The 144,179-nt window shown below is 45.9% G+C and overlaps 1 protein-coding gene across 1 annotated transcript; it reads right to left on the reverse strand.

Annotated features, from left to right (window-relative positions):
• Nucleotides 1-8,794: 8,794 nt before the first annotated feature.
• On the reverse strand, nucleotides 8,795-81,012 carry Fndc1 (fibronectin type III domain containing 1). The gene is made up of 23 exons (XM_090337886.1): nucleotides 80,840-81,012; nucleotides 63,421-63,615; nucleotides 59,821-59,907; nucleotides 59,308-59,376; nucleotides 50,912-51,118; nucleotides 48,567-48,665; nucleotides 47,304-47,421; nucleotides 45,193-45,380; nucleotides 43,723-43,830; nucleotides 40,124-40,312; nucleotides 36,493-38,367; nucleotides 35,707-35,807; nucleotides 32,750-32,861; nucleotides 31,346-31,822; nucleotides 25,531-25,596; nucleotides 23,679-23,819; nucleotides 21,529-21,759; nucleotides 19,866-19,974; nucleotides 15,549-15,628; nucleotides 13,280-13,309; nucleotides 12,488-12,649; nucleotides 10,457-10,579; nucleotides 8,795-9,561 (listed from the first exon to the last, which is right to left on the reverse strand). Exons 1-23 carry the CDS (start codon nucleotides 80,940-80,942, stop codon nucleotides 9,446-9,448), a joined length of 4,986 nt encoding a protein of 1,661 aa, XP_090194012.1. The 5' UTR covers nucleotides 80,943-81,012; the 3' UTR covers nucleotides 8,795-9,445.
• Nucleotides 81,013-144,179: the final 63,167 nt, after the last annotated feature.

Genomic DNA, 144,179 nt, shown 5'->3' on the forward strand with positions numbered 1-144,179 from the left:
CACCACGGTGTCCGTATGAAGATGGTCATGTCTACTCCAGGGAAGAGCTCTGAACACTTTGAACCTGCCTGAAAAGGCTCACATGAACCACCCACATTCTATGAATAGATACAGGTAGACTTCTACAGCTGTAGGCTCAATTCAGAGACCCAAAGGCCGTTTGTTCTCTCCTTTTTCTACTTGAAATTTTTCATCTCTCTAAGATTCTCAGTCCCATCAAACTGTATAGTCTCCTCAGTCTTGAAGAGTAAAAGAGCCTGGAGGAGATGAAGCGTAAGCCTTGCTTGCAATACCTCAACTTGGCAGGCCCCAGGGGCTGCTTTGAGCTACAACTGGTGGGGCCTGGCAGCTGATCGACAGAGCAGATGTCAGTCAGCGGTTCAAGGACATCTGGTAGCATGGTATATTGGTCAAACATATTTGTGTCTTCTGGTAATTATGAAAATGAGCAGTTTCATTTTATTTCAGAATCAGTAACAGGTTTTGATTATTTCAAATGAGGAAAATTAATAGAAAACAGAAAGAAAGTCCTTAAAAATTCCTTTTTATAGAAGTCAACATCCTTGCTTACTGTGCAGTCTATACAGTGAGTGCTTCATGCAAAATCGTAACAGCTCAACTCACATGCTCTTCAGTGTTTACAAATACACTTTAGCCAGTGTTATTAAATCTAAGTGCCTAAAAAGTTGCCTCAGTCCTTAGACCTCACTGTATGCCATGTTCACTGTGCCAAAGAAGTTGAGAGAAATGACATTTGCTCAGAAAGCCATTTCCTCCAAAAGATACTGCACAAACAATCAACTTGACTTTACTAAAGAAACCTACACAACTCTTGGTAATTTCTACCTTAAATAAATAAGTATATACATATGTATATAATTTCCTTTTATAGATTAGAATTCCCCATAAATTACATAGCAGTCACCAAATATAAATGGTTTCCTTTAAGGATATTGTATCAGTGGCATTTGATAAGACATTCAGGGGCAATCCCAAAGTGCACAGACCTTGAGCAACAGAAGTCCAAGGCTTGGGAACGGTAGGTCAACTAACTCTCTGCTAATATAACAGACTCAAATGCTGTCTTTAAACACAACAGATTCTTTTGTGTTTTCCTAGTGGTGCTGAATATCTATTACTTATCTTCTTGTACTAATAACTGATCTGGAGGGTCTCAGAAACTGCAGTTTGTGTTTGCACCACTTACACAGAGATTGGAGCCTGTTTTGCACTATTAAGTGCACTCCATGGTTAGTTTGCACATACATATGTAAACAGAGGATTCATGAAGCACTGCATTATTTCTTCCCACTGGCACCTAGACTTTAAATCTTAAGTTATAAAACTGAAGAGTCAGTTTTTATTAAAATATTTAGTATCTTTTCATTGTAATTCCTAGGTATTAAGTTAGAAACTTCTGGGTTAATATTTTTATTAATATGTGAATAATATTATGAATTTGAAATTATTCAATAAATCATTGATTTTAATTTACCTTGTACTTTAATAATCTAGAGCAGTTTAAAATAATAACTCCTTTAAATGTGAATTTTCAGTTTTATCGTATTCTTATGAAATGACTTAAATTTTTATACGTGGTGATTGTAATCACATTTCCATTTTAAAGCTTAGATTGATACTGTCAGTAAAAAACAAAATATATGAAAATTATTATTTTCTGAAATGTGTTCAAAAAAGATGAATACTATGAAATAAATATAAAATCACATAGTTTAAGAATATCTTCATTTCTTGTGTAAACATCTCGGCCATTTATGATACCATAGTCATACAAAAAAGCAATAGCTTCACATCTTATTGGTGCATGCTTATTTTTATTATCATAGTATTTCTGTTGAGGTAGAAAGACTGATGAAATTTTGCTTAAAACTCACTACCTTGATTTATAACTTCACTTTCAGATATAGTATATGGGCTTCCATTTCCTGTTTGGTCCTGGGTTCTGAGGTCACTTTTAGAGGGCATAGCCTGAGACATAGCCTAGAGCCAGTCTCGTCCAGCCCGCATTAGCAGCTGCACTGAATCTGTCTGTCAGGCTTATTGAAAGGCCTGTAGCAATGAAGGGCAGTCTCTGATGGAAGCTATGGTTTAGGGCTTGATCCTCTGTGGTACTCAAGCCACTGCACAAGGCTGCATTTCCAATCCAGTTGCCTCTGTTTTTCACCTTTCCCCTAGGGCCTTCCCATGCCAATCACTGTGGATCTTACCACAGAAGGAATTCTGAAGTCAGACTCCACCCTGGCCTGGTGCTCCATGCTTTTCCTTGATCTCTCTCATTCTCCTCTTCCTGGGCCTCGGCTCTTGTTATTTGCAGTGTTCTCTGAGAACAGAGACTGTCTTTCCCTTGATTCTTTTGTATCCAGATCCTTTTGTATCCTGACCAAAGCCTTGAGCAAGACACAAAGGGATGACAGCAAAAAAGCACCAGTGTTTAGCCAAGTTTAGCCAATGCACTGGGAAAGGGTAGTAGGCCGAAGCAAAATGGTTCAGGAGCCTCACTCGATGCTGTGTGTCTGGGGCTTTGTTTCAGTCAGGGTTATATGTGGGAGACTTATGAGAGCTGCCTGGGGCTTAGGTGATTCTTACTTAGCAGAAAATCTTCTTCTTGTGCATGTGTCAATTGTCAGTCCCCCCCCCCTTTTTTTTAACCAAACGAATGAATGCAGTCCACGATGAAGTTTAAAGTAGGGATAATGGCCAAAAAGTCCTCTTAGGACAGGTCCTCTTGATTATTGCATGCAAGACATGGCTACTTCTGATTTTGTTTTGGCAGCTCTTTTTGTTTTAAGGGATGTCAGTGATTGTAAATCATCTGTAAGAGGGTAGAGCAATACAGAGGCAGTTTCTCAGCATGGTACCCACTATCCTTATCTATTGTTCTGGACTCCTTTTCACCCTGAGAGATAAGTACCCCAGAATCTTTTGGGGTGTTGAACTTCTTTCATACTGTAAAGGACACTGGACGCTGTCTTTTCTACAACTACCCCTAGGATCCTGGTCTGCCACCTTGAAAGACTCTAGAAAGCAGCCTGAATGATCAAGGGAATTAAATGGGAATTCCAAAGACTTAAAATTTCTTGGCTCCATTCTGAATCTCAGTGGCCTCCATCCTGGAAGAGATAAACTTAGTGAGATCAAAAGTCAAGATCAAACATGAGTGCCATAAGCATCATTGTGAGTGACCCAATGGAGCATGAATGAAGATGTCTACTTCCAAGAGTAAACCGTTTCAAGAAGCCAGTAACTATTAAGTGAGAGATGGCTCTGGTAATGTGTTTTTCCACCTTGCTCTTTACTAGGGGGGTGAATTCCAAGCTAGAGTCAGAAGTGAGCATCGAGGCTGGTGAAAGGGCCAGAGGTGAGGGCAGTAGAATTTTCTCTATTTTAATTTTCTCTGACTTCATGCATTTGTCAAAATTCATAGATCTGTATTAAAAAGAATTAATTTTACTGTGCATGGTTGTTTCAAAAAGTAGGTAAAAGCACACAAGAAATAAGTGTACTGAGAAGGCTCTCTAGTGCTTACTACTGATTTAAAATGGATGCTTTTGATGAATAGACAGATACATTAACAATGTTTATCTTACATTTGTTTGAACTAGGAATCAGGATGTAAAGCATTTTCAACTCAGTAATTACAATTTAACTAAGAGTTAATATCTTGAGTTCAGACAAATCCCAAGAAAATCTCCTGGACTGGCCAACAAGTTTTGTCCACCTTAGACCACCATTTGTTTCTCATTAGCTGAAGCATTCCCAGTGGATAAGCAGCATTTTCCAACTCCGCATCAGAAAGAAGCTGTGATCACCAAATAAATATTTCCACATAACAAGACAGCCCCAAGACATTTCTTTTTTGTTTTTGTTTAAACAAAACAAAACAAAACAACAGGGCCGGGAGTTTGGCCTAGTGGTAGAATGCTTGCCTAGCATGCACGAAGACCCGGGTTCTATTCCTCGGTCCCACATACATAGAAAAAAAAAAGCCGGAAGTGGTGCTGAGGCTCAAGTGGTAGAGCTCTGGCCTTGAGAAAGTCCAAGGACAGTGCTCAGCCCCTGAGCTCAAGCCCAGGACTGGCAAACAACAACAACAACAACAACAGCAACAACAGTTGAGAGTCTGATAGCAGCTGTGAATCGTATGGAGACAAAAAAGAAAAGAAAAAAAACCCCTGAGGACAAACCATGAAAGAACATGAAAGAACAAACCCCAAATGAGCATCATGAAGGTACAATTTTCCCAGGATTATTTAAAAAATGAGCAAGTCTCCCTTTTCTGGTTATCTTCGTGTTCCACAGAAGCTAAGTAGGCTCGAGACGGCGGTATGTACTGTTTATGTTTCTCATGCATTCGTGCCTCTGCTATGCCCAGCGTGTCCAGCGCGTACAGATTGAAGAGAGAACGGGGGAAAGCCGAACGGTGAAGAAAGCCTGCTGGTTGTAAAAAGTCAGAGCATCTTTCCAACACCGCCCTACTGATGACATTGGACCTTAGGGTGGAGCTCCGCTTCTGTCATGGTACCCACACGAGGGCTGCACCCCACAAGGCAGCTGAATCACAGACGAGGCAGCTCCGTGTGACACCCTCACAGCAGTCCTTGCATCTTGGGCTCTACCAATTTTGGCATCTTGAAGCCAATCTCTAGACTTCCCAACCCTTCCCAGGAGGTGATAGCGAGTGAGACTCAGTCTTGCGAGGGATGGGGTGGGACGCAAGTGAGGCTTGTCTAGGACGAAGAGGTGGCTGTGGGGAAATTGTACATTGGTGTCTGTACTGCGGCACAGAGAGAGGGAGAAACACAATGCTCCTCCAAATGCAAGGAAATGGCTGCAGAGCAGTGGTCACCCTGTGAGCCAAGAGTGGAAAAAATGGCATGGCAAAGGGTAAAAGTAGCTCTTTTCCCTCTGAAGTTTCAAGGCTTTTAGCCAATCAGATACACTGAACACAGGCAGGTAGAAGAGCAAGAATATTATCTGATGTCTCAGCCCAGGAGCTTCTCACACCCAGCATGTGTCTCAAAGAAGGGAGGCCTCAGAGCGGGTGGAGCAGCTGGGGAGAAGGTGGCTTGGCCCTGGCAGGCCAGGGAGCACATGCCCAGCCAGCACAGGCCGTCCTGTGGGGCAGATGATTACCAGGTCACAGCCGAGGTGGCCAGTGTCTCATGTCTTCTGTCTCTGAAGACTTTTCCTACACCCAAAGGAGGCATCACATCAAAAAATGAAAAAGGTGATGGTGTTGATCAATGTAGACCTATGTCAATTTCTCTTATGAAAGCACAGAATTTTTTCTGTAACAGAAATTGAAGAGGTGTCTCATTTCTCTGTAGAACCAACTCGACATAGGCTAAATAGGCTCTTTACCATGTAAATTGGCATGTGGATGGTTTTCTGTCCTAAGCTGGATTAAGTTATTTTTGATCAACCAATGCACAGCTAAACTATGCTGAGTACATAATAGAGGCTGAATGAATACTTGATAGGTGAAGCTAAGAGGGTACTGAACACTGAATGAAGTCAGAAGTTGATGGGATAAACTAAAATCAGGAATCCATTGGGTGCAAAACACTAACTGAACTTATCCTCTTGGTTCTAGAGTCTGAGGCTCCAAAGGGTAGACGGTTCATTGTTGTTAGAAATCAATACAGCCATTTTCAGTGGTTGAGGCAATAGCAAAGGCAACCCTATGCAGAGATGGCAAATGGACTTGAACTTGACCTTTGGTGCTACTGCCCTGAGACAACCCCAGGGTCAGGCAATGGCCATGCTGTAACTCAATACAGATCCCATGGGAGAAAACGCCCTGCCTGAGACATCTGCTGTGGGTCAGAGCGGGGTGTGTGTATGTGTGTGTGTGGGGGGGCCAGCCTAGCGCTGGTAGAAGGAACAGAGTTCTGAAGGTCTTCTCCCAGTCATCTCACCAGTCAGTACAGGTTATTTCATTCTCTGGGCTCAGTTTTGTTAAGTAAATGTATGATTACTCAGGGAAACGTGTTGTTTGCCCAACCTCCGGCTTGAGAAGGGAGCTTGGAGGTCCTTTCTTTTAAATGTGTTCTCTAAAAACATAGGTCCTTAGCTCATGCTTGCTCCTGATAGAATGTGCTAAACGTAATCCAGGATTGTGGAAAATGCACAATCAATTCCCCGGGTGTAGGGATGCATTTATTTTGTCCCCCCAGCTCTGCTCTCTTCCTGTTCTCCCGTTCTGAACTGAAAGGGGCTGGGTTGTGTCAACCTCATCAACAAGTTTCCTCATGCCTGGCCTCCAGATGGGCTTGGCTAACGAGGAGCCCTGACAGGAAGTGGGAGGGTGGGAGAGAGAGGGGAAGGGGATGCCCAGGCTCCCCCTTTACAGGGCTGCCTCCAGCTGGCATTGTCCTGGAGTGACACCATCATTTATCTAAAACTGGACTTTTCTCCAAGACTCTCCTCCTAAATTCTACTCACCATTCCTTTCATATCTCAGGTAGCAAGTTTACTGCTATAATGCGCCCTGCACCCATATCCACATACCTGGTGTACCTGGCCCTTAATTAAATCTCCTGAGTCACCGTACTTTGAATGTGATGTCTGCTGGCTATTGGGCTATGGATCCACCATCACAGTGCCTTTTGCCAAGTCAGGAAATAGAGAGGCTTTGCTTAATTAGTAAAGTAAGTACAAGATCCACAGCTGTTTAGATAGTGTGATCAGCTTTGTGGAAGTCTGATGAAACGTTATGGTAGGGAAGAATTTTGAACAGTAACTGTTAGGTTTTAGTTTTTTTTAAAGCATCACCATACTGGTTTCCATAGTGGTTCTACTAACTTTTATCCCTCTAAGTGTAGGTCAGTTCTTTTCCCCCTGCATCTTCCCAAGCATTTCTATGGTTTGTCTTTCTTAACGATTGCCTTTCTGACTGAAGTGAAATGGCATCCTAATGATGTTTTGATGGTATTTCCTTTATGGCTGAGAACGTTGATGATTTCTCCAGGTACATATTAGACATTTGTACTTTTTATTCTGAGAACTGTTTGATTTATTCACCAATTTACTAACTTGATTATTTATACTTTTGATGTTTATTTTTTGAGCTCTTTGTAGATTATGTTATGGTAATTTTCATCTAAAACTATGAGTTATTGAACTAGAAGTTCAGATTCCTGTAACTGAATTTACCTAAGGACTTTTCAGTTAGTACCCGGAAACATTGCTTCAGTAAAGGCCAGCATAAACGTGTTGTCTTTCTATGAAATGAACATACAGAACAGATACAGAATCCAGGTACTTTGCTTGTGAATGGCATGGAAGAGGATGCTTCTATCTCCTAATGCCCCCAAGGATAAATCAAAGCTCACTTCTTGAGCATTTAATGAATTGTCTCTACCCAAAACATTTCAGGAAATGTATAAATCACAGTGTTCTCCACTCATCAAGCCTTATTCTGGTCCCTTTCTCTGCCCCCAACAGAAGGCTAGCAGGGAGACAGACATTGAGGGGAGAGGAGAGTAAGGAAAGTAAGTTATGTGCTTAGCAGGAAACTCCAATTCTATTCAAAGATTTTTTCTCTGGCTTGTCCTCATGTGAAGTGCATTTGAATGTTGAGGTGGTTGATGAGTGTGAAAATATGGAATCTCCTTCTTCAGTTTCCATTTTGTGTACAAAAGCCCCCAAGCATTTAAAAACTCCTACTTGTTCTGTAAAAACTAAAAATGGGAGTAAACACACAATCTAACTCTCTAAGGAACTGGATTATTTTCCTGAGCTGTCAGAACACTTGCATGTTCTTTGCTATTGCTTACTGTAGAAAGGAGATGGTAGAATTTGAATAAAATGTCAGATATTATAGCTCCACCACAAAGACCCTGCAAAGTTAATAGTTTCCTTGTAAATTTTACCTTCCTAACTACCAAGCACCTGATAGTCCCCCTTTACCCTGTGATGGATGGAAAATAACCAGCTCCAGGTCCTAGAAGTACATCTCCCACAGTTTACACTGGGTGCAGCCCATGGCTCAGCAGAGTGCTTCAGTCCAGGTGATTTCACCTCCACTTTCCAGGCACTAGGCCCTGCCACCCCCACGCCATCCACAAGGCTCTGTGAGAGATCTGGACAAGCCTAGCCCATGGGAGAAAGCACAGTTTGAAACAGTAAGAATAAAGTGTCCAAATCAATCCTCTCAAGCTGCAGCCAAGGAAAACAAGATAGCTGTATATCTAGCAATGGACACTGAGATAGGAAGGAAGGGAACAGGAATTTTTATAAACAGGAGTTTAGGTCCCCAGTGACCTAAAAACTGAATGCATCTGGAAACATACTAGATGCACCTCAAAAGAGGCCAGAAAGAGGCCTAGTAGTAGAGTGCTTGCCTAGCATGCACGAAGACCTGGGTTCCATTCCTTAGTACCACATACATAGAAAAAGCTGGAAGTGGTACTGTGACTCAAGTGGTAGAGTGCTAGTCCAGAGAAAGACAAGAACAGTGCCCAGGCCCTGAGTTCAAGCCCCAGGACTGCCCCCCGAAAAGAAGAGGCCATAAAGTCATTTTCTTCACAGATAAGGAAAGACTGTCTCCTTAAGAAGGACAACACTTGGTTTGGAGGTATGAATGGCAGGCTAGCTCACCAACAGTGTCTCAAATCTCTCCATCATTGTCAGAATCCAGCAGCATCCACAAGGAGAGGACGGACCTTTGTTCTGATGCTATGCTATACAGAGTATCTTAACACCTGCACCATTCCAAAAAATGTTAACAAACATCTTTGTCCAAAAAGCTGGACACACTTTTATAAGGGGGTAAGTAAAAATACAGCAATTTTAATCAGTATCCTTGCAGAGAAGTGTGGATATGTATATGCGTATATACACACATATATCAAAATTGAGAATTTACAAATCAAACCCGATGCATTTAGTCTACCAGTGGGAAAGTCCATAGAAATTCAATGTCAGGTAAGGTCTTTGACAATGTTTTAGTAATTCCACTGCGTACAGAGATTGAGTTTGAGACCGAAGCTCAAATCCAGCTGATTTTGGAGGAGGTGAAAGTGAGAAAAATGGATAGTGCTCGATGCAGCAAGCCCAGCATGCTCATCCTGCGTAGATGCCCAAGTATCAGAGTTCTGGTCTAGAGTCTGGTCTTCACACCGGATCAGCTGCTCGTGTCTGATGGCTCTGGAATGTGCAATTGCAAACAAACAGGCAAAAACCATGGGGGGCGGGGATCTGTGGAAAAGCAATGTTTCAGTAGAAACTGAATCTTGTTTGTAGTCCAGTGGGACTGAGTTCCAGACTGCAGGCGACCACAGTATCCAGAGTGCATCTGTGGGATGGACTCCTGAGATGGGCCAGCAGGGCTGGGGACACTGTCTTTCTCCTGCTCATGCCCCCAAGTGCAAAATAGTCAACACGGCTATGTGGGCAAACTTACAATGGGACAGTCCTGTGGTCACCACTTTCCTGGGATGGACACCCCACACTCGTACCAGCCCACATAGTAATAAGGGGTTCCAAAACCAATGTGGCCAAAGCTGACAGGCTCCTGGCGGTACTGGCGATAGTATCCTGGAGGGGTAATGGGAAAGAGCGGGGAAGAAGAGGCATTAAAGTCAACCAAACCATCAGGGGAAACGCCTCATCCTTACAATCTCCCTTCAGACTGAAGTAACTGTTGTTACTTCTGAATAAACAGAGCCTCTGGGTGGGATGGGCTCACCGTGGCTTATCTGAGACAGGGTCTGTAGGGTGTGATCTAATCACTCTAGTTCTCTCTCCTCATAAAATAAGGCAGCCTAAGCCAATCACAATGCACACTCACCCTCGGGCACCCCTGAACCCTATAAATACACAAAGCAGGAGTCCCACTTGCTCCTCACTGAACTTTAGGCCTCCGACTTGGCAGAACTTCAAAACCTTATAGCTTGATTATCAGGACCCGGGTTGGACTTTTAGGTCCTTCAAGGAAATATCCCACAGAAAATAATCCTGTGACATGAATACCACTTCACTGTTGAAATAGACATGATGCTTCAACCTACCCAAAATGTTTTGGGAAACTCAACAATTGCTCTTCAGCTTTGCCCTACCTAGTCCTACAAACAAATGACTCCCTGCTATACTACCAGTGAGTCTACTGATTAATCAGCTTCTCAGACCAAGGTCTGACCACAGGCACAGAATCATAGTACTGTATGGATAGTACAGTCATGTAACTGTAGCACAGGTTGGTCATGGTATATTGTGTATATTTGTTGTGATGGTCAAGTGGGCTAGTTTAGATATCTGACCCAATATTATTCTAGATTTTTTGACTTCTTATTTTTAGGATCTTATTTTAAGATCCAAAGCATCCCCAGTATCCATCTTCAAAGGATAAAAGGAGAAGATACAATGAATCCCATTCTTCTGTAATCCTGCCTCTTCTCCCCTGTGCAACAGAGATGGCATGTGTTCACATTACCTTGGATAGTAGGGAGAGCTTCTATGTAGGACTGAGGACCAGTTCTCCCATCGAGGTGGGAATCCACAAATTGGCAGTGGTCTTCCCCTCTTCCCCAGCTGTCTCCAATGCTGTAGAATGTGTCTAAATAAAGGAATATGACTGTGAATGACAGTGGAAGTATGTCTCTCACATCTGGCTTAGAAGCTGGAACAAGCTCTGAGGACCTTTAGAATTGGGCACATTATTTAACTAGCATGTTTCACACACACAAAAAATGGTTACAATGGCCCAATATCCTTAAGAACTGTAGGGATTCAGCAAGATGGTGTATACTAAATATTTAACCATTGGTCAGAAGGAAGAAACCATAAATGATATGCCAGAAGTTCTAATCTATACATGAAGGACTTGTTCCTTAGTTTTGCAAAAGGAATGGAGAAAACTGGGATAGAGAATATAATATGAAATAATTGTGAGAACCAAGTAGACAAATTTATATAAATGGAAAAAAATCACTTTTTGGAAGAATTTTGTGATTGCATTATGTTCCTTTTCAATTTAATTTTTTTGCCAGTCCAGGGCTTGAGCTCAGGGCCTGAGCACTGTTCTTGGACTTTCTCAAGGCCAGAGCTTTACCACCTGAGCCCCAGAACCACTTTGGGCTTTTTTCTATGTATGTGGTACTGAGGAATCGAACCTGGGTCTTCATGCACTCTACCACTAGGCTAAACTCCCGGCCCTCAATTTAATTTTTGAACTAACATACATTTGTACTATGAGGGAGTTTCATTGTAATAAATCCATAAATGCATATTTCTATACATAGGAGGGCAAAAATCTGTAACAGGATGTACTGTCCGTGGTCCTGAACCACTAGGCACAGTAATGCAAAATTCTGTCTCCCACCTTGGGCACCAAAGAAGATGTGTGACTTCTAGAGATAATGAAGTAGGAGAAGAACACAGTGGAAGATAAAAGAAACAGCAGAGAGAAAAGCCCAGAAGTTTGGGGAAATTGGCCGAGCAAGAAAGGGGAGGGGAAACAGTATTGTGACATTGTCTCTAAGTAATCTCTACTAGGATCCCTATTAAAATGGGTATTTTAAGAGGGGCAACAGAAAAATGAAAATGATGTAATGAAATGCAGAATGGTCAAAATAAAATATTAAAGATTATATAATAAAAACCTAAAAGTTGTGTTAAGTTTTGTAACACCAGTGGCTCATTCCTGTAATCTTAGCTCCTCGGGAGGCTGATATCTAAGGATCATTGTTCAAAGCCAGCCTAGATAAGTAAGTCCTTAGAAATCTTATCTCTAATGAACCTATAAAAAGTCAGAACTGGGGTTGTAGCTCAAGTGGTAGTGCACCGACCATGAGTTAAAAGAGCCAAGTGAGCTAGAGATGAAGACCCTGAGTTCAACCCGCAGTGTGGCACAAAAACAAACAACCAAAACAAATAGAAATAGATGAGTTAAAAACCAGTTGGGTAGAAAATGAATTTTTAAGGGCTGGTAGTCCAAGGGTCTTGTGTTGTTCTTTGTTTGAATTCCCAACCATGCTGAAAATGAGGTGTTTTTAATTCTGACAGAGCAAGTAGCATTGCTAACATTTGTTCACCATCTGCATCTTTTCTTTGAAAAGTGGTGATGGTGGTGACGATGGAGGGGGATTTTTTCCTCAGTTCTTCCAACAAACATACATATTTTATTATGAATACATATTTTATACGTATTTTGAAATGTTTTTAAAATGTATTTTGAATTAATAAATAAAACAGTCCTTAGGTTTCTAACAGAATTTTAGACTTCCCTTCTAAAATAAGTAGAACACACACACACACACACACACACACACACACACACACACACACACACTGAGTACCAAGGTTAGAAATAGGAACCTTATGGCAGAGCCTGTAAAGCTGGTTAGTATTTCAGTTATGACAGGTGGTGGCCTCAAATATATGGGGATGCACTTCCTCTGTCAAGCTTGTGCCTGATAAAACCAGACTTTTCCGTACCCCTGTGTCCACTGTCCTATGGACCTACCTTTCAGGTTGTCACTGAGGTAGATCTTATATCTCAGTGAATTGCAAAGAACAACTCCCACAAACTTTTTATACCATGTCCGTTTCACGTATTGCCGACCATGACAGTCTGTGTATCCCGGGTCATGTTTGAAAGCAAATGGAATCCAGATGGGTTCACCGCCTTGACCAAAACAAAATACATCTGTGGGTGATGGAGGTCCCCACGGCTTATCATTCTTACATAACCTATTCGATGAGCGTGCCCCTCCTCACTCCTTTTTTACTTCTGTAGTACAACTTGAGAATTCCTTTTATCTAAGTGTGTTGATTGCATCAAGGAATGCTCAGTATTAAGACCTCAGCTTCCTTGGAAATCATCTGTCATGGTAGATTTGATCTTTTTCAGCATGCTATCCTGCCACAAGCCGCTCACCATAGACCCCCGTTCTCTTGCCATTCACAAAGCCAGTCTTGAATGTAAGCAATGGGGCATGGGATTCATATTGCCATTGTTTCACCAATTGAGCATACTCACAAAGGTTGTGCAAATAAATATCTATTTTATGCATGTTGGGTAACCCCATCACAGGCTTTCACAAACATTGTCCACTATGGTTCTATTACACACCCAGGTCATTTTGTTCCATATGTAAAGATGGAGGGCAGACAGAGAATGGGTAGAAGTTGTCATAAAGTTACAAAAATTCAAAAATGGCCCAGAATTTCTACTTGTGAATATTCACAGCAACCCCAGTTCCCACACTCAACATGATAAACCAGGATGCCAAAACCTTCTAGAAGAGACACTTACCAGGGGGCCTCACCACAAGCAGAGGATTGTCTGTGAAATGAAAAGAATAAAAGAATTGACTTCGGATCATACCTCACAAATTATGTACATGTGAAAGAAAAAAAATGGGAGAATAAAAGTGAGGTTTATTTCTTAAATGCCAAAGGTTTTCCTTAGTCTTAATTTTCTGGGCATTTCTTTTAGAGGAATATTCATTTCTAGCTAACTGCCTTATTTACATAAAAGTTACAGCATTCTGAAAATGATAACGTGATATTGGATGCCATGAAATAGTTTGATACTCTTTTCTTTTTAGTGAATTATATATTTAAAGAGCAGTTGGTTAGCTTCCTGAAAAAGTATAGACTATCTACTAAACAATCCATTCACTTCCCTCTTGGATGTTACCAATATAAGATATATGTCCATTCAGAACATTTTAGTATCTTTGTAGAAATAGTAGAAAGTAGAAACAGCACCAATTGTCCTGACAGGTGATAATAAAAGAGAATGAACTTGGATGATACGGACAAATCCCTAAAAGGTTCTACTCCAGAAAGCCAGTCGGGGGGAGCATGCAGATGGCAGGTGGAATTCTAGAAGGTGAGTATGACTGCAGGGACAGACCAGAGAAGTGGCTGCTGCTCACAGGCTTGGAACGGACCTTGCAATCCTACTCATGCCTCTCACTTGGGGTTACAGGTGCTAAGCTTGCACATCTGGATTTATTTAAAGGACTCTAGTTTTGTGGTGTTAAGGATCAAATCCAGAGCCTTGACTAGGCAAGCTGCTTTACTGCTTAGCTGCATCACGTCAAACCTGAGCTTTTTGAGAGCTCTTGGATTAGAATTCTTTTTTAATGCTGGTCATTGGGTCTGAACTCAGGGCCCAAGTACCATTCCTGGATTGGATGGGTATACTTCTATAAACACTCATCACACAACTACGGTCACCAGTTTCCACCAGACTTCAGGAAGTGGCATCAAGAAACACAGCTATCTGCCCACATCCACTGTCTTCATATCTTCGCTCCACGCAGAATCAACTCTACTGTTCTGTCCATATTTGCTGACACATGTATTCTGATCAAAGAGCCACTGGGGTTCATAATGGCCTTGAGGTCACCTACTCTTCTGGGGCTCTGGGACTAGAGGGTGCAGGGCTCTTCTCCGTGAGTGTGGGCCATGCTGCACACAGCACATGTAGGCCATGCATAGCAAATATTTCCTACACTCAAGGGAGTCTGAGGCAGTGGAGGCCCGTCCATCTTCTTTAGACATTTCCATGAAATCTTACCGAGCACATATTCCATACTGGTGATCTCAGAGGATCCAGAAGTACAATCACGGGAGAAATCTTACTCCAATAAAGTCAGTCTGTTAGCTGACCAGTCAACGAACCAGTCACTTCCAAACGACGCCCAGTGTGCCTGGAATCCAGGTTCTCAGAAGCCTTCAGCCACTCCAGAGCTATGAGGCATTCACTGAGGCACTGGAGCACTGGATGACGTGGCTCTCATCCCTGGGGTCCAGGTATGACCTAGGTCCAAACTAGGCCAAAACTAGGCTCTCATGTAAGGATGGGCTGGACAGACTCAGCTTGCAAGTTCCCATGATCGGCCGCATTCTGTTCCTCACAGGCTGCCAGATTGAGGCCTCCCTTGTCTATAGATGTCTCAGTGTTGCCACATGGCCCCGTGCACCGGGCAGTTCACAGCACAGAAACTAGATTCTTGGGAGCTCTCCGGAATATGAATGCAAGATGATAAGGGAACACAAGGCCCAGGTATTTCTACTGTGTCACCATTTGCCAGCTAGACTTACCACCCCACCTTGTTCCTGTGCTCTGGCACGTGTGACAACTGTGACAAACAATTTTAATTAGCAGAAAGAAAATGGAGAAGGAAAGATTTTACTGAGTTTTCACTCAGCTGTATTTATTATTTTGGTTCTTGATTGTTTATATATATATATATATATATATATATATATATACACATATATATTGGTTAGTTGTGGGGCTTGAACTCTGGACCTGGACACTGTTCCTGAGTTCTTCAACTCAAGGCTACTACTGCCTTACCCCTTGAGCTACAGCACCACTTCTGGTTTTCTAGTGGTTAATTGGAGATAAGAGTCTCACAGACTTTAATATCCAGGCTGGATTTGAACTGAGATCTTCAGAGCTCAGCCTTCTGAGCAGCTAGGATTACAGGCATGAGCCACCACACCCGGCTTTGATTTTATTCTTCAGAGAAGTTAAACAAAGAAGAAAGTGCAGTCAGTCATACCTGATTCAGTAACGAATGAGACCGAAGGGCTGATTGGTCCATAACCATGAGGATTTTTGGCTTGAACTTTAAAGTAATATCTGAAATTGGAAGAAAACACCTCTTAAAAAATAACTTTGACTTGTATGAGAGAGAGACCTCAAGCTACACAACTTAAAACTCTGTAGCATGCTTAGATCCTAATTCATTTTAATCACTAGTGACCTCTGCATTCTTTCTGAACTTTCTCATCTTTAATAACTTTTTGACTTGATATCATTGTAGTACAGATACATGCTAATGGTAATGGCAACAGAAAGGGGACATGAGACTAACAGGTTGGTCTTCAGATGGCCCCGGCTCCAGACGGTCTCCTCTCTACTGATTCTTGATGATACCTGTTCCAGCTTAAGACACAGGTTCCCGCCTGAGCTATACAGGCTGACAGGGAGATCAATACAATATACAGTAGAATTCAAATTTTAACCTAATCCTCACATCACTGGAATCCATGCAGGAAAGCAAGATGTTGGATCCCACAATGGTGGAACTCATAGTTGGCAGGCAGAGGGGTGGGCTTGGCCCAAATTTGGCATCTTCACTGGGAAAAATAAGACAAGGATGTCTTGGGCTTTTTTGACTCCAGAGCCCAGAATGGACACCCTTTCAGTCACTGGGGTTTGAGCTTTTAGAAGCTGCTCAAGGAATGAAAAGGAATAGCAGAAGAGTGCTTGAGAGAGAAAGAGAGACAGACTTCACTGGAAGAAACTGTTTTGGAACAGAGGATGCTCTGGAAAGCACCCTGTCTGAATCAGCTAGCTCATCCAGAGGAAGATGGGGTCCCAAAGTGGCTGTGCACTGCTGCGAGCTAACAGAGCTGGTCAGGAAGTACAGGGATCCTGCAGTGAGCTATAACTCACTGTGATGTCTTCCTCCCTGGATGCATGTCTCTCTCCTAGGATGCCCTTTGAGAAGATAAAAATCCCTGTGCATGGTGGCTCTCCACACTGTAGAATATTTTCCTCTGGCTTTGTCAGCAAGTGTGTCATCCTTCAACATTCCATTGTTTTATCTGATTAAGTCAGGCACCCAGATTACATGCACTGATTAAAATGGGGAAAGGTTATTGTTATTGAATTGACTTTTTGGGCCCAGAGCCTGAAAGCCTGTGGAGCCAGGGGATCCCCAGGGCCACTCCTGGCCTCTCAGTGAGCAGATCCTTTCCTGTGACTTTGACTAATTGGCAAAAATAAAGCATTTGGTGAAATTACTCTTCATAAAGTCATTCCTGTCTTGTTTAGGAGTGTTCATTTTTAAAAATTTCAAATCTCTCGAAAAGATACTCACAATTAAGAACATCTGTGTATCCAAATCTTAACAATGTGTGTTTCCCAATTACTCTTTGTATGTCCTGGTCTCGGGCTTGAACTCAGGGCTTGGTCATTTTCCCCTTAACATTGCTCAAGGTTGGCACTATACCAATCAAACCACACCTCCACCGCCAGCTTTTCCATGGTTCATTGGAGATAAGAGTCTCAGGGACTTTCCTGCCTGGGAGGCAAGTTTGAATTGCAATCCTCAGATCTCAGCCTCCTGAGTAGCGAGGATTGTATACGTGAGCCTCTGGGGCCTGGCACTTATTCACAACTTAACCAGTGGTTGTGGGGTGATTTAACCCAAAAGTTCAAGCAGTGTGTCTGGCACATGTCAATAATCCTGGTCCAATTTTAAAGATACTTTTTCTTCCCTTACAGCAAGGAAAACAGAAACCTAAGGGATGGCTCTTCTATTCAGAAGTTACATGGGGGCATTCCTGCTGACTGGTTCCTTAAGCTCTTGCTGGACCTGTGCTACCCTCTGCCCCAGCTCCAGAAGAAGCAATCCTGGGTTACTTTGGGACAGGCTGGAGGACCTTGGGATGGACTTACTTTGTCATTGACACCCAAGACTTCTCCCCGTTGACACAAAATACTAGTTCTTCAGAGAGCCCACATGAGCCAAGTCCTCAGACTCCTGTCTGTGAGAACAGCCCCTACCATGTCCAAGTGAATGTAAGCTGCTGAGCAGAGAACAGCACACAACATCGAAAAATAGTGTCTGCAGTTTCAAAAGCCACATTAAAACTTTTCCATTGCCTAAAATATACTTTTTATATTGTGAATTAAAGTGTCTCATGCAAGCCACAAGACCAGTGCAGGACCCGCCTTCTTATGTAAGCTGTTGGCACCTCTCTTGAATTGTCTCAGAGACAACAAATCCTGGACTAGAAGAATGGACTGAGTGCATACAGCCCCCAAAGACTGATTGGACTGAGGTTAGTGAATAATGTAGATTTAGTTCACTTCAAGTCAAAACAGTATGCAATCACAAACCGTCAAAGCTGATTCTTAGGTACTGGCTTCTATGCTAAGTAGACTGACTTCTTATCTCTCCCCCTGGCTCCCAGGCTGGGTTCCAGAGGCCCTGAGCTCCGGGGTGGGCCATCGGGGAAATGCTTCCTCAGCAAGAGGCATACCTGCATCCAAGTAATGCAGGAAAAATAGATGATCTCAACACACACTCATGTCATAACATGGTGTAGCCACGGTCACAAGGGTTTTGAGGATTTGGAGCAGGAGAAGCCACACATGCTATGTCGTATCCTGAACTCCTCACCCCAAGAGTGAAAGGCTCCCTTCCAGGAGGAAGCAGACGAGATCGGGGAAGGAGTCTGCCCTTGGGAAGCTGAGGATGGTGGGGATGAAGCCCTGTGTGGTCTGTCCAGCCTCCTCTCACCCTAGTCCCTCGCCTCCCTTTGAAACTTTCTTCTTCCTGTGCCTTCTTAGAACAATTTGGCTTAACTCACATACCTACTCACTGTTTCTTTCTTTTTTTGTCAGTTGTGGGACTTGAACTCAGGGCCTGAGTGCTGTCCCAGAGCTCTTTTGCTCAAGGATTGCACTCAGAGTTAGCACTCTGCCACTCTGAACCACAGTACCACTTCCCATTTTCTGGTGGTTCTTTGGAGGTGAGTCTCACGGCCATCCCTGCCCACAGCTGGCTTCGCACCTTGACCTTCAAATCTCAGCCTCCTGAGTAGCCAGGATTACAGGCGTGAGCCATCAGTACCCGGAAACTTCACTGGGTCTTAACTTTTAGATCTAACTCCCCTCACTCCCAGGAAGTTCTCCTCACTTCCTCGTCTACCCCCAGACTCAGGCAAAACCAACAACAAGAAAACCTCAGTACATCCTGTCCTGGTATTCTCTTACATTTCCTACTGATACTGACCAGTGGAAGTGGACATACTTGCATTCTTTTTTTTTTGTGGGTCATGGGGCTTGAACTCTGGGCCTGGGCGCTGTCTCTGAGCTCTTCAGCTCAAGGCTACCGCCCTACCCCTGAGCCATGGCACCACTTCCAGTTTTTCTAGTGTTTAAAGTTGGAGATAAGAGACTCGTGTTCTGTGTTCTTTTGTGCCTGGGCTGGCTCTGAACCCGATCCTCAGATCTCTGCCTCCTGAGTAGCTAGGATTGTAGGTGTGATCCACCACACCCGGCTGTATTTTTAATTTAATCTGTCTTGTCTACCACCGCAAGCTCATGGGGACAGGACTGCAAACTCATGAGGACAGGCTTGTCAGTTCCTGAGAGCCACGAGTACTTTGCCCTGTATCTCTGCATTCCTAGATGGCACCTAGTCCAATGTTAACACTCAGGAAGAGTTTAGTGACTTGACACTAAACCAAAGCCTGTCCCAAAGACAAATGAACCCTCACTGCCCATAACCACGGCCTATTTTCTTCACAAGTTAACTTCCTTCCCTAGGGAGCACAAGTTGTGGAAGGCACGTTTTAGTTAAGAGAGGGGTCAGGACACTGGGATTCCAATTTTGCCACAAGTGACTGTGACATAGTTCTGGGAGCATCTTCGGCTTTAAGCAGTGGGTGGCTGGGCTATAACAGCCTAATAATTCTGCACACACACCACAAAACAGAGGCTAATCCTCTCCCATTGTGTTTCTTTTATAGTACTTTAAATGTTTAGCAGTTGCTGCTTCATTAATGTCCATCTCCCCATCAATTGGTAACTTGACCTTCCACATTCTTTCCTTGATGGTAGGAAGTGTTTAGCAAAATAAGGAATGATATGGAACCATAATAATATCACGTTACAACATCTACAGTAATTTTTCGTAGGTAATAATGACACACTTAGCATTCATTGACATTCCATAAGAACTAAGCCGCGGACTCAAGGAAACCATAAAAACGTGTTGGCTAACCCTCTGTTTTCAAGCAAAGGGTATCTGGGAGCACGCACAAAGATCTCTTGTTTTCAGAATGACAGGCATCCATACCTTGTGTTTGGCTTCAGGTTCTCAATAGGCAAGTGGGTGACTGATGAAGTTTGAGTGGACCACTTGTTTCTAATGAAGTCTTCATAGGATGCACTGTAGACCAGGTACCCTAGAAATGGGAATAAGAAAGAACTCAGTGAGCATCAGGGAACCAAACCACACCACAGGTGTGGCAGGAGGGGCAGCAGCAGGCATCTGCAGCTCTGGGAGAACTCCAGGGAGAGCTCGTTCCACTGACCTCATTTAGACACGTTAGAAAACGTCATCATGCAGCAGGTGCCATGCTTTGTCTAAGTTCCCATCCATTGACTCCACTTGATAACTATCTATCACGCAACTGTTCCTTGTCAGACATGACACTAAGAGCAGGAGATAAACTAATCAGCAAGAAGTCAAGAGCAGTGAGGCTCATTCCAGAATAGTCCACGGGGAATATAGCGAGAGCTGATAGATCAGACCACAGAAGCCAAGGAGGAAAAGATCCATGGCATTAAATCGGACAGGCAGCCTTTATTCTGCTTGGCAATCGATATCATCAATTAAGGTCCTCCAGCTAATAAATTAAGATGCTGGTACCAGAATGCAGGTAAACCACACTCTGAAGCCCTGCTCATGCTCTTTCCTGAAGGAGAGTCTCTTTGCTGTTGTCGTTCATTGACATTCAATGAATGGTTTCTGCTATGGTTTGGAAACAGTATTTCTCCACGAAAGGAAGCTTTTGTTAGAGGTTTGTTCCCACAGTGGCGTTCCTGGGAAGTGATGGAATCTTCAGGAGATAGACGGTAATGAGGTCATTCGGTCACTGGAGTCAAACCTTCAGAGCGCCTCTGGGCTCTCCCTCTTTCTCTTCTTTGCTGCCCAAACACTGGACAAGAAGGGCTGCTGCCCTCACCGTCCTCACCATCACCACCTGGAGCTCCCATCAGAGGCCCAAAGCAACGAGCCCACCAAGTCTTGGACATGAAAGTCCAAAAGTAGAGGCGAAAGCAAACTTTTACCATTGGTAAGTGAATTACCTCAAGTATTTCATTATAGTGACACAATTGCTGCTGCCGCCATAAAATTCTCCTTACTCGGATGACCTCTGACTTCCATCAGAATCATAAGCTCTCCATATGTGTTACCGGTGATCTGCTGAGTCTTAGACCTGGGTTTTGAACTGACAAACATCTCCTAGCCAAGACCTGGAGGCTTAGACTTTGGTCAATTTTCCATTACATCCAGTTCCCCCATAAGGAATTGGGGTGTACTCCAGCTGATTTCAAAGCAAGCATCCAGCAGGATGGAATGAGGGTGAGAGGAAGAGTCAGGATTCAGTAGAAGCTCCTTTCTGATGGCTTCCTGGTCATTTGCAGAGTTGCAGGATATGAGAGATGGAATTGTATTTTTCATATGGGAAAGTCAAAGAAGATAAAGCAGCCGACCCAAAGTCAGATCTACCAGCCTGGGACCAGGATTCGAGACCCTCACTTCCATCCTGTGCTCTGTATGTATCACGCTCAGATTTGCCGATATTCCATCTCATCAAAAGAAGACATCTGTCCTTTCCGTCAAACACACACACACACACACACACACCCGTGAACCCATCTATGCACCACTGACTGTCTATATTTCCTACCTGCATATCAGTAGGAACTGCGAGCATCTGCCCAAGACACACCTGTGACCACGTCCCCGGGGGTGGCTTTGTCCCAATCCACAATGACAAACGAGTGGCAGCCTTCCATGGCGACCACGGTGATGTTGCGAGGGGCTTGCTGGGGAGGCAGGCCATTCTTCCTCAGGTCATTTGGAATAATTTCATGCAGGCTCTCCACTTGGAAATGATCCAGAGCATCCGTCAGAGAGCACGGGGCCGAGGGATCTTTACTTAGGTATGTCACATATGGAGCTAGAAAAGAACAGAGGGACGCAATCAGATTGCAGAAGGCTTCTGGAGATAGAATCAGGGCGACTGTTCTTGCAGCATTTTCCCATCCCTAGGCCCAAACATTGGGGAAAGTTTGAGTCAGCAAAAGTGTGTGTGTTAGTCACCAACAGTCCACCCCCGTTTTCTCGCAACAGTGCTTCCTCAACCATCTTAGGATGAGAAGACAACATCCACTAAGATGATGCTTCAAGCTTCAGCCCAAAGTAGCCTACCCTAGGGCTTCACGAATCCACAACGGCCTTGGCTACCTGTGCAGAAGGCCCAGCCCAGGGGCCTCTCTACAGTACCCATCCCTCCTCAGGGTCATAGCCGTATTCCTGTTCATGTCTATGCTGTAGCCCTTTCTACCCCTGTGATCTCAGGAACTTCAAGGGGTCTGAGGATGGGGTAAGGTGCGAGCTGGCATCGCTGTTATTCATGAGCCTCTTGGCACAAACAGCATGCCCATAATTAAAGGCTCCAGAGGAAAATCTGCCCCCAATCCACAATTTAATTCCCTATGAGAAGCTAGAAATGCCAAGAAATTGAGGTCAGGCCTTGTATCCTCAAGTGTTTCTGCAGCACCATTCTGGCAATTCCTCAAGTCCATTGCATCATTGGCTGCTAAGTTCTTGTGCTTTGGTGTTGTTGGGACTGAACAATTTCTTAGTTCCTTCATTTTCCAATTTTTTTTTGCCAGTCCTGGGCTTGAGCTCAGGGCTGAGCACTGTCCTTGGACTTTCTCAAGGCTAGAGCTCTACCACTTGAGCCTCAGCACCACTTCCGGCTTTTTTTCTATATATGTGGTACCTAGGAATTGAACCCGGGTCTTCGTGCATGCTAGGTAAGCACTCTACCACTAGGCCAAACTCCCGGGCCCTCATTTTCCAATTATTAAATATAAAACTAGGCCTATAGGGATTGTCTGTAGGTCTCCTCAGAAAGTTTTGGGAAGTAGGCTGTTCTGCCTTATAGGGAAGTTATAGTCCATAAGAAAAGTCGCCAGCCCATGGCAAGCCTTTCCACCTTTGGAAGTGCTCATTAGGACAGCTAATCATAGTGCAGAATTCTTTTTCATTTCTGCCATGGAACTATAAGAAAAGGAGAGAAAGAGAGTGCTTGGTGAATGCAGCCGGACATCGGCAAACCATGGGCAAGCCCCGGCATTGGCTCAGGAATGCGACTTCAGAGCAATATTCCTGTTCCTCAAGAACGTGAGGTTCAGACACTCAATCGATTACTGCATCTTGGCTGGAAGGCTTTCCTGCACATGGAAACAGCAAAGTGTGATATTAATTTAAGCTGTTGCTTGTCTCCACTTGCTAACATGTTAATCCAACTGTCTCATCAGGGAAGTTCATTCAGGGCATGGGAAAAGAAGACTTGGAAAGAGAAGGAAATAGAGTTTAGCTACAGAGAATTTCCTACTTAAATTCGTTTAATTACTGAGATAGGGGAGGAACATGAGTTTCTAGAGACACTTATAGAAAACAACTGGAGAAAAAAAACTAGCGTAGGTTCTGTTTATATTCATGCTAGTGGTTTCCGATGACACCACTCAATAAGCTGTTAACCCTTTGGGGAGAATTTAACAAACTGCATGTGGACAAGGCCGGGTAATAAATCTTATCTGAGAGAATCTGGCTTCCATAGCTCTTAGGCTACAAGAGCAGCCTCTTTAAACTCTCACCTGTTAGACAACAACTGTCCTGGAGATCCCCCCTCTTCTGACTTTTGTAGAAAGGAAATTCATGTCCATCTAAACAAGACCAACTTGCTAAATTACTCCAAAATGGAAACTTCACTTTGGGCAATGTCTTGGCCAAGGAATTAGTTACACTCTTCTTCAAAAGGGAAAAGTTAAACAGCCATGTTTCTCCAATTAAGGAAGTTATATTTACCAACAAATCGCTTCTTTCCTGCCAGATCAAATTCTTCCTCGGGGAAGGAGTTGACTGTGCCTTCTTCCTGAATGACCTTCGGTGTGGTGGAGGGCATGGTGAGGGTTGGGGCTGGTGCATGTGTGGTCTCAAATTCATAATCTGAAAGGAGAGGAGAGCTTGGTAATAGGGTCTTTCCCGGAGAAGGGCATCTTGTGAAGTCAAAAGATACTTTCTTAAGGTTCAAATGTTACCCCCTCCCCACTGACATACACTGGACGAACTGCCATGCTTACACATAGTTTGTTTCTAGTAATCTACCACTTCTCTCCATCTCTTCCTTTATAAAATGGCTACATAGGAGAAGAGGAGCAATAAGAAGCCAGATGTCCCCAAAAACTGGGTTTTAAGTTGATAGCTGTGGGGACCCCTTAGAGTTTAGAACCCTTAGAAATTGTGGGGCCCCAAGAATAATAACAGCGTCGGTTGTCAGTAATTCATGTTACTGACCTAATGCTATAACTGACCAGATTAATTTCCCTTTTCAGAGCCAATAAAGGCCATATCAGTAAATAAACTTGAATTTTAAAAAATCTGAGTATAATCTATTTTTCCTCTGCTTGGGAGAAAGGCAGGATTAAAGATCTAAAGAGAACTCATTATTTTATCATTCAAAAAGATGTGTCATGCTTCAACCATGCTTCAACTAGCCAAAGATAAGCAGACTGAGTATTTTCCAAGGTGCCAAGAGACCATCCTCAACTTGCTGACATCTGCTGTTTTCCTAAAGCAAAGTGTTTTGAATACTGTGGTGGATTAAGTCACAACATCAAACCCGATTACAATAAATACAGCATCAAAGGTGACATTATTCACACAGCTGTAGTTTAAGACAAGTGGGGTGAAAGCTGCTGTCAGGCTGGGGTGAGAGTGGAGTTTGCTCATCCTGAGCTCAGGTGTCAGAACCCTCACCAGGTGGGAACAAGATCCCTCGTGAACTTCTGAACTGCGGAGGCAACATGCAGAACGTGCAAGACCTTCTCCAGGCCCCAAGAATCACAACAGTGATGCCGCCATTTCTTGAGAAGCTGTTCCAATCACTGCCGAAGGCACTTCAGGGGTGTGTGTGTGTAAAGGACTTGGGCTTACAAATCAGTGCTTTATACTTCATAGGCAGGTATTGTGACATTTGAACCAACCATATTTTCCAGCCTTTTTTCCATTCATTATTTTTGGAATAGGGTCTGGAGTGATGGCCTATATCTTGATCTTCCTACTTCACCCTCATAGCTGGGGTGACAGGCACGTGTCAGCACACCCAGAAGGCTTCTGAACTTTCTGCAAGGTCTAGTCTCTAATGAGATATTACAGATCTCTACTTCCCACGTAGCTAAGATCACAGGAAGGAACCACCACCCTACCCTGGCTCATTTTATATTTCTGAATGTACTAAACTTAAAAAGATATGATAGTAAGAAACAACATATCTAGCAGCATTGCGTTTTGTATGAAATTAGAAAAAGGGGAGGAAAGAAAAAGGTGAGAGGGAGAGAGTCGGGGAAGAAGTCCAGGTGATAGTCAAACCATATGGTTTGGTAAACAGAGGTGGAGAAGAGAGCCAGGACAGAAGCAGCCCCAGAATTGCTTCAGCAGAAAGAGGGCTGAAGGGACTTGCTGAGAAACTGCATTTGCTTGTGAAGCATGCTGCTTTCCTTTAGCTCAAAGGTCAATTCAACAGGGACTGAAGGGGGGTGATGGTTCTAACCACCATCGGAAGTCAGTCCAAAGGAAATCAGGATTGAAATCGTCCATTTAAAATCAGATCCTTAGGGATGGAAAGAAAATATACAAGCGTTTTAGAATCCACCTGTACCTTCATCATATACAACGTAAGCCTCTTCTGTGGGTATTATGTCTGTCTCCAGGCCTGAGAAGTCATCTGCGGGGGGAGAGAGAGAGAGAGAGGAAGGGTCATCCTGCGATTCCTCGGAGTGCTGTCTGAGTTGGACCCCAGGACCTAACATAGCAATTATCCACCCGAGTAGTTCATGGAAAGAAGCCAGTGACACCAGTGTCTCCTCACCAATCCAGAGACCAGAAAAACTCCGAGTGGTACTCTCCCCTTTGGGATCATAAAGGGACAATGTAAATGTCCCTGACCAGGAGCTAACATCTCTAATAAGTTCCTGGAGAGCCGTCTGCAAACTCAGCCCACCCACCCTCTTCTCAGCAAGGATGCTGGGCTCTCAGAGGCTAAATGCCCCTGGACTCAACTCTAGTGAGTAGCAGAAATTGAACTTAAGACACTAGTCTCCAAAGCCTATGTACTTCATACTTTAGAAAACTGCCTCTACTTTTATAAAAGTTGAAGCAACTCGGTGGTCTGCAGATCTTAAGGTTCTGTTAGAAGCATCATTCCACACTGGGATAAGATGAGGCAGAATGTGTGAACTCCCCTTATAAAAAGAAAATGTCATACCCCCCAGGTTGACATATTTTTATTGTTAATTATCGATCACTACTCAGAAATATTCCAGTGTAATGAGTCCACCGACCTTTTTGAACATTTGTTTAATATCTTGAGTGGTAATCAGGCACTGGTGACCTAGGCCTGTAAGCTTAGCTCCTCAGGAGGCTAAATTCTGAGGATCTCAGTTCACAGCCAGCCCAGAAAGGAAAATATATGAGACTCTTATCTTCAACGAACCACCCCAAAACCGTAAGTGGAGATATGACTCAAGTGCTAACAGCATAGCCTGGAGTGAAAAAGCCAAGTGAAAGTGAGTTCAAGCCCAAGTGCTGGCACAGAAAGTGTTAATGTGCTAAAACAGACAGCAGTCCCAAGGGGCAGTGGCACATCTAGAGTCATCTGTCCAGCCCTTGCACAGACAACAACGTGAAGCCACAGCAGTCAGTGAGAAGCCCCAGCACCTGCCACACCCTTAAGGTGTTAGCACCCCTTTTCTGCCATGTGCAGTGGGACCAGTGGATATTTACAAGTTGTGGAGCACCTGGCCTTCAGAGATAGGAGAGTCATTTCACGGAAAACCACCCAACACAGCTGGATGTTTCCATAGGTCATTCCAAGGTCAAAACGCCCAAATCCAAGACCAATTACTTCACGGCTGGTATAAAGTCATTTTTAGGCTCACCCTTCCTAAAGTTTGGAGTTCTTTTGCCATTGATTCCTGGCCTAGTGTTTTTGTCTTCTTTCAACTTAACTTTTTAGGAACTTTAGGGACTTTTGACTTTTAGTATCACTTGTCCTGGATATCAGTGTAGTCCTTTCATTGTATGATCCATGTTAAAAATGAATAAATGGTGTAAGTTTTGCGTCCTCGGATGAGCAAGAAGAGGAAACAGGTATTGTCTCCTTCATGGTTTTCTGGCGTTAAGGTTAATTCCTTGAGGTGCTGAAATACATGTTTCTTGAAGTAGTGCACAGAAAAATACCTGAAAGCCGAGATTATTTCTTGAGATGAGGGACCATTGTGGTCACTGGAATAAATGAACATCCTATTAAATAACTTAATAATTTTTTTTCTAAAGACCAAAGTAACTCAGGCAAAATTTTTCTAAAGCAGTATCTTGACTCGAAGAAAAAACCTTCCAGATGTAATGAAGTATATTTATAGTTATTTTGGAAAAGCTTGATTTTGCTCCACCTGAATGTTATTCAGAACTATTTGGAACCACATAGAACTGGGCATTTTGTGACATTCATGACACCAGCTGGAACCTCTCCATGTAAATATAGTTGTCAGTCATCAACCATAATAATGTAGTTCTGGTTTGTTTGGGTTTTTTTTGCCAGTCCTGGGCCTTGTACTCAAGCCTGAACACTGTCCTTGGACTTTCTCAAGGCTAGAGCTCTACCACTTGAGCCTCAGCACCACTTCTGGCTTTTTTCTATGTATGTGGTACCGAGGAATTGAACCCAAGTCTTCGTGAATGCTAGGCAAGCACTCTACCACTAGGCCAAACTCCCCGTCCCTGTAGTTTTTGTTTTTTTGCTGTTTTTTTTTGGGGGGGTGGTCATGGAGCTTGGACTCTGGGCCTGGGCATTGTCCCTGAGCTCTTCAGCTCAATACTACCACCCCTTGAGCCATAGTGCCACTTCCAGCTTTCTAGCTATTAACTGTAGATAAGAGTTTCATGGACTTTAGTGCCTAGGCTTGCTTTGAATTACAGTCCTAAGATCTCACCCTCCTGAGTAGCTAGAGTAGTAATGTAGGTTTTATTCTCTTCAGTTGTTTACTCATGGTCATGAAAATGGGTGAAAAATGTCACCAAAAAGCAAAACAAACAAACCAAAAGAACCTGAGCTCTCCAGAGAAACAGAAACACAAGAAAAGGTTTACTGTTCCTGTTCATGGTAAATAACAGCTCTTGGAATCCAGGCATATTTTCACCCTCCATGATGGGTCCACTCAAGTGAACTTCAGTTATTCTCTTTGTGTTCTCTGTCAGGTCTGGCAGGGTGGAACTGTTTTCCATCATGGTTGATGGTTTTCTGCATCATGCAATAAGATCGTGTTACAAATTGAATATTCATCTTGCTCAGAACATTCTCAAATACATACAACTTCGTTAATGCACTGTAGAAAGAGAACCTGAAAAACAGAGACCAGTGGCTGTTACTTCTGAGCTGGAAAACAGACAAGGTCTACATCTCATAGTGTTTAGATACTCGTAGTGCTTAGATTACCATGAAGAACTGGAGATGGAGCAAAAACGACTGGATTACCTGATGGAAAATTCAGCTCGTAAAAAACTCTGTGTGTGTGTGTGTAAGATGAGAGACGTGAACGCAATAATACAGAGGAAACAAGCACATAAAATGCGTCACACATGACATCCGCCCAAATATATTGTGGAACGCTTTTTGTAAGCAGCGTTTTCAAGGAAAGGAGGGGGACATGACTTAACAAAGACAGCCATGCTTTTGACACTGGAGAGCAATAAACAAAACATCAGGGCTCTGCAAAGGGTATGGGATGTCAGACACCCCTCCTGATGTTCCTCAGTGAACACTAAGGCAGGTACCAAGTCATACCCACGACAGCAATAAACACTGCAAGCTTCTAGGTTGGAAAAAAGCCTTGGCCAACATGTTTCTGAGCAAAGCTCAGTGTGTACACATGAAGCCCCGCATCCGCAGAAGACATACAGGGCTATGCTCAGCACAATGGAAGAAAACAACTAGCATGGAAGTGGAGCTAGGGGTGTGGGGGGCCTTGCTGGCTCTGCTGTTCTCTTCTCACATCACAGCCCTCCACTCCAAGTATCGGGGCGCAAATTATAGAATTCACTTTTGCACACTGTGGCCATGACAAGGCACTGGGCCAAGAAACACTGAGCCTATCTTACAGAGGGAACAGACTTTTGACTCACTGTCTCCAAACCTCCAGCCATCCATGGAACCACAGAGTTTCTCTATCTCTTTCTCTCATGAGTGTTTGGCTGGTGGGATCAGCTTAGAGGAATGAGACGGAGGAAAAGAGAAAGGAGAAACAAGAGGGAAGGGGACTCTTTGGAAAGGGTCGCTTTGGATGACCGTGGTGGCAGTAGTGCCTTCAGGACTATAGTCTTGTTCCTAAACTCATCAAGCTGTAGGCACAGAACACGTACAGCTCTTCAGTAGTCACCAAAGTGGCTTACAAGGAGAGACAATGACAATTTGCATACATGTAAAGAAGTGTTTGAGTTGCTAGTAAAACTGAAGGAATTAAAAAATAAAAGGACACACACATACATGAGTATTTTTAAAAACACATACTACATTAAAATATTGTATAAAGGTCATTGCTCTCCCAAACTTTAGGTTTTTCTCCCCAAGATTTTGGATTCATTTGTACTACTTTTCAAAATTCTGCCTATGGAGTAGATCATTCTTTGGCTTGAACTAGGGAATTTGAAGAATGCATGTTAAGTAAAGTAAAACATATATGTAATTATGGCTTACAGAGAAAAGAAGAGACACAAATTTTTATGCTAAATTAAAGCTAAGAGAAAAAACATGTGAAAATAATATGCTATAAGACTTTTAAAAAACAGACAAAATATCAGATGCGGTGGCTCACGCCTATAATCCTAGCTATTCAGGAGGATGAGATCTGAGGATCATGGTTCAAAGCCAGCCTGGGCACTAAAGTCCATGAGACTCTTATCTACAATTAACCACCAGAAAATAGGAATTGGCACTGTGGCTCAAGGGGTAGGGTGACAGCCTTGCGCTGAAGAGCTCAGGGACAGCACCCAGGCTCAGAGTTCAAGCCCCACGACTGACAAAAAAAAAAAGACAAAATAAAATGCATGTAATTATAATCAGACTGTAATTACTCTTGCTTACAACCAATTATAAAGTTTTAATTAAACTTCTGTTTAAAAATAAACACATCCACATATGTAGAAGAAAGAAGTCACTGTGGTACGAAATGCAAAGCTGAATCCATATTGGTACTCACTGGCTAAGCAGCGGAAGCCCTTGGTCCTTGTGAATCTGATGCCAAGTTTTCCTCTTTCTTTGGCACTTTTCCATGGAAAGAGTGACTACAAACAGCAGCTTCATTTTGGGTACAGCACTCATGGGCATGCCGATTGAGCTTCTCACGGTCGGCAAGGATTGTAAGGATGGAAATGGTTCCTGGGAGGAAAGAGGGTCTCCAGACTGCACTAGCTTAGAAAGATGAGCTCAATTCATGTCAACCCAAGGGAAGAGCAGGACTTGGTCTCCACTATGCCTGATGCAAATGTTGACTGGCTCCATCCAAAGCAGGTGGAGTGGTGGCCAGAACAGAAAGGATGACCAACTGCAATGCCACTGTCACTGGACCATCGCCTCCTAGCTCCATTCTTCCACACGAAGACAGGGAGTCACGAAGGACTGCAGACTGCCGGGAGCAAGTGTGGCCAGGCTGGGAAAGTTCATCCTCACATGATGGGAGTGCCCAGTGAGGATTAGCATTTTCCAAAGGGAAGTCTGGGTAGTGTCCGCTGCAGCCTTGTGGGGGAAACCCCACTTTCCTTACCGAGTCACAAGGAAACTGACCATTCAATGTCCACATGGTTCACCGTGTCTAAACCCCACGCCTAATCACAAATCCTTCCTTCCTTCTCCTTCCTCCCTTCCTTCCTCCCTTCCTTCCTTCCTTCCTTCCTCCCTCCCTCCCTCCCTTCCTTCCTTCCTTCCTTCCTTCCTTCCTTCCTTCCTTCCTTCCTTCCTTCCTTCCTTCTTTCCTTCCTTTTCTCCCTCCTTCCCTCCCTTTCTCCCTTTTCGTCTCTCTCCCGCCCCCTCTCCCTTCTTTCCTTTATACTTTATTGTGATATAACAACTATTAATCTACTGATATCCCAGGAGTCACTTTAGGACACACTAGTTCAAACTAATGTCATGCATTCCAGATGACTTCTGACTTGAGCTGTGGCAGGGGAACCACAGTCAGTTTCAGAGAAACAATAAATGGTGTTCTTGTACAGCAGGCCCCATACCGCATTTCTCAGTTCACTCTGACAGTGTTCACTGGGCCCCAGGACTGTCAACAGCCCTGTTTGGACTAAAGAGTACCCAGGTCACCATCATGCTGGGCTGCCAGCATGTGCTTAGCACTGCCAGCAGGCATTGTCACCCCGGACAGGCAGCCTACCGGTTCAGAGGGCTGGGTTAGCATTAGGATGAAGCTGCTTACCTTCGGGGTAGCACTCGAGGATCCCATTGGAGTCTCGTATCAAGTTCCCGTCGTCGTCGTGCTGCTCCAGGGTCCCCGGGGGACAGGTAGGGGTGGGAGTGGTAGGTGCAGGGGTGGTGGTGGTGGTCGTCGTCCTCGTCGTCGTGGTCCGGATCGTGGTCGTTGGGCGCGTGGTAGTGGTGGTGCGGCGGGTGGCGGCCACGCGGCGGGTGGCAGCCGGGGGCCTTCGGGTGGTGGTGGTGGCCACAGTGGTGGTAGTGGTAGCCCCGGTGGTTGTGGCTGTGGTTGTGGCTGTGGTCGGCCTCGTGGTTGTGGTGGGAGGATGGGTGGTCGTTTTGATGACCTCCAAGCCCACCAGGGGCTTCCCTCCAAGACTCAGAATGGGCTTCTCCTGGGCACTAGCGAGGGGTTTGCCGTGTCGCCCCTGCCCAAAGAGGGGTAGACCATCAGGACTCACCACAGGGGTTCCTCCCAGATCTGAAAGGAAATCAGAAGTAAGCAGAAAGGGTCCTCTCAACATTTCTGTATTACAATGTAATCAGCAAGAGGCAGTGGAAGAATTAAAAGCATCACAGCCTAGGAAGCAGCATCTGCCTTCCAGACGCGTGCAGCCTGTCATAGCACCCACCGCTCTGGGTTTCCTTTTACAAACGCACACATCTTGCACCTTTCTGCCACGTCATGTGTTTCTAGGAACACTCAGGATCTACTAAGCAAAGTAGCTCCTACCTCTTCCTTATTCCTCCTCCTAAGGAGGAAAAGGTTACTTTGGACCAGGGATAGCAAACTCTTTTGGTATGGAGTCAGAGAGCAAATATTTCCATGTTTATGGGCCAGATGGTCTCTGTTGCAACCATTCAACTGAGCCCTTATATGGCACATAGTAATTGTGTTAGATGACACAGAAACAAAGCCTGCTCGGTTCTAAATAGACTTTGTGCATGGATACTGAAATGTTAATTTCATATTATCTCTCTTTTTCTGCAATCATTTAAAATCATAAACACTATTCTGAGTTTGCAGGTCTTACAGAAACAGGCAGTCAATTGTGGGTCATAGATTTTGGACCTCTGCTCTCAATGGCGAATTTCATATGCGATTCTGTACTCTTACCTTTCTAGTGGTGGAGTCTGCAGGAAGCAGTTACCTAAAACTGTACTAGGGAGATGCTGAGCCCCGCCTCTTCCCACATGGCTGAAAATAACTGATCAAGGGCAACCATTAAAAATGAGGGGAGGAGGAAGACAGAAGTCTTTTGATAACTAATTTCTGTATACTTTCATTTTTTAGTAACGTGTTCATGGGTAGGCATGGCCAGACCCTGAGTTTAATCTCCAGCAGGGCGTATTACATAACTAAAGAAATTAATGTAAATAAGATAAGAAGGAAACCACTCTCACTCACCCACAATAGTGCGGCCATCTCCTCCCAGTCTGACGCGAAGAGGGTTCCCATGTGAATCTTGGAGGTATCTCCCTTCTGCATTCAACACCAGCCCGCGATCAAGATCCACCACCTACAGCCGCATACAGATGGAAGAATACACAGGACACTTGAAAATGCTCACATTCGCCCAACTTCCTGCGCATATGTGTGAAGCTTCCATAGAAAAAAGCCATTATTTAAATGAAAAAAAATGCTTCCTATCACCTCCAAGATTAAAAAAGAAACTATGTGCAAAGTGACATACATCTCACATCCTATGCATAAATTACTTTTCTCAAAAGCACAAAGGTGTTCCAAATAGTTTTTTTTTTTACCGTGGTACATTGCACCTGATGCCAAAAAGTGGGAAACAGTGTAAGTATCTATCAACTGAGGGACAAGATTAAAGTAAATTACAGCCTACAGGAAGCCAATTCAAAGGAATAATGGGACTTCCCTATCTATTCACCTATATAAATAAGCACACTCAGAATCTAAAACTGATTAATGGCACAAGAAACAACACTATATTCATTTTATAGCCGTGTGTAAGGGTTCAGTCTTAAGCTCAGTTAGGGAGGATCATGGTTTGAATCCAGCCCAGCTCCCTCGCTATGCCCTATAGAAAGATCTCTTCTAAATCTGGGTACAGTGATAGACACCTGAATCCCAGATATGGCACAAAGTATAATGTCAGAAGACTGAAGCCAGGCACCAGCCCGGGGAAACATCAAGATCCTATCTGAAAATATCTAGCATATAGAAGAGTTAGAGGTCTGGCTCAATGATAATAATGCCTGCCTAGCAAGTGTGAGAGCCCAAGTTTAAGCCCCTCAAGGCAAAATTGTGTTACTTTTTGTATGTAAGTGTAAAACCTCAGAGACAGCAATTCTGGGGGGACTGAACTGTGAACAGTGATTATCTTAGAGTAGAGGGTTAGGGTGGGGAATGCTTATTTTCTTTCTCAGATATTTCTAAATTATTTTAACTTATTTCTATGAATACATATTTCTCATGTTTAAAACAAAATGTCTCCATTGTACTGCTTATATTAAAACTCAAGTTAAAATTTAATTAATTTATAATCATACAGCCTAAGATGGAGTGCATGCAAAAGCATTGTAGGCTAAGGCACCGTATAACTTGGAAGAATTATTATCTCTGTGAAGGAATAAACTCTCATCCTGCACTGCTAGGTCTTCTATCCCCTCTCTACCCCGCATCACCAGGCCTCCTCTTGTCAGATACACAAAGACCAGGTCATACCTTAGGCATGTACTGGAAAGCCACCCAGTGCTCCCAAGCTGACAATATTTGAGACCCAGTCCCCTGCACTGCCTTGTCTCAGAGGAAGTCCCATAAACAGGCCACTTTATTGGATGCCATTATGGTAATCAAAAATAAGATTTATTTATTTACATCCTACTTTCAAAATCCACTCCACACTGTCTTCATTCTATACTGCTCTAGGGATGGTACAGTCTGATTTGCACTTTCTATTATAAATTGTTGTTCCTTTGAAAAATGATAAAAATGTAATTTAAGATCATGTAGGATTCAATATGCTGCAAAATCCTTGAATATGTACTCCTGAACCTTTCATTACAAATGAGAAGTTTTGACTGAGAATTACATGATAAATTTTTTCTTTCTTTACTCTTTCAAGAATATATTTTTAATATTTTAACCACAGAAGAAAATTTTAAGTTTCTTAATAGATAGAAATTATAAGTCCATATTTTTTTAATTTTATGCAACCAAGTGTTCAGTGAGTCCCAAAATAAATCACCTATCTGATTTGAGGATTTTCTGTTAGTTTGTTTTAACCCTGCTTCCTTTTATAAATGAGATGAAACAAGTAGAAGAAAATGCATCTAATATTTAATTGTATAGTAAGCTAAGAATGAAAAATCAGTGTAGCTAAAAAAATCCTAGTTGCACACGGCAGCTCTCTTGCAACTCCTGTGATCAGATCTGAATTTGATTTTCTCTGTCAACTATGTGAGAAACAAAGAAGTGACTCAGGTGAATCCAAGATTTTCTAAACCTTCACAGAAACAGTATTCTTCATGTAGAAGTAATCACAAATGAAGAAAAATAAGAATGGTTCTGAAATATAGTGGGCATCACGTTGACTTGATACATGGAAGGTCCCTGGTAGAAATGGGTTCCTTTCCCATTTCTGAATTCATTCATTCATTCATTCATTCTTTTTCTTTCTTTCGGGTATGTAGATTCTGGGGCTTGAGCTCAGGACTTGGGGGCTGTTTTTGAGCCTTTTTGCTCAAGGCTATCTCTCCACCACTGGACTTATATCTGTACTCTGAGGGGGGTTTTTTTGGTGCTTAATTGGAGATAAGTCTTGTGTACTTCATTGCCCAGGTTAGCTTCAAACCACGATCCTCAGATCTCAGACTGCTGAGTAACTAGGAATACAGATATGAGCCATCAGCACCTGGGCTCTGAACTCCTAAATTTTAAGCTTGAACTGGTAGTATATACCCATAATTCCAGCACTCAGAAGCCTGAGCCAAGATATCCAAGGAGTCAAGGCCAGCACAGGCTACGCACCAAGACCCTGTTTCACAGGAAACACTGGAATTCTTGAGTACACTGTGTCCACAAGTGTTCTTGTTAGTTTGGTTTTGCTTGTTTGCTTTCGTGTCTGTGTATGTCCTGGTACTGGGGCTTGAACTTGGGGCCTGGGTGCTGTCCCATAGCTTCTTTTGCTTGAAACTGGTGCTCTACCACTTGAGCAACACCTCTACTTCCAGCTTTCGGGTGGTAAACTGGAGATAACGGTCTCAAGATTTTCCTTCCTGGACTGGCTTTGGATTGTGATTTTCAGATCTCGACCTCCTGAGGAGCTATTGTCTGTGATTTGTCTTTTCTAACAGCATGCAGACAACCAGAATGTGTAAGGAAGTTTACCCTACCCACTTGGTTCCTTGAGGACCATTGACAATTCTCTGTCCATTCGGTTTCCCATTATTGCCAGAAGAAACATTTTCTTCTCCATTTGGTCTGCCATTATAACCTACATAGTACAATAACAAACAAATAACAGAGACCAGCGAATTCAGTATTTCTGAACCATTGGCTTCACATCAAACTCTAAGTTATAACAATCTCTCAAACACAGAAGAGGATTCACAGAGAACTCAGTTTCCTACGTGGCAGATAACTTCACATGACAAGAATGGTTACAAAAGTACAGACAAGACTGGAAGAATGAGAAATGTGCGCTCGTCCCCAGTTGCCAACTCTGAATGGGCAGTGCTCTCTCCAACCTGGCTGAACTCTGGAGAGTTCTTGGGAAGAACTGATGAGATGGGGAGAAGGACAGAAGCTGCCCGTCTGTCCGACTCGGGGGGGGGCACCCCCACTGTCTCCCCTGGAGAACAGGAGGCCTAAGTCCCGCCAGGAGTGAGGCAGCCGGCCGCCACCGCCAAAGGGCAGAGCTTAGCAAATGGCTGGGTGCTGGTGGCTCACGCCTGCCATCCTAGCTACTCAGGGGGCTGCGCGCTGGAGAGTCTCTGTTCGAAGACAGGGAAGTCCATGAGACTCTAACCTCCAATTAACTAGCAAAACGCTCAACAAGCTGAAAAGCCGGAGCTGGAGCTGTGGCTCCCGTGCAAGGGTGCCAACCTTCCCTGCGGAAGGGCCTGGAGGCCGCGCCTCCCCCAGGACGCACGACCCAAGCCCCCAACCCGACCCATCACCTGGTGCGAGCGCGTGCTCCAGCCTGGCAGGCGGGCGGGCCACGGGCGTCCGGAACCTGCGCTGCATCCGCTGGCGCAGGGACAGCATGGGCGTGGTGGAGGAGAGGCTGGCGGGCGCGCGCGTGCTCACCGCGGGGCTGGGGCTGGCCGGGGTGCGAGGCGGGTGCGGGGATCGTGGGGCGCTTCCCGGAGGCGCGGGGCGCTTCCCAGGAGGGGCGTCCTCCTCGGGTGCCCAGCTGCCTCCGCGCGGGGTCGGCGCGGGGCCCGCCTTGCCGCCCTCGGGGCTGGAGGACGTCCAGGGGTCCTCCTGTCCTCCTTTCAGATACCCATCCCGGCCGTCGTCGTCCTCGTCCTCGTCGGTGGAGACCGACTGCAGGGATTTGGACTGCAGGGGACGCTTGGAGGGAGGCGCGCGGGCCTGGCCAGGGGTGCGGGGCTGGGCCAGGGCCCGGGTGGCCTCCTCCTCCGTGCTGGTGTCATCCGAGCTGCTCTGGGAGGAGTCCTGGCCCTGGCCCCGGGGGCCCGCGGGAGTCCCCCCGCGGAGTGGGTCCCCGGAGGACGACGTGGTGCGTCCTGCGTGGGACAGTGACCGGCCCGCGTCCTCGTGGACGGAGGGCCGCGGGCGCAGGGGCGGCCTCTCCGGGAGCCGGCCCGGAGCCAGCCTCCGGGGCATGGGGGCGCCGGGGTGGGGCTGCGGCCTGGCGGCGGGACGCGCGGGCAGCAGCTGGCGACCCGGGGTCACGTCGGGGCTCTCCTGCAGGTCCTGGGCCTGGGAGCCCAGAGACGGGGCCTTGTCTTGGGGACGCCCGCCCGCTCGGGGCGCTTCGGGGTCCGGGCTGGCTCCTCTCTGGGGGCTCCTCCCCGGGGGCTGCCTGGACGAGGCGCTCAGCTGGCCGCTGGCCGTGGTAGCCGACAACGGCTTCTCCTCGTCCTGGTTCCCGTGGGCGCTCGAGGCCCCTCGGGAGCCGCCCGGAGAAGGCGGGGTGCCCCAGGGCTGCAACCTTAGCCCACGGCCAACGCCGAACCTGGCTGGCGTCCTGCCGTTGGCGGAGAAGGGTCTGTTCCGGGGCGCAGTGGATGGCCCCGCGGCCGGCCGGGCCCGCACGGTGGGGGCGGAGGCCTCGGCCTGGCGCCGGGCGTCCTCGGGGTCCTCCCCGTCGAGGGGGTCCGGGGACGGGCTGGGGGGCCCTGTGCGGGGTGGAGAGCGCCTGGTCGGGGCGGCCGCCGCGCCCTCGTCGTCCTCCTCCTCGGCCGCTACGGAGCGCGGTGGCGTGGGGCGCCCACGCGGGGCGCTCCGGTCCCGGCTCGGGGGCGTGGAGGCGGTCTGGCGGCCGGCGGACCGGGATGGAGAGGCGGCCTTGGGGGGGTGGAGGGCAGCGCGCTCCTCCTGGGTCGCCCAGTCGTTGTGGGTGGTGCCGGGGTGCGGAGAGGGGTCCTGGGGGACCTCTGCGGAGGGGGAGGCCGGGGAGGGGCCCCGCGTGTCCGCGCCGTCCTTTCCGGGCAGCACCGGCGGCCGGGCCCTGGCTGGAGTCCGAGCAGCGCCCCAGGGCCCGGGCCGACCCGGCGGCCACGGGGTGCGCCTCGGGAACGCGCGTGGGTCCTCCAGGGAATCCAGCTCCTCCTCCTCCTCCGTGACGTCCGTGGACTGGAGGGCCACCTCTCCAGCCTTCTTAGGGTGGAGCTGGGGCTTCCTGGGCAGCCCGCCGTGGGCCAGGACCTTGTTCTTCAAGTCAAGGAGCGGGTCCTTCGCACCTCTCCTCGGGGGCGAAGCGGGAGAAGGCGTGCGCTCCGGGGACGCGGGCGGGGAAGGCTGGGGTTTGTCCCGCGTCCAGGAGCCGCCCCTGCGCGGCGGGCCATCTGACTCCCCGGTGCCGGCTGAAACAGATTTTACAGAGCAAGCATTAAACAAGGAAGAGAACCCTTCAACGAGAGGGGCACGAATGCCAACGCCCCCCGTGCGTTCCACCTCCTCCGTCACCACAGTGGGTTACTTCTGATTCCTTCAGAACACTGGACACATTTTCACCATTAAAGCAGGCCTCGAAAAAGGCTGGCTTTTAAGGAAGAAACACAGTCCCGGCAACTCTATGTGAATGAATGAAATCTGTGTCTGCTCAATCCGATTCCTTCTCATCGGAAGGAATTCTGGAAGGGGACCTGTGGGAGGCGAGCTGGCCTTCACAGCTTTGCTTTCTGCATGCTCAGATGCAGCTCAGCCTTTCTGGAAAATGCTTGGGGGAACAAGACCATTACAGCTTCACCCAAAGAGCCTAGGCTCCTTTCTCCCTTTTCCCCTAAATATGAAAGTATAAAGGACAATCATTAACATCATACTTTCATTGCCTTTAACATGGCAAATGAACGAGTGATCCGTTAATGAATACAAGAGAATGTACAGGTGCAATTCAGATTCTGTTACTTTATCTAAGGGGTTTGCCCTCCTTTGGTCTTGGTATGCCCAAGGGTTCTGGAACCTGTTTCCTCAGAATCTTGAACCCAGTGACTGCCACCACTGGTTTTTGTAAGTACAAAATCTTATGTTGGGAGTTGCAAAAATGAGTACTTCCTAAGTGCATTATCACTGTTCTTTTTCTTTTACATGATGGATAGTGCTCTGCCAAACATCATCTTTAGTAGAGAAGATGAACAAAATAATTTTGTAAAATAGAAACGCAATGACACTCATTCCTGTTTTTGTCTTCATCATCTTGAAGTCTTAAAAGATTTATGCCCCACTACAGTTGCAGTTATTTATCCTTTTCCATCTAGAACCATATATATATAGCTGTTACTAATAGGCAAGAAATATATTTATATATACACACACATATGCCAATTACTGGGGCACCACACAGTCTCAGATTCACTCTAACACATGTATACTTGCTTTCTCCATGCTTAAAATTCCTTTCCTATTAGATATATTTGCAGTTCCAAAATAAAGCTTATCATGAGAAGACTCCTGGTATAGGCAAAATATTCTATTAAATGTGCCTTGGCTGGAGAGCAGAATTGACAGGGGAAGGAAGGTTGGGGGGTGGGGGCAGTCACACAGCAGGTTTCTCAGGATAAATCAGCTTATCACTGCAGCAAAGGCCAGGCCCTGCACAGCACACATAAGGATGGAGAGCTCCTCATTTTAAATGGGGAGAAGCAGAGAAGAAGACACAGTCCCCAAGACAGTCATCTCCATGGTTGGTTTTGATACCAAACAGATAAACTAGACAATTAGAAATCTTCTGAGTAGAGCTACACTCCAAAATAATGGAATAAAAACGGAAAATTCTTAAAATGTTGTATACAAAAGATTAGCAGTAAAAAAAATAATTCCTAGAAGATCTGTAAACATGCTCTGTTCCTATCAAACTAAGCCCACTCCCATTAAACCCTCATATGAGGCATCACAGAATGAGCATATGAATAGCAATGATTATTAACACTAGCAGTTTTAGTCTGTGGGAAGAACAATTCCTAAAAGGGTCACAGAAACATCTTAGGAACCAATACTCAAATTGAGTCCCATGAAATGATCCACTATGAAGCTTGAGACTTCCGAGCATGATTCAAAGTCACACAAAACAAACAGCAAATGGAAAGAGATGGAAGACAACAGCCACCACGCAGTGCTTACTTGTTGGAACAGCGACAATGAAGGCTTTGGAGTGAGGTCCAGGACCTCTCCTGTTTGTAGCCCGGATTTTGAACAGATAGCGTTCCCCAGGCTGCAGACCATCCACCAGGGCAGAAGTAGTGTGTCCGGGGTAGGTGAGAGACTTTGCTCCGAATGGTTTGAGAGCCGGGGCGTAGGAAAGAATGTATTCTGAAATGATTTGGCAGAAGGTTGGAAGGAGGGAATGGAACACAGTCCGGGGCCCAGCAGACAGACTGGATGAGCAGCATGAATTAGAATTCGCACCACAAAAATTCAACACACTAGCAATACACACCAAGTCTACAGGCAGGCTTTGAAGGTCATGAACAGGCAATTGGCTGTTTTAAGATGCTTAAGCATATGAAACTCAGAAGGCCAATCTTTAAATAATTCACCAGAAGAGATGTGCATATTTTTTTTCATATCCATTTTATTTTACTTTCAGTTTTTACAGTGGTCCTGAGGCTTGAACTTGGGGCCCAGACAGTCTCTGGGTTCCTTTGTCTCAAGGCTAGCGCTCTACCACTTGAGCTGTAGCTCCATTTCTAACCCCATTTTTCGAAGGGTCATGGGGTTCATTGGAGATAAAAGTCTCACAGACTTTCCTGCCCAGGGCTGGCTTCAAATCAGGATCCTCAGATCCTAGCCTCATGATAGCTATTCATTTATTAATATGCTATGACTAAATTGATAAATCTTCAACAGAAAAATAAAGGCCCAGGGGCCCAAAGTTTGGCCTAGAGGTAGAGTGCTTGCCTAGCATGCACGAGGACCCGGGTTCGATTCCTCGGTTACACATACATAGAAAACGCCGGAAGTGGTGCTGAGGCTCAAGTGATAGAGCTCTAGCTTTGAGAAAGTCCAAGGACAGTGCTTAGGCCCTGAGTTCAAGCCCCAGGACCCGCCAAAAAAAAAAGACCAAAACAAACATCTAAGAACTGATTCCAAATAAACACTCACATCTTCAAGAGCCTCAGTTTATCCAGCTCAGTTACTTCTATCAGCAAACTGAACCAGAAGAAAAGTATTTATTTGGAATATAATTTCACTCTTGTAGGAATTATAAAAGTTCTTATTCCACTTGCTGATAAGGATGTTTCTCAAAATTGTGTGTGTGTGTGTGTGTGTGTGTGTGTGTGTGTGTGTGTGTGTGTGTGTTAGATTCCTAGAGCAGTATCTTTGCCTGGGTGGCTTCAAATCATGATACTCAGATCTCAGCCTCCTCAGTAACTAGGATTATAGGTGAGAGCCACCAGCACCTGACACTCAACAGAATTTAAAACTGTAAAGTTGCTAAACAATATACTTCTGTGATCTCCAAAGCTTCCATGTTTAATTAGCCCTACCTGTAAATATAGTACATCCTTGAACTTAAAAAATAATAGAAAATTCAGTTCAGGGAACTAAGAAACCTCTTTGATTGCATAGAAATACTGCAACGCAGTTTTATTTTAAAGCATAATTGGAGCCCTCAACTAAAAACTATCCCTCTTATTTCCCTTTCAGTGAACCAAGATTTGCAAAACTTATCAACTCAGTAAGAGAACAACCTAATTTAAAAAATAACCACAGAGAATCTTAGAGAAATCAACCCATTTTAAGGAAGATGAGGGCTCTTTTATTTTCCTTAACTTCCAATCTTTCAAGAGAACATTAATTTTAAAACTTTCCACTAAAATGTTTTTTGTAGCATTTATCCACAAAACACAGCATTCTTTTCTCATTGAAAATGAGTCAGCTAGTCATTTGTGGTGGTCAAAAGTAAGAAGTATGAGAATCCACTCTAAGTTTGTAATTCTGATTTTTTAATGGATTCCATTCATCTGGAAAAAGTATTCAACCACGTAAAGTATATGCTCTTCTAATGTGTTTCCTATTTCTTATGTGTAGAAAATGCCCCAACGAATTACAAATTTCAGCCCCACTACTACACCTTTTTGAAAACTAAGCAGAGATAGGATACATGCATTTTCATAGATGGAAATTCAATTTGATAGGTGTGGTGACTTATGCCTGTAATCTCTGCTAGTTGGGAGATGGAGATCAGGAGAAGTGAGGTTCAAGACCAGCCCAGGAAAAGTATTAGTGAAAACCCTCTTAACCAAACAAGTTGAGATGTGATGGGACATGCCTATAATACAGACTCTGTAAGAGAAATGAGTGGGAAAATGGAAGTTTGACGCTAGTTCTGTGTAAAAGTGCGACTCTACCTGAAAAATAATTTAAAGTCAAAAAGGCCTCAGGAATGGTTCAAGTGGTGGAGCACTTGCTTAGTAAGAATAATGCTTTGAGTTCAAACCCAGTGCTTCCAAAAGGATTAAAAAAAAACCAACAACTCAGTAGCTATCGTTATTTCTAGAAATATTTACTTGGTGCTTAGGAGCCTCTTTCAGCAAAAAGCTAGAAATATAAACTGTGAACAAGAAAAAGGCCAAATCAGTAGTAGGTAATAAATTAACTTGAGAAGTAATAACTGTCCTTTTTTAAAACTAAAACTATTGTCAGCCAAAAATAGTCTTTATTCCATTTACAGAGGCCTTCTCAGCCTCAGTACTGGACATGGAAGGAACCAATGTTAGACTGTCCTAACAATAATTATTCAAAAGGGCCAGCTAAGTGTTTCTTCTCTTCCTTGATTTCTGACTCAGTCCAGTGGGGTGAGGGGAGGTGACGAGCAAGAGGAGTAGGGACATTACTCCGAGAAACTGGGAAATGGGAGGAATTCAGGGGAGAAAATATCTACCTCTTCACCTTCCACTGTGCTCTGAAAAGACCCCTCATATCAGCCAAGAGACCTCAGAGTTAAATGCAGGGACAAAAAGTGAATTGATATTCCCAATTCAGAACTTTTCAAAGGAGACTGGTAGTAATTGTTTAGATTTCTCTAAGCTTATACAAACTGTCTGGATGTATTATACTTAAAGTTGTTTCTCGATCCATCAATAGTAAAAAATAAAGAATATGATCTGACTCCTTATGATGTCTTCAGACTTCCGAAAGCTACTTGAATACTTTCATATTGCAATGAAAGATTTCTGGCTCTATTTAGAATTCCCAATTTTTAGACTATAATTTAACTAGTTGTGAATATTTTATGTGAATTGTATTCTTTGAAAGCTCTGATAGTCTTTACTGTAGTGTTATGCTTTCTTCAAACTCGGTAAATAAATACAGATGACAAACTGAAAATAAATCCATTTTCTGGAAATTATTACTTGAGTGTTTCAAATCCATTAAACGTTATTTATGATCTCATTAAAGATATTTATGGCCCTGTGGGGTTCCCACTGACTCCTAGCTCCTCGGTCTTCTTGGCATACCGAGCAGCTCAGAGCATGAAGTTAGGATGGGTCAGGGCGTGGTTATACCATGTCATTCAGAGCATCCCCAGTTGTCAGGATGATCAAGGATAATCCCCTTGGAGACTACCTTCATCTCAGACAATGAAACCCTGCCCCAAGGTCCTTTGGCCCTGTACTCGGCACCTAATCTAGTTCCTCCTCAGACACAAGAGCTGTGATCAGTGCAGGATTCAGCACCATGGTTGCCACACAGGGCTCAGAGGGGAGGGGGCCTACCTTTTACTCTGCCCTCCGTCTCAGGCAGTGGGTCCCAGGTGGCCTTGACCACTGTAGGTTTGCCGCTGACTGGCCAGACATTCAAGTTTTCAGGAGCCGTGGTGGGAGCTGCAAGGCAACAAGGAATGGAACATTTTACCATGCCCTCACAGACAGCCTGGCCGGAACAGGCATGCAGGCCCAGCGTGTGCATTGTTCCTTGGAGAGCTCCTGTCTTCACTGGGCAGCACGTAAGACCATGGAGCAGTTGATATCACTTCTACAGGCAGAAGTGAATCTAAATATGGCTAAGGAAAGGCTTTTAGGAATTCAGGATTTCTCCTCAGGACTAAATACTGAAATATATAAAGATTATAAATAAGAAATCCTGGTACAACTTCTTTTTACTACAACTTGTAAAGACAAGGTTAAAAAAAATCATAGCCTTGTTGAGTGAGACAAGTCAAGACCAAAGGAACAAAAGGCACATGGTATCCTTAATAGGTGGATATTAGATCCAAACAGTACACGAGGGAGGACTCAAAAGTTGCATACCCAATGCTAAGGACATGGCACTGGAAATATAAACACAACTACATAGACATAAAAATGTATGACTCTATAGACATAATGTTTTATTACATAGATCAATATGTATCTATGATATATAAACCCTCAGCCTAATTTTGATTATGTTCTAAAATCTAAGTGCCAGTGATTGTATATAGATTCCCTTTTTGAATACTTGTTTGTTAAACTCGTCATTTGAAATATAATGTAAAAATCAATGTTAATAAATTCTTTAATAAAAAAAATCATAGCCTTGGTTTCAAAGAAAAATCTCCCCTAGAGTCAAATAGAACTTCAGCCTCAGGGAAGAAGCAGGTGGCCTTTGGCTTTGAGCCCGTGTGTCACCATGAAGTACCCCATGTGCGACAGAGATTTGCATACCTACACAGAGACCTGATGGCTTCATGTGTCAAACCCACAGAAGGAGAAAGTGGATATAAACAAGGTTCCCTAACCTCTGCAGTTATTGATCATTTTAAACATTGAATTTCTGTTCATATCTACCTAGCCCTAATCCTAGCTACTGGGGAATGTAGAGGAGCAGAGTGATCCAAGGTATTCTATGGTTCTGGGGAAACGTTCATGAAGACCCTGTCTTGACCACTTTGTATCTCTGACTACAGGGGAAGAGAACAAAAAGGGAAGATCACAGTCCAAACCAAGTAGGGCAAAAACTTGAGACTATTCGAAAACATCACTAAAACAAGAAAGAGCAGGGGAATGGCTCAAAGTAGTTGAGAACTTGCTTGGCAAGATGAAGGTTTAACTTTCAGTACTGCCAGAAAAAATAATATGACAAAAATCCAGGTTTCGTGTGATTTAAAAATAAGGACCCATGCTGGTCTTGGTCGCTACTGGCTTAAAATCATAGTACAGGAGTCACTCCAGCCTGGAAACGCACAGGCCAGCTCGGATACAAACCAGACTCGGGCGTTCTTTGGAAGACGGATGTGCTCCACTTGCCGTCTCTTTCCCCCTGTGAAATACGGACCGCAAACTCATATACAGTGTCTGGAATCAGGTTTTCTACCAAAACTCGCCGGTGAGGGATTTGCTTGTAGTCCCACCTGGCTGATTCCCCCTTTTCTCGATAGCGCACCGTGTACTGTCTACAAGAAAACACAGCACAGTCAGGCAGCCACAGACAGATCCTCTGCAAGCAAACCTCACGGCCTGCTGCTATCCTGCCTCCTCGTAACAGCTTCTGCAGGAAGCAACCAAAGCAAAGCGACTCGAGGCCTAAGTTCCAGTGTCTCAAATAATCTAGGAAATATGAAGCATTGAGGCTTTAAATAGCACAGTGCATCTCATCATTCAAAAGACTGAGTACAGAAGCAAACTTGGAATGAGTTTTTATAAAGCAACATCTCATAGATTGTGTGTGTGTGTGTGTGTGTCTGTCTGTCTGTCTGTCTGTCTGTGCATGTAGCTGTGAAAATGACAATAGTAAGGACCCAAACTGAAGTTTAAGATATCCTGATTTTCCAAAATACAAAGACAAAAAGGATTCAATTCTGAAAAATCAGATATGATTTCCATGGACCCAGGAGGGAAAAAAACATGTGATTATGAGTAGATTCATGATTTTGAAATGGAGTAAAATATGTGTAACAAATAGAACAGGCCAGGGGAGATGATAAAGGCAGTCCAGTGTGTGACTTCCAGGGAAGGAAACTGAGTATGAACAAACATGGTAATACACAGAACCCCAGAGAGCAGACATCCACAACTCTTGAAGACTTGCAAATGCTGTTTACTAGATTCTTCAAAGATTTTTTTTTCATGGCCTCTTTGCAATAGGAAGCATTTGGTGCATTAAAAATGTGCTATTGATTATATTTAATAAGATAGGAGATGACTTCAGTTGAAGACTCGGGACAGCCAATTTAACGTAGAGTTCCAAGAAAATGCAAGCCTTTGTTGGTTCTCAGAAAGGTGTCAGAAACCCAGACCCAGTGATGCTCTAAATTACTTCTGAGGTCTTTTGGAAAAGAAGACGTAGGGAAGGAAATTGTGTGCATGATACAATGAACAGTATGTATACACACATACATATATACACTCATTCTAAGCATGATATTCCAATAATTTCAGATTCCCCTTTCCAGATTGCAGATAGGTTCAAAGTTTCATACAAACTAAGTAGACTATCACATTTTTCTCCTCTTGGTCATAGAAATTATTTGCTCAGTGATTAGACATGGGAACTTTTGATGGACAAATTTACCAGTAGCCTTTTAGTATAAAAATTGGTTTAGCCAGCCGGGCACCAGTAGCTCACGCCTGTAATCCTAGCTATTCAAGAGGCTGAGATCTGATCATCAAAGCTAATCTGCACAAACAAACCCAAGCTGCAATTAACCAGTAAAAAGTCTTAAGTAGAGGTGTGGCCCAAGTGGTAGAGTGCCAGTCCTGAATGAAAAAGCTAAGCAAAGTGAGAGACCCTGAGATCAAACCTCAAGACTAGTACACACACACACATAACACACACACACGCACACACATATATACACACAAATTGGTTTAACCTTATGATTTCTTTGTTATTGCAAATTAATATAAAAGTAGCATGAGATTGCAGCAGAAGAGAAAATAAAGCATATTTTCTAAACATGCACTATACAGGGGTTAAATATGAGCTAGACATGGTGTTTGGCAAATGTTTAGGTGGCAGGCTTTGGGCACATGCCCACCATTCTACATAAACTTCTGGCCTGCTCCTGTGCCTCAGTAAGACAACTCCCAAGGTAGGTGCAGCACCCGAGGACACCAGTGAAACAATCAAATTGTAAGCAGGGCAAAGAAGAGATGGGATCCACAGAATTTCCAGGCACAGGGTAAACCAAGTAAGTAGGATGTGAGGTCCTACTGTGTGCACCATCAGTTTGCAGGAACGAGCGTGTCGTAGGGGAGTGGGGACACTATTCTGCTGCAGAAGGCCTAGCATTCAAGCAAGACATGGAATCATTACATACACACTAACCCTAGGCCAGAAAAGCCTGACACGAGAATAAAAGAATGAAGCTAAGTACCTGGATGCAACAGCTTTCTTCTGCTTTTCCAAAATCGGATCCACCCAGGCCACCAGCACAGACTGAGATGACATAACACGCACAGTGATGTCTCTGGGAACATCCAGTTCCTCCTCTTCTGGAATGACATCAGAAGAGCTAAGTCTCTGACTTTCTGGCTCCCCTGACTTCCTCTGGCATTTCAAGTCCATTATTCACCCTGTATCACATTTAGACTGCTTGTACTTGATGTGGGTATCATGAAATAAATAGAAAGTTGAGCTCATACTTGCAGTCCTAGCTATTTAGAAGGCTGAGATCCAAGGACCGAGGTTCAAAGCTAGCCCAGCCAGGAAAGTTCATGAAACTTTTATCTCCAATTAATCATAGAAAAAGCTGGAAGTAATACTGTGACTCAAGTGGTAGAGGGCTAACATGGAGAAAAAGGAGCCCAGGGACCACGGTTAGGCCCAGACTTCAAGACTGATAAAAATTTAGAGGAGGAAAAGCTCATTATGCATTTCCTTGGTACTCATAACATGGGATGAAAATTCTGAATCAAAGAAATATAAGAACTGTAAAGGTGCTTCGTGTCCTCACATCTTAGAATCTGTGGTTAGCAGGCAGAGTCAAATTCATACTTAGATATAAAATAAAACAATGATTTTCCAATTTCTTACCAAGATTTATCTTTATCAACAGAAGACATTTAAGATTCACAAGTTGTCTCCAATCTTGCCTAGCAAATCTATTGGTTTTTGAAAAAAAAATTTTTATTCTGTCTGTCATTACATTTTTTAGGGACTCTATTTCAAAAGGGTAAAGATTTTATTTTAAAAGGTCAAGGTGGAGCCGGGCGCACGCCTGTAATCCTAGCTACTCCAGAAGCTATGATCTGAGGATTATGGTTCAAAGCAGCCCAGGAAGAGAAGTTTATGAGTATGAAACTCTTATTTCCAAATACCTACCAAAAAAGCCAGAAGTGGATGTGTGGCTTAAGTGATAGAACACTAGGCCCTGAGTGCAGGCCCCACAACAAACAAAAAGAAGAAAAATAGTACTCTGGTGCCTCCTTTTCCCTCTTGCGAAGCCACCTCCAGCACAGATTGAAATCAGTTCCACCACAGGACGCTGCAGCCTCGGAGTAACAAAGAAGTGTGTACCCCAAATGTGACTTGACTCGGTCCTCCTGCTCCTCCATCCCCACAGGAGGGAGCCCCGAGGCTCACCCCCCAGCATGCCGCTTCCCACAGTGTGTCCCGGGGCAGGGTGGGGGGGACATACCTGCTATCTTGCGCTTGGTGAGGGCAGCCCTGTAGACAGGCTGGCTCTGCCCCTGGGAGTTCATGGACTGCAGGGAGACCACATACACGGACTCCGAGGCTGTGGACCAAAGCAGGTGTGAGACCGTGTCCCAGGCCTCATTTCCTGGGAGCAGGCCTGATCCATGGTCCTCACGCCCTCCCCTTCCTGCTTGTTGCCTCACCCCTCCCCGGGCTTTCCCACTTGCTTAGACCACTAGAGATCAGTGCACGGACTGCAAGAACTAAACTCAGAAAGAACACTAGTCAGTGCCATTTTTTACCTGGCTAATGTCTGGGAAAGGGAGCAGGAGATGGGTGTCTTATTTATCAACCTCAGAGAAATAAAGATTGCTTAAAAACTAACAGTGTAGTCCATTTCCTTTTACTCCCTAAAAAGAAGAGAGGTAGGCTACTGGGTTTCTATCTGCCATCCAAAAGAAGGGAGAAAAGAAAAGGAGCCCAGGGCACCCCTTTAGTATTTCAGAGCAGCTTTACAATCTTCTCAGGTGCTGAGTCCTTCACAGAACATATGCTCAGAATGGAGTCTCGGGAGAGAGCCTGGGAGAGCTCAGTGTATTCTTTATTTCCAGATTCATCTTTTGGTTACTTACTCCTCCTCACTCCTCCTGTCTTGCCCTGCCCCCTTCCTATCTGCCGCCTTTGCTACCTGTCCACCGTCACTGAGCGGGTTCACCAGGGCCAAACTGCCGTGCCTGTCCCAGAATGACGCACGAAACCAGAACACCCTTCGAAACAGTAAGCCAACACAAACCTGTCTTCTTTTAAGCTGGCTAAGAGGAGACTCGCCCAATGAAAACATTTCTTTTGAAAGCCAAATGCTCTCCTGCAATATCAGGAATGCAAAACTAGGGCCTCTTCTCTCCTGCTGTGGAATTTGGCCAGTATTACCTGCACAGAGCCAATGTACATGCAGAGTACACTGCCCATTCTTGCGGAGGGGAGCTCTGGAATGCAGGGATGGTGTGTCCCCAAATGACTCTGCAGCTCTCTAAGGGGATGCCTTGCTAATGCCAACACAAAACTTCACAAGTCACTGACCACCCACATGCCTCCTTTCCCTTCCTGTGACTCTCAGTGCTTCCTGTGGCTTGAGAACAGAGACATGCTGGTCTCTTTCTGCTGGAAGAAATCTAGAATCTGTACTTGAAATGACCTTGAGGCTGCCTGGCCCAGAGATGCCTTACATCCTCCTCTCCACAGGGGCAATGTGGAGAGGAGGATGTCAGGCGGCTCACATTTAACTGACAGCAGTGCCAGCCCAGAGGCTGCAGTGGGGGAGAAGACCGCAGCACTAACACCAGCAATGGGAGAAGCATCTCCGAGGCTGCTCCAAGGAGATGAATTTGGTTTCTGTCCATGTCCAGCAGGCAGACTCCGTGCTGTTCCACACTCGCAGTGTGACACAGAGAAGCAGCCTCGGGAAGCTGAGGACTATAGAGGTGCCTGCCCAGATTCCAGAGCAAGACACTAAGCAACAAGCATTAAGCTGCTTTCCTCACGGTTACCCTGCTGCCCTCCTAAAGCCACCCTACTTGTTCTCAGGCCCACAGCTGCCCTAAACCCTTGGGCTCTCTGCAGCCTGACTTCCTCCAGGAGGAGGATGTGGGAAGGGACCCAGCCATGCTCATCCAACCTCTTTGAATTCATCAAGTAGACAGAGGGAAGGAAAGGAGAACAAACCATGGACTTTGCCTCCTGACACATGGAAGCACCAGCCTGAGAGGGAAGTAGCCCCCTCTCAGAATGTGGCCTGCTCCTCCTCTAGGCCTGTCAATAAATACAGCCAGAAAGGTCAGACCCAACCCAGACTCAACTATGCACAAGTCTCCAGGTCTCAGCAAGTGTTCTGGAATGGCATGGAAATTGGCATTCCGTGTCTAATGCTTCTTTTTTCCAACCAGGGGCTCAAGGAGAAAGGGAGGAAGGCCTGCTTTATAGCTTCACTCAGCTGCCACAAGGCTTCATCTCCACAGGATACAGGGTTCAGGGCCCCAGAATTCTAAGAGAAAGCTTCAAACCATACAACAATGAAAGGAAAGATAAGATAGTGAAGCACTAGTTTCCTCTTGCATCTGGAAAAAATGATCTGGCTTAGAAGTCTGGAAACAACCCCGAAAGCATCCTTGATTTGTCACAAGCTACAACTTAAAAGTGATGGCCAAGAACAAAAACGTATAACCTTGAATAATTGTCATCCCTGGAAAATGAACATCATGTCTAAGACAGTGTTCCACCGTAAGTGAGCTCTAAAAACCAAAACGATTGCTCACCAAAGAACTGTGTATTCACTCGTCTCAAACTCACCTAGCTTCTTAATCTCGTGTGTCCGCTCATCTCTGGTAAGTGGAACGTAATTCATCTTCCGGCCACTTTCTCCATAGCCCAGAAGAAAGCCTCGTGACCTGCGTGGACTCTTGGCTCCAGACAGGCGGGGTGCCTTCCATGCCACAGACAGCCTGTCATCAGAGGACCGGACGCGCACACGCAAGGGTTTGTTGGGCACTTCCTTCTCTTAAAGAGGACATGACACAGAGACCATCAAACAGAATACCATGTCGAGCTCAGCCCTCTTATACACAGCATCCATGCAAACACTGAGCCTCAACAGTTAGCTGCTGAGTTTCAGCATCCATTTCCATAACCAGGGTCAATATGCTCATTTTCCCCAGCATATCTTCCCCATTTTATAACCAAGAGGTTTCAAGAACGTAAAATGAAAACATACCATGTGGTGAGGCTGCCAGACAGAAATCTTGGATGCTTCACAATGTCTCTTTTCATCTATTTCTTTTTTTCCCTTCCTTCCCAATACTTAAGGCCCAAACTATATATTCTCTGGCAACAGCAGATATAAAAATACAGCAGAGACCCATTATAGGCTATTTTTATCTTTCCTCCAGTGGGCTTTATCACTGCAGTGTTGGAAACACAGGCACTTCTTGACTTTACAGTAAATTACCAAGGGCTATATATTAACTGACTACTGTGTGGGGTCTGAATTTCTCCTCCCTGTGCAAGTCCTGCCTCTACTTCAGGCAAACTCTGACCATATCATACCATGGATGCTGTCTTGCCAGTGTTTCTTATTTTCTTCTTGGTGAAGCAACAAGTTATAAGAAATTTTCTTGCTAATCTGACTGACCTCAAGAAATGTCACATTTCTATTAGCAGTGTGTTCTGGTGGACATTGCCTACCCTTTACAGATCAAGATGAGCATCAAGTAAGAGCTGATGTGTTTGAGAACAACTATTAGCGACTACTATTATTATTACTTGCCTTTTGCTAGTAGCGACCTATAATTCTAGCCCCTATATAGGAATGAGTACCTCTCCAGTCGTGTTAGCCAATTGCTTACCAAGTGTTCTTCCTTTATTACGTATATTAACTCTATCATAAATCCTGACATTCTATCAGACTAGAAAATTCTTAGCTAAGTTAAATAAGACAGGAAAACAAAAACTAGTGACATAAGCAAATGTGAACCACAATAACACATAAAATATTTAGCCATTGCAATTGCTTTTCCTGAAGTGTTACACACCTAGTCCCAATGTCTAACCAAAGAAATATCCTTTCATGGGTCTGCTGGAATTCTCCTGGCCAAGACTGAGCACCTCATTCCTAAGTGCTACTGGGAAAACAGTATTGGAGTTTCAGTAGTTACTTTCCCCTGATGGAAAGTCTTAGTCTATGACACACTGGAATAGTTCAGCAAAACAAGATACACAGGAGTCCCAGGTGGGTATAGAAAATAAACTGCACAGAGACAGTGTGCTCTGCCACCATTGTGTCACTTCTGTGCCCTCTCCAGGCACGCATCTGGGAGGGGATGCAGTGCAGCCCAGACCCACTGTCACTGCTGGACCTTGAGGACGATTCTGATGGCCACTCCAGGAGCTCTTCAGCCAATTGCATAATCAAAGTGGTAAGACACCAAAAGACCCCGGATACCACTCCTCCTCTACAGAGACCAGATCACTGAGGAAGAGGAAGTGAAGTCCCAAGGGTGAGGAACTTTGTCATAGATGCCTGAGGAGCATCCCTGGGACTCTGTCCTGATGCACACTAAATCTGCCAAACACTAGGCGCGTGGCCCAGAGGCAGCAGGGCAGCTGTCCCATAGCACTCGGGCGCCGGCTTGTGCCCAGTCACTCCACCCTGGACCTTCAGCATAGGGCCAAGGCCCCCTGAACAGCCCAAGACCAGGAGGAGAGGAATCCTCATCCCTGTCACTCAGAAATGAAGCAAAACCATTCTGCTTCATGATGTGTACCCTCCATTTAAACTGACCCCTCATCCCTGTGCCTCCCACCAGCCCCCCAGACCCTTCTACTCAACAAGGGTCTGGGTCAGAACATGCTTCCTGCAGAGTGTGAACTCTGCCCTGACCAGCAGGCACTACACGTAATGAACCAGATGGTTTCCTCAGCAGGCAGAAAAGGAATAGGAGGACTCTTCCCCAAGGTATTCCTGTGACCACCTGGAGTTCATGTCTGGGTGAAGCCACAGAGCCAAGCAAGAATGACACCCTGCAAGCACATTCATCTTCCTTCCAAACCTTTGGATTTAGAAAGGCCAACCACATTTTTTTCTTTTTTCAAACTTCTGGGTTATACATGCCATCAGGCATCTTTTTTAGACAATCTTTTATGATCCCCTTTTCAGCTGATGTTCACTTAAGCAACTCTGCATATGGTTCAAATTCATTTGCAATTAAACCACTGAAGTGTTTTCTCGAAGCTGTATGTGACTGCCTCACCAAAGCCTTTAAAATTTTCTAATAAACCTCCATAGTCTTTTATCTTGAAAACAGGAAGTCATAACTCTCAAGATCAGTCAAGTTCCCATCTACCCATTTGCAATCCAAATTTGCACATGTATTGCAAATTTGGCAGAACACATCACCTTCATAGTTCTTGGTGCAACAGAAGCAGGTAAGTCTTACTCAGAGCTGGTGGAGGGCAGGGGATCTACAGCAACTTTGATACATCATCCCCCAACAGGGCAGCAGGCAAAGCAATCAGCTCCTGATTGAGGTAGACCAGAAAGCCACTTGGGATGAGGGGGTGTCTCTCCTGATTCACCAGCCTCACAATTATCACACCCTGAAGCTATATGGAATCAAAAATCTATTTACACAATGCAATGCTTTGCCTCTTTATAATTCTGTTATTTAAATGTGAACATTTTGAAGTGCGCTTATTCAGAATCTAAATTCAGAGTGTACATCCAATCTACGGTGCAATGTTGACTATCCTCCATGAACCCGTTTCTTCTGGACAATAGTATGTAACATGTCAGGTTTGAGAATGTGATCCATGTAAAGTATCTAGTATCACTAGTTGTGTTTGTGGTAGCCACAGTTGAGGTCCTAAGGGTCCCCCAGAAATCCACATGGCGAGTGGACCCTAGTGCGATGTTTTTTGGGAGCTTTAAGTAGGACCTGGGGGGTGGTTAGGACACTGAAGTCTTACTAATAAAGAGGACAGTGACATTCCATCTTTTCCCTTTTCTTCTGGATGTCCTCACCTTGAAGAGAGCAGTTTTTCTCTGCCACAGGTTCCCATCATGATGTACTCTCTCATCACAGGTCAAAAGCTACAGGGCCAACTGATCATGGTATGCAACCTCTCAAACTGTGAGCAAAATAAGCCTTTTTCCTTCATAACCTTAGTGTTGGTTAGTGACAGAAAGATAACACAGGACTCATGAAAAAAATGGAATCCCTCTTTCATTTAATCTCTGACCCAAGTGGGAGGCTTGCTTTGGGATATGAGAGTGTCTGGAACACCGGGTCACTGAAAACCAGGTAAGAGCAAGAAAGGAATTATTACCAAAAATACCTTAACATCGAACACCTTTTCAGATAGGAAGCTGTCTACATCAAGATGATTATTTTTGGTGCCATGAACTGGGAATGCTGTTTGTCACCTCACAAGCATCTGTCAGGGTCAATTACTCTACCACCCCACTCACTGGCACTCAGGACTCACTGCTGCTGCCTGTGGCCCAGGACGTAGCTAGGAAGATGTTTTCCTTCTCAGAAGACTAAAAGCCATTACTTAGTGCATAGCACTGAAGTGTTCACAGATCATCCCACCAGCCAGCCCGCGGGCCCTGCCGTGCTGGCCACAGAGCCTCACGCGGTGGCACTATCCCTTCTCCGCTGCTGCAAGAGTGGGCCTCCGTACTCACAGGTCTTGGTGCCCATTCTGTGCTGCAAGCAGCTGTCCAAGCTCCCCATCAGCAGCCTCAACTGTAACTGTGGACTCTGACCTGCTGGGGAGGAGGGAGCCAGTGACTTACCTCACAGCCAAGGAGCTCAAAGCTTAGTGCTCATCGGAATCACCTGATTCTGTGAAAACATACCCTCCACCCACCCTGCTCCTGGGAAGATTAAGGGTCTGAAAGCAAGTGCATGAGGTGATGGATAGAAGAGAGGTGTCAGGGAATTCAGAATTCTGGGTATGGAGAAGTAGCTCTAAGAGGAGATTGCAGGGGAAAACTACTAGGTGTGGTATGAAATGGACCTCTGCCATAGGGACTGGCATGGCCCAGGATGCCTGGTGGGTGGACATCACAAGCCCAAGTGTCCACGTGTTACTGGATTGAGGGAGCAGCCTGGAGGCCAGTGAGTGGCTGTATGAGGAGACGTGCTGGACCACAGGAGAGCAGCCCATTGGTACTGGCTGGAAGTGGCCAAGGAGCCATTGTGACCTTGAGTCCATATTGACCTTTAAGTTACTGTTTATTATTATTATTATTATTATTATTATTATAGCCTCTGTGAATGCAATGTAATGATGTAAGAAAGTAAGGTACAGAATCTAGATTTCTTTCTATACTACATCTGTTTAGTCACGCAGCTTGAGGAAAGCAGAGAGAGCTAGAACTTTAGAAAATGATAAAAATTATTTAGAATAGATATGAACATATTTGGAGCTAAAATCAACCAAACTCTAATACAGTTTTCAAGAAGACATTTTGGCAAATGCAGGATAACTGGACCAGCTGAGACTGTGAGCTCATATTCCTGTTCAGGCTCCTAGAGTCTGACTCTGCTCACCTCAGCTACCCAAGTGGAAGTCTGCGGAAATGCTAGGTGATACTATCCAATAAGTGAAGAGACTAGAACCATTTCATCCTTCAGGCCAGAACAGGAAGATATAGGCTGGGAGTGTGGCTTAGTGGTAGAGTGTCTGCCTAGCCTGTGTGAAGCCCTAGGTTTGATTCCTTGGTACCACATACACAGAAGCAGCCAGAAATGGCACTGTGGCTCAAGTGGCAGAGTGCTAGCCTTGAGCAAAAAGTGTCCAAGGACAGTGCCCAGCCCTAAGTTCAAGGCCAAGGACTGGAAATAAAAGAAGTAATTAAGTTTAAATGAGAGAGTGACTCCTGAGAGCTAGGTAAGATGAAAGTTGGATCCCCAGGGATGCCCTGATCACTACCTCAGTCTTGTGTGGATGCATCCTCATACAAGAGAGGCCATGCAAGGACAAGATGGAGACAGCCATGTGCCTGCCAAGGAGAGAGGTCGTAGGAGATCTGACCACTGACCAAGAGAAATAAATTTCTGTTATCCAAACTCCTCCATTCCCTCCTACTCTATGGTATTTTGCTATGGCAACCCTAGCAAACTAGTAGGCTCCATGCATTCTTCTTTGCTTCCTTGTTTAACTGGGCTTTCCTGCCTGGTATAATGTTAAGCTTTCCTCAATGGGTCCTTGCCTGTTAGTTCCCCCACTATCAGTGCCCAGGGACCTGTGCACTGAAGGAATGGATTACACAACTGAGATTCTATTTTTAGGTAAAGAAAATTTGTTCCAAATAGGTCAAAGCCAAGGAAAGGGGGCCTTGTGGAATTTGAATGGGAACCATTGTTTTCAGCAGCGTGAAAGAATGAATTCTACCCTGGTTTCAAAGAAAGTCCTGGAAGAACAAGAGATGCCATCAGCTGAAGGACTAAGAGGTAATTACCACTGCAGTTTTTAGAGTAAATCCCTTCCTGGGAAAGGAGATGTGTAATTCTGAATATTTTTTTGTTCAACAAAATTGTCATCTATTTAACCATTTCTTAGAACAAGAATCCAAGTTAAAAAAAACCCCAAAGGTATAAGGTATATACAGATCTCTAGGTAGAAATATATGTTACACTGTTAATTTCTGGTACCTTGTTAGTATTTTCATTTATATTAAAATGCAATACTTTGTTTTACCCAGAGCACTATAACCAAGTCTATACATGTTCATGAGTTGCTTTATCTATTTATTTATCCATTTCTTAATTTACCACTTTGACTCACAGTGCCACTTCCAGTTTTCCAGTGGTTAATTGGAGATAAAAAGTCTTCCAGACCTTCTTGCACAGGCTGGCTTTGAGACACAATCCTCAGATATCAGCCTCCTGAGTAGTTAGGATTACAGGTGTGAGACACCAGCACCTGGCTTGTTCTATTTTTAAAGTTTTGACTGATACCATGTGTTCCTAGCATTTTCTTCTAGTGCATCCTTTAATCGTGAAGTCTTATGCATTCTAACAGAGCACCTCAACAAGCACACCAACAAAGCTCCTGCAGAAAGGGTTAAATAACCTACTAGTAAATAAACCAAATAATGAGCTGGGACATGACTCTCTCCAACTCCCAACCAACATTTCTATAAATTTTCTTATTCAAAGAGGTCACATCTACAAATGTGTGTACACACACATGCATGTGCAAGAGGCATGTACCCACAAGATTTTCTTAATGCATAAGAAATAAATGACCTACACAAAGATAAGAAAATTATTTTTCTTAAACATTTATCACTTACCAAAAGTCTATCAAGAAGATCCTAAGAACGAAACAGTCACTTAAAATACAAAATATGAGACTCAAGCACAAGACGTAGACATCTGTTGGGAGTGTGTTTGTGTGTCTCATGACACCTGTGAGTGCCAGGGTAAACACCTCTGAGATAAACACCCTTTCCCACTTTGCACAAGTCCTATCTAAGGCTGCCATAGTTTCCCTTGCACCAGTTCTACCTTTCCAAGTTCCAGTTCAGCATTGTCAACTGTAGCCCAGAAATAGTCAATCAGAAATTGTGGAAATAAGCATTTCAGAAGTTTAAAATGGTACCCAATTCTGCGTGGTGTGTGATAGCCTTCCACCTCACCACTCAGAACAATGCCTTTGTCCAGCGAATCCACAGTGTGTGTGTGTGTGTGTGTGTGTGTGTGTGTGTGTGTGTGTGTGTGTGTATACTTCCTTCTCATTAGCTACCACGTAGCCTTTGGGGCCATCACATGACTGTTGTAGTCTCCTGGTGTTCTTGTTCAAGTAATTTCTACATAGTAGCCTATAGCTGTGCCACAATGCATGTATCATTAACCTTACTTCACCCAAACATGTTGGCATTGCAGCCTCTCACATCATCATAAGAAGGGCAAACAGTGCACTGTAGGCTATTTGGAATGAGAGGAGGAGAGAGAAGTCACAGTCACAAACGTTATTAAAGTACATTATAGCAATTCTGTTTTATTACTATTTATTGCTGTTAATCTCTTGTGTTTAATTCGTAAATGAAAACTTGTCATGTGTGTGCGTGTGTGTGTGTGTGTGTGTGTGTGTGTGTGTGTGTGTGTATTGGAAAATATGGTTTGTAGAGGATTCAGTATTATCTACAGTTTCCAGTAAGCCCTAAGGGTCTTGGAGCATACCCTACAGATAAAGGAACATTACTACATTATCTGTGGTTTCTTGGTTTGATCCTTGCCACCTCTTCTCTTTCCCATCCTTTCCGACCCACTCACTCTCTGAACTTCCTAAGTCCTGCCTACCTCTTTCTCTCCTCTTCCAATTTCCACTCCTTCATCTCCAGTCACCCACGGTGAACCCCTATCCGACATGCCTGAGCACATCTGACCTCTCACCTTGCCCAGGTTTTTCTGTGGGCTGCTTTGTTCTTCCAGTCTTTGTCACATAGAGCTTCACTTCAACATACTCACCTTTCTCTCAACAATAACGCCTGGTAGATGTATTCAACCACATGGCATGTCGAAATAGATCACAGATCCCCGCCAGATTGCCTGGGGACAATGTCAACTACATTCTGAAATAAGCACATTCACTCGGCATTGCTTTTTACCATCCATTAAACACATCTGAGAAGCTACACCAGAAATGTCAAGAAGTAAAACAAGATGACCAGACATGTCACGCCATAGAACACACACACATATACAGATATGGAGCCGAGATGGAAAGCAGGCTATCTAACATGTCATAAAACATCCTAAGGTGATAAGAAAAGAGGAGACTGAGGCAACACAGCAGGCAATGAATCCTGTCATCGCTGCCACTCACAGGGAAAGGGCTGTGAAAACTCTAACAAGGCCAGTACAACCACCTCACTCACACACATCGACATTTGCCCATCGATAAGGTGACAGTGTCCTCAGATGTGCCCTCAGCCACTCTCCCTCCCATGACTGCACTGCCAGGACACAACAGAACAACAAAACAACAAGCACCACTGGCTGCAGTCTGGGCTGGGCTGTGGGGCACAGAGCCGACAGACTGAGGTCAGACCGCACGTGTGTTAGTTTAGCGATGAGAATGAGATGAAGGTTTGTGAGCACATGTGTGTGACAGAAGCACAACCCTCTTGCGAGCCATTGCTTCAGTGAAGACACGAACCAACGAGCAAGTAGTACCTGTGCCGGTCTCATTAAACGGTCCTGGACCCTTAATGGGAAAATCCTCAATCTTGATCCATTCACCTCCTAAATTAGGGAAATGCAACTGCATAGTTAGAAACACGGGCTGCTGGCTTTTCCGTATTTCGCTACATCCGTAATGAGTAGTTCAAGGCACTTTTCAACAGACTTCAAAAGGACTTCTTTGGCCATAGCAGCGACTCCATATCTAAACGGCAAGGGAAATGTATATTTGGAGTCTTTGGCTCATGGGTTTTTTTTTATCTGCAAGTTTGGAAAAAATATGAACTAAAGTCTAATAAAACGACTGGGTTTTGTGGTTGTTGCTTTGTTTTGCTTTTGAAAGGGGCTAAGTCTATTTTAGTTTTCTATATTTGGCTTGCTATAGAACTCTAAGACGATTCTTATTCAGGAATCCTCTAATAATTCTAAATTTACAGTGTCAGGAGAAAGCAAGAATGGGGGGATCTCTCCTAACCTGAGTAGTCTGAAATTCCAGGTCAGACTTACCGGGTAGGCTTTCAGCTCTGTAAACAGGACGGCTCACTCCACTGTGGTTTTCTGCAGTAACCAGCACAAAGTACACTACCCCCGGCTCTGAAATACATGGTTTATGTCAAACTACCATTGCAAATCTCCAAGAATGACACACTTTGATTCACTAACTACCTCCCTAAGGCCAATTATAACCAAATATAAAATCCTGAATTAGGTGACAAGTCTAATGGCCTTCTATGTGACTTTTATTAAAAATCCTTTACCATCTTCTCATGTATCTGAAACATGCCCAATCCAAAGAATCCTATATTTAGCACAGTGCTGGCTATGTCAAATAAATCTGGATTCATATGCAGTCCGTAAAAGGGGCTCTTAGAGTGTTTAATGTAAGATCAATGTAGAATTAGGAAATCACAGTCTAGTAATTGGTATCTGGAATAACAGTGTCAGAAACTACAAATATTTCCACATGGAAGTTCCAAATGGAACTCTTCAGGGTGGAAGAATAAATACAACTTAAAATATAGCATATGGGAAATCTTGGTTACACTATATAAAGCTTTGTGAAAGATTTTTTATTCACAGTAAAATGTTTCCTAAGCTATATCTCTATGCTGGTTTTGACCATCTCAACCCAAAGTTAGAAAACAATAGTTTCTAGAGTCTTGGGAATGCTAATCTGGAAGTAACTTGGGTTTCGCTTCCTGACTTTTGTCCTACGGTCAAGTGCAATGGCAGGAGCCTCAGGCTGAACTCTTCAAGGTGTTGGGCTACACAGTCAACCAGGTGACCATACTACAAAGAAAATGCACCTTAATTTGCAGATTTCCAGATAAAAACTGACTTTTCTCAAAAAATGAGTTCTTATCCTGTGACCAGTAAGTCCAGGTACCAAACTCATGGAGAGTGAGCACTGCAGGGGAGAAAGGCCTGGAGAGGGGAGAGTCTGTTCTGCCAAAGGCAGACATTTCTCAATTGCAAGGAGCATTTCTTTAACAAGATCTCATTTGGATCTCAAACTAGCATTGTGCTCAGGACCAGCGACCAAGGTGCCACCCTGCAGACACCTGCTGTCCTTAAGACTGGTGAGGCTTCTCTCTGAATACAGCAAAGGTCTGGTGGTATTTGGGGTCTGGCACAACCTTATATCCACTCATGGGACAATGCTCCAGGTTCTGGCAGAATACAACAGCTCCCCTCACCAGGCACTGGTGTTACGCTAAGCTTACTTGTGTTTCCAAGAAATGCAGTGCACACGTCTCTGATCTCCCAGTTAACTCATCAGAAAGTCACTTGGGAGACACTATTTAGCTTGCCGTGAATGGGTGGCTCTTTCATGTGTTTGTTTCTTTTCTGCAGCAATCATAACAACCCAAAGTTAGAGCAACTATGACTGTGTGCAGGCCTTCCATCTGCTAGAATCTCTCTTTAACCTCACAGCTGGACTCGGAGGGACCACGGTGGTACAAAAGAAGTTTAACTGAATCCAGAAGGTAGTCTGGGCTCCCTTCATCTCCCTCTTGTACACTTCATGCTCTTGTACTCAGAAAACACAATCTCCCTCAAGAGGCAGAGGGAAGGGTGGGTAGGGGACCCATGGAGAGGCTATGAGTTTATTATGATCTGCTTCAAGATCGGAAGGAAAACTTGACCTAGGAAACACCCAGTTTTCTCCATTCTGGCTAGATTCCTTTTGGTTACCCTCGATCAATGTTGAGGTTAGATCCCAGAGGTCAAACCAAAGCAGAAACCAACTACTGGAGGAGGCAGCTCTACATCAAAGGCCGTCACCACCTCCATCTGCCCTTATAAGACAATATACATTAAGGCAGAAAGTCAAGTGCTCCCACCCTCCAGAATCAAATTACACTAAATTTGGAATGAGTGAAATATGACATGTCATGGCTAAATATGACCTACTATATACATTTATTGGTGTGTTAGTCATGGGGCTTGAACTCAGGGACTGGGCACTGTTCCTGAGCCTTTGTGCTAAAGGCTCATGCTTAAGCCACAGCTCCACTTCTGTCCATTTTTTGTTGTTGTTGCTTAATTTAAGAGTCTCATAGACTTTCCTTTTCATGCTGGCTTCAAATCACAATCCTCAGATTTTAGCTTCCTGAGTAGCTGGAATTACAAGCATGAGCCACCAATACCCAACTTCTCCATATACTTTTATGAGGCATATTAAAGTTGGCCCTTGAGTAACTAGGGTGTTAAGGGCTCATGTAACAAAAAAAATCTGCATATAATTTATGTCTCTTAAGTACTAAGAGCCTGCTTTTAACCAGAGGCTTTGCAGACCCATAATCAGTCAAATAACATATAGTTATGGGCTGTGCACATGTACAGGGTAAAAGAGAAGCAAAACCTGGGAGAGATCACGTGTGGGGGTGGAGTGAGGAGAGAGAGGGGGTGGGGAAGACAGTACTACTGGGACTTGAACTCGGCCTGAGCACTGTCCATTAGCTTTTTCACTCAAGTCTGATGCTTTGCCACTTCTGGCTTTTTACTAGTTAATTGGAGATAGGAGTCTGCTGGGTCTGGCTTTGAACCAGGATTCCCAGATGTCAGCCTCCTGAGTAGCTGAGATTATAGGCCTGAGCCTGTCAGAGAGATCACGTATTGCTGGGACACAGTTTACTGCCGGGATGCCTTGGAGATGTATTGCATGTGGCTATTCATGACACCATGGCAGTGGTGGCTGCAGCATTACACATGCAGTGTGCTGCAGTAGGCTTCCTGCAGTCAGGGGTTAGCATTAAGGCGGAGTCTCTAATTTGGTTTATGTTTTGCTCTACTGAAAAGGGCGTCATGGATGGTTTATAAGCATTTACATTTGTAAGTTTGACAAAAATTAAATTTCTATAATAAATCAGTGTATGTAATTATCCATCTATATTTTGTGGAATCATAATATATACAACATTTTTTGTGTGCCAGAAGTTGGGCTTAAACTTGGGGCCTCATGCTCTTACTTAGTGTTTCCTGCTCAAGGCTAACGGTCCATCGCCTGAGCTACACTTTCACTTCTCACTTTTTGTTAGTTAACTCTTAGATTTGCCTGCTCAGGATGGCTTTGAAATAAGTAGCTAAGATTATAGAAATAAGCGAACTAGCACTCTGTTATATGCAACTTAGAAAAAAAAACTTTGTAAGTCTCCAGGCTTCACAGTTCTATACATTTATTTCAAATGCTGAAAATCTTAAAAAAAAAATACCCACACATAAGTGGGCTTGTACCATTCAAGGGTCAACTGTACTTGAGTAACCCCCAGTTGTAAACTGGTTATAAACCATAAGTTTCCAGATTGAGCTACTAAACCGTCTAAACTGTCTAATAGTCAAGCTTTGGTCTAAAAGACCAAAAACTGAATCAATATATTTTCCAAAGGCATACTCAGCAAATCCAAATGTCTTGGTATTTCAGTTTGGAGAGAAGATGGTTTGAGATCAGATGCCGTTGGGCAACAGGCTTTCGTGATGAGAGCCTCAGAACTTGACTTTTCATTTCCAAAAGCCCCAGGGCCCTGAGCTGGCCTCTCATGAGTGTGGCTGAGATTGTGGGCACACAGTAACCTAGGGTGGGGACAGGGCCGTGGCATCACTTACCCACATCCTCAATAAGGAAGGAGTATGTCTCCGCATTCGCCTTGATGTACTTAAGACTTTTCAGTGACTTCCCATAGGCAATGTTGTAATGCTCCACGGGTCTACCGATGGCGTCTTTGGGTGGGTCCCACGAGACTTTCAGACCCATTTTAGTGGACAGCAGTTTCACATGTCTTGGCTTCAGTGGGTGGTCAACTATGCAAACAGTGCAACTATCAACTTATGGTCGTGGCAGGGGTGGGGGAGATTTGTTTTTGAATGTTCTCTGTTAGAGTTTACATAAAAACCAAATAGCAAATGACATTTAATCTGTCTGCTCCAGAAGACTAAGTACAGCTATGTTTTCACATCGTCACAGAATGGGAACAAAACAAACATACCAAATCCACAAAATTGTGTGTGTTTTGGATAACTATGGGTAGCAAATTAAACTCAAACAAGAAACAAATCTAAACGAATTCTCATCCTCATCCTTCTCTGCCTCAGTTACTCTGATAAAGCCAGTGATGGGAGAAAACGTCATGACCTCATATAGTTCCCAGAGTCATTTGTATGTTCGGTGAGGACTGAGCATTTTGCATGTGTGGAAAGCTGGACCATCTGCATGCCTCAGAGAACAACATACACCTCAGGATAAGGAAGGACAGCCTTCACGTCCACACATAAGAGATAAGCAGACATTCTCATTTCCATAAAGAAAGTAAGCCAGGATCATGATCATGGTAAATGTTAGAAAAGTGAACCTCTGGTTTTAGCATCATCTATCGAAATGTCTCCAAATTTTAGACCAGAAGAAAAAAATAAGACACAATCATTACATTTTCAATGGGGTACATCTACTGTTTGAGATTCTAAAAAAAAATCGTAATTTGCAAAATTACCAAGGTGATGCATAATATTGTTTCAGGCAAAATATGTCAGCTGACTATGTGACGGATATGGTCATGCAGAACACAGATGTGAAGTAGTCATGCAACATCAGACACTTGCAGATGATTTGATCTGAAAACAACTATTCAGTAATGCGAAGCGCTGTTAGAAAAGGAAAATAACAAGTAGCCTAAATGAGAGAGAGAGAGAGAGAGAGAGAGAGAGAGAGAGAAAGAAAGAAAGAAAGAAAGAAAGAAAGAAAGAAAGAAAGAAAGGAAGGAAGGAAGGAAGAAAGAAAGGAAGGAAGAAAGAAAGGAAGGAAGAAAGGAAGGAAGAAAGAAAGGCTTGAACTTAATATCATTTAAGAAAAACACACGTGGAATGCAATTCTCATGGAAGAAGAAGAGGAGCTGCTTCTCGACCCTTCTGTGATTTTCATGTAACTTTACACTGCATGAAAATTCTGAATGGAGTATACACAGATGAGTCTATCAGATGCCACTCCGTCCCTCCAGCACTTCCCACGCCTCTGGTGCAAAACAATGGACTACCGAGACGACTTGTGACGGAACCCCTTGAATAAATTCATGGTATGAATGAAGAGGGTAAATTTGATGGTTTTCAAAGCATGAAAGCATAGATGCCCTTTTGGAGACAAAAAGCACAGTGTTATCCAGGTGCTGGTGGCTTATACCTATAATCCTAGCTACTCAGGAGGCTGAGACCTGAGGATCACAGTTCAAAGTCATCCCAGGCATGAAAGTCCATGAGACTCGTATCACCAATCAGCCATCAGAACACCAGAAGGGCACTGTGGCTCAGGTGGTAGAACACAAGCTTTGAGCTGAAGAGCTCAGGGACAGTGCCCAGGCCCAGAATTCAAGCCCCACGATCAACCAAACAACAACAAAAAAGGCGCAGTGTTAGAGTACGTGCACAGATTGAAATCCCCAAAGCATTCCCTCCAATCTAGACATGAGAGAGCCCAGGAACCAGCTGATGGAAAGACCACAGGTGAGCGGCCTGGTACACAAGACACCAATCACTTCCTGGCGTTCAAAATGAGCTACATATACCGCTTGTTGATAGTTTCCGTTTACTCTTCCTCGCGTATGAAATCTCAGCAGGTATCTTCTCCAACATATAACATCTCACAATGACCAAAAGATGCATAGAAGCAAAACAAGATGCTCAGAAACTGAAAGAGGAGGCTTGTGGTGAGCGTTTCTTCCCAAGGAAGAAAATGAATGAATGAAGATGTAAATAATGCTGCTCCTTCCAGTTACAGTCCAATGCTCTCTTACGAAAACCTCATCCTCGAACAGAAGTCCTAGTGTTTGAACCTATGGAACCAAAACCCTGTCCTAGTGGTGATTCCATCAGTAAGCAATCACTCAGTCAGAAAACAATTTACTTTCATTGTACTAATAGCTAGAAGGAGATGGAATGGGTTAATACACTTATTCTTCTTCCCTGCTATGTCTTTGCTAATTTTCTGCCACTATAACAAAAATACCTGTGATAACCAAGTTATAAAGAAGAAAAGTTTATTTTTGGTTCACAGTCTTCAAGGTTTGTCCATTACTGATTGTCCCTGTGGCTCTTGGCTCTTGGTGATGGATGCACACAGTAGAATAAGGCTGCACATCTCAAGGAGGCCAGGAAGAAAGGAGTCTCATCACACCCTCCGTGGACACGCCCCCAGGGATCTAAGGCCCCCATTAGGCCTCACTTCTGAAGAATTCCACCATCTCCCCATAGTTCTCGGGCATGGGACTACATCATCAATGTGTGGGCCTGTGGGGACTCATCCAAACCCAGGCAGCTTTGAGTTCATCCTGGGCCACAGTAGACTTGCAGCTCACAGGAGAATATGTATTGAAAGGCACCCAGGAGCTCAGCACATGAGAAGCTCTGACAGGACAATGAAGTCAAGAGGGTCAGGAAAACCGCTCTGATTCTCCCCCCCACGCAGTATGCTGAAGATTGTTCTGTCTGTTCACCCACTTAGTGCCCTCCAGAACTGTCTGCACTGGATTTCTAAGAAAGTGAGCACATCGTGTCAACCTGTTACGAAATGTACCAAAAGAGGAGAGTGGAATGGACCAGAAAGGGTCTTAGGGGGTGGCTGCCTGGTACCACTCAGTTTCATGAACTTAAACACTGCAGGAGGTGCTTGTAATACACACCCCAGGCAGATCGCAGATCAGAAGAGAGCCTGGGACAGGTTGGTTAGGTGAGCCACGCAGACTGACAGCCTTGCCAGGGATGGAGCCAAGCGCAAGCACGCCTGGCTCCAAAGCCCAGATTGTGGAAAGCTGTCCTGAATCCTAAGTGACCAATGGCCATATCTAGAAAAAGTCACTAGCTTAGTTACGATCTTCAACTGTGAGGCAGCCATGGTTGTGGTGGTCATTTTCAGCCCCTTTCTTCCTCTTCACTCTACCTCCCAACACACACAGACAAGACCAGGGAAACACAGCCCTTGTCTTCATTAGGAGACATTCGTGTTTCCCAGATTCTCATCATCTCTGCCCTTAAAAACTAGTGTTACTTTAAGAGCTTTCTAATAAACACTGCCCATGGCTGATTCAGAATGGGCTGAGATAAAGAACAGGGTGTCTGGACAGGGTAATTTGTCAGCCATTCCAGCTCCATCCTCACCTGCCAGTGCCTGAACACCAAACCAGCACAACCAAGGTCAACAGCCCAGATGGGTGTGGTGGAGGCTACGCGATAGAAAATTATTCCCAGGGATTTAAAAGTCATTACCACAGTTTGGACAATTAAAAAAGATTCTTCCAGGAACCAAACGGCAAAATTACATTCGGGTGATCTTTCGGATGCCTACATACTGCTGTGTCATACTCCTAGGGGAGAATGGAATGGAATGGAAAATAAGGATGGAGCCAATGTCCAGACTCATGCTTTGATCCAACACCAGAGTCCATGTTTTATCCAGGAGAGCCCTGAACAGCGAGGCCGGGGATGGTCAAGGATGGACCTATAGCTGCTCAAGGATAGACTACATTCTAACACTCCATCTTCCAGCGACAGAGCTCACTGAAGGCCTCCAGGACTGATGAAGGTCCTGAGAGCCTGAATTAAGTGAGAGCCAAGTCCTCAGAGCCAGCCTGAGCATCGTGTACAAGGCTCTGGTATCTTGACATCACCGCCCGTCACAACTCAAGGCTTGAATAGCTTGCAAGAAAGGATGCCAGACAAGGAGAAGAGCCGGGCGGGGGGAGGGGGGGCTCCAACTCAATCATGGTCCTACACAGGCCATGAAGATAGAGCAAATAAGGGTCTGCCACAGAAAGGCGAGACCCAGACTCCACTGTGAATTTGACCCAGATTCCGCTGTGAATCTGGCACCAAGGGAAGCAGGTGTATGAGAGTGAATAAGAAATAAACTAAAATCCCAGCCCCCGGGAAAAGGAAGCCATCTTCTACCTCCTGCCCTCCCGAAGATCTGAAGACTCTAGAAACCCTTAGATCTATGCTCTGAGAAGTAAGACAGATTCTTGCTGGGCTGAGTTTTGAGAGTGGAGTGTAGGATGCAACCCAGACTTAGAGCCCAGACAATCTGATGAGGACTTTTGGCCTAAATCATTCCAGGTCAGTCCTCTCTATGCTTACATGACTGCCTCGTGCAAGTTACAAACTAGAATTCAAGATCATACCACCCAGTGCCTTGGTCCACAAATGTTACGACCCCGGTACCCAAGGAGACATCCAGGGCCATCCTTCAGTGTACGGGTAAATCTACCACAGATTAAAAGAAAAGAAAAAGTTTCCTCATATGAGAACTTTGCTCAGAATAGAGAGACACCATTGTGGAGAAGTTACACTTGGAAAAACTGGAATTCAAAACAGAAACAATATCTTTCTAGGTTCTAAGTATTACTTTTGAAAAGAGGAGGAAAAGGGAGGGGATAAGGAAGATGGACAGAAAAGAAGAAGGGAAAAAAGGAAGGGGAAAGGGAAAGAGGAGAGGGGAACAATGTCCTTGGCACACTTACTTTGAATCTGCTCCATTATAATTTGGAATTGGGTTAGACTTTGAAGATAAAAACATGACCCTAGGAAAACCCACTAATGAAATGTTGACTGGATAGAACCAAACAATTTTTGAAGCAATTACTGATTCAACGGTGTAGGAAAAACAGAAGTCACTTCTTCCTTGATTTTTTTATTAAACCAAATATTTACTAAATAAAACAAAACATTAGTTTGATTCTACTTGAAAACCCAGTATGAAAAGTAGATTTGAGTTACTCTTTAGATATAATAACTCATTGCCACACTGTCCCAAACAACTCGTTTATACTTTGAACCCTGCCCTATATTTTCATACATCTTCAATAGAGAATAGACTATTTTGAACAAGCAATGAAAAGGATCTATGTGTTTCTACTGGACCAAACGTGATAAATCACGTATCAGTTTTATTTCTCTTGATATGTGCATGAAGTCTATTTGCTTGAGGTTGACGCATGGGACCTAAAAGTGTTTATCGTGAACATTTGGGTTCAACACGAAGTTGAGAACATAGGTTAAAATGTAAGGAATCAAACCATCACTGGGTACTGGTGGCTCATGCCTATAATCCTAGCTATTCCGGAGGCTGAGACCTAAGGGTTGAGGTTCAAAGCCAGCCCAGGTGAGAAAGTCCATGAGACTCTCATCTCCAATAATCTGCCCCCAAAACCTGGAAATGAAGCGTGGCTCAAGTGGTAGAGCACTAGCTGGCAGTAAAAAAGCTCACAGACAGTGCCTAGTCTCTGAGTTCAAGTTCCGGGACACAAACACACACACACACACACACACACACACACACACACAAACACACACACGCACACACACACACTAAACAACACATCATCAGACAACTTGGCACAAATGCTTTCTGTTTTCATGGCTCCCATAATTCTGGACCACCAGGTGGAACCAGAGTGAGTACTCAGTCTTTCCAGCAGGGACAGAGGTCTTCCAGCAGGGACATAGGTGAGCAGGCCCAGGAACCAATTCAATGAGCTACACAGGGAAGCTGGTCCATCTCACACAAAGGCAACTGGCAGCCAACACACACATGCCTGTGGCTTTCCAGCCACCAACACTTGGAAGGCTGGCCCCTGGAGGCTGGCCTCTTCTTGCCCTCCATGGAGTGGAAAAGACAGATTTAGTTATGAAGAAGTCTCTCCCTCAAAGGAATGCTCAAGGCTTTGAAACAGACCAGTCCTTGAAACCCCCAAAACACTAGCATTATTTCTCAAGTATCCAGAGATGCTTAAACCTTCCTGTTTATAGAAGAAGCCTGCCTACCTCTTCTTTGTTCGAAGATCAAGTTTTACTTTCCACTGGAAACCAAAGGCTTCCCAGACTCTAAATGAAAACACAAATCCCGGCATAACCACAAATCAAATTTTTAAAAATCCAACGGATAAGCCAACAAAGGTTAGGATGCACAAAGCCCATCGCAGAGCTGGGATGTGAGAATCAAGGTGATGTATAAGTCTGAGTTTCTTATTTGAGAGAAAAGGTAGCAAAGATCAGCTATCACTCACAGAATGCCGGAGAGCACGACCAAGTTCAGATGGTTGGCAACCTGTGAGCAAAACACTAACATGGCTGACTAATTTTTAAATGGTTTTTTAAATACATGTTGGCAGTTATATCGGCCCCCCCATGTCCTCAAAGGAAACCAAAATCTCAAAGCAAATTGTCTTGTGTCTGTGTGACATAAAACTACATCTAGTCCCATTCACAGCTGGCTTTGCCACCTTTCTCTGGGAGACTGGTATTGGATGGACACAGCATGAATGATAAGACAAATCACCTGGCTTCTCTTCTGATGTTTCTCAACAAGCACAAGGCTCCATAAAAGTGTTGTCTGCACTTGGCATGGATTCTCTAGCACTCAAACTTTGTCTCTGGAGTCTGTAGTTAGAAAACACCACAGGGAACTAAAAGAGCTCTGCACATGAAACCTCTGACCCGACCCAGGAGAAGCCATGGGGGCCTGTTTTCAGGTTAGAAACACCAAGGCCCGAAGATGGTCCAGGATCCCCACACGATCAACAGCAGCCAAGGAAAGAGTCCCTGGCTGGGCAGACTTTACATTTTTCAGAGCTGAATCCATTTCCCATAGAAGGCTAGCTTACTAGATTCTACCTCAAGCTGAGGGTGCCTGGGCCAGAGAAGAGAGGGACTGGAGACTGCGATGACCCGGGAGCTCCTGACAGGTGACACAACGGCCTACAATGGCTCAGCAACAGCAACAGACAGCTGTCTACATGCCCTGGTGACCACAGGAAGTAAGTGGACCCCTGTGTGCGCCCTTCCAGCCACTTTACCTAAGTCTTTGGTAGTCCCCAGCCCTTCCAGCATTTTCTAATTTTTTCCTGTCCACTATGCCCACAGTGCAGGCATGTTAGGCAAGTGCTCTGCCACTAAGCCATGTCCTCAGCTATTTCCTGGCTTTGTGACAGCATAAAGCATCATTGGATCCCTCCCAGAAATCCAAGCTGCCATGCATGCATTCCAATGGGCTCTTGAGGGCTCCTGACAGGCTCTGAACACAACTGTCAATCACATTTGTAATTCATCAGCTCAGAGCAGCCAAAGGGTGAAGCTAAACACACCACTTGACAATCTTGAGTCCATGCAAATGGAAAAAGGCAGGGCAGCAGATAAAGTTGCAATATTTGATGCACGTATGTGAAAATGCAGCCAGGAAACTGAGGGAATGGGTGTGTGGGGAAAGAGAGAGGAGAGTAATGGAAAGGGTGGCACTGGTCAAGATGCACTGGACTTATAAACACTGAGCTGTGAGTTGAAACTCCTTGATACAATTGCCTAGTGAAAATAAAAAGAAAAAATAAAATACAGGGGCCGGGAGTTTGGCCTAGTGGTAGAGTGCTTGCCTAGCATGCACAAAGACCCGGGTTCAATTCCTCGGTACCTCTAGCCTTGAGAAAGTCCAAGAAAGTGCTCAGGCCCTGAGCCCAAGCCCAGGACTGGCAAAAAATAAAAATAAAATAAAATAAAATACCCCCAGCCCCATATCATGATCTTCATGGAGGGAGGATGTCACTTTCAAGTCACATGCCAAGCAAAGAGGCGAGTCTCATATTCAAACCCTAGGAACTGCATTCAAACCCAAGTCACCTGGCTCTGCCTCAAGGCTGCACTCAAGCAGTCACACACACACACACACACACACACACACACACACACACACACACACACACACAGAGTGTCTCCGGCAAAGATCACTCTGTGAGGCCACCTGCACAATCGCGAGGTGCTGACAGACAACCCCTCCCCTTCCTTCATGTTGCCACTGCCTCAAGGGCTAGTAGAGCCTATGGACAAAGTCTGCCTAAGAATGTTCTTTATTTGATCTGGGGAAAACGGAAGTGAAGAACAAGACCACTCATTAAACTAAACCCCTATCTGTCACCCTGCACTAATATCAATTTAAAAACAGATCAAGGGCCAGGAGTATGGCCTAGTAGTGGGATAGAGTGCTTGCCTAGCATGCACGAAGCCTTGGGTTCGATTCCTCAGGACCACACAAATAGAAAAGGCTGGAAGTAGTGCTGTGGCTGGCAGAGTGCTAGCCTGGACTGGCAAAAAAAAAAAAAAAGAAAACAGGACCAAATACCCAGGCCTGAAACTACTACAGGGAGGAATAGAAAAAACAGTAGAACCTTCTGGCACAGGCAGGAATTTTCTGAATAAAATTCTAGGGGCTCAGTAAATCAAAGAGAGAATTAACAAATAAGATTGTATCAAATTAAAAAGTTTCTGTCTGACAAAGAGCACAGTTGATAAGCTAAAAAACAATCTTTGCCAGTTGTATGTCAGAAAATGGCCTATTATCCAGAATATACAAAAAGCTCAAAAATTAAACCCTCAAAAAAACCTAACTCAATTAATAAATGGGCTAATGAGCTAAATAGAAAATTCTCAGAAAAAGTAGTAAAAATGGCCAATAGACCCATAAAGAAATGCTCAACATCTCTGACCATAAAGGAACTGCACAACAAAACAAGAATGTGAACTAGGAGTTTGGCCTTGTGGTAGCGTGCTTGCCTAGCATGCATGAAGATCCAGGCTTGATTCCTCAGTATGACATACACAGAAAATACTGAAAGTCATGCTGTGGCTCAAGTGGTAGAGCTCAAGCCTTGAGAAAGCCCAAGGATAGTGCTCAGGCCCTGAGCTCAAGCTCAGGACTGACAAAAAATAAAAAAAAATAAATAAATAAACCAACCACTGTAGGCTGGAAATGTGGCTTGCTAGTAAAGTGCTTGTCACAAGGTCCTGGGTTCAATTCCTCAATACCACACAAACAGTGCTGTGGCTCAAGTAATAGAGTGCTAGCCTTGAGCAAAAAGCAGCTCAGTGACAGTGCCCAGGTCCTTAGTTCAAGCCTCAGGACTGGAAAAAGAAAAGAAAAGAAAAGAAGAGAAAGAGAAGGGAAGGGAAGGGAAGGGAAGGGAAGAGACAACACTGGGATTCCATCTCACACCAGTTAGAATGGCCAGCATCAGAATACAAACAACAAGAGGTACGGCATGGGTACAAGGGCAAAGGCACCCCAAAACACTGTTGATAGGGATGGAAACTGGTACAACCACTGAAGAAGGCAGCTTGGAGATTCTTCAGAACACTAAACATAAACTAGCTATGATCTAGATATACTACTCTGGGGCATTTATCCAAAAGATTACAAATCAGGATACAGTAAAGTCGCTTCTGCACCATGTTCATTGCTGTACTATTTGCCATAGACCAGATATGGAAACAGCCCCGATGCTCCTCCATGGAGGAGTGGATCAAAAAAAAACTGTGGTACATACACACAGTGGCACGTTACTCATCCACTGGGAAGAATGATATTACATCATTTGCAATGAAATAGATGGACCTGGGCAGAGCTGTGTTAAGTAAGTCAGACCCATAGAGACAAAAGATGCACATGCTCTCTTATACACAACCATACACGATAACACACACGAAGGGTTCATATGTAGCAGGAAGATGGTACTTGGATATGTGGGAGGGAAGTCAAGGAGAAAGATTCATAAAAATCAAAGTCATGTTTCTTTCCTAAGATGCTTTGTTACAACTTTGATTTCTCTCTGTTGCTTGTAAAGGGTCTACTCTGGGAATTTAAATTTGACATCAATACTTTATTTGACTTGAGTAAACACAGCTTTCCCAAAAATGATGTCCCCCAAAATTAGAGTGTACTTAACCAGCAAAGCTGGAAAAAATTGATCATTAGAGTCTGAGCTTTTAAAACACTTAGTTTTTCATTTAGCAACTTATGTAAGCCTAAGCTACACTTCTGTCTATTTCATCAGCTTTCCAGAATGGTTTAGAAAGATAAGCTGGACGGACTCCATATCAACCCTAAGAAAATGAGAGCCTTCAAAAAGAGCTGAGAAGGGGATGCAGGACTTAAGTTTGCTGCTAAAGGCATCAGAGACCCAACCATGAACCAGTACTTTCCAGGTTTCTGTGAGATCTTTTGTGCATTCTTCAAATTCAGTTCACCACCAAGAAATAGTTTCTTAAAGACTTGCCATTGTTTTCTGGACCAGCTTTCTCTCGGCCCACTATGAACTGCTTGAGATGCCAGACAAACAACACTGACGAAATCTCCCTGAAATCCATTCCTTTCCCCAAAAATGTGAAAGCTATTGCCTGATTATTTTAAACACTTGGGCACGCCTGTCCCCAAGTCACCACTCATCTAACTCAGTAAAGCTCAGCCTTTGAGGAGAGGCCAGGCGAACACTGGAGGAGGGGAGCAAGAATCTGAGCTAAAGAAATCACTGTAGTCCAAAACATCACAAGGACCTGATGACAATGCAGGTTTCTAATGACTTCTTTTTAAATACCTCAGATAATCAACTATTATGAATGGCTTAGGCAGATAATCTGTCAAGAACACAGGTGCATCATTCTACCTTATTGATTCTATACTTCATGAGTGAAGAGTTTCAAGTTTCATACATCCTAATAGTCCTCAAATTGAGCCAAGAATCTAAGTGACCAGCCTACGTGCACATAGCTCGTAAGGGATAGTCAGGAAATTGCTGTAAAAACCCCGAGTAAATTCTATCCACTACAGCAGGCAGTAACTAAAAGCAATAAATGGTCTGGAGAGAAACCCAAGCCAAAGATACAAAATGGAAAGCCATCTGTAGTAGCTGAGTTCACATGGGATGTACATGCTCATTGCACTAAACAAGATCTTGGGACTATCTAGAAGCTTCCACATCACCAAATCTTCATTGCCTGGATTATAACTTCTCTACGTCTACCAACAGCTGAGCACTTTTCCTGGGAGTCCCTCATCTCCTGACTTCCCTAACCAAACAGTCTGCCAGTTCCTAGGGTCCCAGGGCTCTCTCCTATCTGAGTTAATTATTTTTACTTAATGTAGCTAGGAATCAAGCCCACTTGAATATCCATAGGTCTTCGGAATTCTGAGCTGACAATTCAAACACAAAGCAACTTGGAACTCAGTGATTTCTTGGCAGTGGCCAGTGTTGAAAACTGCATGGCAGGCACCCATATATACTGAAGGGCCCAACACCACACTTCTCCAAAGCAGTGGGTCTCGCCTCTCTGTGCTTGGAGACTTCATAAACACAGAATAAATCATACCCACGGATTCTCTCCTAATCCAACTCCTGCATTACTCCCATGAGGAATTCTCTCAGACATTGCTCTGAACTTTACCCCTGGCCCCGAAGCCAGCATCTAGCACTCTCAGCCTTTCAGGGCTCTCCTTAACTGTAAACTCCACCACTGCCCAAAGGAATGCACAAGACTCATGCACTGCAAATGCAGACTCCCCAAAGTTAGAGTCAGAGAGCCTTAATCATGTCTAGATCATTCCTCTCAGTTTTCAAAAAAATAAAAAATAAAAATGAAAACAGAGACCAGGAGACATATGACCTGCTAAAGTCATGTGGCACTGAATCAGGACTTTGAAAACTAAGTAGAGACATGAAACTCACTAAACTGGTCCCTAAAAACAAAGCCAGATTTTAAGTGACACCCTTCCTCTAACAGATACAAAATGCTTTAATGCTGCTACTTGTCCTCATCTCACCCCATCTGAGCAAGGCAGCGATTTGTCTTCTCAACTGAGGAACAAATAATACATCAGCATTTTCTCCTGACTTAATAGTACCCAGTTAAAAAAAAGTGTGAAAGTTTTAGCCCAAGGTCCAGGCCCACTGGAGTCCAGATAGCCCGCACAGGAGAAATAAACTGTAGGAGTTTGGTCCAGAAGGTCAGGTTCCAAGGTCAAGACCAGCATGTACTATACCATGGCCTTTGGGAGAACCGACAATCTTATCTACCCAGAAACCAGCTCCAGGGGAGACATAGATGGCCAACTGTGTGAGGGGATGATGGAAAATAAATGTGAGAACACGCAGGGAAATGTAAACTCCATAGTACCAGAAATGAACATAGCCACCAGAAATGAACAGCTGGTCCCCAGGGCAGAGGGGAGAGAGGAGAACTAGCCCGTGCTGCCACGTTACCAAGATCACCCCCTTGCCCTGTCCCTCAGTCCCCCCATCTTCCAGCTGCTTCTGCTTTGGGCTAAGCCTGCAGAGGAGACCCCCCACAGTTCGAAAGTTGCACATGTCTCTTGTCACTTTCAGGCTTAGCCTTCATTTCTTACTGATGTTGAAGAAAAATATTGCTGACAGTCATGAATGATTTTTCCCCCTTTCCAATTCAATATCTACAGGAAGCTACAAATGTGCAGGAAGGCAGAGCTACGAGAAACAAAGCATCCCTGGACTCTAAATTTCTGCTGGGTCTGGGCATGAATGAGGGCCTGTGGGAGGCGGGAACGCCTCCAGAAGGCCGGGAGCGCCCTCTAAGGGATGCAGAGTGCAAGCTTGGGCAGCCCGCGGCCAGGGAGGAAGATGCCAAGTCTTACACAGGCGGGGACAAATTTCAGGAGGAAGGAAAAGATTATTCTAACGAATAGCCCATGTCTCCAGGTTCCACATGCCCTCGTGTAAGTCTCCTCACGCAGGCAAATGACGGGCATGCAACACCACCAGCCCCAGCCACCTGCTTCTCCCCAGAGGCACCAATGATTTGAGTAGGCAGTGTCTCCTGACCTCAGCGCTGTCCCACACCAACGCAAGCACGTGCATATTCTTATTTCTCCCTTACCTTTGTAGTGCTGAATGCTCACCTCTACATTTTTTTCTAAGAAATAAAGGCTCTGATAGCAGAGGTTGATAAATAACGTATTCCCAGCTCTACAGAGAATACTGAGAAGAGAGAAGAGAGCTTCTTAATCTGAAGAAGGCACTGAGCTGGGGCATTCCTGGAATGCCTCCTCTTGACACCCACTCCTCTCACGCCCTGAGCTGGCACAGGATAACAGTCACCAAAGATGACTTTGTTTTAGAGCCAAGCAATGACAGCAGACAAAGACACATGAAGGCATAGAAACCTATTTCCCTCCCCTAGGCCCAACAGAAGGATCAGCCTCGCCTAAGCAGGCCTACCTTGGACTTTTGCTCTCAAGAAGTTCCAGATAATAAATCTTTGAGTTGTTTTAGGCCATAAAGTGTATGTCGTTTCTGACAGCAGCAGTGAGAAATGGAGATACTCCTGTGGGCTCCACCGTTTCCGGGGGCTTTAAAGGCGTACCTTGTAGGTATGAAAGGTCTTACTAGGAAGCCTTGATAATGCGGTGGGATTTATGAGTTGTTAGCCTGCAATCCTATTACAACTCTAACTTCATGCTCATAAATCTCACACCCACAGGATGAACAAAGCCAGCCTCCCATTGTCTAGGCTCCAACACAAGATCATAAAATAAGAGCACACTGGCAACCTGCTTGCAAAGAAGACAAGAATGGAGGGAAGCCCTGTGGAGCTGGAGATAGGATGGGCTGTGGGAAGGCCCCCAGAGCTCCAAAGGAGAGAAGATCCGATCTTCACTGGGTCTGTTCCTGGAGGAATGTCTGTGCCATTGAGTCAGTGGAGATGCAGATTCATCCCCACCTTTAACCTGCTCTCCTCTGCGCATGCCAGGAGCTTGGAAGCTTGGGGCCTTGGGACTTTCTTTCTCCTCTTAAGTTTATTAGGAGTCCCTCAGAGTTGATGCTTATTTGCATGTCCTCATCTACTACACTAGAAATAAAACCAAGAAGAATTATAGCAGGTTGGGTTGAGCCGTAGCTCTGAGGGAGCAGACCCAAGGTGTAAGGCTGTAGGTGCGATCCCAGTACCACAAAAAGAAGGAAAAGCAACATGTATTTGTTTTTAGAATAACAATAAGAAAGACTTATGTGTTGGCATAAACACATGTTTTCAGAAAAATAACTTTCCCCCCAGAAGAATAGTGAGCAAGCAGCACTGTTATGTTTTCTCAGATTCCTTTAGCAGGAGGGCACTGGAGTTTGGATCTGCTTTTTCATTCAGAGATACTCTGCTTTGAGAAAGCTGGCCTCATACAGATGGGTATTTGGTGAAATATTTTAATGGGATAAAGTTATTCGATAACTTGGACATGTCACCAAAACTCATGAAGGTTAAAGTTAACTGCACTACAGAATCTGAAAGCATGTGAAGAAATATTCACCTATTCTTCCATTGAAAGCCTATTAGAGCTAGGCACCGGTAGCTCATGCCTGTAATGCCATTGACCATGGAGACTAAGATCTGAGGACCGTGGTTCAAAGCCAGCCTGGGAAGAAAAGTCCATGGGACTCTGATTTCCAATGAACTAACAATAACAACAACAACAACAAGCCACAAATAGAGAGATACCTCAAATGGTACTAGTCTTGAGCCAAAAAGTTCAGGGACAGTGCCCAGGCCCCAAGTTCAAGCCCCAGGAACAGCATAAAATAAACTCTTCAATCATTGGTAGGGTATAATGATGTCCCTGCCTTGATTCCTGGTCAGGCAACAGCACTTCACCCACTAAGCGATTGTAAAACCAGTTCAAAACCTCAGGGCAAAACCAACATGTCAACACAGTGTGAGGGCAACTACTGTCCCCGTATTGCTTTGCAAATGATTCTGACCTTATGGATTCTCTTTTTTAAAAAAAAGTCCCTAGAACATAAAATAAAAAGCTGATGGGGCCGGGAGTTTGGCCTAGTGGTTAAAGTGCTTGCCTAGCATGCATGAAGACCCGGGTTCGATTCCTTGGTACCACATACATAGAAAAAAGCTGGAAGTGGTGCTGAGGCTCAAGTGGTAGAGCTCTAGCCTTGAGAAAATCCAAGGACAGTGCTCAGGATCGTGGTTCAAAGCCAACCCTGGCAGGAAAGTCTGTGAGGCTCTTATCTCTAATTAGTCACCCTAAAGCCATAAGTGGAGCTGTGGCTCAAGTGGCAGAGCACTAACTTTGAGCAAAAAAAGCTCAGGGACAGTGCCCAGGCCCTGAATTCCAGCCCCTAGGACTGATTCAATAAATAAATAATAAAATAAAATATCTACTGCAAATGTATGCATGCAGCTACATGAGATAGATAAATATATCCTATTAGATTGCACAGGTTCATCTAACTTTAATGTTTGCATAATAGTTTTTTAAAGGAAGGGAAGGAAATGGGTGCTGCTTGTTTATTTGTGTATGTGTGTGTGTATGTGTGCGTGCGCGTGTGTGTGTGTGTGAACTGACCCTCAGTTGCAGGCTTGTTAAGATATTCAGTGTGCTTTATGATCTCATCCATGTAAGGAAAGCCCCTCTGAAGTTATAGTGTCTGCCATTATCCATGTGACAATGGGTCATTTATGGGCACCTGCATTCGTTCACCCAGAGAGGGTACTTGGCCTTGCTGCAGACCCCAAACACAAGCCCACAGCAGTGACTGCAGCTGTGGATGGCAAGGCAGACCAGAAGCCTTCCCAAGGCCCTATGGAAGCAATTACATGTCCCAGGCTTTCTCCTCTAACCCAGGGCCCTCACAGGTTGCTACGCCTATCATTTTCCTTGTAGTATTTGACTGCAGTGTGGTAGAGGTTCGTTCTGAAATCTGCTTGTCTCCTTTGTCCATTTCTAGTCTGGTCATCATTTTCCTGCAAATCCCACGTCAACACAGGGCTGAGAAGTGCCAACACGCCTTCCAACTGGAACATTCCACTGCTCAGTAATTTACAGAGCAGAGGCAAAAGACAGAAGAGTGCACAAGGGGTGGGTTCTGGAACGTGAGCGAACAGCACACACACACACACACACACTCCAGAGCAGGCAGAGGGCAGGTGGCAGGGGATCTAGGGCTCAACCACAGCTGCCACAGAGCCTATTTACTTAGCACTGTGTCCAATTTCCCACTGTTTTCTAAAACCAAAACTCTTTCAACCTTCAGAAAAGAATTCACTAAGAAAACTGAAAGTGTGAACTGTAGAGAGGGAGCAGGGAGACCTCTAAACAGCTTTATTCTGATGAATGCTGTCCAAACAGGCAGTGAGTGCATTCCTAGACGTCATGGGTGGGTGAGACCCAGCAGCTGGCAGGAGCTCTATTACAAGGTGGCATTTGGAGTAAGTGTGGGCATAAATTTGACCCAAGCAATCATGCATAACACAACTCCCAAAACGGTGCCAAACTATGGGACCCCAACTTCTCTCCCTTTGTGCCTCTAGTAAGATAGCGATGCAGACACCAAAGAACAAACAGCCCTCCTTAGAACAGCTCACGTCTGTAATCCTAGCTACTCAGGAAGTTGAGATCTGAGGACTCCGGTTCAGCATCCAATCTAAGAGACTCAGCTCTCCAATTAACCAACCAAAAAAACAGCCCAAAGGGGAGCTGAAGCTCAAGTGGTAGAGCACCAACCTTCAACCTTGAGTTAAAAAAATCTCAGGGACAGCGCCCACAGCCTGAGTTTAAACCCCAGCCCCAGCCCCCAGCCCTCCTCCCTCTAAAGATCAACACAAAGAAACAAACCAAGAAAACCACCTGTGAAGTTTGATAACCTTGCTGGAAGCAAAATAAAAGCCAGGCGAACGTTTGCTGGTCGGATTTCTGCACCCTGAAGGCGTAAGTCAAAGCCAGGTGGTTTCCAAGTGTGAGAATGCATGCACGGGAAGCTGCGATGCAGGCACCAAGGACGGAGGACGGGACCCGGCCAGGGGCTCCTCTCCCCGACAGCACCGCTCCCCACGCCGGCCAGGGGGCCCGCCACCCCGTCCTCAGGCCCGGGCCTCCGCGCCCGGCTTCCCCGGCGGGGTGGTCCCCGCGGGGCTCCCCTGCCGCGCACCGCACCGCAGCCTTCCCAGGGCCCCGGGCGCGCAGGGCGCCCCGCGGCCGCGTCCCGTCTCCAGCGTGTCCAGCCCCGAGGCAGGTGAAGCCCTGGCGGGAGGCCCGCCCGGACCCGCAGTGCCCGCGCCCGGCGCGCCCCGCAGCGGCCCCAGCCCCCGTCGAGGGCGCCCCGGGCCACGAGGACACCCGGGTTAACGACCCGACACGAGCCCACGCGGAGCGAGCGGGCCACGTCCCGAGAGGCGACCCAGGAGCTGCGCCTACCTGGGGCCCCCGCCGAGGAGCCGACGGGAAGCAGCGCAGCCAGGAGCAGCAGCGCCGCCCAGGGCAGCGGGCGCCGCCGGGGCGCACGGGCCGAGGGGGCCATCGGGGCCAGGGGCGCGAGGGCGGGGGGCGCGCGGGGGTCCGGGGCGCGCGGCCGGAGGCGCCTCCGCGGGGCGTCGGTTCGGCCCGCACGCGCTCCGCTCTGCTCGGTGCCCCCGCGCTTGGCCCAGCTGCTGCGCTCCAGCCTGGGCGACCTCGCTCCCTCCGGGCCGCGCTCCGACCTCTGCGGCCGCCCGCCGCCCGCCGCGCCTTTTAGCCGCGCTCGGGCTCCCCCTGCCGGCGCGCGGGGCCCGGGGTCGGGGCACGGGCGGGGCGTGGGGCCCAGTGACCCGGGCGTCCCCGGAACCCCACCTCGCGGCTCTGAAAGTTCAGTGGTCTCCGCTGCAGGCAAAGCGGCCAAGGAAGTCCCTCTCCTTGTCTAACTCACACGTTCTGGCTCAGAGAGGCCGTGGCGTCGGATCAGCGCCAAGCCTCCAGTGCACTCTGTCCCCCTGGCCCCGGGCCTCCTGTCCCGGCCTCCCCGCTCCAGCCCTCAGGGCAGGGTCTTCACCACCCTAGCCACTTGTTGCCGGCTGTCATTCCGCCGTGCTCATGCTGGGTAGAAAGCAAGCCATTTTTAAGCATGCCTTATATCCAGGCCAAGAACCTCGTGGCTGCACTTCAAACCCTGCCTTAGGGTCTCTCTTCAGGTCCACCGGCTGGGTGGGCTCCGAGCCTGGGAAGCTGCTCCCCAAGGCCCCCAGGACTGGACATCCCGCGTCCTGCCAGCCCAGCCGTGTCCAGCCCTATTCCTAGCAGGCCAACTGGCTGGAACTTATCATCCAACCTGACAGTTCCCAAGCTCACCTGACTGCTCTACCTGGAGGAAGAAAACTGAAAAAGGAATTTATTTGAGAGTGGGGTGTGTGTGTGTGTGTGTGTGTGTGTGTGTGTGTGCATGTGTGTGTGCGTGCGTACGTGCATGCATGTATGAGTGTATGTCTACAAACCGAATCCACAGAATCTCTTTTCTGGGATGAAATAACAAAACCTCATGTCCTCGGGTGAAGAGGCTGGCATTCTGGCCTGACCGAATCTCCCAGCAAAGGCCCAGAGCTTCAACTTTCAGGAAAGCTCTCTCTCTGCCATTGAGAACTTCAGCCTCCCTCAACTTGCAGGCTCTGAGCCAGAGTGCTTCTTTCACAGGTGACCTAATCTTCCCCTTTCACCAGGCTATGTCTTTGGTCCCTCCAGCAGCCTCCCCACCCTTCCAACCCAGTGTCCATGTCCCCTCTCCCAGCCCTCTGCCCTTCTCCACAGTATTTTTCCCTCTGTCAGCTCCAGGATGCAGTGGCCCAGGTGGGAATGGTCAGAGGCAGCACTTGTGTAACCAAGTCTTTCCTTGAATTCTGAAGGGCAGGCAGTAGCCACGGATGGCTGAAGCAGTCTCACCCATGGACGCTACCTGACAAGGGAAAGGATTGGGGTCAGATGAAACATTCTGAGATGGAAGAATGATCCTCCATTGTCAGGGTAGGCTCTAAATACAACCATGTGTGTCTTCATAAGGAAGGAAGACTTGACATGCACATAAGATGTGTGACAACAGACCACAGGACGTGCATGAAGAGAGGCAGCCAAAGCCAAGGATGCTGGTGGCTGTGAGAACCTAGAAGAGACAAAGGACTGTTCTCCCCCACAGCCTGGGAGGGTTGATTTCAGTCCAGTAGATCTGATTTTGGATTTTCAGCCTCCATGTAGACGGAATACATTTTTCTTGCTTAAGCCACCAAGCACGTAGTACTCTGCTACAGTAGCCAAAAGAGACAAATAAAACAGCCAAGATGAGCCATGCCTCTGGTTCTAATCTCAAGGGACACCAGCCCAAAGGATGAAGACTCCTCTGGGAAGGGGAGAGAGAGAAAGAGAGAGAGAGAGAGAGAGAGAGAGAGAGAGAGAGAGAGAGAGAGAGAGAGAGAGAGAGAGAGGGAGGGAGGGAGGGAGGAAGGGAGGGGGAGAGGGAGAGGGAGAGAGGGAGAGAGGGAGAGAGGAGAGAGAGAGAGAGAGAGAGAGAGAGAGAGAGAGAGAGAGAGAGAGAGAGAGAGAGAGAGAGAGAGAGAGAGTGTGTCCAGGCCCCAGAGCTCTTCAGGGGCAAGCCTGTCTGCGGGCTCCCACAACCCAGGTGAGACCAGGGGTGCTCGGGCCAGGAGAAGAGCACTGGGGTCTGAGTACCAAACACAGGCCAGGAACATCTTCCAGGGACAGCTAGGATAATTTCCTAACTGAATGCAGAGATAAAGGGAGGTGACGATGTCACACTGTCCCTACCATGCCATTAACTCCCCCTTACAATGATTTCACTCCTCAATTTAGGTTTAATTAAATTATCTCATTGACAGCAAAATTCTCAAAGAGTGGTTTCCTTCTTCATGCATTCATCTCTGCCTCCAAATGTGACTTATCCGAGCAACTGTCTTATTCAAATACTTTTGAGTGTGACAGTTTTGATGACTAAATCGGAGCAAACAGCGTGGGCTATTAGATAGATGCTCAGTGAAAGTTCTCATTTTTACTAGTTCCAGTCCCAATTCTGATGTGATTACAGGCTGGAGCGTTGCATTTTTTAAAATCCTAAAGGAGATTTCTAAGATTACTAGTACTAGTTTTAAAAGTCTCACAACAAAACTAACCCAAGAGTCTCTCTTCAATATTATCCTCTCAAAAATTCCCATAGAGCCTGGCACTGGGTGACTCATAGCTGTAAACCTAGCTACTCAGGAGGCTGAAGTCTGAGGTTAGAGATCAAATCCAGCCCAGACAGTCTTTCAGATTCTTCAATTCAGCAACAAAAGGCTGGAAGTGGGGGCTTGGCTCAAATGGTAGAGTGTTAGCTTTAAGCTGAACATCCAAGTGAGAGTTTGTGGCCTGCATTTAAACTCCAGGATGGGTACATTCTCTTTCTCTCTGTTTTTCTCTCTCTGTATTTTTCTCTCTGTGTGTTTCTCTCTCTCTCTCTCTCTCTCTCTCTCTCTCTCTCTCTCTCTCTCTCTCTCTCTCTCTCTCTGTCTCTCTCTCTCTCTCACACACACACACACACACACACACACACACACACACACACAATGCTCACTGGCGTTTTCTTGCCTCTAATTCATGTTGAGTACACTCTGACACTGTTATTGTGTTGGTTGGTTTTACTCTTTACCCATAATAATCAAACTCCTGGCTGTGGCATCTATTGTTCTCACCAAAGCAAATTAGAGTGACCACCCTGTTCTATCTATGGTCTATCTGTAGCTCTACAAACCAGGCTGTGTCCATACACGACCTCTGGTTCTAGTTATTTTCTTAAATAAGCACACATCAAAAGAGTTCAACACTCTCCACACACATTGTCATGGAATTCCTATGTGATAGTGTAGATTAAAATACTGTCCTCACGTTCTATGTGGATACACGGAGGCATGGCCAACAGTTTTGAAAGCCGATGTCTCATCCCGGTCATCTGCCATCCAGTCCTGCCCAGGGTGGGCTTTGTCTCCCATGGCTCTTTGATTCCTTTGGAAGCGCCACATTTGAATATAGATCATAACAGTGGTAGATCATTGCACAATGCCCATTATACAGCAGGAATGTGCATACAGACGTGAAGAGGCAACAGATACCATGGGCCTGCAGTGCTTGGCACGACTGGGGAGAACAGTAATTCAGGAATGATAGAGGAAGGTAGCACGAGCAGGGAAAGGGAATCGGCCAGTCAGATATAGCGCCTCAACTCACTCTGACGTAGGAGAAAGAAGATAGAAGTTGCTTTGCACTGTCAAGGTGATAAAACATTTCTTTGTCTTTACGAAGAGAAGGCACAGGTCCATGGTCTCTTCTGGCTCACTGAGTATGACAGAGTCTGTGTCAAGTGCAGGTCTCAGCCCATGCCACCACGCCTCATGCCATCATGACACCTCAGAATGTCCCCTCTAATAGATTCTCAGTAAATCTGGATGAAAGCACAGAGTGCAAATAAAAGCCTGTGCTCAATGCAGGTGTATATATATATAAAACACCTTCCTGCTATCCACAGAGACCAATTCTCCACAGTCCAGAATCATCCTAGACCTTCATGTTCACCAGGGGTTCTCTTTGCTTTGAAAGATGCAGAATGAAGAAGGGAAATGCTGCTGTGCATAAATAAATCCTTCCATACCCCTGCGCGTGCCCATGGCACACCTTCTACGCACAGTTCCAACTTGCTTGGTCTCCAGGCAATCCAAGGTGATTACCTGCTTTAGTATAAACACACTGGAGTCCGTATACACCTCAAAGAATTAGGACGTGGCATTCCCAGCCTAGAATTTGCCTTCCTGAGCCTTCTTTCTCACAATAAAAGCCCACAGACTGGGGTTCCATGCTTCTCTTCAATGACCTGGCCAAATAAGGCAAATGGATTCCAACAGGAAGCTGACAGTCCAACTCATTCCCCTGCCCCTTGGCAACGGACACGAGATTTGAGCTGAAGCAAGAGAAACCATTCACTTGCCCTCACCTTTGTATAACCTCTGTTCAACACCTATTTTCCTTCCAGGTAACATGATAGGATCCGAGACCACAAATGTCACTGTGCCACTGACAACCCTTGCCTCAAACAGTTCAAGATGGAACGTCATGGATCAGCCAATCATTCAAAAGCAAACCGCAACCCGAGGGGACAAGTGCTGCCATGGGCTGAGAAAGTCAAGGCACTGCTCTCCCCACCCCTTCCCCGACTCACGCCCCACCAGAGGGCTCTAACTGCGTGTGAGTAGGCCATAGACAGCACTGGGCCACCCTCACTCTAGTCATCAGGAAATACAGAGAATGCAGTTTAGAAGGGAGGAGTAAGAGGGTGAAACGTACAGTCCTCACGTGGCAGTTGACGGTTTTGAAAGTTAGCCCAGACACTGTGCTAGGAAAACATATGTCTGGCGCCTTTCCCAGGCTGTATCTCGCAGGCTTCTGACCCCTGGTGTAAAGCACATGGAACTGACAACAATCCATGCCACAGAGTCGCCCTGCCCAAAGGGTGTCCAACAGACAAGATGGCAGACAGGCAGTGACTCTCAGAATGGACAATGGGAATCTTTGGTGGTCATTGTGATGAGTGTCACTGTGTCACAGCCCACGAGTGGGGAGCAGACCTGTGGTCACCTGCCATCTGCAGCTCAGTGAACTGGAAAGAGCCATGGAAAGAGCCAGAAAGACCCTGGGGTCCCATCAGGATCCTTGGCTCCCAAAGACACACCCTCCCCTGCCAGGAAAGTGCATGCTTCCCAGCATGCCCAGCCGCAGAGGAGGTGCCAAAGGCATGGCAGAGTGACTGCAGCCCCTCCCGCTCAAGTCACTCACTCAGGCACACATTACGCCCGTACATCTTTAACAGAGCTCCAACTTCCTCCTTCTGAGAGGTCAACATGTGACTGGAGATCTTTCTCCTCTGTCGGTATGGGCTGCTCCTTCATCCTCAAGCATCATCAAGGACCAAGCTGGGCACCCGTGCTCACACCTGTAATCCTAGCTAGTCAAGAGGCTGAGATCTGAGGACTGTGGTTCCAAGCCAGACCAGGCAGAGAAGTCCGTGAGACTCTTATCTCCAGCCAGAAGTAGAGGTGTGGCTCAAGTGCTAGAGTACCAGCTTTGAGGAAAAACAAAAAGCTAAGGGACAACGCCCAGGCTCTCAAGTCCCAGTACTAACACCCCCACCCCCCCAAAAGAATCTTACCGAACTCAAAACCCAAGGGATATTGCATGGGCTAATGAGTGGCCAGCAATGCCTGATTACATTCTGGCAAGCATGGTTCTTAACTGTAAATGAGGAGCTCACAGACAGCTGCCTCCTCAAGCTTTGTCCCACACTGCACTGGGGTGGCCTTGGCTTAGGGACCCCTAGCCACCCCGAGGCACTTGGCACTTTCTTCTGTCAGTTTCAGGGCTTGGCACATGAAAGATAATCTTTGTATGTATCATAGTAACAACACAACACAACTTTATTTACTTCAGTAATCTTCCTTTCAGAAACTCTATAAGATACATGCCAGTGATGGATTCAATTTGGTTTTCCATATTCATTTACATTATCATCACAGCTATCAAATAGTCTGCATAGCATCTTTGCTCTCGTGCAAGACTGCAAAGCCCTTGTTCAAACACGAGCCATCTCTCTTTCCTCAGGACGTTTTCCATTTTTATTTAAATTTCTCAACAAAAGTAGACGGAGCGTGAAAAAGAGATATAAGTTTCCTTATTTGAATTGTCTCAGGAAGTTGGTGGTGGGCTCAGCCTCAGGCCTGCAGCCTCCGCCCTTCACTCTGAACTCCTGGAGACAGTGCTCATTACAGCTCATCTTCACCAACGGTCGATGCTTTTTTCACATGAAACAAGGACACAGGGTTCAAGATATGGTGTGCTCATAAACGGATGTGTTAGGTTGAACTCCCTTTGTACAACTCCTTAAAGATAATTAAAATTTATTCTAAAGAATGAAAATAAAGACAAGCAAGAAACCCTACATGAGAAATATCTTGTCTAAGGATGTTGCCAGCTCTCTGAATTGTGTTCATATGCCTCAATTTCTAACCACAGATTGTTCTACTTCTGAGCTGGGTTCTTAAAAAAAAATGAATTGAAAGGCATTGGCAAGCATCTTATTAATTGGAGAAACTTTTTATATCTTGCTTTGGCCATTCTTTCTGCTGGAATTCAAGGATGATGTCATTATTTGCTGTTGCTATGGCAATGGTATAAGAATGCTCAGTTTGAGGATACGTGATGTCCAAGTTTGTACTCTGCATGCTGGGAACTGGCCTACAGATTGACAAAATTAATTTGACACTGGATCATTGCATCTATTATGCCATGCCACTCTGGTGATACAAACCAGTTATAGTCTAGCAATGATAATAAGTGGGTTATTTGTTAGCCAATACACAGTGGCAAACAATATAAGACTTAGAAACAAACAGCTCACTTTATCAAGTCAAAGCACTATTGTGTTAGGAAAATTGGACAAAAGAAGACTGTTCATGATACTATGAAAGCAATTAGACTAGGTCAAAATTTAAAAGCTCAGACACTAAAAACCATCAATTACTACTTCCGCTTAGAGGGCAATTCTAGCTATTGGTCAAAATCTTGAAGGGAATATTAAATCTTATTATTGGCAAAACAAATAGAGACAAACTGTGGTTAAATGTGTTTTAAGCTGGGTTCATGCCTGTAATCCTAGCCACTCAGGAGGCTAAGAACTGAGGTTCAAAGCCAGCCTGAGGACTGAAGTCCACGTGATTCTTATCCCCAGTTAACTACCAGAAAACCAGAAGTGGCACTGTGACTCAAGGGGTAGGGTGGAAGAGCTCAGGAACAGCCCCCAGGCCTCTGGGCATTCAAGGCCCATGACTGACCCCCCGCCCCGAAAAAAAATTTGTCTTAAGTGTTAGACCAAAGTAAAAGTAAATTGAAGAAAAAGTGTTGGGGGGAAAAAGGGACCCAGGGTGGCTGTAGGGAAGAAATGTCCAGCCAGCTTCTCTAAACCACCTCATTCTGCATGCGTAATCTCCACTAATCTGCCATTTGCACTCAGTCTTTGCAAGATTTTTGTTTCCAGGAAGGAGTTTCGAATGGATTGATTGAGCCCCTGACTCCCTGCTCTACAAGATGACAGGGTGTCTAATTCTCTACTTTGACTGGACTAATCTGAGCCCTTGACTCCCTGCTCTGCAAGATGGCAGGTTGTCCAATTCTCTTCCTTAGTCTAGATCAAGCAAGGAACACATTCCTCACATCATAGTCAGTTTTATAAAGAACAGAAGAAGATAAAAGCTAGAAATAAACTTCCTTACTGTGTCTCTATTTCCCAGCAGGAATATGAAGACACAATTACTAAAAAAGAGGAAGAATGGAAGTTGAGCAGACTAAACACACACATTCACTCCTCTTTGAAAGGCATTGCCATCCCGTGACTGCCTCAGAGAACCCCGGGTTACGCAGGGGTCAAATAAACCAGTACAGAGTCTATAAGCAGCCAAAGTAGTTAGCAGAGTCAGGCTGAGACAGTCACACACAGAGAAGCCAGAGAATCAAATGGGGCTACAGAGGAGCTTGGGCAATATGATATTGATGAGAAAAAGAACTGGAAGAGGCAATCTGAACAGGCAAAGTTCATAAAAATCTAATACAACTCTATTGTTCTTTTAAAATATATACAGTTGGTAGATTTCTTCCTCTGCCTCAGGGAAAAACTCAGGCAGAGCCATGGCTGCTGTCAACATAAAAGTAACAAGTAAACTTAAAGTCCATTTATACCATAAGCATAGTGTCAATTCAGTGACCACTGAATCCTGTACAATGTTAGAAATTCCATACTTGGCCAGGTGCTGGTGGTTCACACCTGTAATTCTAGCTACTCTGGAGGCTGAGATTTAAAGATTGTGGCTCAAAGCCAGCCCAGGTAGAAACATCCATGAGATTCTCATCTCCAATGAACCACCAAAAAGCCAAAAGTGAATGCGTAGCCCAAATGGTAGAGCTCTAGCCCTGAGCAAAAATAAAACTGAGGGACAGCAACCAGACCCTGCTTTCAAGTTCCAGGTCTAACACACACACACACACACACTCACTCACACACACACAAACACACACACACACATTCATTTCTAATATAAAACTATATTTTCTCCTACCTCTACATCCGGGCCTGGTATACTGCCCCAAGGCCCCTTCCTCTGCCTCCCAGCCTTGTATTTCCCCGGCCTAGTGATTTCTAGCCTTCTAGGATCAAAGCAGAGGAGGGTATGGGGAAAGGAAATGATGTAAGTTAGCCTGCTCTCTCCTGGTTGCCCTCACAGGTTCCTTGGTAGACCTCCACAGTATCAGCAGAAGGTCAACATCATGTTGATTAAGTTTCTCCACATGGCTGAGGCCTCATTGGCTGTATCTTCAGAAACCTACACCACATGGCCTCCGAGTGCACAGCTCATTCGATTTTAGACCCCTTGGGCCCCTTCAGGAGTCTGACCTCTAGAATTGTTGGAGAATAAATTTCTTTTGAGCTACCATACTTGTAGCAATGTGGTATAGCCTCAGTAGGAAACTCTTACAACTAAGGTGTGTGTCCATCCTTTCATATTGCCCCCAGACTATAAAAACGTACAGGAAGTAGGATGCATTCATGACTTCAAGTCTGAGCTCATGAAAATCCACAGGCTCTTCAATGCCCTCTAGTGGTCAGCGAGCACCCAACCAGGCCCCAAGGTCTGAATCACAAGTCTAACGCCATTCTCACTAATTGCACTATACCCGGCCATGCCCAAGAAACAGACCTTCTCACATTCAGCACATCACAGAGAGCCTGAGGCTATTTGGTGCTAAATACATTGTGACTAACATGTAATTCTGGTAAGTGATAAGAAATACAAACGAATGAATTCTAGGTGAACTCAACCCATTGACTTTAGACCAGTGCATGTCCTTTGCAGAGAGCTACTTTACTAAATTCGACTGAGAATGTGCCAGGCGGGCACTGACGCTTGTCACTACAAATAGTAGAACTTTGAATTGTCATGAGTACTGATTTCAGGTCATAAATAAATGTTGTAAAGTAGGTGAATTAGTAGGTTGAAAGCTATAAATAATGAGGATGATTTGTATGAGATGAGCCTAAGGTATAGAACAATGAACAATCTTCACTGTTGTTGTTGTTGTTGTTGTTGTTGTTGTTGTTGTTGTTTTTCCAGTCCTGGGCCTTGAACTCAGTACCGCTTCTGGCTGTTTCTACACATGTGGTATCAAGGACTTGATCTTTGGTCTTGCACGCTGGGCAAGCACTCTACCACAAGGCCAAGCTTCCGGCTTCGCTGTTGATTTGGATCATTTCTGGCCGCAAAACTTCACATTTTGGAGATTATTTTTAGATTCTCTTGTAAATATTTAAATCCTCTCCACTGTGTAGTGCCATAGGTGACATGCAGTTTTGCTCCTCATTGGTGACGTTATCATTTTAGATGATTCCTAAGCACAGTGCTGCAGTCCTCAGTACAAGAAGGCTGAGTGAGCCTCAGAGAGGAACTGTATACCATAGAGGAGGTTCATTCAAGCTTGACTATCATGTCCCTGGCCAGTGTGGAGGCCTACCATGATAAAAGCCACAATGCACATGAACTAAAGTGTCTTTAATCAGAAACAGGTCATGAGATGATCCGATGATTTTTGAAAATCTTGTGTTCAGCCACTCACAGAAACCAAACTCTGGATTTTCCCCTAGGAAAATGCTTTCAGATCTGCTAATTCAGTGTCCATGGAAAATTTATACAACCGTAGCTACCGTGAATAATGAGAACCAGACATGTTTGACTTGTAAAAGTCTGTACTCTAATGACTATGCTTACATTAAAGGATTTGTATATTCCCCTTGGAAATTGCTCCTGCTTCAAGGCTTCAACGTCTCATCATTACAAAGATAATGTGTACAGAGTCGCAATCGTCCTTTGAGTTCAGTCTCCCTAACGCCAGTTTCCGAATTTCCTGGCAGACATTTCCACTTAGACATCCTGTTGCGCTGTCAAAACTCCAAATGACAATGTGATGTATCATTTCCAGGGTCATCTCCCAAATACTTCCCCTTAACAGTGAACACCTCTTATTTCCATTCATGGCCCAACCCCAAAGCTTTAAAGCTCAACATCTTGGGTGTTATCTCACTTTACCCAGCCCGGTTCATTGCTAAGTCCTGTCATTTTTGCTTGCAGAGTCTCATGTTTCTCTTTCTTTTCCATTCTCATTACTAATACCCAAGCCTAACTCTTTATAATTCATAGCTACCTACGTTAATCACTTGCAGAGTCTCATGTTTCTCTTTCCTTTCCTTTCTCATTACTAGTACTCAAGCCTAACTCTTTATAATTCATAGCTACCTAAGTCTAATCATTTTCCATATGATCTCCTTTTCTTGCTTTTTGAACTACTCTGGACCTTCATGTAAGAGGGATCTCCTAAATACCTGCTACAGTACACCATGTGTCTGATTTTACATGTGCCACTCTTGGCTTTATCTACTGTATCTACTCCCCCTGGGCCTTGCACATCCAATGACCCACTGGCCATTCCTACCTGTTGTTCCGCGGGTTCTGAAACCCAGTATGCTCAAGCCAACTCACCGTGTCCTTCCCACATGCCTGGGCAGACATTGCTGGTCGATGGCCAAGCCCACTTCTAGTACAGTAGTATAGAAGAAAGGGTTGAATTGTCATTCAACAAGCAGTTTATGAATACGAAGTGTCTTGATCAAAGTCACCCTTTCAACATTCTTACCTTTACTTCCCAAACTACCCAGCAAAAGTAGCTTTAAAGCTATCTAGATATGAGTACTGTTTAAAGATTCACTTCAGAAGGCCCGCTCCCGAGGGTCACTCCACACCAGACACTGGTAATGACTGCTCAGGTTGAGAGTTAGCTAACCTACACTATTATCTTTTTTTTAATATTTTTTATTGTAATTAATAAAAGGGTTACATGATATTTGCCAGATAGAAGGTGCATTAATTCACATACATTGATACCCTTTCTCATGTCTTGGTCCCATTACCCTCCCCCCCACCCCCCTCTTGGTTTTCCCCCCTTCCCTGTCCTATTTCAAGTAACCAAATACAAATATATCCAATATATCAGATAACAAAGTGAGATATTGTGACAATATGAGATAACCAAGGAACAGCAAAAGAGATGAGAGATAACATAGCACATTAAGGACAGCAATCATTCATTATATGGCTTTTGTTTCAATATCCTAGAGGTCCATTCAATTAGCTTCATACTATATGGCCTTATGTATCAAAGTTTTGCTCTATTGCAAATCTCTGCTAGTAGAGCCCAAGGTTTCTACTAGTTATGATGAATGAGGGAAACCATTGAGCCTAAGTTCCTTTGAGTCTGGCTTACTTCCCTTAACATGATTTTTTCTAAGTCTTTCCATTTCCTAACAAATGGGGTGATGTCGTTTTTTATGACAGCAGCATAGAATTCCATTGTGTACAAATACCACATCTTGTGGATCTACTCATCAACTGAGGGACATCTAGGTTGGTTCCATATCTTTGCTATGGTGAATAATGCTGCAATGAACATTGATGTGCTAGTGGATTTAGTATGCCCTAGATTCTGGATGGTTGGGTAAATGCCAAGTAGTGGAATTGCTGGGTCATAGGGAAGCTCTATGTTTAGCTTTTTGAGGAACTGCCATACTGCTTTCCATAGTGGTTGAATGAGTTTGCATTCCCACCAACAGTGTAGTAGTGATCTCTCCTGGCCACATCCCCTCCAGCATCTGTTGTTATTAGTTTTCCTGATCCTGGCCATTCTAACTGGAGTGAGGTGGAATCTTAGTGTTGTTTTGATTTGCATTTCTTTTATGGCCAGAGATGTTGAGCATTTCTTCATGTGTCTATAGGCCATTTTTGTTTCTTCTTCAGAGAAGACTCTCTTTTAAGTCTTTGGCCCATCTTTTAATGGGATGGTTGTTACTTTGGAGATTAGTTTTGGAGTGATTCAATTTTTTGAGTTGTTGATATATTTTAGATATGAGGCCTTTGTCCGTTGTGTGGTTGGTGAAGATCTTTTCCCATTTTGTAGGCTTCCTATTTAATTTACTAGCTATGTCCTTTGCCATACAAAAGCTCTGCAGTGGGCCTGGAGTTTAGCCTAGTGGTAGAGTGCTTGTCTAGCATGCACGAAGACTCGGGTTCTATTCCTTGGTACCACATACTTAGAAAAAGCCAGAAGTGGTGCTGAGGCTCAAGTGGTAGAGTTCTAGCCTTGAGAAAAATCCAAGGACAGTCCTCTGGCCCTGAGCTTAAGCCCAGGTCTGGCAAAAAAAAAAAAAAAAAAAAGCTCTGCAGTTTAATGCAGTCCCACTTATCCAGCCTTTCTCTGATTTGTTGTGATTCTTGGTCTTTATTAAGAAAGTTTCGACCTGTGCCAAGGAGGCCTAGTGTATCTCCTACTCCTTCACTATTATCTTTTACTCCTCAGGACAATTCTGTGACGTTTCATCCTTGTTTTCATTATATAAGTGAGGAATCTGAAGCTCGGCTAATGCTTCCATTTTCACTTGCAAGTAAATCGAGTAAGTCTAATCACAGCAAGCATTAATGAGTACGAGATGGGAAGTTGCTCAAGGTTTTGATTTGATTTGATTTTTGCAGAACTGGGGTTTCCACTCAGAATCACATGCCTAGTTTTGCTTTTAGGTAGGTCTGGTGCTTTTAGTCCAGGGTCAATCTCAGACCATGACCCCCCTGCAATACCAGCCCCCACATAGCTGATGTTACAGGCAGAAGCCAGCAGGCCCTGTAATATTCTTCGTGATTCTGCAACTGAAGGAATCAAGGTCCTGGCCATTCTCAAGCAGAAAACTCTACGAGTCTCCATTGTAACAGAAGAAGTTGGGCATCCTGGCTGGCACACGTCAATCATTTCAGTTATGACAAGTAGCCAAATGTAGGTGGATCTCAATCTAGAAGTCCATGAAGGAAGGGAAGAAGACGCTCCCTCAGAAATGAGCAGCTCAAAAGGACTGGAGGCATGGCTCAACGATATGACACCTACCTACTAAGTAAGGCCCTGAGTTCAAATCCCAACCTGTTCAAACTAAGTGATACCCAGAACTGCACCGTCAGCTCAGACAGTGTGGTGCAATCGTTCAGGAGCACCTACTTTAAGAAAGAAGCAATCTGCTCTTTAGACATATTTCAGCCATCATTGCTGAGAGTGAGAACTGCCAGTCTGCTTAGCTTTGAACCTGGTGGGCAAACTTAACCTTCTTATACTTTAGCCACTTCCCCTGCCAGACAAGGCTAAGGATGACTCCTCCTGACAGAACAGCTATGAAAATGAAAATGGATTCCGAGTCAACTGCATCATAGACACATACTAATACTCAACCATTTTTAGTTACAGAAATCTCAAGTCACAAGCGGTCCAGTCTAAGCAATATAAGAACCTATTACATTGTTAGCCCTGAGTTTCATTTCATTAGCACCTGAAATTGGGGTTTGAAAATGCACAGCAAGCACGCAGAAACTTCCCACTTGATTCCATAGCAGACATGTCTAAGCTCAGACCCCCTCAGTAAGCATCAGCTCGACAGACTCTCTGAAAGCAACATTTTCACAGCCACAACCAAACTCTGGTCCCACATAGACTTCCATAGTCATTCCCCCAACCCAGAAACCTCAGGAAAAATTTTTGTAATCACAGTATATTCACGTCTTCCTAAAACAATTTTCTCAGGTGTTTCTGCCCAGGCTGGTCTCAGACCACAATCCTCTGGAGTCCACTCTCCTGAGCAGCTAGGATTACAGGCTTGAGCCACAGGCGCCCGGCTCAGGGATTCTCAGATAGCAGCCCTAAACAGACTTACACGGTTTCCCAAGTAAGTTAAATAAGTTCAGAATATAGGAAGCTTCATCACAGTCAGATCTATTTGGTTTAAATTTCCAATCATGATCAGTCAAACTTTCCCAAAGGATACAACAGACATGCATCTGGTATGCCCAACCGTCACTGTATGCTTAGTCCTTAGTGGGTTTTGTTGGTGGTGGTGGTGGTGGTGGTGGTGGTGGTGTGTGTGTGTGTGTATGTGTGTGTGAGTTGTGGGAGTGGGTGCTGTTCCTGAGCTCTTTTGAGCCACAGCTTCACTTCCAGTTTTCTGGTGGTTAACCGGAGATAAGAGTCTCATGGATTTTCTTACCCAGGCAAGCTTTGAACCGCGATCCTCAGACCTCAGTCTCCTGAGTAGTTAGGGTTACAGGCATGAGCCGCTGATACCCAGCTTCCCTGCCGCCTCCTAAAGGGAAAGCCGTTTAAGAAAAGCAGTCCATATAGAGAGGAGGTAATGGAAGAACTAAGCAGGAGGTTAGATGCTCTGGGCTGGGGCGTGGAGGTGAGGGCTGGGAAGGGGCTGTGAGACTTCTAGGGGCATGCACCCAAACATGCACAGAGGCACTGCAGTTCCTAAACTAAAGCACTGTAGTCTAAGTGAGGATAAGAGCACTTCTTCTCCTTCATACCTACCGCCTGTCATAATCGCTACAATTGGCACACAGCTAGTTTAGTTTTGAGCTCTTCAGCTCAAGGCTTCCACCCGACCCTTGAGCCAAGCCCCACTTCCCATTTTCTAGAGGTTAGTTGGCGATAAGAGTCTCCCCGGGCTGGCTTTGAACCTGGATCCTCAGATCTCATCCTCCTGAGTAGCTAGGATTACAGGCGTGAGCCACTCGGCTGAATTTTTTTCTTTTTTGGATGAGAGTGGAGAGTGGTGGCTTATGCTGAGGAAGGAGGATCATGGGATTTGAGGCTAATGTGGCTACACAATGATTCAGTCTCTCCCTGTCTCTCTCACTCTTGATTTCTGTCTGTCACTCTCTCTCTGTCTCTCTGTCTCTATCTGTCTGCCTCTCTCTCTCTCTCTCTCTCTCTCTCTCTCTCTCTCTCTCTCTCTCTCACACACACACACACACACACACACACACACACACACACACACACACAGGCCCTCATGCACATAAAATGTTTTGGTATAGCAAAATTTCAAGATTTTTGAAGTCTCCAAACTAATGAATGCTTTCTAAGAACAGAGTTAAAAATAACTCTGGTTTAGGACAGCAACCTAATAACTTAAAAGGTAAAACTGTGACCATAAGAACATAAGGCAAATAAAATAATCAAGTAAATAAAATGTATAGGTTTCCTTTACATACTAACAATAATTTTTCATTGGTTGAACAAATAAAAGGTTCTAAAAGTAATTAAGAATAACTTTAATGAGACCTAAACCAGGAAGCTATAAATCTTTCTCTTTTTTTGGCCATTCCTGGGCTTGAGCTCAGGGCCTGAGCACTGTCTTTGGGTTTTCTCAAAGCTAGAGCTCTACCACGTGAGCCACAGCACCACTTCCAGCTTTTTCTATGTATGTGGTACTGAGGAATCGAACCCGGGTCTTCATGCATGCTAGGCAAGCACTTTAACCACTAGGTCAAACTCCTGGCCTAGAGACTATAAATCTTTACTAAGAACCTTAACAGAAGGCTTGCCTAAGGGTAGAAAGATTTTGTTCCTCCAGTGTAAATTGTTATGGACTATTAGCAATGCTATTATTCTATGAAACATAAAGATACTATCATAAAGACAAAGTTCTTAGTATCAATAAAACATGCTACATCTACATCCCAATGCACAAAGAACAAAACCAATAGATATTGTCCAAGGACATAAGTCATATATGCAGAATGCAACAATTTTTAGATTCTGCATAGAAGAAAAAGTAAATGCACTGCTAAAATATTATTGTATCTTGCATCTACCAAACAGGCATCAAGTGACACGTGTGGGGACCGAATGAAGTCTGAAAGACCTCTAGAGTGATTTGAAGAAACACTGAAGCCCTAGGCACTGGCTGAACTGAGGACTGAGGTCTGAGAAAGGTGTCAGTCAAACAAGGCTGAACTCCGTTTCCCAGAATTCCCTTGCCTGGGAATTTCTAGTTAGGGTGGCAGGACCACGGGGCAAAATACTGAGGGAGGAAACAAAGCTGCAGATACCCAGTCCATGGCCTGCATTCGTCCCATGAAGGCTGCACCTGTCCCAGCACAGGGGAGTGGGCAGGCCATGGTGCCCAGCCATGTCTGTCTCGGGGACCAAGGTTCTAGTTTCCACAAGACACCCACGCCACTGAGACTAAAGCAAGACAACACACATGTGTTCAAGTGTCCTGCGCAGGTCTTTCAGCTTCTCTTTAGTTACAAGAATTTCTATCCACCTTTCTTCTTCTTTACCTGCCAGTGGGCATCAACCTCCAGCATCAGACCCCAAAGCAATGTCTCTGGAGAGACTCTGGATAATGAAGGGGCCAATCGCAATGACCAAGCCCTTAAGATCAGTGTGTGTGTGTGGGGGGGGGGGTATTTACATAACAAAAATCAAATGGATAGGGTGATAGAATAGACAGAAAGAGATAGATAGATGGATAGATGGACGCATAGATAGATAGATAGATAGATAGATAGAACACTCTCTTCTTCCCAGTGATTCTGCCTCTCTTCTTACAATCTTAGCTAGTATGAATGGCCATATTATAAGAGGTGCTTGAAGCTGAAGTGGTAAAAAGCACTGACTCCCTACTTGGGCCCACAGATTAATGAAAAGGAGAAGAAAAGCTTGCCATGTCGTCTCCATCTTGTCTGTGTCTTTACACCATTCTCTCTGCAGTCACTTTCCAATCACCTTGCAATCTGGGAAGAACAGGAAGGAGGGGACTGGTGGGTCACACGTTTATGACAAGGGAGCAGAAATCATCCCCTCTACCCCCACCCCAGGACTACGAGAGAACCCTCAGGACTCACTGCCCATCGGGCAGCAGTGACCCCTGACGACAGATGTAGCCACTGCTCCAGAACCCAGAAACACGGACTGAAGCAGCAATCTACCAGCCTCTGGCCAGGATTGTTGAGTGAGTACCTCCACCTCCCTCCCCGTCCTCCGTCTGTCTCCTGAGGACATGCGCAGATGGCTGAGGAAGGGCAGAAGTGCACCTCTCTCCTGGGCTGCCTGTACATGTGTCCCCTCTCTGACCTTCACCGCCATGGTCTGGACCTCCCATCTGGAGCACGTGGAGTTGGAGCCTGGCATCTCAAATGCCTGTTCAATTGTATCAACCGAGGCTGAAAAGGAATGGGATGGCTAAAGCCGTGCTCCTGTGCGAGCCAAACCTTTAATATGTTCTATGTATCTGGCCAGGAGTTTGGCCTAGTGGTAGAGGGCTTGCCTAGCATGTACGAAGATCTGGGTTCAATTCCTCAGGACCACAAACATAGACAAAAGCTGGAAGTGGTGCTGAGGCTCAAATGACAGCGCTAGCCTGGAGGAAAATCCAAGGACAGCGCTGAGGACCTAAGTTCACGCTCCAGGACTGGCAAAAAAAAAAAAAAAGTCTTATGCATCTTCTCTTGCTCTTTTAATTAGTAGGGAAAAAGAGCCTTCTCAGGGGATCACTCTCCTTAAGGACCAATGGTCTGACACAGACTTCATGTCAAGAGTCACAACAAAGAAATACAAGGAATGGTCGTGTAGAAGCAGGCATCCCGCTTACGGATCTTTCTAGGCTGTGTCTGGGTGGATTAGAGACTCAGTAAATATCATACATTCATGTTTAAGAATTTTTTTGATCCCTTGAAGATTTTGCTTCTGAACCGCTGATCTCTCTCTATGTGGTTAAACAAAACTCTTTTGATTTGTTCTGGCCAGCCTTGAATTAGGGAATTACTTGGCTTCCTCAGGGCAAGCTTAAAAGTGAAGCAAGTCAAAGCAGAGCAGAGAATCAGGGTGTGATTTCTACACAGGAATTTTCTTATTTATTGGTTAAACCAACTCCTTTTATTTCCCTAAAGATATTAGGGACCTCATACAAGAACACACATGCATTACTATCTCCTAAGCCCAAAAAGAGCTTAATATGCCAAAACCACAGGGTAACATCATGGAATTGATGAATGCCCCTGTAGTTAGAGTGCCTGGGGGCTTCATTCCTCCAGGGCATGGGTGCAAGAATTTAAACTTTGTTTTCTGCAGTCCAGGTAGATTTCCAGTTTGATATTCCATCCTACAGTATGCTCTGAATCAACTCAGGGTCTCCCCCTCCCAAGTTCCATGATATCCACAGGTACCAGGACTTTGGGGACAGGGCACCTGTCCACTAGGTCCTAATCACGTCACCCTTCCTCCCCGGCAGCTCCTCATGGCTTCTGCACCATGCTCAAAGACACAGAGGTGGTTTGACTTTCCAGTGTAGCACTGTTCTGCTGTTCCAGGCTCAGAGGGGCTGAGAAGATGGAGACGACAGGCCGTCCCCACCCTATGTTGTGGTTGAATAGGGGACAAGGAGCAAGAAGAACTTGGAGGTCCAACTACAGCCAATCTGAGTTATCACATCTCATCTTTGGCATGTTTTATATCTTCCAGATAAGATCATAATTCCTTCTAGGAGGGAAGGAGGGAGGAATCTTTTGTCTAAAAGATTTAACAAGACATTTGCTATTTAGAGAAGTGACAGGTCACTAGTCTTTTTAGAACAAAACATAAAGGAAGGGAGAAAAGAAGGAAGAGGGAAATGGAGGGGTGAATTGCAAGGAGGAGGAGGAAGGGGTGGTGGTGGTTTAAAGGGGGTGGGGAGCCCCTCGGGGCACCTGCCCTCCACCAGGAACACAGTTACATCTGACATCCCTACAGAGATACCCACACAACTAAGCTGGGCTTCCATAACTCCCCAGGCTTTTAATTTACAACCTTAAACAAAATTCCCTGCTACAGTGGCCGCAGGCCTTAGTAAATACATCACCAGCAATTTCAGCTCTTCAACTGCTAGAATCCTTGTGCCAAATTTAATCAGAAAATCCCAGGTTGCAACCCACTCAACTACAAATTTATAAATGTTTTCCCCTTAACCATATAATTGAGTTAATACGGGGAACTCCCAAAGAACTATCAACATGCGTCTGAAGTTGAAAAGGGATTAAATAAATCACCCTCCGACTCGGGACATAAATTCATCACATACTTTCCACTCTACGGTGGCATTTCTACTAATAAATGCCAGAGAAAGAGAAAAAGGAGAAGGGGGAGAGGGAGAGAGGTGGCAGACAGACAGAGACCAGAGCAAAACAGAGACAGACAGAAACAGAGACAGAGAAAAGTGGAGGGAGCTGGAGGCATTTTCTGCAGTCTGCTGCCCCTCTGGCTGTTTGTGCCCTGCAGGCCACACTGCCAACCTCTGTCCTGTCCTCCACCGATGGGAGAATTGAGAAGACTTGAGAGACACCATCTTTGCAAGGCAACTGTCATCTATTAAGCCCACTAATGGAGCCCCCGACGGCTACTGTGGGTCTTCAGGTTACTTGGACACTGGGCCCTGAGGATGGCTGACCTCTGCCACTCCTGGAAGGTGAGGAATATGTCCTAACCTTTGCTAGTTGGACACTGGCTGGCTGGAGAGGATGGATGGTTGGGTGGCAGGATGGAGAGGAACCACGCAGTGCCACTGTTGGGGAGGGAATGGCTCAGGTATTTCTACGTGAGGCCTGGGACTGAGATCATTGTCAGAGTCCTTTGCTTCCACATCTTGTGCTTTGGACCCAGCTTCTGTCCTGAGGGCCTCTGCACTGAAGTCCCGAAGTCCCAGGCAGGCTGTGAAGACAGTTGAACAGTCAAAGCTCTCCTCTCCCTCCAGTTCTGCACAGTGGCTGGACTTAAAGGTGGAGGAGCCACAAGGTCATTAGAGGTCACTGGAGCCCACATCAATAAGATTCACTTCCTTGTAAGAGAATGGAAAGCCCAGCACTCTCTGTTCTCTATTATGCAAGTATACAACGTGGCCATCTGCAAACCAGAGCAGGAGCCCATACACTCACAAATGCACTCGTGCCCACACGCGTACTCGTGCTTATGCCCAGGCACAGGTTTCCATGGCAGCAGCACGCGTGTCGATCCAGCACCACTGGTGACAAGTTCCCCCACCCTACCATGTTGGGAGCCCGCAGCTTTCATGACCACAGCAGAAGACTGTGCTGACAGCAGGCAAGCTGCTCTCCAGCTCTAATGGAAGCAAGCCCCAGACTCAGCAATGCCAGCCTCCCAGAATCCCTTGCACACGAAATCCTGTGAGCAGGATGCCCCGGAAGGACCTTCATCCCATTACCTGGGAGCAGCCTGGCACTGCCTGGCTCCCCTCAGGAACCTGAGCCACCTCAGGCCACTTATGGAAAGTAAGAGCACAAGCCTAGAGGTTGGGATAAGGGGGTTTATTCTGGGTACCCCAGAAGGCTGGAATACATTGAAAGCAGTGGTAAAAGTGACGCTGTGTCTCTACCACCCTTGTACTTCTCCTTACACTGCTGCTAGTGGAGCTCAGGAAAGAACAGCTGGAATGTCATTTTGACCTGCTGAGCTGAAGCAGCCCCTCAGGTCTCCCTGCACTTTCCCGCTCCTCTCTCTTCTCAGAGCCTAGAGCCTAGGCCCCCCAGAGACTTCACCTAGAAAGGCAGACTACAGCTGACACCATGCTAGGTCCCATGGCCCATGGCCCATGGCCTCCCCTAAAGATGCCTCTCTGACAATTTCTAAGCCCCACTCTCCTGTTCCCTAGGAAGAGAGTACTTTGAATTTTCCTGCTTGCTTGAAGCCCTTGCACCTCTGTGTTAGCAAAATTCATACTTTTTTTTCTGCATTGTCTATCATCAGTTTATTTCGGCAAACTCAACTGTCAAAACTCCAGAGAGGAAAGTTCTCTTCACCCCAACACTCTCCATTAGTTAATGTTTGCCTGCATTATAACACTTATAACATGTAACATGTAATTATGAGAATCACATCATACCCTCATACCCTTTACCTTATTAAGAAAGTGCCATGAACAGCATGAAATACAGTTGAGCTTGAAGCAGCTTGTTGAATTCCTTCATTTTCACTGTAATAACACATAAAATACACAATTACAAATAAGGTGCAAGCCACTTAGACTCGTAGCCCTTCGGTAAAGCAATAGAGCCCCCCCCGCCCCCCGCAGTGTCTGTAGCTACCTCAGGTCAATTGCAGTCAAAAACATAATGGTGTAGGAGGGAATTAAGACAGTTTTGGAATCGAGAGAGAGAGAGAGAGAGACCACATTCACTTAACTTTTATTACAGCGTATCATTATAATCACTCTATTTTACTAGTACTTATTGTTGCTAATCTCCTACTTTAGCAAATTTATAAATTCAGCCCTATCATAGATGTGTATAGACAGATCAAAGCATAATACATGAGGTCCCTGGTATGAGACCAGTAGTCTTGGAGGCAGCGGGTCCTAAGAGGATTTTAAACACAATGGCAACAATGAAGTCACTAGGGTTCTGCTGACAAACTAGGGTGAGAGAGAATAGCACAATTTTAAAACCACAGTGCCACTATCAGCAAAGGTAAAATGCCAGGGCAGGCCCTTGGCACACCTATGCTGCACTCAGTTCCCAAATGAGTTCCAGAGAATTCAGAGACTTCCTAAAATGCACCACAATACCCGGCTAGAGAAATACTGTCATCCCAGACATGCAGGGACTGTCTAGGATTCACTAGCCATTCCATTCCCTTCTAACCACCTGGAGAAGCCTCGGGGCTGCCTGCTGCAGTGGGGATGTCAACCACCAGAGGGAAGTAGAGCGCCACCTCGGGACAGAGGAAGACCCTCTCCCTCTAGGCAGGGCACCCTTGTTCTTTTTACCTGGGTCTTGAGATAAAGCTGTTCGACCAAGCCATGTCCTCTGTGACGGATAGAAAGTCATTCTTTTGCTTAATTAGGTGAGAGTTTCCCTTTATTCTCCCCAGTGCACTAATTTCATGGGCCTATTTGTATGCAAGAAAAGGGGGAGTTTGGTATGCTCCCAGGGTTCAGTTTGCTCCCAGAACTCTGAAGGGAAGCCTGCCCTAGCAAGGAGGCCCTTCTGCAGAAGGGGAGGAGGGCAGGCATCTGGGAACAGCAGGCACGGCCAGAGGGTGTCACTGCTGGGACAGAAAGGAACCCTGGCTTCCTGGCCTGCAGGCCCAGGTCTGCAGCGCAGCTCTTTCTGAGATGTTCTTCAGATGACAAGCAATTCTTGAGTGCCAGCTGTGTGTTTGGACTGCAGGACACATCGGGAGTACTGAAAATGAGAGTGTGAAAGCCTTGTTCCTATCTCCAGAAAGCTCCTTATAAACGAGTTGAGTAAGCATAACTGAGAGAGAAACAAGAAACAAATACCAACCTAAGTGTCACAAACAACTGAACCAAGATACCCTGTGCTGAGGTGGGCAAACCCCTCCTGTGAGTGCCACAATGTCACCTGCTGCCCCACTGCCGCCCGTGGTATCTGCACTAATGTCGCATGCTGCAGACCCCAGCCTGCTCCAGTAGGTGCAGGGCGAGGGTGGGGCGAATGGCTTCTCCTAGACTCTTTAGAGGCACTCCACCTTCTGTACATGTACCGAGGGCCCGGGTCCCATGTCTCATAGGCCAGTCCTCAAAAGTCCACCAGCTTCTACTGGCAGCACCTTTCCCTGTCAGACCAGTAACCATCTGCGCCCCATTCCAGCCCCTCTGCTCAAACTTCACCTCTCCTTCTCTGGGTGCACAAATACAGTCACATCTCAGCCTAGTACCAGAATCCACAAGCTGCACTGTCTTTCCACAGGAGCCTGGGCTACGGAATCATTCTGGATGCAGCGAGTACGACCTTCACATGGTTTGGGTACCATGGAAGGAGAAGGAAAAACACAGGGCAAAGGATCAAAGGCAATACTCTCTCCAGAATTCAAGCCCATGAAGGCAAACCTGCCCCAAGAATGATGGCAAATGCTCAAGTTCACTTGTGAAGTTTTGTGTCCAGAGATGAGTCCCGCCTTTTTGGTAAGGAAGTTTATTATAACTAAAATTCTTTCCATTCCTTGGTGAATAGATATCATTCTATCAAATATAAAATAATGGCCAGGTGTGGTGGCTCACACCTGTAATCCTAGCTACTCAGGAGGCTGAGATGTGAGGATCACGGTTCAAAGCAAGTCTGGGCACTAAAGTCCATGAGACTCTTATCTCCAATTAAACACAAGAAAACTGGAAGTGGCATTGTGGCTCAAGGGGTAGGGCAATAGCTGTAAGCAGAGGTTTATTTCTCTCTCCTTTCTTCTCTCTCTCTCCTCTCTCTTCTTCCCCCTCCCCCGGAAATCCTCCACCATTTATATCACTAAGCAGCCAATCCCAGTAAAGGTTATCTGCGCACGCAGCAAGCATACATGGAAAAATCTAGCAATCACGCTCTATCCATGAGCAGTAAAGAAACAAGTCAACCAATGCAAAGAAACTTCCTGGTCGGCGAGTACTGACTCATCCTCGTTGGCGAGCTGCCAGGCGCCATCTTCTAATCTTACTTCCTCTGGAGGCTGAAAGCAATGTCTCCAACATCTTTCCCTTTTTTATTTTAGAAAAGAAAAAAAAAGAAAGAAAAGGAAAAAAAAAGAAGAAAAAGACCTAGGATATGTGGGGCTACCATCATATCAGATCCACTGTGCCTATCTTAGGTGTCTCCAAGCTCATTAGGCTTCTTACCCGTCATGGGATCACCAAGTACTCTTTACTTGGCTCCTGTCTTAGGTTGCAGGCTAACACCTGGGACTTACCCGCCTCTGACTACCAGCCGTCCATTTAAGCAAGCCAGACCTGAGGGGAGGCACCTGTTCCCATGGCAGCAAATGCCTGTCGTATTAGCATTCACTGCCTACATTGACTTTGTATTATTTTACACAAGCAATATAGACATATTACTATTATAACACATAAAAACAAACGTAAGCTGATCAATCCTGCCCACCTTTGACCAAATCCCAAAACAGTCTCAAATAAAGATGACCAATCACCCAAGGTTGGAATATCAACGTGTGTCTGATTATTTGTGCACATAGAGAGGCCATCAAGTTATCAAACTGAGCATTCCACATTCCATTAAGCATATGTCTTTAGACAGATTAGCCGCTTGACTGAAATTGTTATATGGTACTCTTGTCAAGCAAATTCCAGAATAAGCAGCTACACAAGAGATACTCATCATCCACTCCAAAATATTCAATTGTTCTTGCAACAAATCAACTCATTGATTAAGCATAACAATTCCAATCTTCACATGGTGATTAATGGCTTCTTGGGTCTGCAACACAGTATTCAAAGCATTCGCTGTAGGAACTGCAGTGGCAAGGGCAATCCTCGTGGCAGTAACGGTAGCCACAGATGCGGCAACGGCCAGGGAAATACCAAAGTCTCTTTTACTTCTCTTACTGATAAGTGGGAAAGCATTTTCCTCTGGCTGTACAGGCACTGGTATATACGGAGGGACTCTGACTACAATAGCCAGAGAAAACAGGGAAGCATTCCAACACTGACTAAGAAAACAACATTCATGAGAACAGGAAAGACTAATAGAATTATTAGAACAATTAGAGACTAAAAACAAAAATGGGGAAATAACAATACAGGGCTGGCAGCAAAGGTTTTAAGGGTCTTATTATTGAAGGTAACTTGGACATTTTTTTTTCAAACACCTCACTGGACTTGAAATTATAAGATCCATTAGCAATTACACTCCCTTGAATCATACCTAAGGGACTAAGGTCCATGCAAGTATATTGCCCACAAAGCAACCATTCATCAGATGGATTGGGAACTGATAAAAGACAACTGAGCCACAACATTAGCTCTTGAGGATCCTTGACATCCAGTCTAAGATTGTTCAGGTTCCCAGCAGCATGGCCCTCAGCGACGTTGATAGGGTCATGTATCATTGCCGCGTGGATTCATTCGGGGAACCGTACTCGTGCTAAGTAAAAGAGCCTTCATCTTGACCGACATGCTTCCGAGGGGCCTCCACCGTCTGACGTATCAGTCTCTCCTGCACCCAAATGGGGCTGTCAGCATCCTGTGGAAAAACACAAACACTTCCTCGCCCCCACAGGAGAACAGGGTCTGGTCCTTCCCAGCTTCCAGAAAGACTCTCTTTCCACAATACTAAAGGTTTATGACTTCTAGAAGGATTAAAATGTCTATCTCCTGCAGAACGTCCTTCAGCATCAAGTGTTAGAAAATTTAAAGTAAAAAGAGCTATAGCAAGTCTATCCTTGGGAGTCTTCCAATCTCCCCCTTTTGTTTTAAAAGCAATAATTTTAATGTCTGATGTGCACGCTCTACTATCCCTTGTCCTTGAGGATTATAAGGAATACTGTTTCATGAACAATATTTAAAGTTGCACAAAATTGAGCAAAGGAAGCAGATGTATATGCTGGACCATTATCTGTTTTTATTCTTTTAGGCATCCCCATAGCCGCACATGCATGCTGCACGTGAGATATGACATCCTTAACCTTTTCTCCAGCATGAGAGGAAGCAAATATGAATCCAGAACAGGTATCAATAGACACATGCACATACTGCAGAGTACCAAAGCTAGGCACATGAGTACATCCATTTGCCATATGTGATTGGGTTATAAACCTCTTGGATTTATACCCACATGAGCTACTGGAAGGGAGGGAGCACACTTTTGACATTGTCTAACAATCATTCGGGCTTGCTCCTTTGTAATATTAAAGCGCTGTTTAAGGGTCATACTATTAACATGGAATTGAGAAAGAAAGCGAGTAGCCTGTTCCATTACTGAAAAAATGAAAATAGTTTTCGTAGACAAGTCAGCTAATTGATGTCCTTTACTTAATGGGCCTGGCAATCCCGTGTGAGCTCGTACATGCCCAATAAAAACAGGATCGCTATGTTTCCACAAAATTTTCTGAATCTGGGAAAACATAGAAAAGGCAGGCGTTTGTGGTGAAACAGGTCCAGCAGTTTCCAGAGAAGGAAAAAGTTGAACAATATACAAGCTATCAGAAAAGATATTTAAAGGAACATAAGGATAGCGTTGTAAGGCTACAATGATAGCCTCCAATTCTACTAACTGAGCAGACTTATGAGGGGTAACATGTGTAAGTACAGTATTTTTAGTAACCACAGCAGCAGTGCCGAGAGAAGATCCATCTGCAAATACTGTCTAAGCCTTTGGGATGGGATTCTTTTTAACTATAGTGGGAAATATAATGGGATGTTCTAAACAGAATGATAAAAACTAGATTTGGGAGGATGATTATCAAAGCAGGCTTGAGTAGAGCATCGCATAATGGCCCATTCATTGGTATTTCCGATTAAATATTCCAATTGTTGAAATGTATAAGGGGTAATAATTTTACAAGGATGAACTCCGAAAACCCTAAGGGAGGTAGTAAGGGCTTGCATAATTAATTCAGCTATCGTAGATGGATAAGGCGTAATAACTTTCCTTGGAGAAGTTGAAAAATGGACCCTTAAAAGAGGACCCTCTTGCCAAAAAAACTCCAGTAGGTGGATAAGCAGAAGTTTTTTGACCTGGGCCATTTACCGGGTTCCCATCAATATCACTGACCCAATGTTTACCCTTCTACATTTTGGACAGACCCCTGGCACTGGGGACTTTTCTGTTTTCACCACCGAAGCTCTTTGGAGCCCTTTATTAGGACATTGCTTCTTAAAATGTCCTGGTTGGCCGCAGTGAAAACAAGTTCTTTGTCTAGCTCCCCCTGCAGGGTCTATGGGAGACACGCTCCTCATGGCTGATGCAATCCCCTGTCCTGTGACCACTGCATCATTAATATCCCTACAGACTTTTATGTAAACTGATAAATCCTTTTTCCCTTTCCATGGTCTCATTGCAGCTTGACACCATTTGTTTGCATTTTCAACTGCCATCTGAAGTATCAATGGCATCGCAGTGTCAGTGTTGTCAAAGATGCCAGTGGCTGTTTGAATGAGTCTATCTACGAAATCTGCATAAGGCTTGTTAGGTCCCTGAAGAACCTTTGAGAGATTACCTTGGAAATCACCAGAACCTTGTGAGGTCTTCCATGCTCTGGTAGCTGCAGTAGCAATCTGCGCATGTGTTCCTGGTTCATACTGAAGCTGGGCCTGTAACGCGGCATACTGACCCTCTCCTGTAAGCATCTCAATATTTCTTTGTGGGAAACCGGCCGCAGCATTTCTACGTGATGTTTCTAAGGATAACTCCTGCCAGCCAGTCTTCCAAATCAAATATTGTCCTCCACTCAGCACTGCCTTACATAATCTTTTCCAATCATCGGGAACCAAATTTAAATTTGCCAATGAGTCTAACATACTAATAGTGAAAGGTGCTTGGGGTCCTTTAGCTGTTTAACGGACTTAAAATCTATTGGTTGAGAAATCTCGCCTGAATTTGAGGAGGAAAACTCCACTCATCCCCCATTTCTAACGCTTCTACTCTTTTAGCTAACTTGCGGATAGATCGGAGGAGGCTGGCTGCTGGCTCCTCCCACAGAGGCACAGACAGCTGAACGATGGGCCATGGCCCCCTATCTTGCAATTCCGCCCCCAGCACAGGCTTTCTAAATCACTGCCACTTAATTCTTCCTCTTCCTGCTTGCTCCATTCTCTCTCATATATTTCTCCCAGCGCCTCTGCACTTCTTTCCACCTGTTCTTTATTTGTCTGGATGAAAGCAAGCACTCCCGTATAAGTTGCCACATAGGAAATGTTCCTCACGGGAGGTCTCCCTGTTTTAACGTTTTTTCCAAATCTAACTTATGTAAATCCCACTGTGGCACATTAAGAAGTCCTTCATTCAAAAACCAGGGACTTACTTTCCCTGTCGTATCCACATAAGCCTCAACCGTGGCTTCTTTTACTGCAGTACCATTAGCTTTAAGTAAATCTTTTATGACTCTAACCATCCAGTTCTTGGAAGCTTCTGAACCCATTATTCCCTCGCCCTTACCGCTCTGGCCAGAGACTTCCACGAGGATCCTGTACTTACCCACCGTGCCAAAGTGAAATGAAACAACGTCCCCGTACGGGCCACCACTTGTCGCTGCCTGCTGCCACACCATGGCGCTTTGGAGGTGGACTGGGAATGATCACAGACTCAAATAGCTGTAAGCAGAGGTTTATTTCTCTCTCCTTTCTTCTCTCTCTCTCCTCTCTCTTCTTCTCCCTCCCCCGGAAATCCTCCACCATTTATATCACTAAGCAGCCAATCCTCAATAAGGGTCATCTGTGCACGCAGCAAGCATACATGGAAAAATCTAGCAATCATGCTCTATCCATGAGCACGGAAGAAACAAGTCAACCAATGCAAAGAAACTTCCTGGTCAGCGAGTACTGACTCATCCTCGTTGGCGAGCTGCCAGGCGCCATCTTCTAATCTTAATTCCCCAGGAGGCTGAAAGCAATGTCTCCAACACCTAACCCTACAAAAACAATTCTCGTGACAGGAGGTAGCTTCACTAACATAGTTTAAGCTGGCAGCTGCCCTTAACATGGTGGTGCTTACGTTCAATGACTACACTGATGGAGTAGATTCTGAGTCCTACAGAGTGTGTGCCTGCTTCCCTGCAGCCTCTGTAGCCCTGCACTGAGGTTTCCATGCCTTGGAGGGGAAGGTCAGAGTGTGAAGAACAGCTTGCTCAACACACCATCTTAAGAGTGGGCCCTGTAGCTGGGCGTGGTGGCTCACGCCTGTAATCCTAGCTACTCAGGAGGCTGAGATCTGAGGATCAAGATTTAAGCCAGCCCAGGCACAAAAGGACCCAAGACTCTTATCACCAATTAATCTCTAGAAAAGTGGGTCTTGGCTCAAGGGTAGGGTAGTAGCCTTGAGACAAAGAGCTCAGGGACAGTGCCCAGGCCCAGTTCAAGCCACATGACCCACAAGAAAGAGTAGGGGAGCGTCCTGGCTTTGGATAGCTCACAGTGCCTCTGTGTTTGAACACTGCTCTGGTGAGCTCCAGTCTGCACAATCATCCATGGGGAAAGTCACTCTGCAGCCTGCCAATGTCGTGGTGCCAGCAGTCACAGGAGGCCAGCGTGGAAGCATGTCCCTCTTGTGGAAACATGCCCTTGCATTAGTTAGAACACCAGCTGCACGCCAGACACCTGGGCAAGCCAGCAGCAGACTCCTTTAACCCCAGACCTTGAAGAAATAGTTCATTTTTTGTTCTATTTAGACAAGTGGCTCCAAGCAGATTGATTTTGTCTATGAAGTTCTGCCAGATCTTTTAAATAACACACTGATAGAAAGCTCTCAAGATATGCGAAGTCTCCTGTTGGGTCCGGGCTGGAATCACATCTACCCTCCGTGAAGGACAGCCTGAGTTCCCTGGAGAAAGCGCTTCGCTCACCCGCGAGGGTCAGAGGCCCAGCCGGGCTGGCCGACACCTGTGCAGGCTATAAAAAGCGACCAGGGCCCCCGGGGGCAGGGGGGGAACCCCTCTAGTCAAGCCTGCCCTCGGGGGCCTTGATCCACCTCCAGCCTCCAGCTCTGCAAGCGAGGGGCTCGACTGACCTGTCCAGGGCAAGGGCAGCCCTGCAGGCTGCATCGGCTGAAAATAGACAGATCCTGTGGCTTGGATTTCCTAAGAATTTAGCAGGTCAGTCCAGGTTTAGGATGAAAGAGACAGAGAGAAGGGGACGGAGGGAGGAGGAAGAGGAGCGCGCAGGCGTGCTGTGCGCCCTAGACTGTCCCTTCACACAGCCCTCTGGCCTGACTGGGCAGCACATGTTCTGACTGCACAGGTACAGCCTGGGGTGGCAGCCTGGGGTGGCCAGCCCGAAGTGGCAGGGCCATGCCCCATCCCCAGTGTCTGAGGGCATCCCAAGAGGAAAGGTGCCATGATGACCCTGCTGCCCCCAGCTTGGTAAGTGGGGGAGCCCCTTGTTAGTCTCTAGTGCTACTGGACATGGGGCATGACAAATCACCACCCCAAGGAGACAGAGGGGAGCCCAAGAGGATTCAGAACTGTCAGTTGACAGGTCAGTTAATTTGGCTTTCAGTAGGTATCTAGAATGCGTTCCTGTGAATATCTGGAAAATCCTGGGGTTTGTAGCGTTCATGGAAGTGCCTTAAATGGTGGTTATTTTTGTTCTCTATTACTCATGTTTTTCATTTTCTAGAAGACATGTTTCTCTTTGAAGTTTCTTTTTTAAAGAATATATTTATTTAGAAATCTGCTGAGCCTGAGAGATAGGATTTCACACATTAACCAAGAATTATGTGTGTGTGTGTGGGGGGGTGCGTGTGTGCACGTCTGCCTTTTCCTGCTTAGATTTGTATATCTTCCTCTGAGTACTGTGTATTCCAGATCTTAAGTCTCTGATGTAGTTCAGAATCAGAAACAATTACAGTTCAACATGCAGAACAGCGGCCCTGATAACACCTCTCATCTGCTAATTCACTTCAAAGTGATGTGCAGTTGAAATCAGTAGTATTTGTTGGTATTAAATGAACTCTTCTGACTAAAATGCAACTTCAAGAGAAGACTTGTTGAAAAGGAAGATCTTGCCTGTATTGTTTAATGTGAAATTATCCATTTGGGGGCAAAGGGATAAGAGAAAGAATAGGAGGTTCGAACTTAGACCAAGGAGACAAATGTATCTATTTGGCTCAGGCCTTAAGTCCGTGCAGCAGCTGTTAGAGAGTACTGAACAGCTCAGCAAGACCTGATTAGGAAGGAGGCCTGGGTTTGTTGACCAGTAAGACACAGCTCTTCACTGACTTGGAGATACACAGAAGCTCCATCTCAACATCCTGTGTTCTATAAGACAAGCTCTGGGTTTTCTTACTTTACTTTTTTTTGGCCAGTCCTAGAGCTTGAACTCAGGACCTGGCCGCTCTCCCTGAGCTTCTTTGTGCATAAGGCTAATGCTTTACCACATGAGCCACAGCGCCACTTCTCATAAACTGGCTTCAAACCCGGATGCTCAGATCTCAGCCTCCTGAGTAGCTAGGATTACAGCCGAGAGCCACTGGTGCCAAGCTGTTTTGACATTGAGCAACTTCTCTGTCATTCAGACACACGTTCACCCAGGGCATATTGTTTAGCCTGTGTGACATGGGCCCCAGACCTAGTGGTCAGGGCCAGAGCAGAGCTGAGCAGAGCAGAGCTGCTGCACAAGGTAATCAGGTAGTCAGAAGAAGACTGAAAAGGAGGCCTCCCACCTGGGGAGACAGGGAGGCTTGGAAGCTTCTAGAAGGTGTGACCCTGGGCCAGATCTTCTAGACAGAGAAGGGCAGGGACTCGCTCTCCGCATCCTGGAGTAACAGAGGGAAGAGGTGTCTGGATGCCGTGTGCTGTTAGGGCAGCTGGAGATGCGCCCCACGCCACCCACAGAGAGCAGGGAGCCTGTGGTACAGCTGGTGACAAGGGGCATGTCCACAAGAATGGGACAGATGGAAAGTCTGCCAGCCACTCGGAGATTGGCTGGAGGAAGTGGGGAGCTAAAGTGGCCACCAAGGGCCCTGCTGCTGTTGGAGTGATGAGGGTCTGTAGGGTGGTCAGGAGGACCCAGAGCTTGGAGTCTCCAGGGAGAAATCTACAAGGCTCGGCTTTAGATCAGACATGGCAGGAGAGAGAAAAGGCCACGTTCCATGGGCCAGCTCTTTCGGAGAAGACTAGTAAAACTGGTGACTTAACAGGTAACTGCTCACTTGCACAGAAACTGAGTCCTTACTGTAGTTGTTTTAAGAATTCAACACTTTTGATCTCATAAAAGCAAAGGTAGAATATGGCCTGGGTTCAGTTCTGATGGGATTCTTTCAAGAATCTTCTAAGCATGATGCTCTCCATATTTGAGGAAGGGAAAAGCAAACTGTTTGCCCGCTTTGGCTTTTCCTTGTGTTTCTTCTGGTACTGAGGGTTGGACCCAGAGCCTCACCTTTTCGAGGCAGGTGCTCCACCACTTGAACCATTCGCTGCCCTTTTGTCCAGTGCCTGAGCCAGCCAGCAATGAGTCGGGATTCCTGATTTAGGGGGTGAGGACTTAGAAAAGAAATAGACAAGAAATAGATGGGGTCGAGAGGTCTACAGCTCAAGTCGGCAGCCCAAGACTGCAGCCTAAGGCTGTGAGCTTAAGACTAGTTCTGTTTCTTTTTAGTTCCAATCTTATATATTCTCTTAACACCAAGAAACTATCAGGGGTTACATTAGCACCAAATGGTAATCAAGCCTCAGATCAGTTAAGCAGAAGGTGATAAAGCAGTAATACATTTGTACCAAATGGTAATCAAGTCTCAGTAGAAAGTGATAAAGCAATAAATCAGTCAAGTCAGGAAGTTCACAATACTGCCGATAGAGCTCAAAGTTCATAGGCGTGGCGTCATACACGACAGCTCGTTTCTTTGTGAGGTTATCTTACTCAGTGGTGCAGATTCATGGGACAGTCTGACTCCACACGCCAGCTCTCAACAGTCTGGCATACTTATTTTCAAGGTACAGTCTTGCCAGGCCAGGCCAGCCGGGGCTGCCATTTTCCTGTATGTGCTGTGCCCCGTCCCTGGTGATGACAGGCAGGTACTATTGGTAGAGATGGAGTCTCACAAACAACTTTTTGTCTGGACTAGCTTCAAATCCTGAACACCCACAAGTAGCTAGGACTATAGGCTTGAGCCACAGTGCCAGGCCTTGCTGTGTCTTTGAACCATGCGAAGGGAGATGATCTCAAAATTGCTCCTGTATCAGACTTTGGAAGAGAACTGCCTTGGCTGCTAAGGTGACCACGAGCCAGTCTGAACTCTAGTGGGGTTCATTCCCCTGTTCTAATGGCTCTGTGTACCTGGCCTTGTGCCTGCATCCTCTTCCTTCCCCTCCAGGTGCTGGACAGAGTCTGGCTCTCAGGCTGATTCTCTGTAATAAACTCCCACCTCTGTGCCTTCAGTGTACATTTCTTCCCTTTATATATTCCTGCTTTTAAAAAAAAAATTATTATGAAGGTGGTGTGCAGAGGGGTAATTTCTTAAGTCAAGTAATGAGTAGCTTTCTTTTTTGGACAATGTCACCACCCTTCCTTCCCTTCCCATCCCCTCCCCCAGCCCATCCTGCTTGCTGGTTGTATAGTTCATTTGCCACAGAAAATCCGTGGTGTTTATGGTAACAGCCACGGCAGCCACGGCTACTTGGGGAGGCCCGGATGGAGTCTTGGGTCGCAGCCAGGCCTCTCCAGCACTGAGGAGCCGGGAGAGGAAGGGGAAAGAATCATCAGTGCAGGGTAAGCCAGGACCACAGAGACCCTCACGCGGTCACTGCTTTGGGCCAACTTAGAACTTTGTCTAGTGAGTCCTTTCCTGCTCAGTACTTGCGGGTGCCAGGGAGGGATGTTCTGGGACCACGAGGCCAGACAGGACAGGACTGTCCTTCCAAGGGTGATTCGGGTTGAGTGTGTTCACATGTTAATATAGGTGCAACGGTGCTATCTGGAGGCCCAGAGGCTAGGAAAGGGAGGTTCTAGACCATTCTGTGAGGTCAGCTCATCTAGGGAGCACACAAACCCATCCTAGCTCAGTATTCTGGTTGATTCTTAGTCCTTTGGCCCCTTGGGATGTCAAAGAGACCAGAGCAGAGGAGTCCCTTGGGCTTCCGGTTGCCTGAAGATGGATTGAGTGTGGTCCGTGGAACCCAAAGGCTGGCCTTCCTGCCCACAACAGGCTATCTATGCATTGCTAAGGACCACATGACAGCACTGGATCTGGGCTGCACCCAGCCCTTGTTTCCAGCACCTGCTAGGCCTGCAATGCACCATCCAGAGAGCAGCGGATACCAGCCCTGGGGGGCAGGAATGTGCAGCTGTGACCTTGAGCTGAGGTCACAGGAAGAACCAAGAGTCAGTCTAGAGGGCTGTCCTGATCCAACACACCCATCAGGATTGCTGCGTTTTTAGGGTTCCATGTCCACCGCTGATGCACGCCTTAGCGAATGAGTTGTGATTTCTACATATGCAGAAAAGAGTCGCCCTGTGATGTCTGGGTGGTTGGTACACCTCATAGCCACTGCAGATAACCATAAACCAAGTCCCCACCAGAAATGCAAGCGCAGGACTGCAAACAGTGAAGAAGCCTGTTGTGCAGAAGACTACGGGAAATCCAGATATTTTTGCTGATCAAAATGCAGAATTGGCCTACTGTGCTTCAAAAGATCCGAAAGAGAAGAGCCCAGACCAGGAAAAGAAGCGAGACTTTGCCCGAGGCTTTCTGGGGTTTGAGTCTTAGCTATTTTCATAGCCGTGCTAGGCTCCAACAGAGGAGCAATGCCAGGTCGGGCTAGGAATGCCATCCTCGGGCCTCACTGCCAAGTTTCCAGGGTACAGAGGTCTGGCGTGCCTTTCAGGGATGCCTCCAGTTGGCAAGGCACTCTCAGTCCTGTGACCTGCTCTTCTCCCCTTCTCCTACCCAGCAACAATCCACAAAAATTGGAACAGATTCTTGTGAGCCCCCTGAGAATCAAGTCTGGGCCCTTAACTTACTGACCTACAGCCTGAAAGTCCCACCCTTTCTCTCCCCTGCAGGGACCCAGCAGGGCTTTGTGAATTCACAAATACCTTTCAGATTTAAGGCTCCACCTATACACTTATGCCAGACTCATCTTCACAGAACCAGGCTGGGGATGAGAAGGGGGTCTGGTCCAGCAAAAGGCCCCCTTCTGCACCTTCTGCTCTAGGAACTACTCTCCTTATGTGCTTAAAACTATAAAAGTGGGCCCCAGGTGAGGTTCAAGTGGTAGAATGCCTACCTCACACAGGAGAGGCCCTGGGTTCAATCCCCCAGCACTGTCAAAAAGTTAAAAAGCAAAATAAAAGGCACTGTGAACTAAGGAATCACCTAAAAGGAAACAGAGAATACAACATATCCCTTTATAAACGTTCTGAGAAGGTAAAGCTCCTTCACGGCTAGGGTTGTCGTAAATTCCTTACCTTTCATATTACAGAACACAGTGCCCACTCTCCCGGGGGGAAGAGTCCCTCACACTCCCCGGAGGCTCCTCCACAGGGCAGCAGAGTCCTCCATGCGGCTGGCACCTATACTTGGGGACCCTGTTCCCTTCTGATAGCCGACCTGGCCTGGATGATTTCTGAGTTCCAGTGTGCCATCCCAACCTGTCTCCTCATGCCTGGCTCCGTGGCCTGGCTCTTGTAAGAGCTCAGTGTCTCATCTGGCTGGGGGCGAGGCAGACAGCGCCTGCCTAATGTGTGGCCCTACGTAAATCAGTCAGGCCCTCTGGGCTTCTGCTTCCTCCCATGAGAGTGAGGGTGAAGACGCCCATGAGCCACCAAGGCCTATCCCAGAGTGTAACGAGACCCGCTGGCTAGCACACGGAGGGCAGCGTTAGCCCTGGGTGAGGGACAGGCAGTATCCACTGACACTGTTGTCATCAGTATGCCCAGGCCTCCATCACCCCCACGGTCTCCATCCTCCCTAATGTCCCCATCCTCCCCATAGCCTCCACCCTCCCCACAGTCTCCATCATCCCCGCAGTCTCCACCCTCCTTTCTCCCCTACCCTCCTCGCAGCTGCACGCCATGTAACTGGGGCTTCCTTCAGATCAAACTTTACCTCCAAGAACTCTGGACAAAACTAGGCTTAGAATCTGGGTAGAGCAAGGATGGATTTGAGACGGATGTGCCGCTCGGCACAAGAGCAGGGCCAGCACACGAGTGATGTGCTGTGTGAGGCATCCTCTGAGGGTCTTTGTCACTGTCCCCCGACATTGAGCCACATGCTGCCTTTCCCTAAACTGTTCTGCTCACAATTTTGTTGACACCACCCACGTGTATTTTTTTATCTCTCTTCCGATCCCAAACTTCTAGCATTTATAAATTAAAGTCTCTGAGGCCTTTTCAACTAGATCCATGCTACTTTCTATTCTCCTCCAACTTCCTCCACTCAGGGAGGGCTCCAGACCCCTCTGCCCAGTGGCCACAGTGCCTGGGCTGTCACTGCTTTCTGCCCCCCCAGACACACCAGCTGTGTCACCATGACCCAGACCAAAGGCCACCTTTCAGGAAGTCTTTTAGATTTGCATCACTACCTGCATTGTCCTCACCCTAAGTCCCCATAGCATTTTTCTAGAACATTCTCCCTGGTGTTCTGATTGTTTGTATGTACTGTATTTGCAGCTTTGTGATTTACAACATGGCATGATTTGCATCCTTCAAAACAAATGAGTTGCAACATGAACTTCTTAAATAACAAACTTCTCCAGGGCACAAACTCCCAATCAGCAATCCTGTCTGTGAATCCTGCATCTGGCCAGGCAGTCCGTTGCTGAGTCAGCATAGTAGCACCAGCTTGGCACACCCTTCCTGGCTGTGCAATCCTGGGCACACGCATTCTCTACCCAGCTCCCTTATGGACAAAAACGACCCCATGACGGGGCTTCAAGGGAAAATGAGTCCGCAAAGCGCCTAGCACTTAGGAAGCACTCGGGAAATATCTATCAGCCTTTAGTTCTTCTCAAGACCCATTTCCACTGATTCCGCCCTGGCCAAGGATGGGAAAGGACCACTTAGAAGCTGCAGTTATCAACCCTCACCAGAAGGGGGCATTCGGTACCCAGGATGTGATGGATCCTCTTCCTAAATTACCAGGAAGAGGTGCCCAGACTCCAGGCACTTGTTCAGAATACCTGACTGGTGCCCAGTTGTCTCTGGGATGAGAAAACGAAATACCGGGAACCCCAATCCAGCACAATCTAACACGGTCTCTGATAAAGGGGCCAGATGTGGACGTTCACTCCAAGACTATTTCAGAAACAGTGTTTCCTGTCCACTTTATAGAGCAGAGTGACTGGGACGTTGTGAGGACAGCAACCCATCACACCCCCAGAAGCACCTCCTGTCTGGAATTGGATATTTTCCTTTCCGTTCAGGAGAAAATAAAAGTATTTCATTTCCTTGGAGACGGGCTTAGAAAAGCACTGTTATCTACTGTCATCTTTTCCTGTGTGCAAGAAAATGCAGGAGAAATTATAAGGCCTTTCACAGACAGGGGGCAGAGCCTCCGTGAAAGGCTGGGCAGTTTGGCTGGACTCGTGGGTCAAGCCTCTGTTCTCAGACCTCCAACCCTCCCTATCTGGGGTCTTCTGTGCCTCTCTGCAAGTCCAGCCAGGGAAGCAGTGATGGATCCACTGGTAGAGAGCTCTCCCTGCCTGCCTGTTACCTGGCAGCGGCCTGCTCTTGCGCATACCAGCTTCGGTGCACTCAGCTGAGCCCGGGTTTACCCCAGCTTTAGGATAACTGTGTGAGTGAACAGACATGATTCCCATCTGCCTGGTAACTGGGAAATGTGCCCTGGGGATCCATCCCTCCCTGACCCACCCTACGGGGCTCTCACAGGAGAGTGAACCCATCACACCGTACCCTGTACAGAAGGACCCCCAGTGCCCAGTGAGCGCCAGGCTTCCCTAAAAAAGCTGCCTGTTGCTCGGCTGCCCCCAGTCAGGTGAGATTTTAATGAATCTTCCCCAAAGCTGACCTGCATCCCAGAACCAAATGTACAGCTATAAAGTCACATATCTCATCTTCATTGTGTAAATCTTTCTGGCAGTCCTGGGGTTTGAGCTCAAGGTCTTCATACTTGCTAGGCAGGTACTCTGTCACTTGAGCAATGCCCCCGTTCCTCTCGCTTTAGTGAAGTCTGGAGCCCACAATTGCACTTTTTCTGCCTTTTAGCAGTCTGACCTTTTGGAATGGAAAGCTGAAGGGAGGCAGGTGGCATGGGCAAGGACACAGAGGCTGGTGGGGGAGGGGTGGCACACAGCTTGTCTTCCTCAGGTCAGTGACTTTGACCCTCCACCTCATCCCCACGGCTCAGTTTTGCAGGCTGCTTCTCTGCATTCGGTCAGACTCTTCTCTAAGTTCACAGGGAATGAGAAACCACCCAGTCTCCCTTGTTTTCCTTTATCCGGCAAGGATAGCTTGATCACAGGCAATGAGTGGTATTCCGGTTTCACTTTGGAATGGATTCTTCATTTCATGGTCCAATGTTCAGGGATGGATCTCTTTTTTTTTTTTTTTCACTTGTGGGTCATGGGGCTTGAACTTTGCCTGGGAACTGTCCCTGAGCTCTTTAGCTCAAAGCTACCGCCCTACCCTTGAGCCAAGCCCCACTTCCCATTTTCTAGAGGTTAACTGGAGATGAGTCTCGGGTTCTTTTGTGCCTGAGCTGGCTTTGAACCTTGATCCTCAGATCTCAGTTTCCTGAGTGGCTAGGATGACAGGCGTGAGCCACTGTGCTCAGCTAGGGATGCATTTCTATCTGGAAGGCAGTGAGCCGTGCCCAGAGGCCTGAATCCTGGGACCAGAGACGCTAGCCTTCCACTTCAAATTTGAAAGCCCAGCCCAGGGGCAGACACTGCTGGGATTCTTTACTGCTCCAGAGCAGCAGTAAGGGTCCCACAGGGTGGAACAGAGCAGAGTCCAGCGTGGGCTACAACCATTCCAAATGGAATAGAAGAGGGCTTGTTAAAATGAACACTGGAGGCTGAGAAACAGTGATGGCACCAGGAGGTAATGGGAGATGCAAAGCTCAGAGAGCTCACAAACCAGAGAACCAGAAGTCAGGTCCTGACTAATTGTCAGGGCCAGGGATAGCTGGAACTTTTCTCCTTGATCCTCTGCCCTGTGGTGACATATAAAAGGAATTGCTCCTGCCATGAAGTCCTCTCAGCATAAACATGTCTGGTTGTCTGGGCTGGATGGTAGTTCCATCCCTGGAGCTGTCAAAGGATTCTCAGTAGATGTGTGCGTGTGTGTGTGTGTGTGCGTGTGCGTGTGTGTGTGTGTGTGTGTGTGTGTGTGTGTCTGCGCATGTGTATGTGTTAGTACTGGGGCTTGAACTTGGGGACAGTGCACTGCCCCTTAGCTTTTATGCTCAAAGCTAGCGCTCTACTACTTGAGCCACAGCTCTACTTCCAGCTTTTTGATGGTTAATTGGAGGTAAGACGTTCCTGCCTGGGCTGGCTTTGAACCAGGATCCTCAGATCTCAGCTTCCTTAGTAGTTAGGGTTACAGGTATGAGCCACCAGCACCTGGCAGCCATGCCTTTCAAGAAGGACTCTTATTAGCTAACAGATACTCCTGGCCCTTCCCCTCTAGGTGTGGAGCCAGTGTTTATTCTGACTGAGGTATAACCCTAAGGAGAAAGCTTGCTTTTATAAGTTTCATGTAGGAACAGATTTATCATGGGATTGATCATGTTGCTGACGTTACTGACTCAAGGAGACAGCAAGCTCAGTCAGCCCTGCTGTGTCTCCACAGTTCTTGAGCCTGGCCCCGCATGGCACTCCAGTGTGTCCTATCCGATGGCACAGAATTTTCAGCACCCCCTGGCCAGCCAGCAGGTAGGTGAAGATGCCTGGCAGGAAACTGCCACCACCACGGGACCTGCTGTGCACAAGATGCTGGCAGCCTGTCAGCTGACCTCACCTCTGGGCTCTCACATTGCAGCAGCAGAATGTGAACTATGCAGACAGCGTGGAGACCCAGGAACAGGACGTTAGGTTTTTCAGTGAATCATCCTGGTATTTTTAGTGTCACATAGGTGTGGTTCCCTAAGGGGCCAATGAGAGAATACAAACAAGTTCACAATAGCAGCAAGTAGCAAGTGTGAGATGGTGGTTTAAATGCTTCTTCACTGAGTTGGCTTACACTTGATGAGTGGGGCTGTCCTTCTCTGAGCTGCTCACTTGCCCCAGCCCAGAAAGGACAGGACAAACTTGGGCAGGGCAAGAGCTTGGGCCAGCGGTAGTATCACCACAGGCCACCAAGTCCGTCCTTTCCCTTAGGCACATCGTAGGCGGCAGATGCAGATAATACCAGGGAGACTCTGGAAATTGGTCACACAGCACAGTGAGTAGGGCAGGACCCCCGTTCTGATGTAGATAATGCCAAATGCTCAGTCCTGTTCCAAGTCCACCTGAAATGCGGTTGCATGAGCTTAAGAGTAAGGCCAAGGGGCCTGGGAGTTGACCAAGCAGACTGGGCGGAACAGAGGACTCAGGAAAGGAAGGCCCCGTGATGAAAGCCTCTCCCTGCTTCCCAGACCCCTCTCAGGGCACCAAGCCTCCATTCCAAGCTTCGTCATGCCCTCCTGGGCAGGTCCAGAAGGCCACCACTGCAGCTGGAGGCCCTGCTGTTGCAGCGGAACCCATGGGCTGCCTACAGAGGGCACCCCTCTCCCTTGGAAGCAGTGCTCTCGGGGAGTGGGCAACAGGCCCCGTGCTCCCACTCCCTCTCCAGTTGTCTGTGAGATGTCAGTATTACAGCTGTGATCCACACATCCTGGCAACCTCTGGTCATAGGCTGGAATGTAAGGACAAGGGGATGGGGTTTCGGGGGTGAAGAAAGGCTGAAGAAAAGAAAATCCTACCTTCTGCTGAGAGGTTCTCTGCCAGTCATGTCCTGTGACTGTGGGACCAGGATCTAGACCAGAGGAGAAGAGTAAAAAACAGGAGTGGAGAACGGGCAAGGCTGAAGATGAGTGGTGCGCCCTAGAGAACTCCTCGGAGTTTCCATAGGCTGGGCCCTCACTGTGGTCAGACAGCCAGGGGTGTCAGAGAGGATGTGAAAGATGGTGACACCATGTCTGGGACACTATGGGAACTTGCTTTCCTCACTAAGCACACAGCCACTATAGCCCCAAGCTCTGGAACAGTGAGCTGCCCGTATGACAAATGCTTGCATGGGGGTGGGGGGGAGCAGGGTCTGTCCTGTCTGCTGCGACGGCTTCCCCTCCGCAGTCTCACGAGGAGATGGAATAGCTTCAGAAACTCTTCAAAACATGGTTGGGGTTGGTTTGAGATCGCTAGCTAGTAGTCAACTGTGGGAATCATCATACACAGACTGCGATCTGAACAAGCACGATTAGTGCTTGAAACTTGAACTTAATGTCTGCAGCTAACTGCACAAGTTCACATCCACAGCGGGAAGAACATGAACGGGAGCCCCGTCTGGAGGAGTCAGGCTCGAGTCAGATTGTTTCCACAGTAAGCAGTATCGAAGATGCCACCTGACATGGGTGTGCGGCCAGCTGCTGCTCAAGAGCTCCTCCTCCCTGCCCACACACTGCCCCGTGTCCAGCACGTGACCTGACTCACAGGACAGGACTGTTCTTGCACGAATGATGAACGAAAAGATGGCACGTTCTCTTGGGTCTCACTTTGAGAGCATCCAGTGTCCCTGTGGCAATGCTGAGCATAAAACTCTACAGAATCAGGCCCCCTGGGCTCCTGGGAGAGCCCATTCAGAGTCTGCAAATCTGGAAATCCTGATCCAGTTCAGTGCAAAACTAGCCTCATAGCTGCACCTAATCGCCCAGCTGCGGAACTTCCACCCATCCAAACCCGGTACAGGCACAGATGGTGGGGGTGTGAAAGTAGACATGACAAGACCCTGCTCTGGACTTGTCCCCAACACAATGACATGGGAACAGTCACCACAGAATGCCAAGGCCGGTGTTAGAGTCAGGACATGCTTCGAGGAAGATGAGGCCTGGGGGTCTGCGGTCTCTGAGGAGCAGTGGCTTGGGTGAAGCCGGCACCTGATGGGTCCGTGGAGTTGCCGTGTGGGGAGAGGGCAGGATGCTCGATGCCAGGCACGAGGAATGCCTGGGCTCCGGCAGCCCACCTTAAAATCCCACTTGTGGAAACTAACGACACCCCCACTTTTCATGTATTCGTGAAATTCCTATCAAACTAGTCATGAACCTGAAAGTTTGGATAGACATGAAAGCCCTTCAAGAATCTGTTGAAAACAAGCTCTGGCCCTCTCCCCTCAAAGCAATCCTCAGACCCCTGATGGTGCCATCTTCCTGAGGAACAGAAAGTACTAGACCAGCAGAGGCCCCGGCCGCTTCTAGCTAACACCTACATTACCGGGCCACCATTTCCCCGCCCCTGCCTCTGCAGTCTGGCTTCTCTTCAAAACCACTCTGATCCCCTCCACCGAGAGACGCACTGGGAAGAGTGAAATGGCACAGCACTGGGCCCACTCATGCCACCCTGGCCACAGGCCTGCTCCACGGCAGCTCCCCCATCCTGCTTCCTGCCCGTGCGGCCTGCTCAGCTTAGCTTTGTGGGCGTCTGCAGGCCTGTGGTGTTTCCCCTGAGCCCAGCGGTGAACAGAGTGTGTAAACAGAACATTCCGTCGTGGTCGTCATGCAAGTGGGAGGTTCTCCAACGGTGGCTGGCGTGGCAGTCCTCCATTCCCACGGACCACGGCACCTAGGACACGTCAGAGTCATGGGTGGGCTCTGCCCTGTATTCGCTCTGCACCTCTTCTCTGAGCTCCAAGCTTCCGGTCTGCAGACAGGAAGGTTCCTGGCCTTACCAGGAAGGTGAGAATTTAAAGCAAGGGAGATGTTAAGGGGAAAGCGCTTTAATAAGGCTGATAATCTTTGAGGAGGAGAATTATTATTATAGAAAATTTTCTGCTAGCATTTGGGGCAGGGTGGATGGCAACGTATGAAAACTCAAGAACAAATATCCACAGAGGAAAAAGCTAAGAATCCAGACTCCCCACAGAGTGAAAGGAAGTGGGCTCTGTCATTTGTCTGAACTTGTGTTTGCCATCACGTTAGACACTTTGTCATTGTAAGGAGTACCTGAAGGCCACAACTGAAATCAAGTAGTTATTTTAGCTCTTAGGTTCTGAGGTTTCAGTCCATGGCCTGCTGGCTGGCTCCACTGCTTCTGGCCCTGTGATAAGGCAGAACGATGGGAGAAAGCTGTTCCTCCCATGTAGTAACCAGGGAGGGAGAAGGGGAAGAGAAGGAGGGAAGGGAGGGATCAAAACCAACACACTTCAAAGGAACATACCCAGTGACCTACATCCCCATCCAGGCTCCCACCTCCACCACCTCCCAATAAAGTCATCCAGCTGTGAACGGATCAGGGCATTATCCCACTGACGAAGAAGTCAGAGCCTTCAGTTTGCAGCCCCCTTACAGGGACTGGATTCCCCACTGGGCCACACCTATAGCACGTGAGTGTAGAGGGCACTTCGTACAGAAGTTACCCACTTTCTGCTTTGCCAAACTTGAACTCCTAGGATCCTGGCTAGCAGACACAGGAGCTCAGCAAACATTTGTTTTCCTTATTCATGAGTGTGCAAACCTCAGAAAGATGGCTATGATGGAAGGGCACTATGGGAACTAGCCTGGCCAGGCCACCCCAGGACAGTGGGCCCTCACCAAGCCACTTCCAGGACAGAGGCTTAGCATCCATTCCTTCCTCAGCCTCTACCACTCACTGCTTCCCCGTCACCCCATAACCTGGCTACCTGACCTCAAACTGGCCATGGGAGGTGGAGGGAGGTCGGCCAGTGCAGGATAGGATAAATCCAATGACCTCAGTGGAAAGCAACTTAGGCAAGGCACAGAGAAGACCAAACATAGTTCTACACATCTTTGAATGCCTTGTTCATTTATGGTGTGTTTCCACACTCAGGCACTGGGCTGCAGACCCAGAAATGAACAAACAATACTCTGTGTTATAATAAAGAAGGCAGAAAAACAGGGCAGTTAGGGGGCAGAGGTTTGGAGAGGGAGGGAGGAAAGGGGAGGGAGAGAAAGACAGAGAGACAGAGACAGAGAGAGACAGAGACAGAGAGAGACAGAGAGAGACACAGAGAGAGACACAGAGAGACAGCACCTCCGTTGCACCCCAGTCTGGGGTGCAATGGAGGCGTTTGGGACCAGCAAGCAGCAGAGACAATCCAGGGTCTGATTCCACAGTCCCCACGCATCTCAGGACCAATGGCAACAATGCAAGGAAGGCAACAGTGGGTTAAGTCTATGTTTAGATTCCTTGAGCAGCGAACGGAGGCTGGAAGAAAATGGAGATTTGGGGGGATTTAAGCTGTGAAGCAAGAACAATGCAAAAAAAAAATTACTTGGGCTGCATGTCGTGGTGCATAGCTATGCAGAGATGGAGGTGTGTGGATCAGTGTCTGAGGAAAGCAGATGATGTGCTAGTGTGCAGCTCTGTCAACAGCAACCAAGGAGAAAAGTTGACGATGAATGAGAAACTCTTAAGGGGTGGGGTTTGGGCACGTGGAGAGGGCCAGGACCCCGGCCAGGTCAGGCGGACCTGACTCAGCCTCTCAGCCCGGCCACTTGGTTGCTGTGGGGTCTACAGACTCCAGGCCTTGGTTTCTTCATCTGCAGAGTGGGTCTCATTCTATTGGAAGGTTGTGAAGATTTGAAAAGGGATCCTAGACCCCAGCAGGCAGCCAGTAAAGCTAGCACCATGACGGCTTGGCAGGATCACAGTTGAGAAGGAAGGTGAGGAGGAAGCGGAAGGGCAGGGTTTGGCCGCCTTGGGCACTAGCACTGATGAGACCAGTGGAATTGGGGGACCAGCGTTGGAACCACGGCTGCTGAGAGCTCATGCACTGGGCTTCGTGCAAGGGGCCTCCACATGCCAGTAAACCTGAGCCATAGGGATCAGAGACCTCGAACCCAGGCCTTCAGGAAAGCAGGACGTCTTGCTAGGTTGGCCCACTGTTGAAATTGCTTTCACTGCCACTTTTACTCTTGCAAAGTCACCAGGAACGCAGAGGGTTCTGCACACTCAGCCTCCATCAGCTCCTGAATGCCAGACCCTCAGTGGGGTAATGGAGTTGAGCCTGAGCAATGCCCTGAGGGCTCTGCTCCCCTTCATGGTGGGCTTCACCCCACCACTCTTTCTGGCCTCCAGCCAGCGCCCCAAGCCTATGCAGGCCGGGAGCTGACAACAGCCCCATCACTCCCATGTAAAGAGGGGGTCTCAGTACCCCGAGACCACTTCTCGTGAAGATGGGGTCTCAGGAAAGTGAGAGCAGCCAGCAGCACTTTCACTGTGAAGCCACCCCCAGCCTGGCTGTCAGCTGGAAAGTTGTCACCCTAGAGAGGCGGCCACTAGTGGTTTCCGTTCAGCAGGTATTTGCTACGTCACCTCTTTCCTATTTTGGTGCATTTTAGAATTTCCCCTTGTGCTAAAGCAGCCCTTATTGTGAAACTCGGTCAACACACACACACACACACACACACACACACACACACACACGGAGCTGGATTTTTGTGTATTTGGGCATATGACAGCACTCTCTTATGTCTCTATATGTAGCAAGAAAAGAAAATCCCCAATAAGTGTGCCGTTCTGCTAGGATCACAAAGAAATGAAAATAGCAAGGATGACGGGGATACGGGAGAGCACAAAGGGAAGTTGGGAAGGAAAAGAAAAGAGGAAAACTTGGTTACTCCAGGACTGGTGTGTGGGCAAACCATGGCGGAGCGAAACAATCCAAGGAAGAAGCAATTTTTGTCGTCATTTGAGCTCAGGGTCTTGTGCTTGCTTGTTAGGCAGATGCTGTATCTGGCTTAAAGCCAGACTCCCAGCCCTTTTCACACTTGTTATTTTTCCAACAGAGACTCACTTTTGGACTACGATCCCCCTGTATATGGTTCCTGTGTAGCCTGAATGACAAATACATGCCACCTTCCCTAGGTTTTTGTTGGTTGAGATGGGTTATCATGAACTTTTTGCCTAGGCTGAACTCAAATTGCAGTCCTTCCCCCTTCCTTTCAGTGGTTACTTTCCCCCCCTCATATTAACTAACTGGGAAATGGGACCAGTGGTCCCATTTTTGGTCCCATTTTTCTGTAGGAAAGCTCTGGCTTTCTCCTGTGTGGCTGTAAGTCAGCTGAGCACAGGGCTCATGCCTGTAATCAAGTTATTCCAGAGGTATAAATAGGAGGATCAAAGTCCAGGGCAGCCTGAGCAAAGACCAAGAACCATATTAGAAAAGAATAACTGAAAGAACCCAGGGGCGGGACACGGTAGCCACGCCTGCAATCCTAGCTACTCAGGAGGCTCAGATCTGAGGATCGAGGCTCAAAGCCAGCCACGGCATGAAAGTCCGTGAGAGCACTGGTGTTCACATCAAAGTCAGTGCCCAGTGACAACCACTTTTGCAGGGGGAAAGACTGTAAGCCTTTATTCTATCTTGTAGAAAGAAGGCTATTTACATATTTCTCATACTTTCATCCTATTTCCCTTGAAGAGTTCTAATTAAAGCTTAATGGAGGAAATGGGCCAAATCTGCATGAGCTTCTCACACCTACCCAGGATTATTTGTGTTTTAGATGCTTAGGGATTTCAGAGAACCAAAAGCCTGGCTGCCCTCCTCCCCCCAGATCCCAGCCAGGATGTGCTCTTCTCAGGGGCCTGAGAAAGCCCCGCGGGCAGCGCTGGGGAAGTCCTGCCACTGCTCCAGATGAAGACTTGTTGCAGTCGCCGGGGGCAGAAAGGGCATTTCCCGCCCCCCCCCCCCCCCCCGCTGGCACTGGTGGCCAGCTGGGCAGCCTGGCCTTGTAAGTGGCATGAGTTGCTTGAAGTCAGGGAGGGAGGAAGGATGCAGGGCAGAGGGAGGGAGGAAGTAGAACCCTGTGCTGCCAGCCCCCCACCACTCCTGAGCACTGTGATTACCAGAGCCACCCGCGGGCAGCATGCAAGCGATGGTCCCGAATCACCTTCACACCACTGTTAAAGAGGGGCATCAGGCCCGGCAAACACCAGTGGCTCACACCTGTAATCCTAGACTACTTAGTAAGCAGATGAGATCTGAGGATCCCGGTTCAAAGCCAGCCCAGGCAGAAAAAATCCAAGAGACTCCCATCTCTAATTAGTCAGCAAAGTGCCAGAGTAGAGGTGAGACATTTACGTGGTAGAGTGCTAGATTTGAGCACACAAAGCTACAGGAGAGTGTGAGGCCCTGAGTTCAAGTTCCTTCTGCCAGCCACCTGGGATGCTATCTTTCCTCCCTCTACCCACCCACAGGGACATGACCCAGTGTAGGGGAGCCACAGGGCTTGATCAAATCCCAGCCCTGTGTCTACTGTTCTATGCCTCCGTTTCCTCATCTGAGCAATGGGAATAAATAGAGTCATCATCAAGGACTAATAGAACCATTACACACACCAAGCCTGGAGCGAGGCTGACACGTGCATGTCTGCTATAAGTCTTTCTGGTCAACTTTCCAGGAAGGCTTCTGAGATCTCACATGTATCACACACAAAAAAGAGAAGACAACAAAAGGAAGAAATCTGTTTCCTCCTCCAGCCTGCAAGTGAATGACTTATTAGCTAATCATAGCCAGCCAGAACCAGACAGCAGTGAGGGGCCGAACCAGAGTCCAATTTCTCAACAGGTGTGTAAAGCAAAGGTAAAGGTAAAGGTATAAAGCCATCAGCCTTATTAGACAAGGAAGGCAGGATTCCTGATTCTCTGTGGGTGTGGAGAGGAGGATGGGGGGCATGCGCTCATGTACCCACACACCCAAGAGAGACAGAAACAGACAATTCAAAGAGCCAGACGAAAATTGGGAAGTTAATCCGATTTATCTACGTGCAATTTAGAGTCAACTTTGCACCCCGTGGCTTTGAGCTGCACTTAGAACACCACGCCCCAGTCACATAATGACGAAGTGTTGAAAGGAGTTTTGCTAGGCACTTACAGGCTTGCGGATGTGATGTTGGAAGCCCTGTGGCTTCGGGAGCCTCATGGCTCTTCTCAGAGCCGGGCGACTGCCTCTGCTGTCCGTAGGCAGGGATAACATACTCTGGGCCTCCGCTGCCCAAGGGAAAGGTTTCAGTTGTGTTTTACTATAAATAGTGTGAGATACAAAGACATGTTTCATCATGTGCCCGAATAGTTTTGAAATGTCCCTCTTCCCCTGAGGCAACCGCCACCCACAATTGATAAGAACCATCCCGGGATCACCTACAAAATGTGAAGACATCAGGGTAAACCCAAAACATGGGACCCACTTTGCAAAATGTGCTGGAGATTGGAAGAGAGAAAACACAGAGTACGAACTCCAGCACAGGGACTGAGTCTGAGCCTCCAACACTTTCTAAGTGTGGAGTCCACGGTGTGGCCCCTGGCTGGTCCCGTTCTGAACTGAACATACTACAGCCGTCAAAGCTTCAGGACGTCTTATTCCTGATCAAATCAAACCCATAATATGCTAAAGGATTATGAAAATTAATTCACAGAAGAAACCATCAAAGGAGAAATGTCACTAAAAGCAACTGAATTGCAATTACTTACTAAGAAATGATGCAACCCGGTGTCTTCATAGAAGCAAAAAGAATCCTCACATGTATGAAAATATGATAGTTTATTGAGCAAGTGACTCACACCGCCTGATTTACTGTAACACTTCTACCTTAATTTCTAGTCATTCACAAAAACTGCATGTACCAATTTTATATTCATTTTTATATTCATTTTAACTCTGGAAAAAAGAATTCAAAGTTATATATCATTCTGATTGTATTTTTGAAAATTATCTAGTATTATTTTTTTATCATCACAGACTGTATTTTCAAATATAAATGGATGGAGGGTTGGAGAGATGGATGGATGGATGAATGAATGAAGAAATGAACGGATGGATGAATAGATGACCAGAGGGAAGGTGGGATGAAGGTAGGAAGGAGAAAAGGAGATAGGATTGGATGATAAATGTCATCAGTAAATGTCATTTACATTACTTTCACATACATGACCGTTTTCAATAGCCATGTTAATTTCAACAAATCCATACAAAATTCACTTTACAAAATCAAATCTTATTATTTACCATTCAGTTTCTTAAATGAAACTAATATCAGCTAATATAAAAACGTTTGCTTTTCTGGGGCCGGGAGTTTGGCCTAGTGGTACAGTGCTTGCCTCGCATGCATGAAGACCCGGGTTCGATTCCTCGGTACCACATACATAGCAAAAAGCCGGAAGTGGTGCTGAGGCTCAAGTGGTAGAGCTCTAGCCTTGAGAAAGTCCAAGGACAGTGCTCAGGCCCTGAGCCCAAGCCCAGGACTGGCAAAAAAAAAAAAAAAAAAAAAAAAAGTTTGCTTTCTGGTGGGAGGAGTTTGGGATTAGGAGGTTGAACCCAGAGGCTTGAGCCTCTCAGGGCTTGACCACAGATCTACACACAAGCTTGGGCCCCCAATTCCTTCTTTCAAGAATGCAGATAGAATATTTTGTTTTCTATCATTTTCCAGTGGGATTCTGCAGTGTGCTGCAAAATACCTGGATTTGCCTTTCTAAGCCTTGTTTTAGAGGCAGCAAGATTACTATTGAAAGCAGCTTGCTTTGTCTGCTCTTCCTAGGGAGATGAGACTTTTCAACTTGTGATGGATGAGGCAGAGTTTTGGAGTGTAAACTCTGGAGACAGCCGGTCTCAAAGCCTTTTTGCAGGGAGTCTTTCTTTTGGGTACTATGTACGTGCATATGTGTCCTTCACCAGTGAATTCTGGCTATGAGAACTCCCTTGTAGGTGCTACTAAAGGTGTGATGGCGGTGGGGTATAAATTACTCTTTCCTTAGTCGCTTTAGACAGTGACATGAACTAGATTTTTAGGACAGTGTGGAGGTTTGAGTATTTTCAAGTCCCTTCAGGCCCCTCTACCCCATCATGTAGTCATAAAGTCCCTGTTCCTTTTCATTTGGATTTTTTTTGGCCAATCCCGGGGCTTGAACTCGTGGCCTGAGCACTGTCCTTGGGCTTTCTGAAGGCTAGGGCTCTACCACTTGAGCCTCAGCCCCACAGCATGACTTCTGACTTCCTCCACCATAGCTTTCTCTGGGGCCAGCTCTACCCACAGGTTTACGCTGGAGACACACCTCATGGAAGAGCTGGGAGACCCCATCACACTCACTAGAATAGAGCTCCCTGAAAAATCACTTCGGGAACATGTGCCCACCTCAGTGTTCTCTCCAAGAAGATGGACACCCAGATATTCTCCTTCCCCTCCTTTCCCCAGCTCCAGTCACTGGCGGAAAGGGTCATTCCACGCCATCCCCTGCACCCCTTCAGGCCCCAGCAGTCCTCACAGGGACTCACGGGTTTCCATCCTCCTCTCATCTGTTCCATCTTCCGTCTCAAGACACACCTGTTCTAACCTGCTGAGGCGATGAAGCCAGGCCCGTCCACTCGCCCAGCTCAGTTAAACGTCGAGAACGTGACATGCCTGTGTATGAAGCCACACCGCATGTGGCCCTGTGAGCACTTCATTCTTGCGCACGGACACGTAAGTCCCTTGCCAATATGCACAGAAGTACGTAACTTCCGAAACACCCTGAACTCCCCTCGAGGCCCTCACTTTGTTGATTCCTCTACCAGGAGTTGTTTTGCCCCTTTGTAAAGACTCCACTCCTTCCCTGAGAGTAGCTGAAATGCCATCAGAGCAAAACGGTCTGCACCAGCTGCTGCCTGTGTATGGAGGGGTTTCTCTCCAAGCTCCCCTCAGCCCTGGTCTTACACGGTATGACTGCAGGCTGCACAGTACACAGGTGCCTCCAGGCGGGCTATCCCCTAGCCATCCTGAGCTCCCCGAGCTCCACCTTTTAAACGAGCGGGAGAGTTGGTCAAATGCCATGAAGCAGCATGTAAGCCAGAAGCTGCCACTGGCCATACAAGGCTGTCGCCCTAGGGAAGACCAGAGAGATAATCCCGCTGGGTCTGAATCCAGTCCCGGCCACGGCCAGGCACTGAACGCGCAGTCTGGGTACCATGTTCCTGTTCTGCGAGATGATGATGGGAAGATCAGAAGATGAGAGCTGGAAAATGGACCTCACAGAAGTGACAACTGAAGTCCCCACCACCAATAGGCCAACATTACCAAACCCAAAAAAAGTGCTTTGACCCTCTGATCTCTATCTATTCTCTACATTTGTCCACAATCACTCATGAACCAGAATCTAATTCCATGCTGCTTTCCCTTTTCTGTGGGAAGCAGTCCACTGTCCACCTCCTCCATGAGATAGGGGGATGGGAGAGAGAGCTACTCTATGTCAGCAGGGTGTGAAGGTAACTGTGGTGGAGTGGGCCCTGGAGTGACAGGCCTGAAAAGCCCACAGCTTACCACGGAAACCATGACAGGACCCTGAGGTGACACCTAGCCATGCCTCCCCCAGCAGGGCCTCCTGAGCCCCCTCTGAGTAAAGGACAGATGCTGGAAGCCTACTCTGTGGTTTGGCTTTTCCTGTCCTCCCACTTGCTGCCAAGTGGGCTGCTCTGCTATTACTCACGGGCCACAGCGCTCACAGCCCGTGGAGGGAGAAGAAGGCCTTGGCATCTTCTGACTGTCCTCTAGACACCTGGGCACTGCTGGAGCCCTGCATTCTCATCATCTCCATTCACTTCTCCTCCAAGCAACAGCATAAGCTGGGCTACTTCAGAGAACAGGGACCGCAGCCATGTCCCTCTCCCCAACGACCAGGCCTCTGAAGAAGTGACTGGTGTTGCCATCCCCAAGGCACAGAGCATCAGGGGTGGCTGGTGTAACCGCACTGGCGGGACAGGATCTCCCTGGACAAATCAGGAGGCATGAGCTCCATCCCCACATCACAAACAAATCCTTGCAACCAGGCTGGGTATGGAGGGGGAAGGAAAGGACTGACGTCAAGATGTTAACCAGTGGGCTGGGAACCAGGCTAGTTCCCGGCGTGCACAAGAGGTGGCCATTACAGTTGGGAAAAGATAACTTGTGAAGAAAATGTGTCCCTGTCCCATGGCCAAGGCCCGGCAGGTGGTCTGATTAAGAGTCTTGGGCATGAAGACAGGGAAACGTGGTGCAGCTGAACATCTCTAATCTGAAAACCTCAAATCTGAAACATTCCCAAGTCCAGAACGTTTTGAATGGCAGACACCATAGTGAAAAATTCCACCCCTGACTCTATAGGATGAGTCATTGGCTACCTGGTTTTTGTTTTGTTTTTTTGTGGGTCATGGGGCTTTTACTCTGGGCCTGGGCACTGTTCCTGAGCTTTTCAGTTCAAAGCTACCACCTTACCCCTTGAGCTACTTCGGGTTTTCTAGTGGTAAATTGGAGATAAGAGTTTCATGGACGTTAGTGCCCCGGCTGGCTTTGAACTGAGATCCTCAGATCTCAGTCTCCTGAGTAGCTAGGACTACAGGAATGAGCCACTGCGCCCAGTTCTGGTTACATGTTTTTATAAGTAAAGTTTTATTGAAACTTGACCTCACTGATTTGTTTACACCTGGTCAATGGCTACTTTCGTACTACAGTGGCTGAGGTGAGAATTTTGACAAAGGTAAAGTATTTGCAGTGTGGCCCTAGAATGTCCTCATTGTACAGGATAGGGATGTAGTGTACAACTCAATCTTGGACATTTTAAAGGATAATTGGCCTAAATAGAATTCCAGTACCCTAAAACAGCAGAGAGTCTCACTCTTGCTCAACATAGCTTTGTGAAAGATTACCTATGCGTTCACATTAAGTCTGCAGTCTTTATTCAGAGCTATGGAATTATCTGTGAGAAAAGATAAAGTAATGGTTTGTGAATACTGTTTGCTACGGAGTCAGAAGACCTGGATTTCAGTCTCGGTGTTACTATTTATGAACTTTTAGAGGTTAACAAAGTTCTTTCGGTCCTTGTTACTGAGAATGCCTCCTGCCCCATAGCAGCTGCGATTAAATGAGACATATGTAAATCCACCATGCAAATTGGTACAAGGTTGCATTGTGGATTTCAAAGGCGGTTTACAGGAAAGTCAAGCAGTGATTCGATGCACGATCAGAGAATAAAGGTTTCAGAATTTCAACAATAACATTATGGTTAGAGAATAACTAAATGTCAAGCAGGCTTGAAGTTCAAGGATGAACTGACATTATAGAAAAGGTGGGAGGTGAGAATGACACCAGAAAGGACATGCAGGGAGGAAACGATAAACGGAGACAGGGTATGTATCAGGAGAGCACCATTCCTTGCGAGATGACAGTGCTCCAGGGCCTGGGGACACAGGTAGGGGAAGGTGATGGTTTTAGTGCGAGAAGGAATGGTGGTTACTCCATAAGCTCTTTTCCATCTCAGCTTCTTTGCATGTGCTGCCTCTCTGGAACATTCTTCTTGCCTCAGCCAACCATACCAAGCCATCGTTCTTCCCCCTGAGCCTCCAGGTCTTGGCCTAATCTTTCCTTACCGTTGAGGAGAGATCTTCAAGCCACCTAACCTAGCATCTCTTGAAGAAATGAGTAACTGAATGGCAGGAAGAAGTTGCCCTGCCAATGGAGAGACTAGACATGTAGAATACTGATTTCTGCATATCTCAATGCTAGGATTACGTCAGGATTGCTTTTACTCTTTAACAAGGAAGGATGCCGACTGGACAAGGAAGGAGACTGACCTTAGTGCAACTTCATAGAACTTCAGGGCAGCCCAGAAGATGCTGCAACTGTGTGGCTGGGGTAGTGTTAGGCCAAGAGTCAGACATTTTATTCCCTGGTCACTATTGTTGGACCAGATATGAAATACAGCTCTGCATCAAACCAGATAAATATTGCTTTCCCTCTTCAAATTACGCCCAGGCCCTCACAGATTAGTTCCACTTTTGTGAATTTTCAATTTTTGTTTCGTCAAACCTAAAATTTAGAGACAATTTTAATTCGTGTTTTCTTTATTTAAATGCTTTTAAATTTGTTTTGACTTCTTTCTCCAAAAAGAAGTGGAGAAAGAGACAAAAGACACACAGCAGTATGAATAACCCCTTTCCACACCCAACAATAAAAACCAAAGTTGCCTTTCACAAAAATGTGAGGCATTTCTGGAGAACATAAAAATGATGTTCCACAAAAAAAAAAGAAGTCTCACACTGACAATTTGCTCTTACTGTGAGTTTTTGCTTGCTTCATTTTTTTTTTGCCAGTCCTGGGCTTGAGCTCAGGGCCTGAGCACTGTCCTTGGGCTTTCTCAAGTCTAGAACTCTATCACTTGAGCCTCAGCACCACTTCTGGCTTTTTTCTATGTATGTGGTACTGAGGAATCGAACCCGGGTCTTCATGCATGCTAGGCAAGCACTCTACCACTAGGCAAAACTCCCAGCCCCATGCATATCCATTTTTTCCTTCCCTGAAGAATCAGAATTCTTCCTCCAGGCCTTTTTTCCTCCCCATCAGCCCATCTTCTTAAGAGGAAGTTGACCTGTCCTCTGCCTGGTTTACCTTAAGATAATTCTCCACCCTTTGAAGTGGTTGGTTCAGAAGCAGACACGTGACTTCATTCTGGCCAATAATACTCCAGGAAAGGCTTCCTATGAGCTTCTAAGAACTACCATGCACTGATCTGTGTGACTATTCCCATAAGCAATAACATAAGAGACTCCCTTGGGAAAATAGCACTTTCTAAAGATGAATGTAAAGGGAAAGCATATCAGGAAGAGGCAATCAGTAAGCACACCAAAAGTCCTAAGCAGTGATTATACAAATTAAACCAAACACATGGAAATGAAGCTTCACTAGGTGAACTTAATGGTAAGTACATACAGTGAGGAAAAGAGAAATGAATTCAGATCTCAAGCTAAGGGAGTCTCCCAGAATGCAGTGGAATTTCTGACCCAATAACACTAGTTAGAGAGAAAAAATGCTCCAGGATCAAACCCTGCAGGGAGGGGCAAGATGACATGGCTACTGGGGGAGCTGAGTTCAATTCACTTTTTTACTTTCCTTCCCCACGAAGGAATATCCCCAAGAGGCTCAATCAGAATTACCAAGTGAAAAACCTGCGCACCATTCAGCTCTGCAAATCCCAGCTCCCTCACCTGAGAAACCGCCAGCCTCACCTCTGCTGACGCCTTCCTTCACTTCTTTTTGAGACATCAGAGCTCCCCGTGCCATCTTCTCCCATACTTCTGTGTGCCCAGCACACCACCTCATTACGTCTTCTAGGAATGAGTGTGTACCCAGAACAAGATAGTACTTTCTAGAAGCATAGGGAGACTGTCCCCTGATACTCTGAGCTAACTGGCAGTTGGAGCGGCAACCCACTACACTGAGTCAACTCCACATTATTTGTAAGCATGTGTGATCAAAGAGGTCAGGCGCTTCCCCACGCCACCCAGCTTGCAGGGCCCTCGCTACAGATGGGTCCTGCCCTGAGCTCCTCCCCGCGCTGGCCCTGTCCCTGCATCTCTCATTTGACTCCATGTTTTTAATGGCCACATAGGGAGGTGGCTGCAAAACCAAGAGATGGCTTCCTGTGTGGTGTCTGGGACTCATGACACTCTTCTACGATCATATTTCATAGCTTATGTTTTCATATTCTGTCTTGGTGAAGATAAAAACAAAGCCAAGAACTCATTTGAGTGGATAAACACTCTATTCTCTCTTCCAGGAGAGAAAACATTAACCATTTCTTGATTTTCTTTTTGGTTAACACATACTAAAATCTCATGGCATCTTGGTGGATTGGGAAGTCCTTTTATTTTTTTTAACCATTGGTAGAAAAGCAGGAAGCCATATAGTCTATACAGCCACCCAGAAGAAATAGCCCACTATTTAAGTACCATAGCAGAACAAACAAAATACCCTAGGTTGCTGCTCCTGTTGAGTGAGAGAGTAGGAAGAAACCTGTTGTGCAGATGAAATCTCAGTGACTCGGCACAGATTGGGGGTGAGGAGGGAGAAGAGAGAACCATTGAACAGCAGCGTCCAGCACTGAACACATCCTTTCTACACCTTCAGATTGTAGGAAGGGACTTTAGCTGGAGTTACAAAACTCAAGAGAGGCTCATTGGCTTTTGACAGAATACATGCCAAACACATCACCCTAAGAAACAGAACAGTGCCTGGAAGAAAACGATCTCTGCAGCAGAGTCTGGGCCTGTGACATACTCCAGCTCTCACCAAGAGAAATTTTGGAGAAAGGAATTGGACTTTGCTTTACGTCCAAAGAACAGTCTTCACGGTGACCTCGTTAAGGAGCATAAATTTACACCAAACAAGGTGAGCCCTAAGGAGGTACACAACTCCTCCTTGGCGCCTGAGCAGGGAGCACTCTTGGTTTTTCACCTTTGAGCTCAGTATCTCAAGAGTCCAAGTTGCCCTGGTGGAAATGTGAGAAAGGAAAATGGAACGTGTCTATAGCTTTGTGTCCTGTGGCAGGCAGAAAATTGTTGGTACATTGTGTGTGTGTGTGTGTGTGTGTGTGTGTGTGTGTGTGTGTGTGTGTGTATGTGTGTGTACTCCCAGGTCAGCCTGCCTGGAAAAATAACTGAGCTTCTTCTACGCAGCCGACAAAATTTCTTCAGTTCTTTTTTTTAAAAAGAAGGGAGCTGCTATTAGGCCAGAAGCATGACCTAGTGGTAGAGTGCTTGCCTACCATGCATGAAGACCTGGGCTCGATTCCTTGGTACCACATACGTAGAAAAAGCCAGAAGTGGTGCTGTGGCTCAAGTGGCAGAGCTCTAGCCTTGAGAAAGCTCAAGGAAAGTGCTCAAGCCTTGAGCTCAAGACCCAGGACTGGCAAGAAAAAGGAAAGAAAAGAAAAGAGATGCTACAACGACCTGCCTCTCCCCTCCTCCTGTCCTCACCCTCACCCCCCTCCACCAGCCCAAGCCTTCCTGGTCAGTGTTCACTGGGGCATGTGCTGCAGAACCATGGAGATGTTTTGAAAATATGCTGAGGATAAATCATATTTATGGGTCCCTTGTTTTGCACTCACTATTTATTCCATTCCTTTTACTCAGCTTAGATCTAGGCAGTAAGATAAAGCTATTGTCCTGTCCTAAATCAAGGGATGATGGCTCTTTCCCCACCCTTGGCTCCTGCCTCTCCACTCCCAGACAAAGCCATCGGTCTCTGCCTGCAGTTCTCAGGCTGAACTGGAGTGGGAGGCGCTTCCTAGAAATGCAGAAGTTGGTAGGAGTCCAGAAGAAACATCCTGCTTCTAGGGTGGACAATTCCTTCATGTTCAGAATTTGTGTTTCCCCTGCTTGAAGTAATGATGTTATGGAACAGGGTACAGTAATTAAGTTATGGTACATTCAAATATTGAAAGGGAGACTTCCAAGTTTGCCCTTGTCTGCAAGGAATGTTTCAGATGCCTTGTGTTCTCCTGAGTTTTTACTCACCCTTCAAAGCTCCTGATAAATCGTGATTCTTTCGTAAACTTTTCATTAGGCCTTTCTTTTGATCTGTTCAATGGTGCTTTTTATTTATACCTATAATGAAGATGGGAAACTTCTCAATGAGAAGGGAGAAGTCTTCCTTTCATTGACTTTGGGCCTTTTGAAAACAAATGTAGTGGAGGAAACAGTAACTCTCATGCAACATTATTGCTTTTATTATCAAAAGTTTTGGCCACAAGTACGTCATTGTGATGGGAGGGCCTGGGCAGGGTCCCCTGTCAGCAGTATGAAGGGTGTCATGTTGTTAGGGCCTGGTGGCATCTCAACCCATATCCCCTCTCCACTTGAAACTGGAGGCCTGCTAGGAATAGGTCATCTAGACTAGTACGGCCATGTCACATCCAGGCCAGCTGGTGGCCCCTTTATCAACTCTCTCCTTTCCTACCTTGATAATGCTTCTCCTTGCTTTCTGAATGCTGGTCAGCCAATGTCAAGCTGTCTTCAGGACTTTCCACACAGACGCAGCTCTTTCACTGAGGTTCAGCTCACAGACAGAGGCTGGATAATGGGTACCAAAATCCCAGAGAGGAAGAATCATCTCTAGAGTGCTTCTGAACGAGGATGCCAATGGTTTACAATGACTTGTACGTTTTATAGAAATCTAGATGAGAGGACTGCAGTCTCCCAAGACAAAGAAATAATGGAAGGGGATTTTGGCTTTTAATTTTTGATTGTTTCATTGTCTTTAAGTAGCTGTATAAAGGAGTTGTCATTTAACAAAGCAGTCTATGAATAAACTATATTTAATTAAATCATCACATAGCATAAATCGTAACATTACAGGAGAAATGTCTTCTGGTGATTTGATCTCTAGTAGAGCACCAGCCTTGAGCAAAACAGTGTGTGTGTGTGTGTGTGTGTGTGTGTGTGTGTGTGTGTGTGTGTAGCAGAGAACTAGCCTTGAGCAAAACAGCTTAGGGACAGTGCCTAGACCCTGAGTTCCAGCCCCATGCCTGACCAAAAAAAAAAAATGGGGATGACAAAATGAGTTAGCACACAGGATTTTGAAGGTAGAACAATGAGGTGGTTTACATGATGGTGACTGGACAAGAGTTCCTAGCACTTAGCAGGTTCAAGACTCAGAGGCTAGTTTTTCCTGAGAGGGAAAAACCAGACCAGATGCTTAGGTAACTGAGGAGCTCAGAATCTGCTGGTCTTGAAAGTGGAGTTTAACAACTTCTTCGACAGCTTCTCATTTTGCTTCTAATGAAAAAGCAAGTGGACGACTGCCATGTTGTGAATCCTGCACACACACCAACAAAAGGGCCTACGACTGTGGTGCACTTCAGTGGTGCCTTGGTTTTGAATTCAGTGGTGCCGTGGTTTTGAACTCAGGGCGTCATACTTGCAAAGGAAGCTCTCTGCCAGTTGCATGATACCTACAGTCATATTCTCACCCATCATGAGACAGTCTCACTATGCAACCCAGGCAGGTTGGCCTCAAACTGGAGACCTTCCTGCCTCTGCCTCCGAAGTAGCTGGGATCTCATTTTGGACAGACCTATGTATGTCTGGGAAGCTGGGAGTCGTACCCAAGAACTACAATGCTGGCTGAGCATCTGGGTCGGGAAGCTAGTGCCTGTAAAGATGACAACCACAGATCGAGGGCTAGAGCAGGAATGGTTGGTATTGTGTCATGTTCCTTTACTTTGCTACAATGTCCTACCAAAAATGCTGTTCCAGAAATAAAACTGCATACCTATAGTCAACTTATTTTCAACAAAAGAGCCAGAGATATACAGTGGAACAAACAGTCTATTTTGCTGGCAAAACTGGGCAGCCACATGCAGAAAACTAAAAATTGAACCCAGCCTATCGCCATGCACAAGCATTAACTCAAAATGGATCAAAGACCTCAAAGTCAGACCAGAATCCGTGAAACTGTTATGTGATAGAGTAGGAGAGACACTGGAACTCACAGGCACAGGCAAAAAGTTTCTGAACATAGTCCCAGGGTCACAACAGATTGGAAAGAGACTTGATAAAAAAATAAAAAGTTTCTGCACAGATAAAAGCATAACTATTAAAGTAGAAAGACAGCCAACCTACTGGGAAAGGATATTTACCAATAATACATCAGACAAATGCGTAATATCCAGTATCTACAGGGAACTCAAGAAACTAGCCCCCAACCCAACAAACCAATCACTAAATGGGCAAGGGGACTAAAGATAGACTTACCCAAAGAAGAGGTTAAAATGGCCGAAAAACATATGAGAAAATGTTCATCATCCATGGTCACAAAGGAAATGCAAATAAAAACAATCCTAAGATACTGCCTTACCCCAATTAGAACGGCCAATATTCTGAACTCAGACAATGACAGATGCTGGCGGGGTTGTGGAGAAAGAGGAACCCTACTGCACTGCTGGTGGGATTGTAAGCTAGTACAACCACTCTGGAAGGCAGTTTGGAGGTTTCTTAAAGAACTAAAAATAGACCTATAATCTCGCCATACCACTTCTGGGCATCTATCCTGAACATCATAACCCAGGATATGATAAGGACACCTGCTCAACCATGTGCATTTCTGCACTGTTCACAATAGCCAAGCAGTGGAAACAACCCAGATGCCCTACTGCAGATAAATGGATATAAAAATATGATATATATATATACAATAGAATTCTACATAGCCACCAGATAAGATAAAATAATGGCATTCACTGGGAAGTAGATGAAATTAGAACAAATCATGTTGAACGAGATAAGTCAAAACCAAAGGAACAAAAGGCACATGGTTTCCTTGATATGTGGATATTAGATCCAAACAGTACAAGAGCAATGACTCAATATTTGGGCACCCAAGGTTATGGACATAGTCTTGGAGATATAAATATAACTACATAGATATCATAATATATGATGGGATATAACTCTACAGACATAAGGTTATATAGATTGATATGTATCTATGACATGTAAACCCTCAGCTTAATTTTAACTATGTTCTAAAATCTATGTGCCAGTGACTGCATATAGAAAATCCCTTCTTGAACACTTGTTTGTTAAACATGACATTTGAAATATGATGTAAAAAAAAAACCCAAAAACAGGGCTGGGTGTTTGGCCTAGTGTTAGAGTGCTTGCCTAGCATGCACAAAGACCCAGGTTCAATTCCTTGGTACCACATACATAGAAAAAAAGCCAGAAGTGGTACTGAGGCTCAAGTGGTAGAGCTCTAGCCTTGAGAAAGTCCAAAGACAGTGCCCAGGCCCTGAGTTCAAGCCCCAGGACTGGCCAAAAAAAAAAAAAAAGCAAACCAAAAACTGAAAAAAAATAGGGGGAATTAAGATAAAGAGTGATGGGGTATGCATAAATATATGGAAATATCACAATGAAGCATACATATTTGTGTGACTACTATATGTCATTAAAATACTAAAAGAATTTTTAAAGAACCTAAAAAATGCTTTTCATTTTATCCTTGTGGTGCTAACAGTGAGCCATCAACGATGTAGGGTCAGTCCATTACCCTCTAGGTAGGAACCAAAATTCTCCTGGCCTAACAGGAATGGTACAGCAGTAGGAGCCTCCAGCTCTATGTGCCCCATCACCCGAGCACTTGACAGGTGGGTTGCCCACTTCCTCTCTGACACAGATGCCCCGCCCTAACGTGAGGGCATGCATACCGCCTGGGTGTCATGGTCAGGATGGAAAGAGCCTCTGGCAAGCCCAAACACCGCCTCCTTGGCTTACCTGCCAGTGTCCATTTCTCACAGCTAGAAAGGTGGCAGGAATACTGGTACCCCCTGCGTCCCCCCAAAGGCACGGCATGACGCAAAAGCACTATTAGTAGGACCTCATCATGAAAGGACTTCAACATCAGCCTGAGAAATTTCTACTTTGTCCATGACTAACCTAAAACTTCCAGCAGCGAAGGGGACACGGGTGCCACCTGATCAAGGCAATGCAGCATGCAGTACTGTCCAGGTGAACACAAACATCTCTCTCTCTCCTGTCCAATGAGAGGGCCAGCTCGACCCTGAGAAAGTTGTGGACGAGATGAGGCAGCCGTCCATGCAGCCAAACGATCCTCTCAGCTCCTCACCTGGTGACAAGTCATTCTGCCCTGTACTTGTGTGCTTACTGTTAGATTTGGTTAGTTTCTTGTTGAGAACCCACACTGAGTCAGACTGAGTTAACTGTCCTGGGCACTTTTATCACTCGAGACTGAGCTTCTTGGTCACAGCTGGAACTGGGACTTTTTGGCAAATGCTGTTGAACCTTTGAAATGACATGACAAATGAATTAAAATGAACTTTCTGTAAAAGCATTTTTTTTCCATAACTTTCTGGAAAAATCTATTTTGGTTGAATTTTCTCATAATTGTTTTCAGTATAGCTGGCTTTTTCTTTAAAATTAAAGGTAAATATGGGGGGAAATCCTATTGACAACTTTTGAATTATGAAAATAGCCTTAAATATCTTTTTCTCCAACTAACAGAAACTTTTTGCTTTATTAGTCTTTTAAATTGAAATCTTTGCATTGGGGACAATTAGAGACCCTAAATGCTAGTTTTCGGTTTGGAATCCTTTTAGCAGAGTTTTAAAAAGACTAATGAGATGGGTACTGGTGGCTCATGCCTACAATCCTAGTTACTCAGAAGACTGAAACCTGAGGATCATGGTTTGAAGCCGGCCCAGGCAGAAAAGTCCATAAGACTCTAATCTCCAGTTAGATGACCAAAGAAATAAAATAAAATAAAAAGCCAGAAGTGGAGCTGTGACTTAAGTGGTAGAGTGCTAGCCCTGAGCTAAAAAAAAAAAATAGTTGGACACAACCAGGTCCTGAGTTTAAGCCCCAGGAATGGCACAAAACAAAACAAAGTAAAATAAAATATAAATAGTAATAAAAGAATTTTCAAACACAAATATTGAAAAATGTTTAAGAAATACATACTCCAAAGAAATTGGCCCCATCTCACCAGGCCCTGGTCATTAAAAGCCTTCCAGGTGATTCAAGCATCTGAGCAGTGACATAAGACAACCCCAACACCAAACTTAAAAAAAAAAGGAGGGGGATGCCAAGAGATCCAGATATGACAGAGGAAGAAATTAACATTCCGGGATGCTTTTCTTTCTGAAAAGACAAAAGTGGCTTTATTTGTTACTTCCTGAAGCATACAGCTCTGAGAAAGACATGAAGAAATTTGAATTCACATACGTGCTTTTTACACTGGAGTCTGGCATTGCTGATAGTTGTGAGTATCCCCCTTCCTGCTCTTGCATAAGAGGTTGGCTCTTCACTGCCACTGAGGGAGAGGAATCCTCTGTCTGAGTAAGTAGTGTGTGTGAAAGTGAGTGTGTATGTGTGTTACCAGCGATTAAATTCAGAGCCTAAACATGCTAAGCAGGTGCTCTACCACTTGAGTTACACCCTCAGCCTTGCCGTTTATTTGGGGATATTTTTTGTTTGTTTTTCATTGGTTGTAGAGCTTGAACTCGGGGTGTGGGGGGGGGCTGGACACTGTCTCTTGAGCTTTCTTGTTCAAAGCTAGTTACTGCTCTACCACTTTAAACCACAGCTCCACTTCCCAGTTTTCTGGTGGTTATTTGGAGATAAGAATGTCATGGATTTACCTGCCCAGGCTGGCTTTGAACCATGATCTTCAGATCTCAGCTTCTTGAGGTGCTAGGATTATAGACGTGAGCCAGTGGGATCTGGCATGTTTTTGTTTGTGAGGCAGGGTCTCACTCACAGTCTGCTGGTGACACTGGGCAGCAGGACTTCTAAGGTAGACTCCTTACCATGTTGTCCTTGCCTCTCTGGGCAGGGCCTGATAGTGCTCAGGACTAGCACTTGCATGAGTCCACAGGTACCATG

The sequence above is a fragment of the Megascapheus bottae genome, chromosome 8 (assembly GCF_031878675.1).
Source record: "Megascapheus bottae isolate mThoBot1 chromosome 8, mThoBot2.hap1, whole genome shotgun sequence".
Lineage (NCBI taxonomy): Eukaryota > Metazoa > Chordata > Mammalia > Rodentia > Geomyidae > Megascapheus > Megascapheus bottae.

Bases quoted from the DNA above. Each gene is read 5' to 3' on its own strand.
- Fndc1 (XM_090337886.1), bottom strand. From the start codon at position 80,942: ATGGCCCCCTCGGCCCGTGCGCCCCGGCGGCGCCCGCTGCCCTGGGCG. The intron at 51,119-59,307 runs GTACTACTTGCT...GTCCTCTTTAAG, and splicing joins GTTTAATGAGACCGGCACAG to AGAAGGAAGTGCCCAACAAA. The intron at 48,666-50,911 runs GTGAGTTTGAGA...TTTGGTCCACAG, and splicing joins ACACGAGATTAAGAAGCTAG to CCTCGGAGTCCGTGTATGTG.